Source organism: Alligator mississippiensis, chromosome 7 (genome assembly GCF_030867095.1).
Source record: "Alligator mississippiensis isolate rAllMis1 chromosome 7, rAllMis1, whole genome shotgun sequence".
In the NCBI taxonomy this organism is placed as follows: Eukaryota; Metazoa; Chordata; order Crocodylia; family Alligatoridae; genus Alligator; species Alligator mississippiensis.
The window spans coordinates 87,117,848-87,238,037 of NC_081830.1; the positions used below are offsets into that span (position 1 = coordinate 87,117,848).

Below are 120,190 nucleotides of genomic sequence, written 5' to 3' on the forward strand. Positions count from 1 at the left end.
TGTTGGTGACTGTTAGTGAAAGGCTTGCCCGGAGGCGTGAAAGGTCTCCTTTGCTTTTCAAAGCAGCTGTAAATCAGCTGGCTGCATTGCAAATGTCGGTGCAATAAGCAGCACCAATATGCCCAACACCTCATTAAGCTGTTAAGAACAAAAATCTACCAGCAGCCAAATGCTCGAGGAATAACAGCCAGCTTGCAAGCATGTAGGCAGCAGGACAGAACTGGGCCCCCTAGACATGTGGTGTTAGGCTAATGTTAGACCTGCTTGCCAAAAGGGAACGTGTCTTTTTCCATCTGATTTCCGCCAAATTAAAGCCTTGTGCAAAGATGGGCCCACCTTGGTGGAGTCCCACTGGAGCCGGCTGGGTTGCAACAGCACCGGGCCTGTTCGTTGGCTTTGCTAAAACTGTGGTTATTTGCAGGGCTGGAAGACGATACAGGTCCCCACACGTGGTAGCGGCATGGGTATGTAGGTATATGCCACCTTAGCCATGCAAGTATTCATGCAGCTCAGGGGGACGGGGCAAAGAGGTTCGATTGCAATGCTACGGCAAGAAGAGAAATAAAACCTCACGCTTGGTAACTGCATCGGTAAAGGAGTAAGATGTTCTTACACCACGGTGGTGGCATACAGTATGCAACTGCAGGTGTGGGGAATATTCAAAGGCATTAATAGGCCTTATGAGGTTATGGTGTGTGTATGTGGGAGGACTCAGTCTGTCGCCTCGCTCTCACCCGGCATCTCGGTATTCCCAGGGTGGCCGACCTAACAAAATCAAACCTGGCCCCTCGTGAGGCAGCTGCGTGGCGCTTGGGTGGCCTGAAGATGATGATGGAGGCTCCTGGCATTGCAGGCTGCATTTGCCCTGCCTTTCTAACCATGGTAGAGAGCTCCCTGGAGGGCCCTTGTGCACAGATGGGCACAGGGGAGTGTGCAGGGAGGCAGGAGTATCACACGCAGCCGTGGCACGATGACCGTGGTACCAGGCTCTCCTGGCTTGTGCAGCTGCTGAGCACTGGTGTACGCAGGAGCAGCTGGGAAAGAGAAGACCGAGTCCCAGGAGCTGGGGAGTGAAGTCTCCACGTGGGTCCCAGGTGAAGTGGCTTCCTGCTCCTCCCACCTCGTTTTCCACGAGGATATTAAAAAGCCATGGGAGCGCAAGGCAACACCTTACTGGGAACTGCATTTGGGCAGCAGAGAGATTTTGTGAGCGCACACTTACAGCAACCTAATACCATGCTGGCTGGCTCATGCAAGGGTATGAGCAGGGGTCCTGGTTTTCTCTGACAAAACCCCATATTTTTTTGGATATAAAAAAGTAACCCAATATCCACGTTTTGGCATGATTCAAATGAAATGCCACTGATACATATCAATACCTATATCTCTGATTTAAAAAAATAAATCCTTATTTTTCAGATATTAAGAAGTAACCCCAAATCCACATTTTGGTGTGATTAAAATGAAAAACCACTATATCTATCAATTGATAGCTAGATATAGTGGTTTTTCATTTTAATCATGCTGAAATGTGGATTTTGGGTTACTTCTTAATAGAGAGAGAGAGAGAGAGAGATAGATAGGTCTATCTATCTATCTATCTATCTATCTATCTATCTATCTATCTATCTATCTATCTATCTATATCTGTATATAGGTATCTATCTATCTAGTGGTTTTTCATTTTAATCATGCCAAAATGTGTATTTTGGGTTACTTAATAGATAGACATCTATTTATCTTTCTATCTATAGTTTTTTTTTTTCATTTTAATCATGCCAAAATGTGGATTTTGGGTTACTTCTTAATATAGATAGATACATATCTATATATAGCAATAGATAGATAGATAGATAGATAGATCTATCTCTATCTATATGTAGGTATCTATCTATCTAGTGGTTTTCATTTTAATCATGCCAAAATGTGTATTTTGGGTTACTTAATAGGTAGACAACTATTTATCTATCTAGCTATAGGTTTGTTTTTTTTTCATTTTAATCATGCCAAAATGTGGATTTTGGGTTACTTCTTAATATAGATAGATAGATAGATAGATAGATAGATAGATAGATAGATAGATAGATAGATCTATCTATCTATCTATATGTAGGTATCTATCTAGCTAGTGGTTTTCATTTTAATCATGCAAAAATGTGTATTTTGGGTTACTTAATAGACAGCTAGACATCTATCTATCTATAGTTTTTTCATTTTAATCATGCAAAAATGTGGATGTTGGGTTACTTTTTAATTTAAAAAAAATCCCTGTTTTTTGGAAATCAGGGATCCTGCTTCTCTCTGATAATAGGGCAGCCCAAGCAGCTGCTGGCTTTATTACCCGCATTGCTCCGCAGCGATGCCTGCTGTGACGCTGCGTGAGCTGTGCTCTGTCGTCTAAGCTGGATTGCAGATGAACTTGCTCATTTCCCTGCCCGCGGATGTTTTACTGCTGTCCCATACCAGCGCTTCGCTGACATTGAGCTAAACCAGCACTTCCATGGGGTTTCATGGGAGATTTTGCTCAGGGCTGGTCCCTGCAGGTTAGCTGACTAAACTTGTCAGCCAGTTTCCAACTCAAGTTGCGAGAGGGAAACTGAATCTTCCAGAACTAGGGCCAAAATGTGCTAAATCAGGTCCTTAGTGTTAAGCATCTACGCCTGTATTCGACTTCTTGTAACACAGGAAACCACTGAAGTCTGAGCCACTGGTTTTGGGGCCGTTGGAGCCTTTTCCGCTTTGCAACTTCTGAAATGATCTGAGGGTAACCAGCCCTCGTCACTGGGACCGCTCTAGATTCATGCTTTACTGGTAGTTTCATGAGGAGGATGAGGTACTTCTCACCAGGAAGTCTCCAAAATTTTTAAATAGCACATCCCATATTTTCCTACCCCCATTTTACAGATAGGCAAACTGAGGCAGGGAGAGGGAGAGGTCTCTGAGTTGCTCAGCAACAAAATTGGAATAAAACACAGGCCCTCTGCAGCCCAATTTAGTGCTCTGCCCATTGGGAAATACTGTCTCTGGTTACTAATGCTAAAGAAAGCCTGTAGGAGTTTCACCGGCTGACTGTCTGGGGCCAATCCTGCAGCAGGATCCCGGCGGATCCCTTCCTGCAGCTCCGATGCCCACACAGCTCAAGATGCTGCCGTGTGCCAGGGAGGAAGGGGCTGGGAGAGATCACGGGGGAAACTGGAAGTGCAGCCACTACTGGGCAGCCGACTCAAACTGGAAGAAGCCAAGATGCACAAAACCAATCCCTGTGCGGTGATGAGGTTGGTGTTTTCTTGGCACCTGGTTTCAATTTCTTTTCTTTGGACAAATTTTCCCTTGTGCTGAAGACTGAAATAAGCAGCACCAAAAACATCCCGCCCTTCTTTCTCATGCACCAGACAAAAGGTGCAATAAAAGCAGCAGCAGAAACCTAGGGCATGCCACCGCGGGAGATCCTGCCAGCGACCGGATCTGTGCTAGAGCCATTTCAAATGTCTGTCCCCAGCCTGGCTCTGCCTCGATTCCCCGGGTCCGACGGCTTTCCTCCCCCAGCACCTTTGCTTGGGCCTGTATGTTTTCTGGGAGGATATGGGACCACGCCACTTGGGGCCGGGGATCTGGGACAGGCTGGAGCTAAGGGTTTTTTTTCCTGCCCATTTGCTCTTCTACTCTCTTTCCCAAACCTGGGCATGCCTCCCATTATACACGCAGGCTTTGGCACAATTCAACCAGGGATCTGGAGCTGGGTGATGGGCAAACCCCTGGAGATCCCTGAGGGTCAGGGGCTAACCCAAACTCTTCCCATCTGCCATCCAGGCTGGAAACCTAAGCATGCATCAATTATTGTGCCCGCAGTTCGGTCATCTCTGCTGCTGCTGGGTCGGGAACGCCAGGCAAACAGGTTCTCACCAGGGCAGGCAGACAACACGGGGGGGGAAAGAGGGTGCAAAGGGGGAAAAGAGGGTGCAATGTGAAAGGCAGGTTGTTCCTTGCTCCATTCAGCCTGGGGGCACAAAAAGCTGATGCAGGGTAAGGTCCGTGCTGCAGTTGGAAAAGGGCCATAGAAAATGAGGAAGGGGGGTCACCTCTAATCCAGCCCCAACTACATCATCCCAGCCAAGGCTTCGTCTACCTGGATCTTAAACACCTCCAGGGACAGAGATTGCACTGTTCCTGGCTAACCCATCCCAGTGTTTCACCACCCTCCCGGTGAGAAAGTTTTTCCTAATATCCAACCTCAACGTCCCTTGCTGCAACTAGAGACGATCACTCCTTGTCCCAACTCTCTCCCACAGACTTCAGCTGTAACCAGGTGCTGGAGTACCGACCCGCCTGGCTACTGTTGTCTTATTTTGACCTTCACTGGCAGCAAGCTGGCGTGATGACGGATGCTCTCCGACAGCCTCGGTCTTGGGGACAGAGGGACAGCGAGGTTGGGGTTGGGTCGAGCAGGTTGTTCGGAGCTGGGGGAATTCCAGATGACAGCCTTGGCCAGGAGCCTGCGTGTCCCCCCCTGCCAAACTCCTCCTCTCCTTGCACAGCCGTGCGCTTCATTAGTAGTGACGGCTACAAATCACGGCAGTGTTACAATGCAGAGCAGGGGGAATTCCAGCACGCCGAGGGCTGCCAAGTTCCTCGAGCTTTAGCCGCACACTCAGAAAAAGAGTCCTCTCCCCTTAAAATATACATATGACTCAAGGCAAGATTTGGGCAATTAAGCTTTATGCTTCCAAGGGCTGAAGTGTTTGGGCACCGGGCTCTTCACACGCTGGCAAGGATGTTAAGGGCGAGTGAAAGGGGACTTGAAATCCCTGCCAACTCATCTCACTTGTGACCTGTTTGTCCATGGGCTCTCTCGTGGTGGGAGGTTAATGACTGACCTGTGCTGCTTGGGTTTAAATGCAGTGTAGGTGTGTGCAGGGCAAAGCCTCGGAGCAAGTATTCCCAGGGGATGGGTGCAGGTGGTCTGGGTGCGAACTGGGGCAAGAAATAATTTGGGCAATATTCTGCCATGACCCAATGTAAATCCCTTGGTCTCTAGAGTAGAGATTTCTTAAATTTGCACACCTTGGATTGAAAGAGGCCTGGGTTTCAGACCGTGCTTTGTGCACTCCAGCAGGCCCCTATTGAAGATTTCTGCAGTCGGGTACCCCAAATCACTCGTGTCTTGAAACATCAAAAGATTGGCACTGGAGAGACCTGCGCTCTCTTCCCAGCATAGGGGGTGGGGTGACCTCATAGAAGTCTCTTTGGTGCTCAGTGCCTCAGTTTCCCTACCTGTGAAATAGGGTTAATGATGCTGGTCTCCTTTTATAAAGTGCTTTGAGCTCAATGCGTAAAAAGTGCTTTCGTGTTGGGCCCTAGATCAGTCCCTCCCCTGTTTATTAAGATCCTCTTTTTGGAGCCCAGCAGCACGAGGCTCCGAATGGATAGTTTGGAGGAGGAAGAAAGCACCCGTAATGCCAGCTCTTCAGGAAAAGTTTGCTTTATGGCTGTATTGGAGCCAGCTTGCCCATCCCTCGGGCGAGTTATTTCTCTGAATGAGAAGATTTACTAGGCAAAGGTCTGGGTGCAGCATGGGATCATAGGAAAGTTGGGACCTCAGGAGCTCACATCTACCCCAGCCCCCTGTTCAAGGCACCTAAACCATCCTGCCACGCCGCTATCCATCCTGCTTTGAAAGTTTCTCAGCCTAGAAATGTCCTGGCTTCTCTAGGCATGCCTGACCACCCTGGTAATCACACATTTCTTATCTCTTCTTTTCTTTTCCACATATTATGAACCCTTTTTTTTTTGTTTGGCCTGATGGTAGTCCACAGCATCCAACCTCTGAGACCTGCATCGAGGGGAAGGCAGCAAGCTGGTCCTTGCTGCTTGCTTTCTTGGTCTGTTCTAGGAAGACTCTCTCCTAAGCAGAGGGACAGGTTTAAAAGGGCTCTGTGCCCTTAAGTAGCACGCCCACTCCTCCCCTATATAAATGGGAAGACCAGCAACAGCTGCCCCTTAGTTCAGGGTGGCTCTGAGCTTCCAGGACCTCTCTCTCCTTTGCACGGTGGTAAGCCAGCTTCTGCATCTCACTTGCTTTGCAAATTGTATGTAAGCATTTACGTGCTGGACAGATGTTCCCTGGGTATCCCAGTCACATCAGCCGTTTTCTTTACCCTTGCTTGGGCACTGGACAGGGTTATTTTCACTGAAAGGGAGCAGGTGCCTTCAGTGCAGAGGCGTTACAACACAGGTACCATCCTGCAGTAGTGGCGGCCGCGGTGCTGAACCCAACAGGTGTGTCTTGGGAAGTCAGCATCCCTGTTGAAGGGTGAAGCCACAGCCCTGCAGTCATCTGCTCGTGCCTCGGTTTACCTTTCATTGCCAATGGGAGACTCTGTATTGGCAAAGCCCTGTTAAAATCTGCAGAGGTGCTTTGCATAGCAGCACCTAGAAGCAAGATGTATTTATTGCCTGGGTTTTGGAGGGACTCATCAGGCAGTTGAGAGGCCAAAGCATCTGCTCTATCGCTGCTGCTGTGAACTCTGCAAATCCTTCAGCTTGTAGGAGGCCTCTAGCAAATTTTGCATGCCCTGCGAGAGGGTCCTGCCACCCTCTGGCTTGGCAAGTTGGGAAGGGACAAGTGGTTTCTGGATTGGAGACATGGGAGTAATGCCTCACTGCTCACATTTCAGCAGATCTGTGCCCTTGCACAAGGGCTGAGCAATGCCATGTTGGAGGAAATGAGACCCAAAACCAAGGCCTTGATCATTGAAAAAGCCCCGGTACTTTTTACAGGGGTGGACTTGTCAGCTCCAGCCTCCTCGCTAAATGACCGCTTGGGCAACAATTGGATGCTATGTCCAGACAGCACCTTTGGGGGGATTCTCCTCTTCCTGTCCTGCAATTTTGCTTTGAAGCCCTGGTTTCCCCCAGAAAGCAGCAGAGGACCTGAGCCCAGCGGGCAGTTTGCAAAGGCTGCATTTTCAGCAGCATTTCAAAGCAGCAGCAGGTTGCAGGGGAGGTTGCACTTGCAATACCCAGTGCAAATGGATGCCATGCATGCTGGGACAAGGGGCTTGTTTAAATACTATTTCCTCTAAAAAACAAAGAAATGCAATGGACAGACACAATCCATGCCTGCTGTCCTGCAGCCTCCCAGGCTGGAGGCACCCTGCTACCTCCCTGAAGTTAGAGGAATTGCCTGCCTGTGCGGGGTCCTGCAGACACAGGGCTGGCAGCTGCATGTGTGCATTGGCCGACTCCAAGCCAGCTAGCATTGCAGTGATGCAGCCACCATGGATCTTTGTTGGGGGGATGTCTTTTATGGCACCCACAGCAGGGCTGGGATGAAGCTGAACAAGCTTTGGATGGAAAGCATCCATCCTGCCAGACCTTAACTCGAAATTTCACTGTTTCTTTGCAGTAGATTAGCTCTCCCACCCCCAGCATTTCAGATGGGTGGCAATTTTGCATGCCTTGAGTGCATCACTGAGTGCTTTGCTGATGGGTTGTTGCAATATCCTTTGTGAGGCTGAGGGTGCAATGCTGGGGGGAAACTGAGGCAGGGGGAATGCATTAGATTTTCCTCTCTTACCAATAAATAGGGAGCTGAAAAACAATAGGAACAGTTGTGCTGGCCTGTTATGCAACTGGGGTCATCTCCTGGCATTGTTTCTTAATTTAGAAAGCTATATTGGTGATTGGGGCCAGGTGGGTGGGGCTGGGCCCAGCCTTGTGACCTGTATGACCTGGGGGGTTGCAGGGCAGGGAGCCCAGGCTGCAGGCAGGCAGGTTGGGGCTTGCTGAGAAGTTGGTCAGTGGTCCTGGGTTGCAATTCTTTGGCCTCTTTTCTTCTGGTAAGTGCTTGCCTGAGTCATTTCTGAGCTGGTTGCTTAGTCATAGCCCCTTCCTGGGGGCTGAATTCTTGGGAGGCAGTGAGTAATGCAGCTGGCAGGTGGGTGAGGAGCAAACCTGGCAGGAAGGGTGCTGGCACAGCTGATGCTTTGCAGCGCGTGCTGCTGGGAGGTGAGCAGTGTTGTGCAAGGCTCAGTTTGGGGGCTCTCCAGGATGATTTATCTTTGCATGTGCTGAACTTAACTACAAAGACTCAGGGCAGCTTATAGCAAGAGAGAATAGCACAAAATAATTGCTTACCTGCAGGATGTGCTGGATGCAGCACCTTGCCCCCCAAAGGGGGTGCTGGGCAGAGGCCAGGGAGCTTTCGGAGCAAGGGCGCAGGCATTATAGCAAGGGGAGCTCAGGGTTTCACCCTCTCCCTGGGTTTATTTGTGTGCTGGGGGGTGCCTGGAGAAGGGGTGGAGGAGGGTTGGGAGGCACTGGGAGTCCTTACTGGGAGCATGATGTAGACTGGGGAAAAAGAAGAGCTACAGGTGGAGGGTTGTTAAGTTTGTACAGCACCGAGCACGGTGCCACTCTGACTCCAGTGAGGTGTGTGAGATTTGTGTTAGCAAAATAGGTTAACATATGGGCAAGTCACTTTGGACCATGCCCTGTGTCTGCCCCTTTGCCTGTTGCATGGGGGATGTGTGCCAGGTGGAAAAAAAATAAATCAATGATTTAAAAAAAAAAAAAGAAAAAAATGTTTTTTTTTTATTTAAATCAGATTTTACTTGATTGAATTGTATTTTTTGATTTTTTTTTTTTAAAGATGCTTTAAAAAAAACCAAACCTTTATATAAAGCTGTTTTTTTAATTTAAGGTATGTTAAGGCTCAAAGATATCATCATAGAATAGGGATGATAACCTCTAATTATTCACAGAAGTTTAGGGCTGGAAGAGACCTCATGAGATCAGCAGGTCCAGCCCCCAGTTTACTATTTAAGACCATATATTCACATGAGCTTTTTAGAAACGTTTTCTAAGCAGGTCACAACAGGCTGTAGGCTATATTAGGGGTCCAATTTTAGGGGGTTTCCCTGATGAGGTTAGTAAAGATTAAAGAAAACCACTTTACCGTTAGGGACTTGGTGCTCAGTCTAGAAGAGCCCGCGAAGCATCTCTGTGATGCTGAGTTTTAGTTCTCAAACGCTGTATTTGTGTCTCCAGAGACCACAGGCAGACAAGGCTGTTTGGGTAGATGTGATATCTTTTATTAAACCAACTAAATAGTTGGAAAAGTTGTTCTTTGCAAGCTTTGGGGCACAAACACCCTTCTTCAGGCATAGGGAGAGTTGGAGATAACATCCTCATTAACAGCACCGTATGGAGGTGAGAGAAGAGACCTGATGCCTGCCCCCCAGCTCTTTTGTGTCTGCAAGTTTGCATGCACACAGTCAAGCCCTTCCCTCTCCCTGCAAGTGCAAAGTGTCAGGAAGTTCAACGAATAGAGGAGATCAAACAACAAGAATGCCCTTTTTTAACAAAAAAACCCCCAGGGATTAAATCAAGGCTTCCTGACCAGTGATTTAAATCATGATTTAAATTAAATCCACCCTGGGTGCTGGCCTGTTACCTCCACCTAGATCGCGCCTTGGGGCTGTGCTTTTCACTTCCAAATCCCCCCTGGGCTCTCCCTTGTGATGATGAACAAGATCTCTGTTGCCCCCTTTTTTTTGTAGCTGGGTTTTGTTGTTGCAGCTGCGATCGCCTGGGACGTGCACGAGGAAACGGGGTTTCTGAGCTTATACAGGGGAGGAAACGCGGTCCAGAGCGCTGGGCTGGGAGCCAGGACACCAGCACCCTACTCCCAGCCACACCGCTGACCGGCAGCAGGTGACACGAGAGACTTTGCCTCCTCACTGTGTAGCTGGGTCTCTCTTTTTTGTGCAAACTCAATAAAAAAATCCTCTTTGTACAGATGTGAACGGAAGAGCGGCTTTAGCAGAAGCACGCGTGCTGTCGCCGCCGGTGTTTGAAAGCATCCTAAGAGCAACCACTTTTGTTCAAGTTCCTGTTTCTCGGGGGCTCCCCGAAATAGTCTCAGCCTTTTTCAGTCTATATAGAAAGGAGAGAGAAATGGCAAAGTGAAAGCAGGTGTGAGGAGGCAAAGTTTCTCGTGCCACCTTCTTCTGTGGGTCAGCGGTGTGTCTGGGAGTAGGGTGCTGGTGTCCTGGCTCCCAGTCCAGTGCTCAGCACCGTGTTTCCTCCCCTGTTTAAGCTCAGAACATTTGGGGTGATGGTTTTGGGGTGGAAAGCAGTGTAGTCGTGTGATGAGCACCTCTTCCTCCCGCATGCAGCTGCGATGGCTCTGGGTACTTTGCACATCTCCTTTCTCGCGCAGTCGCTTCTAGGTACGGGTCTAGGATGATGGTGAATGAGGATCCCGTGCGATCGCCCCCAGAGTGTTGTCTGGTCTCTTGTCTCTTCAAGGTTTGTAGAAACGCCCGGACACTTCTCCTGGAAGGAGAGTTACTACCGATCCGCCATGTCGCAGAGCTCGCAGACCAGGGACTTCCTGAGCCCAGAGGTTTTCCAGCACATCTGGGACTTCCTGGAGCAGTAAGTAACCGAGGGGCCTGTCAGAGTGATGACATGGCTGAGGATTTGGGGGGCTTCTGTGTGTGGTGGGAGCCTGGTCCAAGTCACTAGCGACTCCTGGGTGTCGGTGGTTTGAGTGCAATGGGTCCATGCCATGAGTGCCCCCTTTGATAGTCTTGCAGGTGCCCTGGGTCCATGATTTAACGGCCTTGCTGCCCCCTTGTTCCTTGCCAGACCTGCACCCTGCATATTAGAGCTGCAAACGCAGCTGGCGAGATGCCTTTGCCCGTGTTTGGGATAGGTTAAAGGGGCTGAGGCTAGCTGGCAGGTGCCTGACCCCCCCCCCAGGAAATCTTGGACCCAGCTGTTGCCCTGAACGGTCCAGATTTGGCTCGTTGTCTCAGCAGTCCCATTTTGTCCTCGTAGGCCGATATGCTCTATGCAGCCGATTGACTTGAACTTCATCGATGACCCGTCGGAAAATGGCCCCACGAACAAAATCGAGATCAGCATGGACTGCGTCCGGATGCAGGATGCGGACCCAGGTGATCCCATGTGGGTGAGTAGCAGGAAAAGTTTAACTGTAACCCTGCCAAGTTTGATGTTCCCCGTCGGTCAGAGCGCTTGAATATCATGAGCTGTAAGGGTTTTCTTGCCTTTCTCTGTGGGGCAGGGTCCTTTTTCATATCACCTAATTCCTTCCCCAGCTGGCAGTGGCAACACCCTTGTCACCCCGGCTTTACCTGTGACAGGTCACGGGGTATGTGTGGTGCTCCAGATACTATGCATTGCAGGCTCGTGGATAGGTTTGACATGGTGGTTTTGGGGCAATTCCTGCAATTAGTGGTTGTTTGTCAGCATGGGGTGAGACATGCAAGGTTGCCACTTTGCATCCTGGTAAATAAATTTTGGTTTTGCGAGATGTGGCTAATGTGCGCGTGCAAGGCTGAGGCTGTTCACAATTACTCCACACTGCTTGAAGGCACGCACCTCGACATCCCCTGATTGTGGGGAGGTTTCCTCTGACCCTTTTTGATGGTATTGAATGATGAGGACCGGCCAGGAGCGAACTTGAGGACCGAACCGGTCGGGAGTCCGCTCAAGCTTTGTCTACTGACCCTTGCTTCTGCCTACCTGTGTTCAGTAAACTGTTTCCAATGAGATGCACCTTGAGAGGAGTTTTAAAATAGTAAATGGTGAAGAAATGGTAGATGGGGATTTGCTGTTGACCCTCACAACGTAAGACCTGGGGGTCGCAACATGAAACTAATAGGTGGGGAGTTTTAAATGAACCAAAAGACGTTCTTTTCTGTGCGGGGCGGGCTGCAAGACCTTTAAGTTCAAGGGTTGTAATATTGAGGGCCGCCATAACGAGCCCCTTTGCAGCACTTTGTGGACTGCATGCGACTCCTGGCAGCCCCGGCTTTGTTGGATGGAGCCTGAAGTGCTGCGAGGCTTGCAAGGGGGGCCAGCTCCTGCTTGCAAGACGGCTTCTCTTCTTGACTCGCATGCTGTCCGCATCTGGACGGCCTGGGCGTTGTGTGACAGCGAGATCCCCCTCTGTGTCATCTTCCAGCTATTGCCGGCATGCACCTTCTTTGCAGCTCTGCCTTTCTGCTTGATGAGTCGGGTCGATCTCTAGTGTTGAAGCTGCCTGGCCACTTCCCCTCCTGGCAGGGATTATAGTGCTTGCAATTCAGAGGTTTCCAGGCCTTCCCGACTCCCACCCTTGATCCTGGCAGGCAGAAACCTCGTAGCATCCTACAGAAGCGGGGCTGGAAGAGGTCACATCTATCCAACCTCCTGTCTGAGCCAGGTTCACCTCTGTCCAAACCATCCTCTACGGATCCATTATCTAGCAAAACTACAGTCGACCTTGATGCAACACAAGACATCACACCCACACTTGCCAGGATCCCACTGGATTTCCAAACTTTCCTGGAGCTCCTGATTCATCACCCCTGGGGGGGCAAGTGGAAGGTCTGTGTCCGGGGCAGGTCGCAAAAGCCTCCCAAAAGCTTGCGTGGCTGTGGGTAGGAAGGAGCGGTCCTGCTCAGACAGGCTCCTGGCCTTTAAGAAGTGGGTTTCCATTAGCATCAGTCACGTCTTTTAAACCTCTCGGGCTTTTGAAAGGCAGCACTTGTAACTTCACCTGCAAAGCTTATGCTAGGAGCTGGACCAGCTTTGCCGTGTTTAAAGTCTTTGCACCGTGGCTTTTAACACGGGCAGCTTGCGCTCCAAGTCCTCTCCTCTGTCCGTCTCGAGGAAGATCTCCCCATCTTCTGCTTGCCAGAGCAAGGGAGGAGCAACGAGGAGCCTTGGAGGTGATGTCCACGTGGTTCTCTGGCTTTGGGGAGGGTTGATCTTGGCCCTTCAGGAGGCGTTTCCCCATCTGCATGCAGGGACTTGCTTGATTTCATTAATGTTGAGGAGTGTTGCACAGGATTGGTTTCTCCCCATGCTCCCATGCAGTGTACGGGCACATCGAGCCCTTTCATAAGTACCGTGGGCTCTGACATTTGTTTCTAAATGCACCAACCTTGCGGGAGGGGAGAACAACCCCTCTGCTCGCTCAGGCACCATGCAGAAGGCTTGCTAATGCAGCCAAATCTGCTTCTCGACCTGGTGCAAACTGCTTGGGCTGGAAGCACTCCCCTTCCCCCATAAATTTGCAAGCCTGGCTGACAGGTGACATCCCCCCGTCTCGCCGTGGAGAGGAGTCCGCCTTCGCTTTGTGGCGGCTGGGGCCGGTGGCCGCTCCGGCTTGCGCTGGCAGGGAATGCGTAGCCCCGGGGAAGGCGCTTGCCGCCGTCGCGTTTCATCTGCAATCCCTCCTCCCTCTTCCCTCTGTCTCCTCGCTTCCTGCCGATCGCTGCAGGGCAGCTGCTCTCCCAACACCTGTCTGTAAGGTAACCCCGGCCCCCCGTGTCACCGGCAGACGCGGCGGGCCAGGCGCAGGTGATTGGAGCGCGAGAGTTGAAGAGGGCAGATAAACACGGAGGAATGCAGTAGAGGCGGAGGGGCTGTGCGAGATGCCGCGGCGGTCTGGAGTATATCTTCCTGTGGGCAGATCGAGGCCAGCCCTCCAGCTGCAGTACACGGCCGGGCAAAGCAAGTCCTAGAGCCCTGTCCAAAATCGGTGTCTTTCCACTGTCCTCGGTGGGGTGCAGATGAAGCTCTGGGATGGTGCATGCCCCTCTCTTTAGGGGCAATGCAGGTTTTGTGGGGTGGGGGTCTTGCCTCCACTGTGTGGATGTCATTAAAAACCTTACTGCTTCCCTATTAGGAGCTCTGTCCACTTGGCAAAATGCAGAGCGGGATGAAAACTAGGGTGAAATACTAATATCGGGGTAGTTTGGAGCATGACAGCCCGCATTGCAGGTGTCGACATCTGGTGCAATGGTGGGGTGCACATGTGTGGGATGCAGATCAAGGAGGGAGCAGCAAACAGAGCAGGGGATTGGAGTGGCACACACGGAAGGTGCGAGGCTAACTTGTGGCACGTGGCCAGAAAGTTCGGCCTCCGCTGCTCTAGTGCATGGGTCTGCTGTTGAGTGCATTGATTTAAGGATGAGATTCGCCTTCAGCCTCGCTCTTAGGATGCTACGTAAAGCGGGTGTCATAGATTCATAGATGTTAGGGTCGGAAGGGACCTCAATAGATCATCGAGTCCGACCCCCTGCATAAGCAGGAAAGAGTGCTGGGTCTAGATGACCCCAGCTAGATGCTCATCTAACCTCCTCTTGAAGACCCCCAGGGTAGGGGAGAGCACCACCTCCCTTGGGAGCCCGTTCCAGACCTTGGCCACTCGAACTGTGAAGAAGTTCTTCCTTATGTCCAGTCTAACCTGCTGTCCCTGCAGCTAGGCTTTCCTCGGTGCTTAATTTGCTTCCACATCCTAGCCGGGGGGAGAGCATCCAGGTCCAGGCTGGTACGGCGTATTCGGGCACAGCAAGAGGCGTGTGGGTGACGTGGGTTTCAAGGCGAGGGGCGCCAGCCCACGAGGATGCAGGTGCTCAGCTGAGAAACGGGTGCCCCGCGCGGGACGTTGCTTGTAGTATAGCGAGAGAAGGAAACGCAGGACTGTGGGGTGGAGCACCCGAGATGCAGGGAGACCTGGGTGCGGTTTCAGCTCTGCCACAGGCTGCCTGTGTCACCCCAGGCAAGTCCCTTAGCCCTGGTGGGGCAGGTGGCACGTCTCCCTCTTGCAGGCAGGCTTTGTGGATCAGTACCCTAAAGGTTGGCAAATGCTCGTTTTTAGCAGGGATGGGGGCTTTGTAAGTACCTTAGGACAGGCCACTGGGGAGAGGCTGAGCTCCCAGGAGAGGTTTAGGTAGGGAGAAGGGGGTTGGCTCTGTGGATCCCACCAGGACTTTGGGTCTCAACTTGACGCACTTAGTTTGGCCTCCGATTGACACAGGCCAGAGGCTTCCACCTCAGGCTTTTGCATCCAGCCTTACGACCTGTGGCTAGAGGAGGGTAGAAAGAGGCTCTGTCTGGGATTACTCCATAAGCCGAGCTGCTCTCGGGGCAGCGCATCGTTGCACTAACGAGGGGTCACAATTATGCCCCTGATCCCAGCTTCCCTGACAGCTGGAGGCAACTGCATCCGTGCATGGGCAGAAGATGAGAAAGCTCCTTGTGAGCTGGTGCAGATCAGACGATGTCTCGAGAGGTGGAAAACCCCTTCTTCCTGATCGCAGCCACAGGAGGAAGAGGAGGAGGCTGCATTTTCTCCCCCTGAGCTGAGACTGCCTGTTCCCACCCTCTGCTTTGCAGAGGAAACAGCCTGCTCGTGCCGTGGCAGACGAACGGGCCCCTCCCGGGGTGACCAGGGGACAGGAGGGGACGGCGAGGGAGTCGGGCAGGACTTGAAGAAGAATGACGCCAGGAGCATCTGGCGCATCAAAGTTTTGAGATGCAATGGGATCCTGGCAGGTTTGGGTGTTGTGTCAAAGTTGATGGTAGTTTTGCAAGTTGGTGAGAGACTAGATTTGTATAAAGTGTTTTTGGAGACCGCCTCTGAGTCCCTCTGGCTGCTGAGACTTCCTCTTCTCTTTCTTCCCCCTCCTCTCCCTCATTTAGTGGATGCCAGCAAAGAAGCCACAGGTTCCTTCTCTGAGAGATGGCGTCCAAGCTCCCTTCGTAGGGAAGGGTGGGCTTGGCATGGGAGGAGGCGGTCACTAGCCTGGGATAAGCAAGGGGTTGCTAATGGGCCACTTGCACACATTGCACGTGGCCCCCGTTCCTCTCTCCCGGGCTCAGCCGTGTCACCCCCTTCCTTCCCTCTTCATCTGCTGGCAAGCACTCCCCCGATAAGACACGGCTGATTCGGCAGCGGTGCTCCCCATCAGCGCCTCCCTTATCCCAAATGCTCGGTGCTCTGCCTCCTGGTCCTCGCAGCAGCACGGAGACGTGACCACGGCTGGTGTCTGCACGTGCACGGCTGTCACCTGTTCCCGTCCGTCGGCTCGTGGCTTTCTCTCGGACTCATCCCAGCCAGGTGGGCTTCTGAGCTGCAGCCCGGAGGGGCGTGGGGAAGCTCTCCGGCAGCAGAGAGCACCTGGATCTCTGTGTGCCTCTGCAGTGAGAGCTGTCCAGCAGGCTTCAATCGCCCTGGGGTCCCTTCTTCTCTTCCCTGGGACAAATCACCACTTGCATCCTGGCCCTAGCCCCAGGGGCTGGCACGGGAGCTCCACGCGGGCCCTGAGAAGCCGTAGCCGGGGGCGGCGTGTGTCTCATCTGAAGTGAGGCAGCAGGGCAAGGTGAACTCATCCCCCCCCTCCATCCCCCTACCCCTCCTTGCACATGCCTTCGCTGCATGCCCCTGAGGTAGCCGTCCTCCCGGGAGCCTCTTGCCGAACCAGTTGAGTGGAATGCCTTTCCCCAGACAGTCGTCGCGGTCAGGGCTTTCTTAATGTGCTCCAAAAAGAGAGAGGAAAAAATAAATAACCACCCAACCCTCTGTCAGCCTCTGACAGGGCTTTGCTGCTGTCTCCTGCACGGCTGTGCCAGGGCGGCTGTTGCACGCCGACGGCTCACTCCATGCAACGCTCACAGCCAAGCGTGCTTTTGCACCACCCGTGCAAGGCTTTATCCTCCCAGCACTGGCCGTTTGGGTCCAGAGGCTTTGCATCGGTAGGGGTCTGTAGTTGATGCTTGGGGAAGGGTCATCCCCACCTTCTTTGCTGGTGGTGATGTGTGGCCTGTTCACTGGCAGTGATCCCATTAGGTTTCAGTGTTAACATTGGGTTCATCTCCGTTCATTTCAACAAAATCATCCAAAAACTGCTCCTCTCCCCTCTGTACACATCCACACCCCCTACATCTAGACTCTCCCTGGCAGGACTTTATCAACTTGCAGCAGGGAGGAAATCTTGTCCCCCTACCATGGAGCTAAAAAAGCTGTGGGTGCTCGATGAAGTCTTAAGTTTTCTGGAAAAGCCCTGATGTGGGTACTGGCTGAGCATAGCAGTTGCTGAGCTGGCAGATAGATAGATCATCCAAGCAAAATCTCTTTTATTGTAGTAGCATTAAGGGGCAGAGTTGGGGTCCAGAGGTCTGTCGCAGGAGGTGTCCACCTGGCTAATGAAGACGGCACAAGCCCTAGAGAGCTTGCAGATTGCTGTGGGGTGGGATGCAGCAGATGCTTTGCTTCAGACGCACGCACGATCCTATGTGCTATGATGGAAACGCTTTGCTGTGTCCAGGCCAGGGTGGTCTGCCTCTTTGCAGCACGGACCCCTTGGAAGCAGATGACTAAATTGTGAGCGAAAAGGTGGATCTGTGCAAAGGAACGGGGGTGGCTGGTCAATGCATATCTTCCACGAAGCGGAGCTGAGAACTGCATGGGCATCGTGGCAAGCAGGACGCACATCTCCATGCAAAAGCTGGCTAATGCATGGTGTGTCCTTCTGGACACAGCCTCGAATCTGGGTCAGAAATTAGCTGGGCTCACGGAGGAGAGATATAGCCAGAAGTAAGACCAGCCTCCTAGGTTGAGGCATCAAGATGGGCTGTTGTGGTCTTCTCTTCCACTCCCAAATATTCCCGGAAGGGCCACAGAGGAAGGGAGGGTTTCATTCAGAGGAGGTACCTGCTCAGGTGATGCTTGACTGCCTGGGTGCAGGCTTGAAAGGGTTTCCGATGCTGGCCAGGTTTTATTCTTGTGCATGCAAGTGCTGGTTTGGTGAACTGGACTTGAGGCTATGCAGAGCCATTGCCATCATGAGCCATTTGATGCCTCTGCTTTGACCGCCCCGTAGTCTGTACCCTGGCGCCGGGTGCATTTGTAAGCTCTCCCATCGGAGGCTTAGCTCCGTCATATTGCTGGGTGATTGTCTTTTGCAGCTTATGAGCCCTCAAATTTGTCTCCCCGTGGCTTGACAGCCATATCTCACAGGGGGTTTGTGTTCAGAAAGGATCAGCTCTGTCCCTGGACCATCTGACCCGGAGGTAATCGAAGCATGTGCGTCTCATTGCATGCATCCTTTGGATAAAACCTGAGGGTCTCTCCATTCTCCTGGGAGACTGAGGCTCTCATGGCATTTTTCACTAAGACTGTTCCCTTGTTTTCGTGGCTTAGAATTGGTGGCACTTGTTTGTGATGAGGTTTTAGAGAGGCAGGGAGCAGAAAGCAGAGCAGCAGATCAGGCAGGGAGTGGCACCCGGGGTCCCTCTCCCTGATCTGTCACACCCTATGCACAGAGGCTGCTGGCACGGGTGTGCCTCGTTACTTGTGGCACGGGTGTGCCTTGAAGATCCTCCTGTGCATAGGGTTGTCCTGTAAATAGATACGTGTGAAATGTGTTGTGCAAACTTTATCTCTGTATTGAGCCACGTGCCCCCTGAAAGGCTTCATCGACACTTCCACGGGCACAGCCGGTCACGTTCCTTGGTGGCTTCCAGAAAACGGTGCTTTCATTTCCAGCATTTTGGGAGACTGCTGAAGTAGGACAGCTCTGAGTTAAAATAGCATTGCTGTTGTTCTCCGAGCCTGCACGATATCCTTCTTGTGACACTTAACAGCCGACGTGGTGATGTCTAAATGAGATGGGGAACAAATTGTTAGGCAGCGGTGGAAACAGAATCAATCTGTGCTGGGAGTAGAGCGAGAAGTGATTTTGTATGACCCCGTATTAATTCGGCCACAAGTGAACTTCTCCTTCATTAATGAAATGTTATGTTTGCAAAGCCAGACTGGAGAACAAGACGGCTTCCATTCACCGGAGTATAATTGCGTTCGGTTCGAGGAGCTGAACTCTAATCCCTGCCGGAAGATAACATGCAAATGCGCTCTCGCTTCTTTTGATGCGGGCAGGTTTAGGGGATGAAACGTTACTGGGCACGCCGCAGAACCACGGGATTGGGAAATGGGGGCTGGCAAGGACCTCAGGGGGTCTCATCTAGTCTAACCCCTGCTCCAAGCAGGACCAGCCCTGACTACATCTGGCTAAACAAAGCCTTGGCTGGGATGGTCTTCATCCTGCAAGGATGCAGAGTCCACCACCTTTCTGGGTAACCTGTTCCACCTTCCTAGTGAGAGAGTTTTTCCTAATATCCAACCTCAACTTCCCTTGCTGTAGCTTGAGCCCATTGCTCCTTCTGTCATCTGCCCCCACTGAGACCAGCCCAGCTCCATCCTCTTTGCAGAGAAGTGAAGGCTGCTATTCAATCCCCCTCGGTCTTCTCTTCTGCAGACTAAATCAGCCCATTTCTCTCAGCCTCTCCTCCTCGGTCCTGTCCTCCAGCCCCACAACCATCCAAGCTGAATGGGCTTCAAGGGATGCAGTTAAGATGCAAAGTAGACTTTAATTAACCTCTTACAGGGAGAAAAATAAAATGTTTTTTTTCCTTCCCTCCTCCCCTCTTCGTCTGCTAGCAAGCACTTGAAACAGGGATGGAACTTGTAATATAATATATACATAATTATAATAAACTTAATATAAGATAATTAAGACAATAAAAGCTATTAAGATAGTAGCTCCTACAGCCTCCTGAAGGCTTTTCCAGTGCAAATGGAGCACGCTTCCTTCCCTGAGCCCATACTTCGAGCACGGACCTAATCTATGGGACAGGATCCTGCATCCTGCACCTGTCCATCTCTGTGAATCCCCGTCCCCTGTGGTGCCTGGCAAGTCACTGCCGGTCTACCAAATTGTCATCTCCTCCATCGTACGCTGTAGGCAGGCTGCAAAATCTCCAGGGCTTTTCTGGAGCACGGTGGCTTCATAAACTCCACCGATGTGTCTAGACGCTACTGTCACACGGAGGAGTCATGCTGCACGTTGCACTCCCCGGGGTGACGGGCGAGCGGGTGTTGGCAAAGCCAGGTTGACGGGAAGCGTTTCTGCGTGCTGTCCTGTGAAACCCCAGCAGAGCAGCACTTCTGGGATGCCACGTGGGCTGACTCCCGTTGCATTGCAAGGAGCCTTGCGCCGTGTCCAGAGCTTAAGGAGGGGATGAGGGACAGCAGCTGGATGCGACAGGCAGATGGCGAGGAGGGCAAGGGAAACAGTTTGCATTCACATCAGGAAGCCTGGGAAAGGCTCCTGGGGGTTGGGAGTTTCTTTAGCCGCTCATGAGAAGGGGATGGAAATAGTATGATTGCTGCCCAGTGGCTTTTTTTTTGTTTGCTCTGGCTTGGGGACAGCTGGCCACGCAGGATGTATGGCTTTGAGACCGCCACGTGCAGACCTGGCCTAGTCCATGTGTCAGTGATGGGTGACCTGCAGCAAAGCCACCAGGATGGGAAACCAGTGGGGACCTGCTGCCTTCTCCAGTGCTTGTGTGAGGACCAGTCCAGACTGCCTGGCTTCTCTCTCTTTTTATTATCATTAAAGACAAACCATTTGCCAACATGTCTTCTGCTTTCCCCCCTAGCAAGGCCCTACCTCTGACGACCTGCAGTACACCAGGACCGGAGGAGCAGGGGTTACCGCAGGGTTTTTCTGCATCTGCTGCAGCAGTAACCAGTGCTTGCACCGTTTCCTACGAGCCACGTGGCTGGCATGGGCTGGGATTTTCCCCTTCAGCTTTGTAGCCACCGTTGCATAAAGTGCCCACGGGGGAGTTTCGTGTAGGGATTACCGCAGGCGTGGGGCATGAGACCCGAGTGGTCTCCTGCCACAGCCTTCTGCGGTGGTTTGGGGGTCAGTTATTTGGCATCTCTCTGCTTTTTGTCCTATTTCCTTCCTCCCCTCTGCCTCTTAAAATTGCCTGCCTTAGCCAGGCTGCATGCGTAGAGCATTCAGAGTTGGCAAAGCACTTTCAAATACTCGGATGGGAGGTGCGAACTCAGAAGGAGGTGGAGCTCCCAATGCCACTTGCAGAGATGATGGCTCTCCTTTCCATCTTGCATCAGCTTTTTTTTTTTTTTAATTTTATTTCCTGGGCTTCCAGAGCCCTGTGATGCTTTTTGTGCTGGCTCATGAAGACTTGTGTCCCCCAAAACCATTGCCTTTTTATCGGGGCTTCACTTGAGGGAGGTGCTAGTTCATGCAAATATTGGCAAAGCAGATGGTCCATCTTTTTTTTTTTTGAAGTAGGGGGTTGGCACAAAATTAGGTGGTTAAGAGGAATATCAGGAATAAAATGCAAGTGGCACTTTCTTTTAATAAGTGCTGTATTCACCAAAGGGCTTTTCAGATGCTGCTTATAAGAGAAACCTAACTGTTTCTTGGGTCTCACGGCTGCTCTGTATTCCCAGCCATGGCTATAGGACATGCGTTTCCATCGAGTTGGGTGGGAGCCGGCTCAGCCTTGGAGCTGTTGAAAAGCAGGTGGGAAAGGTATGGGACACAAAATCAAGATCTTGTCTAATCGCCTTGTCTGGAGAATTGGGTCATTAGAAATGAGGGTTGGAAGGGAGCTCAGGAGGTCACATCTAGTCCAAGCTAGGACCAGCCCCAACTCTATCATCCCAGCCAGGGCTTGGTCTAGTCAGGTCTTCAAAACCTGCAAGGATGGAGATCCCACCACCTCTCTGGGGAGCCTGTGTCAGTGCTTCACCACCTTCCTCATGAGAGGTTTTTTCCTAATATCCAACTCAACTCCCCTTGCTGCAGCTTGAGCCCATTGCTCCTTCTGTCATCTGTACCACTGAGACCAGCTCAGCTCCATCCTCGTTGCAGCCCCCCTGCAGGGAGGTGAAGGCTGCTATTCAATCCCCCTCGGTCTTCTCTTCTGCAGACTCAGTCAGCCCATTTCCCTCAGCCTCTCCTCACCAGTCCTGTCCCCCAGCCCCCAACCATTTTCATTGCCCTCCACTGGACTCTCTCCAATGTGTCCACATCCTTTCTGTAGTGGGCGGCCCACAGCTGGACACAGGACTCCAGATGTGGCCTCCCCGGTGCCAAATAGAGGGGAGGAATCGCTGCCGTTGACCTGCTGGCATCGCTCCTCCTTTCTGGATGTGTGTCCTGCTCCTTTTGAGCACGGCCCAGCAGCGAGCGGCAGGCTGCTCTGGGGCTGGGGGTACCGGTCCCGAACCAGTGTGGACAAACGGTTGTGAAGGAACTGGTTTTATTTCACAATCTTCCCCACTGCAGCCTTATCTCCCTGGTTAATTGGCCCCGGAGGCACTCGCACAGCTCTGCAACTTCAAGCCCCGGGGGCACGCTGCAGCTAGCAGAGCTCGGATAGGCAGCAGGCGCAGATGTTTGCCCGGGGTCAGAGGACGGGGCTGTTGTGACAGTCTTTTGGGGAAGGGACAGGTGTGAATTCACAACACAGTGGCTTTGGCCTCAGTTTTTTTCCTCTGAAATGGGAAGAATTCATTGAGAGCCGCATGTTGGCAGTACAGCACGGTTTTGAGGGCTTTCAAAGCAACTTTAATTACTAAGTTGGACTAATTGCAGGTTATGCTGTTCAGTTTGGAAGCCCGTTGGCTTGCACAGTGGCTTTTAAGGGATTCTTTGGCCTTCGGTCCATTGCCCTGCCTTGCATTGAATTGTAGGGCCCAGGAGGCACTTCTGTGGCTGGAGGGTCACCTCTTCAAGACCCGTGTGTGCTCAGGTGGTACCGGTCATAGCAAATCTGCCTGTGTACCCGGTCAGACCGGTGTGCATGAAGCAGAACGGGCCCACTGCAATCCTCCACATTAAATTCAGCTGCAGGGGGCAATGCCGGGATGCCACTGGTACCTTCTGGGTGGCACTGGTACCCACCACGGTAAGTGTGCTCTCGCCAAGGGCAGCGTTGTTACTGCTTGAAAGAAATCCCAAGCCTTCATTTTGGTTTTCACGTCACCTCTGGGGACTTAAAAGGGAAATAGTTCACTGCTGCCTCTTGAGGTTGTTTCTTTACCCCCTCCACTGGGCTGGTTACTTTCTTTTTTGGCTTTACTTTCTGTTTTTAATGTAGTCTTGGCTTCACCATGTGCAAGCATGGACCTGTTGCTCTTCTTCCGCCCGAGTTCCCAGTGCTGCGTGTGGACACACACCCGACAGGTCCTTTGAAAAAGCAAGGCAGTGTTAGAGCTGTGTGAGACTTTCTTTCCCCCCTCTCCCATGGCATTTGACATTGTGTGTCCATGCGTCCGTGTGTGCTGGTGCACATTTCCCATTGTCATCCAAGCCTAGAAATACTGTGCTGGGATGTCACTGTTTTTGTGAATGAGTGGAGAGGTCGGAGGGGTGTGTGTGTGTGTGTGTGTGTGTGTGCACACTTTGATCTACAGGAAGCATTGCCTGAACCACTAAATAGACAAATGCACATTCACGCCCTTCTGCCTTTTCCAAGAAGTTGCATAATGGTTGTTAATTGGGCGGCAGAGGTTTGCAACGGTGACGATTGCAGCTGTGGCTGGATGCAAGATCATTTCAGACCTCAGGCCTGGGTAGTGCTGTGGTGACTTCTGCTTCTTAAACTGAACCACACAAAAAAGGCTGGGGTGGATTATAGCAACCTGGGAAGACTGGTTCAGAAAGAGCCTGGACCTGGGGCATGGCTGGATTATTGCACTTGCTTTGAAAATTGGGATCTTTGAATCCCTCTGTGAGTGCCATTGAAGTGCTGTACTTCAAAACCTCTTCAGAAAGATTGGGGAATGATCTTTCACGTGTTCTCAGCTGAAATGCTCAAAAGGGACCAGGTATCCAGGTTGTAGCCGAGGAAAAAGCAATCTGGGCTCATGGTAGAGGTGATGTCTTTTATTAGAGCAACAAGATTTTTGCAAAAGGGACCAGTAATTTTTAGGTGTCCACACTGAGCAGGTGTTCGGCACCCCACACTTTAAATGGGCATGGCTTTCCGAGGTGTTTTCTCAGACCTGGGCTGCTTTTCGAGGGTCCCTGAGCCTTCAGACCCAGCCACTTCCCAAAATTGTCCGATTTCTGAAAGCTCGGTGAGTCCTGACAGATTGATGTTTGCGGCGAGGCCAGGATATTCATCTTTAGATCCCCCCCTGCGTTTCCCCTCCAGTCAGTCATAAATGAATCCGAAGGCTTCTCCCTTGAAAACCTGTTTAGAAAGCTGTGATGGTAGAGATAAGTATCTTGGCTCCTTCACAGAGGGGAAAAAGGCTTTTAAAGAAAACGCCGCCTTGCTGCTGAGCATACGGGCTCGCAAGGAATCATGTCAGTTCTTTTCTCAGTAGCAATAAAAAAAAAAATACCCTTTTTTGTCCTTCCTGGTAGTTCAAGAGGCGGCCAAGCTGTGCCTTGACTTTTTTGCATCGCTCTGACAGCCTGGGAGCATGTTTCATCCAAAGCCTGTGACACGCTCATGGACCCGGCATGTGGTTGCAGCTGTGCTCTTCCAGGGTGACGGGCAGTGGTTCTGGGTCACCATTGCCTTTGTGCACATCTGGCTGCTTTCTGCCCTGCCTGTGTCACTGATGGACTTGGTATCAGCTCTCCAGAGCATGTTTTTGTGTGTGTGTGTGTGTGTGTGTGTGTGTGTGTGTGTGTGTGTGTGTGTGTGTGTGTCCCTTTGCACGTGTGTCTCGATGCATGCGTGTCCTCTACTTGGGGAGCAGATTGCAAAGGGCTGCGCCTCCAGGGCTCTGCTGTCATCATCATACAAGCCAAGGTACTTTTAAACTGCTGAGCGCTGAGCCGGATCATGTGCGCTAGGGCAGTAGTGATGGAGACCACTACAAGTGCTACAGGGGACATGGGCAAACCCCCCTCCAGTAGTCTTGGATGATGTGCCTGAGCCAAAGAAGTGTCCCCAGGTCGGATGTGTGTCGTCATGCTGGACCACAGAAGAGCAGGTAGCTGCAGGATTGAAGTAAGCAGAGCTGAGCAGCGCACAGCACCCTTGCATTCAGGACTTGACTGGCCTGTGACTGAGGATACAGGTCCGAGGGGTACCTGGACTGGCTGCGCTCGTCGAGAGATCGGACCAGGGCCGTGGGACCGGTGCGCACACGCTGCTAGCCCGCTGCCACTTGTGTTGCCTCCTGCACAGCAGTTGGCGTGGTAAAGCCCGTTGGGAAAGGGACAGGATTGCAGCAGGGGTGAATGTTGCTTCAGTGGCAAGAGGAGATGAGCTCTTTGCTCCAGACGCATGGGCAGTGCTGCTTGTTTGTGAGACATGCAGAGGCACAGGAGTGGGGAAGCAAACCTTGCTTTGCCCTGCTGTGAGATGCGGGGTTGCCTCTGGGTAGCACTGCTCGCAACATCCCCAGCCAAAGGAGCCTTCGTCCTGGAGGAGGATGCATGCACCAAAAAACCCTTCACTTTAATCACAGAATTGTAGAAAATGAGGGTGGAAGGGAGCTCAGGAGGTCACATCTAGTGCAAAGCAGGACCAGCCCCAACTACATCATCCCAGCCAAGGCTTGGTCTACTTGGGTCTTCGACAGCTCCCAGGATGGAGACTCCACCACCTGTCTGGGTGATCTGTTCCCATCTTTTACCACTGTCCTAGTGAGGGAGTTTTTCCTAATATCCAACCTCAACTTCCCTTGCTGCAGCTTGAGCCCATTGCTCCTTGTGCTGTCATCTGCCCCCACTGAGACCAGCCCAGCTCCATCCTCTTTGCAGCCCCCTGCACGGAGTTGAAGGCAGCAGGTCCAGTACAGATTGCAGGCTGTCCTGGGGGCAGCGCCCTTTTCCCATCGGTGAAACTGTGCTCCTCAGTCCCTGCTGGGGTTTCTGGGGCAAGAAATGGGTCTAGACGGACTGGCTGTGTCTGCTGCCTTCCTCTAGCAATCCTGGCGACTCTCTTTTCCAAGGGAGGCTTTCCCCCACGGAGCAGAAGAAAGGTATGAAGAGCACGCTGCTTTCTGCTCATCTGAGCAGAAATGCTGGGCGTGTGCTGCTGGTGTCACTCACTCCCATGCGCGGCTGGTCTTCCCTTCGAGTCACCGACGGGAGCGCTCGGAGGTTAAGGGATTCTCCAAAGGTGATGGAGTCGGTGGCAGATCTGGGAGCAGAACCGGTTTCCTGATATGATCATTAAGCAGTATTCAAGGGCTTGTTGCTTACCTGCTTGCCGCCTCTCTGGCTGGTACCTGGGACATCTGCTGTACCCTCCGTGCGGGTCCCTGGCCCTCTTCACGTGCCACTGCCTCAGTAGCACTTTGTCCTGCTTTGAAGCATGAAGATTGAAATCTCTCTGCCCAGCTGCGAGCATCTGGCACACACATCTCTTGTGACTTCTCCACCTTGCAAAGCAGGAGCACTGCTAGATTTCCAAGGAAAGCAGGTCCTGCTCCAGGCACACTCGAGGGAAAGTAGTGTCTTTTCCCCCCTCCGGCTTCCCCAGTGCCCCCCTTTCCCATCTGATGCACTTTATTCTGCTCAACTTTGGAAGTGCAAATGCAGATTTTTATTTTTTTCTACCCCACACCCATTGTGTTTGCTTGCCACTAGCTGGAGGTTAGTGGGGGACTCCTGTAAGCCCCCTGCCTGTCTCCCTGCTCCTGTGGATGCGATCCCGTGCTACAATTCACTTCAAGTGGGATTCTCCAAAGGCAGAGCACTGGGAATTGGGAAGCTTTGCTGTTGAGGCAGATGTCCTGCCAGCCATGCCTGGGCACGGACGGTTCAGCAGCTCGGTTAATAAAATGCATGCCACGGCAAGGATTTTCTGGTCTTCAAGCCAAATGGCAGTGTGGTAGCTAGCAACCTTTCTCCCTTCCCTTCTGCACACATGCTAGGGAGGGCTGAGTAGGGGTAATGGAAGCCAGCCCTTTTTTTTTCCTTTTTTAATATTAAATGACTGCAGACATGGTGTACGGGTACTTTTTTTTTTAACTGTATTTCTTACTTAAGCGATTTCTCTTGCATGTTCCCTGCGTCCGTGTGCCGAAATGAAACTGCTCAGACTAGCTGCTTTTTTATTTTATTTTTTATTAACGAGCCTAACATTGAACAGTTAATGATCTATCTCATCCCCCACAATCGACATAAAGGCAGATATTTATCTTGGATCAGCAGCGCTACCGTAACCCAAATCAGCATCTACAAAGGTCGGGCGGTCTCTTCTCTTCCTTCCGGCTTCTGACGGTCCCTTTATGTTTCTGTTGATGTTAAAGCTTTTGCATTTCTTCATCTCTGTATAATAATTCACCCCCTCCTTTTCCTTGGGACCCTGCACGATAGCAGTCTTATTATCTTCTCCTCTCTCTCCTTTTAAGTTTATTCTTAATTTAGTCTTAAGCGTCAGCTCATAGAATTTGCACTAAAGCATTAAAAAAGTTTCTCAAATGTTCTGGTTTGGAGGCAAAAGAGCCACCTTTTTTGTGAGTGGGGAAATTCCAGATTCCCAAAGTAAGCATCTTTTTGCCTTTTCCCCTGTCAAACACTGACTCAGTAGGATGATTTTCCCATTATTAAAACTTCCCAAACTTTTTAGACTTATCTTATGGGGGTTTTTTTCTTTATAATTTATGGCTTTTTTTTTTTTTATGGACCATGGGGACATGAGTTTGGGAATGAGTTACCTAGAGCCACTCGAGAGGCAGGGATTGAAAGGCAGTTTGGTGTGTGCACTCACACATGCTTTCGCCCTGTTTTCTGGAAATGCTGCTAGGTAAACAGTCTGTACAACGCGGTCCGTGGCGTGTGCTTGCGGGGTGACAAAAAGCAGCCCTCGGCACGATTGTTTCTGCCGACACGACTGTGCGTGCGGGAGAGAGGCACGGCCGTGATGGGGATCTCGGCTCTCCATGGATCCATTTAGGAGCGCTCCGAGTAGGAGAAATCCTCGCACCTTTTCAGGGAAGAAGTGAGCTGCTTTGGGAAACTTCTCCAATTCCTCCATGGTTTTGTTCCCTCTTCCTCCTTTTATTTTTTAATTTTTTTTTTTAAACTTCCAATTGCATAGAAAAGTGACAAGAGAAAGTTGTAGTTTCTTTTTTCTCTCCATTTTTCCCCCCTTCCCTTTTTAGAGATTGGTGATAAGGAATTCTAACTACTTAACGAGATGGGAGAGGCCTCTCTCCATTGGAGTGGAGGACTCCAGGTGGCACTTTGACAGATTGGACAGGTAAAGCAAAAAGCCCCACCTCCTGCTCCTTGCCTATAGTTAGGTATATAAGGGAAACTTAAATTATGCAGAGAGGCACACACTGCATCCTGTTATCTTCCCAGTAGAATCACTTTGTTTTAGGGTCTTCCAGAGGGTGGGGGGGTACGGGTCAAAACCCTGGAGCCGGAAGAGAGGACAGCAGCACTCATCAATCTGACTGCTAGCATGTTGTACCTGGAAAACAATGCCCAGTCCCAGTATAGCGAGGTAAGGAATTGTTTTAGGACCTTTTATTTTTTTTCCCCCCCTCTTCTTATCCTGTTGTTAGCAATCTGCTCTTCGCCTCTCCGATCTGGAGGTGAGATGCAGAAAATGTATTCGATTTTTTTTTTTCTTCTTCTTTTGCTATAGGTGAGCTTGCAGTTTGCATGGCTAGATTTTCATGTTGGAATAAAACGGAGTCGAAGCTGGGCAGGTCTTCAGTTGGGGATGACCAATGTCTTAAATTTTGGGAGGACAAATCCCACCGTGAAAAAGCCAGCTGTCTGAACAATCTCTGCTCTGGCTGCATTATAACTTATTAACCAGCTTTTTTTTTTTTTTTAATGCCATTATTGGCACTTGTTCCTGAAAGTGGACAGTGTTTAGGAAACAGCCCTCCCCCCCACACTGCACGATAACAACCTTCTTAAATTACCTCTTTAAAATAATGTGTAAACAGCGGTGCCTCAATGGGAGTATTTGCTGGAATCTGCGCTTTATTGGGCTCTCTGGATATCTGGTCTTTGCAGAAGAAAGACCTTTATGTGGTGTATCTATGTAAACACATTATGTAAAGAAAGATAAGTATGCTGAAATGTGGGTAGCATGGCAAGGTGCTGTGTTTGCACACCCAAAGCGATTTGTGCCGCACGGGCACTAGATAGAGCAGAGCATTTGCTTCAACTGGGCTTAAAGGTTTAAATGTCTGGGGATGATTTTGGGAAAGGTTTGCAAGGGGAAGAAGGAGGGGGACCTGCCACCGAGTGCGGGAGGCTTTGAGGAAGTTACCTGGGGTTGAGGGAGGTCTAACAACAATATGAGTTTACATTCCAGAGGGGAGAGCAGCTGTGTTGACACTCATCAGAAAGGGAAGGCAGAGCCCTTCAGCGCGCGGTTCAGCTGCAAGCGTTCGGGGCCGAGCGTGCGGGATACGGGACCCGCCGCAGACAGGAGCTCAGTCATTCGGAAAAGCAAAACAGCCGCGTGGCTGGGCAGGGGCTGCGCGTGGGGCTCCAGAGTTCAGGGAGAACGGCACGTTGTGTACGTGCTGGGTTTGCACCTCCAGCGGGTAAATGCCCAGGGCAGGATACAGTTTGCACTTCCAAGGAGCAAATGCCCAGGGCAGGATACAGTTTGCACCCCAGTGTGCGGATGCCCAGGGCAGGATACAGTTTGCACCCCAAGTGTGCGGATGCCCAGGGCAGGATACAATTTGCACCCCAAGTGTGCAGATGCACAGGGCAGGATACAGTTTGCATCTCTAGTGGGCAAATGCCCAGGGAGGTCAGACTCTCCCTCTGCCTGAAGAAAGGCGTTTGTGCCCAAAAGCTTTCAAAGAATAATTTTTCCAAGTTTTTGGTTGGTCTAATCAGATATCCCATCTACCCAAAGAATCTCATCTGCCAGGACAGGACAAGGCCGTGGGGGGGAACCCATTGGGTTCAGCTAACCGTCTTCCACTCTCCTCTCTCCCTAAGCATCCAGTGCTTAATCCGTCCCCATCCACTACCGCTTCCACGCGTTGGCTGGTTATACAGCCAGCTGGATCATGTGCTGGGTTTACTCAAGTGCAGGGAAAACTTTCCAAAGACAATGTTTGCTCGGCATTGTTTGCGCCTTCGCCGCTATCTGATCAGCTTTCGCCACACAGCCGCGGCAGGCTTGCAGTCTTCCTACGGTTGACCGGCTGGCCTCATCTGTCAGGAGCCCTACGCTGAGCACGGCTCTTGCTGGTTCATTGCAGCCGTGGGCAAGGGAGGGTTTTAAAGGCTTCAGCTGCAGGGTGTTTTTAAGCTTTGAGTGTGAAGCAATGACTTTGTTCATGTTCTGGGTCTCATGGGGAAAAGCCGATTTGCTGCTCACTTTAGACAGCAGGGTCGTTCTCTTTGGGAAATAATGAATGATCATTTGCAAATTAATCATCTAATTCTTATGCATTGATTTTTTTTTTCTTTTTTTCTTTTTTTTTTTCTTTTTCCTCCTTCCCCACCCCCACTTTTTTAAAGTTGGGGCTAGTGAGCAGCAACCCCAGCCTGCCATGCTCTGCATATTCAAGAGCTTGGACCTAGGCAGAGTTTACATCTCAGAGGCAGGGAAATTCAGATATGGGGTGACTTGTTCCCCTCCCCCTCATCTCTATGTTGTAGGAATTGGTAATCATTGTTCCTATTTGAAGGAGATGGAGAGAACACACACGGAGAATTTAGCTGGCACGATTAGTTTTGAAATGGAGTAAAAAAAAAAATTAAAAAAATCCTTTTTTTTTATTTATTTATTTTTTTTTAAAGTGAAATGATGGGCCTTTTGCAGACTATCCGAGCCTGCAACACTGCTCTGCTCTGAGCTGGGGGCTGTTTTTCTGGTTTTCAGAGCTGCTCCCTCTTGCCGTGTCACCAGTGTCTCCCAGCGATCCTTCTTCCGCCCATTCTGGGAACGCTCTGCCTGCGTGTGCCAAACCTTCGGCAAAGCGACAGAGCTGCTCCTTTCTCCCCCTCCCGCCGCTGCCCATGCAGCTGGCGTCGCGCACGCCACGCTCTCCACCCCCTTGTGCAAGCCCCAGTGATGCAGTTGTGCAAAGGCCCTCATTGTAATGGCTCTTCCTTGGCCGCCTCACCCGTATGCCGCGGGGTCGTGGAGTGCTTGTGCCTGGGAGCCTTTTGCAAGCCACCAAGTGACATCCTGGGACTTCGGGCAATGGGATGATGGCCGGTTGGGGAATTTGAGGGGCAGGGTGATGCATGAGTGCTTCTTCCCCAGCAAAGCTGGGAAATGGAGAATACGAAGGCAGGGAGGGGGCAGTTTCCATCTCACTTTGGCACCTGACTTGGGTGCCTTATGCATGGGAGTAGGTGACCTGTCAGAGCACAGGACTGGCATGGATGGCCCAAGGGTGTCCATGTCCATCCTTGTCTATAGGATGGGAAGCCACGGGGCAAGGGTGGTTGCCACCAGAGAAAGGAAGCATGGGTGATGGTGAGAACTGTTACCACTGCTCTTCAGCCTCGTCTCCTCCTTTATAGGGGTGCAGACTCCTCACTTGGGGAGAGCCTCTGACAGACGGGCACTTACTCTGCATTTTCCATTCGGTGGCTTTAAAGATCAGGACGTGAGATTTGCTTTTCCTTAAGCAAAGGAAAACCGAGCAAGACTATGGCTGCAACACATTTCAAACGAGCTGGTTCTCTTGGTTTCCGGCTGCCTTTGGGGTCAATCTAGTCATTGCCTTCATTTTGAGTGTTATAAAAGCTGGAGACAAAATGCCTCGAGTCAGGGCTAGGGCTGTCACTTCCAGGTTTCCCCGGTCCTTGCTCCGTGCGAGTTGGTCGCCAATACAGAAGTCCTGCCCGTGGTTGAATGGGACGCTGGAAGCGATCTGCTTCTAGGCCAGCTGAAGACCTTGCTTGGGGTGGTAGGAGAGCTTGGGAGCCTGCAGAGGTAGGAGAGGCGAGTGTGCACCGTGCATGAACTGATGGGTGGGGGAGAACAGAGCGTCTTTGTGAGCTGTCCTCCCCGGCTGCTCTCATCCGGCTGGTCCCCGCGATGCGGTGGTTGCAGATTTCACCGACGCTTCACGCCGCCTCCCCTCCTCCCGGCTCCTTGGCCCTTGGCCAGACTCGGTGCAAAGGGGGAAAGAAGCAGAGGCTTCAAAGGAAGCCACCCGGTCACTTGGTGCAGGAGAGCCTCCCCGCCATGCCTGCAGGGCTCGGGAGGGGAAAAGGCTGCTCGGCACGCTGCATCGCCTCTTTCTCTCTCCTCCCCCGTGGCTGGACGGAGGGACCGGGGTGCCCCGTGCTGTGCTCAGCTGTGCCGGGTGATGCCGAAATATAAAGCATCTCTCTTGGGCTCCTCCACGGCTTCTCTTGGCTGTATCTCGGGCTCCGGTAGCTCCTGGCTTCCCCTGCCCGTGGTCCAGGGTGGGCATCCTCTACCGCCAGGCTGGCCCCAGGACGAGTTGGGAGCACCAGCCTGTTGAGTAGTCTTCTTGCACCAAGTAGCGTGTTTCCAAGCCAAAGACTTTAATTTCCCCTTCTCACAGGCTTATCCTGTCCCTTGCCCTTGTCTTTCGGAGCCCGCTGACCTCCCAGTAGGAAAACCCAGTTACTCCTTGCTCTTTCGAGACTCCTTGCTACTCTGCACCAGGGATAGCAAGAAAGGTCCTACCTGGTATCTCCTGCTTTGCTTTTCCCAGCCAGCCCTGAGGCCTGATCAGACGGTCGGGGAGCAAAGCAGGCACAAGCGAGCCGCCGATCTGGATCTTTCGAAGATCCAGCCACCTCTCAACATAGTTTGGTTAGCGTCTTTCTCAAGGGGATGCCTTGGACAAGTAAGCATGGTGCCCGTTCTCTGTGCATGTCCCCAATTCCTCCCACATCCAGGGTGACATGTCTCCCTTAGCTCAGCTGCAAGCTGTCCCTGGACTCTGCTGGAGGTCCATGGCCCAGTGTCCTGGGAGGCAATGGGAAGAATAAGCCAACTCCTTGTAAGCAAGGAGTGAGTAGGAAGAACGAATGGTAGCAAAGTCTGTTTGTCAAAGACAATGAAACGTCTGTGTCTTGTCCAGTCTGTGAGCTTGCACACGTGTGTGACACTCTTCTCAGTGCGGGCAGACGACAGGACAAGGAGCAATGGGCTCAAGCTGCAGCAAGGGAAGTTGAGGCTGGGTATTAGGAGAAACTTTCTCACTAGGAAGATGGTGAAGCACTGGAGCAGTTACCCAGAGTGGTACAATCTCCAGCCTTGGAGGTTTTGAAGACCCGGCTAGACAAAGCCTTGGCTGGGATGAAGTAGTTGGGGCTGGTCCTGCTTTGGACAAGACATGACCTCCTGAGGTTTCTTCCCACCCTCATCTTCTATGATTTCTTTGACAGCCCAGGTTTCAAAACTCATTTCAGTGTGTGCTGCCTCTTTGTCCATCCCCAGCAGCACTTGCCGATCTCAGCCCCAACATTCAAGCAATCGTTGGCTTTATCTTAAATTGTCTCGGCTCAATTCTAGGGGCAAAGAGAAGGAAGAGTGATGGCTTTCAGAGTGGGGGGGTCCCGCTTGGGAAATACTCAAATTACTGACAGATCGATAGCTTGCCTCAGTTGCAAGGAGCTGAGTGAACCCACAGCAAAAGGGTGCAAAGCCACCGTCCCCATCAGGGTAGATAGATAGGTGATTTGGTTTGAATTCAGCATTTAAGCTGGCAGAGCCACAACTACCCGGATGCTGTTTGCCAGAGCAGTTCATTTGACTCGAGTTCAGGAGAAGTCACTCCAGAAGAGCGACACTTGGAGTTGTCCAAATCTTAGATATTTTGAAGGCTACCAATGACCTTTTATTTCCATGAAAAATCCTCGTGGTTTGAGCTGCCTCTCCTACATCCAGTAGTGTTGCTTTTTTGTGTGGGTTGTTTGTTTTTTTTTAATTTAACTTTGATTGGCATCACCTGGGGTCTCAGATGCCACTTGAAGCAAAAACATCCATATGTATTGTTGCCAGCCTTTCTTACGAGAAAGTTGTCTCTTATGTTGTTTGGTCCCCTGTTTAAGTGAACAGAGCTAACAGCCAAGCAAAACTACTTTTCCTGCCCCTCTATAAAGAAGCAACAAATGCACCCCTTGTGTCTTGTATGTCTGGTGCAGCGGGTTTTTTTGGTTGCAACCATCAGATTACTGCTGTTTGGGGGGTTCAGCTCCAATTATTGACTTGCTCTGTGTGTGTGTGTGTGTGCGTGTGTGTGCAGAGATATAGATACATCTTTCCATCTGTCTATCTAGATCTACACACACAATATATATATATCTATATCTACACGCACACACGTACACACTATATAGAGATCTATATGTATCTACACACACACATAGGTTTTTATATTTTATATATATGTATATGTATGTGTCTACACACACTATATATCTATACGAACACACGTGTGCGCGCACACACACAGTATACATCTATACCTATCTACACACACAGTATACTTCTATACTTATCTACACATGCACGCTGCACTATATATATATATCTATATATCTATACCTATCTGCGCGTGCGCGCGCACACACACACACACATATATAAAATATACACGCATGCACACACACACTATATACATCTATCCCTATCTACACACACACTATATATAGCTATATCTATACCCATGTGTATGTACACACACACACACACACACACACACACTATATATCTGTACCTATCTACATGCCCACTATATATCTATATTTATAACTATACACACACACACTATATATATCTCTATACCTATCTACACATGCACACTATATAAAAACTGTCTATACATGCACACTATATATATTTATAACTATATACATATGCGCACACACACACACACACACACTGTTTATATCTAATACTATGCATGCGCGCACACACACACACGCTTGTGCGCACGCTCACACACACACAAACACACTATATCTCTATATCTATGTAATCTGTCTATCCAGGGCTGTGAGCTTGGCCAGAGGAAGGCTGTGGGTGCAGAGAGCAGTGGGTATCTTGGATAAACAGCGTCCCGTGCTCTGTCTCTTCTGCACGTCTTCAATTAGACAACATACCAGTGCCTGCCATTGTTGCGAGGGGCTAAGGCCGTGTTGCGTTGCTCAAGGGCAAATCTTAACATTTTTATTTGCAAAACATTCCCACTAAAAGTCCTGGAAGCGCTTCAGAAGGAAACTCTCCCACCGACGGATTTGTGTTGTAGTCGCAAATAGAGACGGTTAAGCCCCTATATTCCCTTGGCACCCGCCCCAGCGCCTTGGGTGAGAGCATGCACCAGGACACATGTAGTGCATCTTTCATTGCGATGGAGAAGTTAAGTTTCTTGCACTAACAGTGCTCCAGCTCATCCTCTTGGAGGGGAGAAGCAGGCTCTTCCGCCCACTTGCCCTGGATTAGTGAAACACCGTTTTTTGGCATCGAGTGGAATTAAAGGTGGAAAATCATTAGTGCGAGGCGGTGGCCCGGGTTAGCTGGGCTCTGGAGCACCCCGTGCGCGGTCTCTGTGCGGGGCATTGTGCCATTCATTTTCCCTCTGACGATGAAGCGCGGTTGCTCTCCCCAGCCCTGCTGCGGTTCGGCATGTGGGTGGGTCTCTCTGGGTGAATAAACCTGCTGCCTTTTTGAAAAGGCTGCCTGCTTTGTCTTGCTTTTCTTTGGTGATATTATTAAAGGATTTCTGAGAAATCTTCAAGTCGTTAGTCTCCCAAGCGCGACTTCCCATCATCCTTTCCCGTCATTGTGCTGCAGCAAGACCTTGCAGCTATTACAGGGATTATCGAACCGCCTTACAATAGGGCAACCCTCCCAAGGAGCTCTCAGCGGGGCAGCGCGATGCATGGGCGCTGCCGCTCCGTCCTGAGCTGGGCTGCAATGAAATAAGGTCCTAAAAAAGGAGCGAGACTCTCTTCAAAGTGCAAGTGGAGTCCTTTCAAAAGGGCAGCAGATATTAAGCTCCAGTCGCTAGGCATGAAGGAGCTGGGAGCAATGCAGAAGTAGCAAAGCCCCCTCCAGCTTTTCATCTTGGAGGAAGCAGTGTTAAAATCGGAGTGTTTTTTCTATGTTCAAATTGCTTGTGGTTTGTTGAACCTCGCCGTGCTGCCCGTTTAAAACGTTCCCCTTTGGGAACAACTCCAGATGTGCGCCTCCACTTTTGTGATCCACAAACTTCCCAATTTTAGATTGGATAATAATCCCAGTCTGGGGCAGCCCATATAAGTCATTGCCCATAGAGAAGCAATGCAATTTTGGGGCTCCTGGGTGCCCAAATTTTATTTTTTATTGATCTTTAAGATCTGTTGCTGGATAAGGAGCAGCGATCAGGTGGGAATCTGGTATCTAGCTAAGATGTAGGAGTCTGGCTACTGCAGAGAGATCTGGGGTCTATGGCCAACTGCTTTGAAATGAGTGACTTTTTGCTGCTGTCATGGGTGGGCAGGTGCACGGGGATGGGAGAGACTCGGGACCGTGTTGCAGCTGAATTGCCCTTGCATCGTGAGAACTGGCCATGGCACGGCGGTGGTAGAGGCGTGTGAACCAACGCCCAGCTGGCTCGGGCTGCCATGGGAGAGGAGAGGACGTTGTGGGTGGTGCAGAGACGAGCGGGCCAAGTCGGAGGGAGGGGAGCTTGTCCCTTTTCTGGGAAATGAGGCTGAGCCGCTCAATTGGAGCATGTTCAGCTCTCGCGCATGGGTTGAGGCCGTTGCAAGCGCCGGGATGCATTCTGGGTTTCAAATTCCCCTCGGGTTTTGGAAAGCGATGGGAGGGAGGTGGTTTTCATTGAAGGTGGCCAAGGTGAGGGCATGGGAGGGTATGCCTGCAAGGGACCTGCAGCATTTTGCAGTGGGATGGGACCCATTTGCACATGCGTTGCGTCTTCAACGTTTTCCTTAGCTTTCTTCCAGGAATAAATCCGAGGGGCTCTGATCATCTCTGGGAGGAGAGGAGCTGCAGGCTGGGTTGCACGGGCATATTGTCCCTGTGCAAATATATTGTCCCTGTGCAAATATATTGTCCCGGTGTCCAGGAACCGAGTGAGCATCTATGGCTGTGTGGTGGGATAACCCTATTAACTCCGCCAGGCCGGGGTGTCATGCTTCAGGGAGTCTTGTGAGCTGAATGCAATAGCTGGAGGGATTTCGTGCCTGCTTCTTGCTGTGTGTTGCTTTACAGCTCCGTATCGGAGGGAGCTCACCACCAAGTCGCTTGTATTTAATGAATGAGCCGGGCTACGAGTCTTGTGAAGCTAAAAATGTGGCACACACCAAAAAAAAAGGCAATGTTTTAAAAATGCCTAGTTGCTTTTGAGTGCCAAGGGCTAAGTAACTGCCCTCTGCAACTTGGATGTGTGCATGGGGATTTGCGGGGGGCAGCTCGAATGGTGAATGGAGGCTGAGAGCCTGTGACCCCGATTTTTCCCCCATTATCACACGGGGTTTGCATTTTAAGCCGGGTAGGTAAACAGCTGGGTTGGTTTCATCAGCCTTCCTGCGAATATAAATAAATGGGTGCGTTTCTCTCTCTTTTTTTTGTTTTCTTCCTTTGATGTAATGTGGATAGATAGGCCAGATCTTCCAAAAGAGGAGGCTTCTTGGGAAACGCACTGGTTAGACGTGTTCCTGAAGCATTATTCATTTCCACTGGCGTGATAAACCCGAAATCACAAGCCGGAAACAACTTCTAAAAAAAAAATAGCAGGAAGGGGAAGATGGTTGAGATTAACGTGAGAAATCTGCTGAGTGCATTAAGCCTTCGCCTTCACCTGAAATGTTTAAAGAGACACGGGGATAAACAAAGTGCAGGTTGAAGCCAATGCACATGCGGTGATGGCTCGCGGTAAACTATTGTGGCATATTTTCCCCTGCACAGCTCGGGTAATTGCATGCAGCGGTGGCGATGAAAAGGGCAGATGGGGTAATTGGCCCCTTAGGACCCGCTTGGGCTGGACTTGCGTGGTTGCAGCTGCCTTCATGCCGTTCGGTCTCCATGTCAACACAAAATCTTCTCTTGCATCGCCAACTCTTAGGTGCTATTTGTATGGCTTTTAATCTGGGGTAATAATATCCATATTTCTCTTCATAGGCAAAAACTTGAGAGTGTATATGCACGTCTAGCAGCGTGACTTTATACTCGGTGACCTCTTGTAGTGGCCCGGGGTAGACTGCAGACACTAGAAATAAATATGTATTTATAACGACACCATTGGAGACTTAGAAAAGACCCTAGAAACTATGAAAAGAAAGTAAAAAGTTGAGCTGGTTTTAAGTTTTGTCAGCGGTCTGTCAAACTTGGGTCTGAATCTGGTCTGGGAGGCCCTGCGTACACTTGGGAGAGGTTAGCTATGGTTGACTTGAGAAGTTTAGCTATGGCCGACTGTCAGGAGTTTGCCTGACGGACGAAGACCCCAAATTTCACGTGATCGCTGGAAACACGTTCACAATACAGGACAGTTGGACGTGAGGACTAGATGGTGTCCAGCTGCTGTCTTGGAGGAGCCATTTGGAAATGTGGTTTGCAAACCCAGGTCTTAAGACCGAGGTGCAAGGCTAGCCATGGTGCGAAGCTGTGCCAGTGGCAGTTAGCATTTGATCAGGTAAAGGTCCCATTTTTTGCAATTGGTAGATGATTGATGTTCAACGGTGGGCATCTCTTGCCACTGTTGGCCTTGAAACCTTCTGGGCCCATGGGGTTGTTGGAGCCATGCCATTTGAAGCCCCTGGTCCAAATCTTTGGGGTCCTTGTATGCTGCCTATAGTGTATGTTATCGGTGAACAGCCTGGATAACCCATTTTGGCTGGTGAATGGAGGGTCCTCTGCGTGTTTAATCGACAGACCTTCATGTTGAAACGGGAACTGGTTTTTTTTCTTGGGCATGGATGCGTAATTTTAAGTTGACACACTGCGCGTTGTCCTTGCAGCGTGATTTAAAGAAGTCATCCAAGCATTGCTTGTGACTTTGCAGGTTGTCTGCAGATTTCTGCCTAAAATATTGGGGAACTGGAAATTCCCGAGAAAAATGGACCTATATCTATATCTCTTTAATTTATGCCAAGGGACTCTGTTAAATAAAAGCAGAAGGGAATCATGATATCAACCATCATGGATGGGTTTGAACTGCTTGCAGCTCCCCGTGCCTGCTACTTGACCACATTCTTCCATTGTCCCCATGCCTTTTGGCCACATCTTTTGTGGCTTTAATGTCTGCTGCCTTTCATTATGGATGAGACACGCAGGCATCCTGGCAGGCCTGACTAATACTGTCCTCACCACAATAAAATGCTCAGTGTCTAAATGATGGATTATCATTTATGGCAGCCCTCTCCTTGAAAGAGCGGGCGAAATTGGGCAATTTTCCTCGTCCCTTGTATTTTTCCACTCCGGTTCTCCTCTTCCTTGTTTGTTGAAAGCCATTAATCCATTCATCTTCCTTTTGAATAAATGTTGTGGAATATAATTTTTGAAAATCTGAATCAAATCACTCCCCTGAGTTTTTTACTTTTTTTCTAGCAGCTCTCTCTGCTCATATAAGTTTTGCAAACCAGATATAAAGCCCCATTGCTAAAAATTAGCCTTGCTCTATTCTTGAAGGCTTTGCATTAGCTTGCACTTGCATGTAGATCTGGGGTGGTGGAGGGATTGTTTTTCCCTTTAACTGAATCCCGGTGTCTCTTCAAATATCTATTTCGTGACGTCGTGCTGTCCAGCTGGTAATGCGAGAGCTTTGGAAGCTGCTGGCCTGCATTTTTAGTGCGCCTACCTTGTCTGAAATCTGCTGTTTCTGGGGTTATTAATTGACCTGTTTTAAAATTTTGGAATTTGATGCCTCTGAAGATTCGCTCTCAAAGTACTTTTTTTGGTTTTGGTACGGTGTGCAATAGGAGCAAACCTAGATAGTTTTATTTTAAGCCCTTTTTGTATCTTTTTTTATATATATATATATATATATATATATATAATATGAAAAAAGATACAAATCAGGTGGGAATCTGTTATCTAGATAAGATGCAGGAGTCTGGCTACCGTAGAGAGATCTGGGGTCTACAGCTGACTGCTTTTTATATCTACATATATATAATTTTTAAGAAAGTTGCTTCTCTCTTGGCTGTCAGAATGAAGGGCAAGTCAGGGGGAAAAATGCATCGTTTTCAAATGCAAGTGTCCTAAATGTTGAAAAGTAACTAAACTAGTTTGGGTACCCAAATGCAGGACCCCTTACCAAGACCTGAGTTTTACAGGCAAAATTCTCAGTATCTTCTGGCCTGGAAAATCCCTTTAACCACACCAAAAGCAACTCTTTTAAGTGATCTGATTTTGTATAGTGCCTTTTCATTACAAGGGCATGGTTTGTTATTTGAAACTCTCCTCAAATGCTTCATTATTAGTGATGAGTATAGCAAGCAGATCTAATCTGGAGTGGGGTCTGGTGTCTACCCCCGGTGAGTAAAATGGAGTATGTTTAATAGTCCTGGCTGGAGGTGAGCTCCTTTCTGGGAACCTGAGGCAGGTGGTAAGAGAGAGAAATTGCAAGCATTTCTCCCTTGGGCTGTGCTGCTTTTCGATGCTCCCCGCTGCTGCCTGTGTGGCTGAAAAACACATTTGCAAGGCTCATCTGAGCAAGCGTTGGCCCTGGCGCGGAGCCGTGCTCAGAACGAAAGCAATTGAAATCTCAGAGAGCTGTGATCTTGCGTGTGGGGCACAACCCTGTCATTTTGGGAAATCAGCCTGCTTTTTCAAGAACAGATTTGTTTTTCCCCACCTGAGGTCTCAGCCCTGCTGATATTGCTCCGTGTGCTTATTCGCACTCACTGGAAGTCCATCCAGCTCCTTGTATGAATAAAGTACAAGAAGTGCTGCGTATTTGTAGGATCGAGACCTGCAGGTTGTTCCTTTTGGGTTGATCTCGAGGGTTGGTAGGAGTTTGGAAATGTCCGTGACCGTCCTGGAAGTTCGTATGACATGCACATGGTGGGGAAACATCCTTAAGACGTGCGTGCGCAGATGGAGCGTGCTCTCCTTACGTCTACTAAGAGCTGTAAAGCAGGCGCGCTCTCTCTCTCCCGTTGCCTTTCAAAATAATACGTATGTGCAATTTGCTCCTTTTAGGAAATCAAGTCCCTTTTCCTATGGCCAGTCTCCAAGTCCCGAGCAGCAGCTATTGAGCAGCAAGAGAGATATGATGCAGCATCTTCTCACATCCCATGTATGTTCATAGATAGCATAGATGATTAGTTAGTTGGCAGGTGACCCCAGGGTTTGGAGTTCCCTCTAAATGAATGGGATATTTAAAGAAAAAGCTTTTACGTCGTACTTCAAGACCCCAGCTGAGGTGCACGTTGCATGATGCTGGCCACTGTACGGACCCAAGGGACCATTTCTATCCCAAATAAATAGTTTCCGTAGATAAGGGAACTGGGGCTCTGCAGTACTGAGGGCACATCTACCCCACAACCCCAGTGTGCCCCAACAGGGATGCTTCTGGTCTTGCCCCAGCCAGTGCCTCCCTTCGCCCAGCTCCAAACCTGGAAATCACAGAAAACGAGGGTTGACGGGACCTCAGGAGGTTGCATCTAATCCAACCCCCTGCTCCAAGCAGGACGAGCCCCAATGTGCTGCCTAAAGGCGCTCTGGGGATAATAGGTTCTGGGTACAATCAAGACCATCTCCAGTGGGCTTGTGCGTGCCCAGTTGGGATGTCTCTGGAGTGAGTTTGCATCTCGGGATTTGGCGATTTGGGATGCGACCCAGGCACACCCCATGGGATTTGATTCTCCGAGGTTGCCTGCAATACTAGGACGCCGAACTTAATGACCCCACGGTCCCTTCGGGTCCTGTGTTCGCGTGAACCCCGTCTCGCTGGAAGCCCTCAGGGTTTGAACCCAGGGCTCCTGTGCTCTTGCTTCACACCATGGCCACGTTCCTGGCTCGGCAAACTTGCTTTGGAGTTTGCTGTGTTTGCTGAGCCATCATGAGCTGTCTTTACTCGAACAGCCTTACTCACCCTCTTATCTGCTCGTTACCATAATTGAGTGCCTCAGTCTTTGCTCTAGCTATGCTCCCAGCGGTGGGAGAGGAAAGGTGGGAAGGGAGGGCATCTTCCCTTGCCAGTCCCTCCTTGCGGAAATCACTCGGTTCCCCATTTCTACCTGGGAAGCCCATGGCTATGCAGGGATTTGAATCCAGGCTAATGTCCTAAACACCGGGTTAGGGTTTGGGTTCCTCTCCTACACCTATTGTGGGCCCTCGTTCCTCCCTGGGCACCATCCACCGATGCAGAAGAAGGTCTGGCTGATGGTGAAGCCCTTCTGTGTTGCTTGGTATGAAGATGTTGGTGAGAGAGGAGACCAGCGACCCTAAGCACATGGCATTGGGCTCTTCCATCTTAACGTTGTGGTTATCCTCTCGACAGGGCCTTTTGCATCCTAATGCCTTTTGTAGTAAACCGCTCCAGTAGCAAATATATTCTCTACAGTAGTGATTCTCAACCGGGCTGCTCTGATTTTTGCCAAGCTTGCCGGCGTGCAAACACGATGCACGTGACAAGCCCAGTGATTTCAAGTAGGAATCCCTGGTGTCAAAAATAAGCTGCTCTGTTCATGGTCTGCCTGAGTTCTTTGCCGTGGAAGAACTGCTCTAGTATTTTTCTGCAGTCAAAAACATGTGAAAATGTAAGAGCTGATATTCTCCAAGGGGATCTTATCTATCATGGGCTGCCTTGAGTTTTAAAAGGCTGAGATCCGCGGCTTTGCGGTGTTGGGTTGACCTGCCGTCAGTCGCAGTTGGCTAACTGGTGGTCAACTGGTGTCTTTATTAACCATGTTAACAGAAGAACATTTTCTATAAGTCAGTACGTTGTCCCAACCACCCAAAACCTCACGTCTGGGGCTCTTAAAAATAACCACATTGAAATCCTGCTTGGAGCTAGCACGCTGGGGATAGCTAACGAGAGTCCAAGCGTTTTTATTGCAGCTTGGAAAAAGGTCCATGGACGAAGGTCCAGTGCAGACGCTGTTCAGAGCTGAAGCCTGCTTCCTCCTAGTCCTGGGGTCACTAGCCTTGATCGCCTTGCCTTGATTTAGGACTGAGTGTGTAGTTAAAATAAAACGTGTTGCAATGCACTCTTTCCTCCCAGAAATGCTGGTTGCAATGGAAATAGGTTTTCGGATGGGTACCGAGACCAAACTGAGAAGCAAGCGTTTCTCTCGGCCAGTCCTGTCGCTAACTCCAGGTATCAATTTACCTTTCTGCCGCACTTCTGGAGCCAATTCATGTGCAAAAATAATGGGAGCGGTCGGTGCTTTGGCTTGCCCTCTGGTGGCAATACCTTTTGCAGGACTGTTTAGGACGGGGATTGCTTTGCAGCGCAGGAGGTCGCTGGGTGCAGCTGCGATTGGAGACGTGGGCAAAACGAAGTGATGCAACTTTTAAAAAATGTAATAGCTTCCTTTTATTTTTATCGTGCAGTGTTGCTAACCAAAGCAACAGCACTGGACGTGAGAACCTGGAACAAATGCTAAAAAGCAAGTGTGGGGTATTTTGCTCAAAGGATGTGCACCAGTGAACAGAATAGGTGGCCAAGAGTACTCTTTTTGATGGACTTTTAGCTCAGATACCATGTTCTGGAGGTGTTTGAATAGAAAGCCAGGTATTCAAGACCACCCAAGACACTGCGGCCTGATGTAACAGGCTTGACCAAATAGCCTCTTTCCTTCTTAACTAGCATTTTTTTGTTTTGTGTGTGTGCTGATGAGAGGAATAGGCCCATCGGTCAGTGTTGTGACAAGCGGCTAGTTTTGCTAACACTTGGAAAGGGGAAGACGCATGCAAATGTTGCTTTGGGGCTTCTCGAGGCAGGGGTCTTAGGCCCCGGTGTGTCGAAGGGCTACTGTCACAGCTGTGAAAAAGCTGGCTTTTAAGGTATCCCGTGCACCAAATCCCCCTCTTTTTTTGCAAGGGGTGGATTGCAGGCTTGCACAAAACGTCTTCCATCTCTTTGTTCTTTTAAGGGCATGATGTCTCTCCAGCTCCTTCCTGTCCGGGGAGGCATTTTACGACCAGCCGAGCTGATGCTGAGCTGAATTCCAGCGTGCTCCTTCGGACCGGCCGGCTGCTGCTTTAATTGTCCTGTTGTCAGGAGGCATGTGCCTCTGAAAGACTTATCTGATTTTTACCAGAGGCCTTGGGAGCCTCTAGGATACTGACCCCTGCACTCAAACAGCTTCGCCCCCCGAGGCCTGGCTTCCAAGGGGGATACCTGAGAGGTTTAGTGCAGCCGGGTGTGTGCCGGGAGCCGCCTTTTCTTCCATGTCACCTGGCCTCTAGAGCACCTGTCCGAGGGGGCAGGAAGGGTGAGAAGGGGTGGGCGGCTTGCAGGAGGTGGAGGGGGAAAGCAGGGGCGCCGAACAGCTGCGTGTGTCAGCGCGAGGATAAGTGCGAGGAGATTAATAGTTATTTAAAGAGCAAATGGGGACATGGCATTCGGCTCAGGAATGCGACGATATAAATGCACTGGAATGGGTGTTCTGCCGCTAACATTTAGACAGATGTCCCCTGGACCGAGGGGAATGACAGGGATTCGGCCGTTTCCCTCAAGCCGCTCTTGCCTTGCAGGAGGACGGAGATTTCTGCTGCAATGAACGGTCTGGCAGGGTTTCCCGTTGGCCCTGGGGAGTCGCCGTCTCCGTTCGGGTGCCTCACCCCCGAGAACCTGTTCAGCAGCCTGACGTTATTCTGAGCAGCGCTGTAGGCGAAGCCGGCGCTCCTCGTCTTCCCGTTCCCATCTGCGGGGCTGCTCCTTTCTGCATCCTTGCAGCCTCTCCTGCTGCCCTCCAGGAGAGGGGTGCATCCCTTTCTTAGGGAAGAGCACGTCCCTAAATGCTGATGAGAAGAGCTGCGGGGATGCGTTCGGTAGCCATGTTGGTCCGAGACTAAAAGCAATGCAAAAAATCGAGAACTGTTGGTTCAGAGATGATCCCTTGTATTAGACCAACTCCACTCCAAAATTAAATTATTATTATGTTAGGTAAGAAGAGCTGGGATTATCACAGGAGCCTGCAGCAGATTAGGGGTCCAACTCCTGCTGAAATCCATGTAGTTTAAGGGGAAACTGAGGCAGGGAGGGAAAAGCAGCCCAGGGCAAGGAAGGGCATCCTTGGTTCATCCAAGATTAGAAGGCAAGGCATCACTGAGTTGCAGCCCAAAGTAATAAGCTAAGCAAGAAGAGTGGTGGCAGGTTTTGCCACGAAGCACTTGCATGTGGAAGCAGCAATGCAGAAGGGCTAAGTGACTTGCCCAGGGGTATCAGCAGGTCGCTAGCAAAGCCACGGCGTAGGGCTCGAAAGAGCTCCATTATAACCCAGTGTCTTGTCCACTGTGCTGTGCTGACTCGGGTGCTATGTGCTCAAGACAGCCTAGCAAGAGTGTTTGAAATGAACCCAAAAGCTAACGAGCGGCAGCTCGTTCTTCTTTCCTGGGAACACCGTCCTAAGCAATGCCAGCTGGGAGCTTGAGAAGACCCTGCTCCCCAAAGCATCCGCGATGCACAGCCCGTGGCGTGCTAGGTTGGGGTCTTGAACACTTATGCAATGCCTTATAGGATCTGCTGATCGTTTTAATTATACACCTTGCTATCTGGAACCAGCTGGTGTTTTGGTTTCAGGAGCTGTCCTTTTTGTGCACAGCATAGCCTTGGCAAGCTGTTCAGAATAAGGAGGCTTCCTGAAAGGGAAGGAGGTGGGAGCTCTGGTAGCCCATATGCAACGCAGGGGGTGGGTGGGGGTGAGATGCACCCTGCTTCCGCTCTCTGGGCCATTGAAACACAGGTGCTTGAAGGGAATGAGGAAACGCCTGGGCCTTGACTCTCCTCCGTGGGTACCGCTGCCTGCGTGCCCACCTTGGCTGTGTCCAGAGGTGCCTTTTGATTTTCTTTCTTTATTTTTTCCTGGACCCAGAGCTAGCAGCAGCTTCCTGTCTTTCATTACAGATGCAAACGAGATGGGCTTGTAAAGATAAGTGAACCGTGTAACCGTGCCCTGCCATGAGCCCGCCCTCCCTTGCTGGCGCTTCCTCCTCGCCACCACCTACTTTGCACAGGCTGCCTTTGCGTGCTGCTCGGGGCAGCGGGGCCTGCCTGGCGCACCTGCGATGTGCTAGGGGATGCACCCATGGGAGGGAAGCTTTCCACGTCGACCTGCGATGTGAAAACAGCCCTGATGCGTTTCTGCCGGGGCCCACGGGATTGATGAGATGGGGGATAATGTGATGCATTGTGTCACGACCGTTTGGTCACGTGTTGCAGACCCCTAATGGGGGACAGTGTCGTTCCTTGCTGAACTAGCTGAGGATCTGTGTGGGGGGGTACACGGTGTCCCTTCATTAGCCAGTGGAGGGTTGAGGGGTCTGTACAGGGTTATTGGTGGTGTGACTCCAACCTGCGGCACGGGGTTGTCGGTTCAGAGCTGACCCATGGTGCGTCATGACTTTGGTTCTCCCCCCGATTGTGTTCATCTGTAAAATGGGTTGAATGCTGCAAAGGGGAGAGGGGTTTCACTTGCTAGCAAATGTTAGTAAGGTTGTTCTCAAATCCTAAACTGAGAGGGCTGGCGGGAACGCCGAACTAGCGCCTGCATGAGCCTGACGAGCACTTCCGAGCACGTGCTAACGCAAATGCTTTGCTTCCCTCCGCAGCCGCAGTACACGAACCTGGGGCTCCTGAACAGCATGGACCAGCAGATTCAAAATGGCTCTTCCTCCACCAGCCCCTACAACACGGAGCACGCTCAGAACAGCGTCACGGCGCCCTCGCCTTACGCCCAGCCCAGCTCCACCTTCGACGCGCTCTCGCCTTCCCCTGCCATCCCCTCCAACACAGACTACCCAGGACCTCACAGCTTCGATGTATCATTTCAACAGTCCAGCACAGCCAAGTCGGCCACGTGGACGGTAAGGCGGCTGCAGGGGGGAGAATTAGGAAGCAGGTTGTCGGGCTGCTAGGAGATTGCAGGGACCCGTGGGCAATGCAATGCATCACGGAGGAGGAAATTATCTGGGTCACTTCTTGGTAGTGGTTTACAAAAAAACAACACGCCTTAAGTGTCTAAAATGCTTTTTCCCAAAATATGTCCCCTGGGTTATAATCATAGAGTTGTGGGGCTGGAAAGGACCTCCAGAGGTCCCTGCCTGAGGCAGGATCAGCCTCATGCAAACCATCCTAGACATCTAACCTCTTTACAAAACGACCATCAACCCCAACACAAGACATCAGCCCTGTGCAAACCCTCCCAGACACCTAACCTCTTTGTAAAACAACCATCAACCCCAACACAAGACATCAGCCCTGTGCAAACCCTCCCAGACACCTAACCTCTTTGTAAAACAACCATCAACCCCGACACAAGACATCAACCCTGTGCAAACCCTCCCAGACACCTAACCTCTTTGTAAAACGACCATCAACCCTAATGCAAGACATCAAACCTGAACCTGCGACAGGTGAACCAGGGGAACTACAGCAGACAACATCCTGCTTCTGTAAAGGTTGGTTAATATGCACTAAAGGGGTCTCAAAGGAAGGCAGCGCACCCTCCCCAGTTTCCACCAGTCTGACCTGGCCTCCAGTATGAGAGTCAAGAGTAACAGTGTGTATGGGTTGCCAGCTCTCATGTGGGAGCAAGACCAATTTGGCAGACCGCAGCAAAGTTTGCTTGGAAGCAAGAGCGAGCTCATCCTTCCAGCTCAGCTCCATCAAACCCCAGCAGGGTTCGGTCACATCTGGCTCATCGAGCGTGGCGTTGCAAAAGTGGTGACTTGCAAACGCTCGGGGTAGAGCCGTCCATCCACACTCGGCGCCCGTGCTTTTTTTCCTCCTTGTTCTGCATCCTTCTTGTGAGCCAGGGGTTGCTCTCCAGCCTCGCCGACACCTCTCATGGCTTCTGGCACGTTTTGTGGTTCGAGCTCATGCTCTTGCGGTCGTGATCATATGAGACTCTCTCTTTCATAAACTGGGGGGTCCTGAGCTGGGGTGTCAGAGGTGTTGGGGTTGGCCAGGTCCTGGTCGGGCTTTGTGGCCTCAAATAACTATAAGTTTGAGTTTTTAGCGCGTTACCTTTTATGCGAGAGAGGCCACGGTGCCACTTGGAGAGGAGCGCTGCATTTTGTTGGTGTCCAACAAGTTATCATGGAGAAGTAGCCTGGAAGGGACCTCCCAATCCACCCCCCTGCCTGAAGCAGGATAATCCCTATCTGGATCAAATTTATAATTACATTTTGAATCTATATTGTCTCTGTGGAAAGGAACCACATCCTTTACATGTATTCACTGCTCCAAGATGAGCTGTTGTGTCAATGGAGACATCCACGATCCTTTCCTGCCCTGTTTTCTTTTGCTCCAAACTTGGTTGTGAGGGTAGTTGATTTTTATTTATTTCTGACAAGGGTTAAAGACCTCGAGCATATTTTACCTCCTCTTAGACTCAAGCTAACTGGGTAGTTGTGGGTTTTCTGTTATGAAAAATATGCTTAAAAAAAAAAGCTTGGAGCTTTCCATGTATTTTTCTTTTTAATCCCAGCAGGAACCATCTTTTGAGTCCAGTTAAATGTTCCCTTGCAGTAGTAGCAATCAAAATTTATTCCAGCTGAGCATCTGAGTAAGCCTGCTGATATCAGTGGAGGGACTTGCAAACGTGAAGTTGTCCCTTGCAGACATGAAGTTCAGCTTGTGTTTAGGATTTTGTTTTGGTTTTTGTTTCGGGGTCAGATCTCACGATAGAGCTGGGCTTCTGCTGCCAGAAGCTGATACAGGTGTAGATGCAGCACCTGGAAGGACCGAATTGCACGGTGGAGGAAAGAGAGCTGCCGTTCGCAGCCCGACGGAGTGACGCCCTTTCTCCGCAGAGCGCCGGGACTCTGGGAGATGGGGAACTAGCTGCTCCCACGCTGCCCCTCCAGTGTTGCAATAGTGCCCTGGAGTGGACTGCGTTAGAGACAAAGAGGTAACTCCGGGTATGTCTGCATTGCACAATGCTGCCTGGAGATGTAAACCAGATTGGGAGCCAGAAGCCGTCTAGTTGTGATCGCTTCGGACTCCACCCAGGCTGGGCAGGGCTCCGCGCTGCTTTGGCTCAGCTGCTTCCTCTACCCCTGCAAGCTCGGTGTAGTGTAGACAACCCCCCGCGGCCTTTCTGCAGAGACTATCCATGGAGTTAATGCCACTTAGGTGTTTTGGGGTTTGTTTTTTTTCACTGTGGCTGCAGCACTTGGGCATCTCTTTCCATCTCCAGAGCTCTGCCCTGTTGCTCGTTAATCCACCAACTCGTTTCACATGGGTGTTTGAATAGGTAGCGCGTGTACATGGCTGCTTTACTACGGGGGTGGGTAGAGGAGGACCGGAGGCTTCCTTCGCTGCCCTTAGAAATAGGGAAATGTACCCAAGTGGTTGATGCAAGAGCAGGTGGTTGCTCCATACTTCTGTAATGCAAGTGCTTTTGGACTCCTTGTTAAATCACTCGCCCTTCCCCCTTTGCTTGATGTGACTTCTTGTGCTGTGATTAATGCCTGTCATCTCCTTTCTCTTTAATGACAGCTTGGGAACTTACCCGACTGGAAGAGTCTCTTGCGCTTACAATGACCTATTAAAAAAGTTTAATTACTGTATGGCCCCACCCTTATTAAGACTCTTAAGTCTCTCAAGTCCTGTTTCTGGCTTTCTCTTGTGGCTCCCCAGGGCAGCAGCCTTGGGAAAGGGAGCCAGGTCACTGTGTCCTGCTCACCCCCAGTTTGGGAGCAGGTGAGCCTCCTTGTCCTGCTGGGATCGGGGATGTCGATTGACGTCAGGGCATCAAGGAGCCGTTCTCATCGGGTCTTGACTCACTAGATTAGCTCCCAGGAGTGACGGGTGTGGGTTTGACAGCTATTTTATGACTCCTCCTTCCAGGAGGGGAAGAAGCTGCTTGGAAGGGTGAGGTGTAGAAAAGCAAGGTGTCAAAGGGCTGACAGGTCACTGAGTCCATCTACCTGCCACTTGCAGAATGATGCCTTCCCACTTCAGCTGCAAGTAGGATGACTTGCCCAACTGCGGTTGGCTTTTCATTGGGATGTGCATGCTTTTGTGCCTTTTAGATGATGTTTTCTGTAACCAGCTTCCTCCTGAAGGCTGCTAGCCCGCGTCTTGGAAATGCGTGTCCGAGCCAGCTGTGGACCTTTCCCTGCTAGGATAGGAATTCATTTCCAGTCGCTGCTACAGCTGGGATGGAAATAGGGACAGAAATAAAGTTGCCTTCTCCCCAGTCTCTTACTAAGAGGATCGACCCAGGTGTGCTTCTTGCATGAAGGTCGACTTGAAATCTCACCGTGAGATGAAAACGGTGCTCCGTGTGTCTAGAAAAGCGGCTCCCACTTGGTTCATCTTGCTAATTTTTTTTCTTCCCCTCTCTGAAATCTTTCCTACCTTTAAGTAATTCCAGAAAAAAAACATGCTGTCTAATCAAGCGAGCTGCTCACTTGTATTCAGCATCGGGATAATGAAGGGTGACAAATTGAGAGCAGATTGTAGAGGACTCGTGTGACTCTTGTTGCATTTGTTTTAATTGCTTGAGGACACAAGTTAAACGAGTAACCTAACTATACAGATTTTAAGGGGGGGATTTCATTGGGTTTTCCTGAGGAAGGGAAGTAATTCTCTGCTATGGAGAGCAAGTTGGCACTCGTGGGAAAGCAAAAAGTCTAGAGAAAGGAAACTCAAGGAGCACACGGTGTCAGGGTTGACTGTGTCATGGGAAGATGAGGGTGTATCATTAAGTATGTGTGAGAGCCCTTCCAATTAAGGTGAAGCTGTAATCGGCTGCAAATGATGTGTCATTTATTGTGGGATATGTGCGCTCGGTGAATTCCCAGGTAGCTGCATCGCCTCCCACTTCTGAAGAAAAGGCGACGTTTCAGAGGCGCTGCGCCTAAGACTTGATTTCTGCACAAAGAAGAACCGTGCGCTGCTGTCCCACCCACTTGGACAAAGCGCCCAGACCTTCCCCGCGGAGGATTTGGCAATTGCCTGTCACTAGCAGAACCAGTTGCCTTGCAGAGTAGACCGATTGCATCGGAAAATCAAAAATTAAAGCAACGAGCGGAGGTGAATTCGAGTTAACAGCGTTGCCGAAGCTCGGGCTCTTACAAATGACTCATCGAGTCACAAGATGGTTTGTGATGAGGTGTGTGGGGGTTATCTCTCTTTTCACTCCCCATAAAAAATAGCTGAAATGTAAATGCAATCCCTTTAATGTCCCAAGCTGCAGGAGTCAAGGAAACCATCCAGTGTTATGGGGTTTTCAGAGTATTGCAAATGCTGGCAGCACTAATGCTTTATCCTCTTACCCTCTAGTAGGCTGGGTTTGGTCCTTGCAAGGTTGTGTTATAAAACTGGGTGAACATGGAGCCTAGGTTTCCAATAGGACTGTAGACTACTGCTACGTGCAAGACTACTTTCCGATATATTAATTAAATGTGCAGCAAGTCTGCTAATCATCTGCATAGCTCCGTCCCTTGCTAATACACTCAGGGATTTGACCGCTGCTCGTACAAATTGATAAGAGAAATTTCAAGGAGCAAGGAGTTCAAATTGCAGCAAGGGAAGTTTAGGTTGGATATGAGAAGGGTAGTAAAACATTGGAAAAGGCTCCCCAGAGAGGTGGGAGAGTCTCCATCCTTGGAGGTTTTGAAGACCCAGGTAGACAAAGCCTTGTCTGGGATGATGTAGTTGGGCTGGTCCTGCTTGGAGCAGTGGGTTGCACTAGATGTGACCTCCTGAGCTCCCTTCCACCCTCATTTTCCACGATTTGGGCAAAAGCAATTATTTGCAGACATTGCTAAGCTATTCCAAAGAAGGCAGGGCAGATTTGAGCCTTACAGATTAGCTACATAAGATAGATATGGATATGGGTAGATGGACATCTATATATCTATATCTAGATATCGATATACAGATATAGACTAGATGAGATGAGAGCACAAGCTTTCTTGAACTCAGGTTCACTTCATCATGCTATCCGTGAAGTTAGAGACGTGCCTAATCTTACTTCTGCCCCCACTGTGTGTACAAGTCGTCTTAATTACGTGATTGCGTAGCACTTATTTCAAGTCGGAGTGTAGCAGTTCTTCATTACATCCCCTCACGTGCATGCCATGCTGCAGTTGTAGAGGGGCATCCTCTTGTATTTGTTGCTGCACGGCGTCCGGTGTTGTGCCTCTGGGGTTGGGAGAGAGCAGAGAGATCAGCAGGGGCTCTGGTCAGGCCTAGGAGCAGCATTAAAGGTGCAATCTTAAGGGATATGTCTTGACCATTTGTGCTCCAGCAGTGCTAACTTAGCCATTTAATAACATAAGTGTGCCTTGGGACTAGGACATCATGACCCAGGGGATCCCCTTCCAGTCCTCGTCTTGGCTCTTTGGATCTTCTTAGATTTTTAGAGGGGGAAAGAGGGGAGAAAAAGGAGGTCTTGCCAAGGATTTTGACTTTCTTGTAAAGAACTTATTAGCACCGGAGCATGCTGGGCTGGTGCATGGACAGCAGTGGTTTGCCCTGCTCTGTGCACTATGGAAGATCACTTGTAGCAGAGACTGTCCATGGCTTTCTAGTTCCTTGGTTTCATAGTTTAATCGGTGCTAGGGGCTGGAAGGGACCTTACAGATCATCAGGTGCTCACAATGTGAGTTTTCTTCCTGCTCACATTGGATGTGGTGCTCTCTCACTCTTCTTTCCACCTCCTTGGAGATGGTCACCAGGCCTAGACTAGTAGTCAACCCAGCTACATGGGTACTAAGGGCTTGTGTAACCTTTTGCCTAGGTCTTTCCTTAGGGAAGGGAAAGTTGGATTAAATTAAAATGCAGACAAAAGGGAAGGTGCTTTGCATAAGGCTTGGGTCTCTGGAGACCTTTTGCTACCTGCCGTCAAACATAGGCATTTCCAGCGTGCGGCCAACCTGAGCAAAATCCGAACGGGAGTCGAGAGAGAATCGGCTTCAAATGCAGCAATAACTCCTGCCTAAAGAGATGCCGTCAGCCATGCTTCAGATTGGAAATGCTTCTTCTGAAGTCTCCTTAAATTTGTTTCCAGAGGGGCTTTGCCAGCTCAGAGCCCAGCAGCAAGGCCGTAGGATTTCTGATGCACCCACGGTTTGTCCCAAGTCGTCTGCCTAGAAAGACGGGGAGCTTGGCTTGTGAGCTTCCGCAGGAGTTTCCTTTTTTGGAGTTCAAGAAACATATTTGTGTGTTAGCTCACCTGGTGAGACCCAGTTCCCCTGTAAGAACCAGTTGAGGAGGGGCCTGCCGGTCTATGTTGGTGTTTGCATCTTTCTCCCAAGGGATGTGAACTCATCAGATACTTGGTCGGCGCCACGTTTCCGAGGACACTTTGCTTTTGTCCGTGGCGTCTTTTTGCACGTGGTTGTTCACGAAGGCTAACGGTGTCCTGCATTACTCTGGCTTCGGGAATTTGCTTGAGAGTGGTGGTTGCTGTTTCCGACTCTCTTCGTGACACCTCTCTTTTTAAATGCTCTCGGGGCAGTGCGGTCTCCCCAAGTGCTCTTCAGACAGCTGCCATCGGTTCCTGTAACGCCGATCATTTGATCTGCTGCTGTTGAGTATTTATGTTGCACGAGCATCTTGCACCGAGAGCGCCCTGCTGCATTCGAGGGCTGTCCAGGCATTAATAAGCAGCAGTCCCTGCCCCATGCAGCTTGCCGTTGGGTCGGCAAGGACCAGGATAAGACGACGGAGGAAGTAACTTAGCCTTGAATCATCCAGGGGGTTGGTGTCAGACTTGGGGAAGCACACACGGGGTGCCACGAATGCCGTGTCCTGGATCACCTGCTCCGGTGAGACATTCGACTTATTTGTTCTGCACCAAGCACATTTTTGCACCCTGAACCATACCAGGACCAACCTCGGTTTTGTTCTTTATCTTGCAATCTGCTGCTGGTGGCTGGATCCCAGTGCTTGCCTAGGTCAGTACTGGTTTTCCCGGGTGACCCTTGGTGCTTTGCTGAGATATGCAGCATCCCAGGGAAGCAAATAACAGAGAGGGCTGAGGTCAGCAAGCGGGGAAAGGTGTTATTGGGAGGGGCACACTTTCCATGGAAGAAAGCTGCCCCATTTGGTTGAAAAGCAACTCTCTGCTTTACCCTGCTTTATCCATCTCAGAGTCTTGCTTTGAAAAAGGAAAAGGGGTGCAGGAAAAAGAAAGAGGGAGCAACTTTGATTCTTAATGAGAAGATATAGATATATATTGTTTTGTCCAGGGCAGAAAGAAAAAGTGTTAATTAAACATAGTTGTCACCTATGCAACCCAAAAAACCCCCCACCTTCTTTCATGAGAAAGGAATAAAGAGACTCCTAAGCCTGGATTAGAAATCATTCAGGATAAGAAATAAAAATAAAAAAATCACCGTGTGAAAAAGGAAAAAATCACACACCAAACATGCCATTGTGCCTCCAGCAGTATTACCAAAGGAATTAACTTTACAAGGAGCAGCCATGACCTGGAAAGAGGCCATCTTTCACATAGAAACCGTGCGAGGTTTGTGGTTTCTAGGTGCTCGGTGTGGTAAGGAGGAGGCTTTTGGCTAGCTGGACTTTGGTGGGCGTCTTATTAAGTGATGGCAACAGGCTAAAATGGTGACACCCCCCCGCCCCCTCTTGTCTTGCGTGGTTGGTTTGCTTTTTGTTGGCACGTATAAAAAGAAGGCATGGGACATCCACAGCCCTTTAAATCCCCAAAGCACTGGAGAAACATTACTTAACTAATCCTCGCAACACCCCTGCCTGGGAGGTAAATCGGCAAAATAATCCCCATTTCAGAGATGGGGAAACTGAGATGCTAAGAAAATCCCCATATCAGTGATGGGGAAACTGAGATGCAAAGAACCAGATTTTCTGAAATGATCATTTTTTTGCACGTGTGTGCGCACATGTGTATGGCCAGCCCCAAGACTGGGTCCTGATTTGATGATCAAAACCAATCGTCGTTCTCTGCTCGTGCGATTTGGAGATCTGAGGTCCATGCGCTCCTGAACGGGAGACCCCATGCATCCCAGGTGACATCCCAAATAGTTGGCCAGGGAGGATGACCTGTAGATCGCACTCATAATGGGTTTCACGGGGCATCGGTCCAGGTCCCAAATTCACACTCGAGCGCCTTGTTGACCAGGGAGCCTTTCTTCTCTCTTGAAACTTTACTGGCCCTTCTTGCTTCTAGGCATGTATACAATAGTGAACACTTCCCCCTATATAAGTGGTAAGTTGGTGGGAGGTGGCGGCTATAATTTAACCAGTAACACTTAAAGTAGGTGCAAAGAGGACTGCTCTCAGTGGGGGCAGATGGCAGAAGGAGCAGTGGGCTCAAACTGCAGCAAGGAAAGTTGAGGTTGGATATTAGGAAAAACTTTCTCACGAGGAGGGTGGTGAAGCACTGGAACAGGTTACCTAGAGAAGTGGTGCAGTCTCCATCCTTGGAGGTTTTGAAGACCTGACTAGACAAAGCCTTGGCTGGGATGATGTAGTTGGGGCTGGTCCTGCTTGGAGCAGGGGTTGGACTAGATGTGACTTCCTGTGGTCCCTTCAACCCTCATTTTCTATGAAAAGCTTTAATGATCAAAATGTTCGGCCAGTTGTGTTAATGCATCCCTTCCCTTAATTTCAAGGAGCATGATGGCTTAAAAAAAAGCATTGCATCCCTGCCACGGTCTGTGAACCATCCGTGGGGAGGTGTCGGGAGAACGTTTCTCCCTCTTAGTCCAGTGGAAATGTTATGCACCTGGCTACCTTGTTCTCCTTGCTGCAGAAAGGACCGCCGCTCCGCTCGGCACACCAGCAGGTGCACGACTCGGAGAGGGGTGTGATTTTTTTTTTGCAGGACTGAGTTTAAGGCGTATGACGTTTTTCGCTGCTCAGGAGAATACCAGGCTGAGCCGGGGGTGGCTGGGACCTTGTTCTGCTCAAAATCAGGCGATGCCCCAGACACGGCAGGTTCCTGTAGAGGAAGAGAAGAGGCTCCCGTTGCACAGTAGTGTCCTTTTGTAAGACTTTAGGTATGTCAAGGTGGTAGGTGGTGTCCACATTTTCAATTAGCACAATCACCAGCCCGAAAGGGGCTTGCATAGAGGCCGGTGCGATGCGTGTGGTGCTGTCTCACCTTGCATTCGCGTGGTGATGGTTTTTCTTTTTTTTCTGTTGCTTTGCAAACCAGGACATCTTGAACAGAACGTCTCTCTCTTTGGTGTATATATATGTATGAATACATCAGACTGATCAACATGAGCAGGAATTAGAAACCTTGCTCTGGTTGATGCATCCTATAGCACGATCTTATTATGGATCGTAAAACATGCGCTTGGTACATCTTCTCTTGCAGGGGTTTTGACCAGGCCAAAAAAAATACCTTTTAGGTTCATTTTAAAATTCAAGGTACAAATGCAGGGGGGAAAAATGGGAAAAGAGGTTGTGTGGCTGGCACCTTGAGGCTGACTTGGCCTCACCTGATGTTGTAAGGAGAAGGCTTGAGTTGGGATGTCTTTGCCTTGTCTTGGTTCTGCCTGTCCTGACACCAGTTTCTCAGTTGAATGGGATCTTTCAAGCCCAAAAAGGAGATAGCATTCAATTCCTGTCCATCTTCAAGAACATTAAAAGGTTTCTCGAGTCTAGGGTGAGAAGGGTCGAGGTCTACTTGCTCCTGAGCTGCATGACATGGTTGTCCTCATCTCCCCGCCATCCCTGATGCACCAGTATTAGTTGTGTCCTGAATGAGGAAGGTTGGGGCAGGGGGTATGCAGAGCAGCTCTAAAGAAAACCCACTCAACCTCCATGCCCAACCTCATGAGGACTGATTAAATGGGGGATGGATGGAAGTTAGGGGTTGCCACGTCGCCTGACTGATCATTTAAGGTACAAGTGGTGAATCCTGATGCGCCAACATCTTGGTCCTTATGGCCAGTGGGTGAGAGAGGAGAAAGATGCCTTCCCTCTTTTCCTCCTGAGATGCTCTCCTGGTCCTGAATACTAAAAACCATGTTCACCACCCAGTTGGATGGTGACCTGTTCACAAGGAGCTTTGCTTCCCATCTCTGCTGCTGGCAGCGACTTGGGGTGATCTTTTGTAGTCAATCATATAACCCATCCTTGGAGTCCTTGTCGGGTGTCAGTGCAGGGACGGGTAGATGTGGTGCTAAAAATCATCCTTGCAGACACCTGCCTGTAAAGGAGCGGTGAACCCCAAAGTGCCATTGGGGGGGGGGAGGGGAAGTTGTAGTTAGTTGTCCAATGCTTTGCGCTTTGTACTTGTACAAGAGAAGATCATGGCATATTGCTGTATCCATTAGAGGCATTTGCCGTAAAACAGGGTTTCTTGAAAATAGAGTGTATGTTTTTTAAGTGAGAGTGGGAAACGGGCCCTTTTTTTGGTGTCTTGGCTGTCAAAAGCAGCTGCCTTCTGCAACAGAAATTGCATTTACTGCTTTTCTAGTCCTGTGAGCTCCGTGAAGGGGAGAAGAGGCTGAATTCAGCGTCTTCCGAGGTGTTTGCTATACTCCAGCCCATTACCGTGGTGCAAATGCAGCCGGGGAAGTGCAAGTTGGTCTGTGCTCATGGAGCTAGGTTTGCACGAGGCATCTTTCTTGTTGGCTCATGCTCGAAGGAGAGGAAAATCCCAGGGTCACACACAGCTTCTAGATGGTGTTTGCAGGGCAGGTCATTGAGGAAGAAAAAGTGCCAGCTAAGTGCGTTCCTGGATTCATTCAGAGCTCATTAGCTCGCAGTACACTGGTGCCATTTTTCACTATTTTTCAGAATAAAATTGGCAGGGGATTTCTATGAGAACTGTATCAGGATTCACAGTTGCTTAAAGGAGTTTTCTTTTGCATGGCATTCACCATATATCCTGGCCACGGTTTTTAATGGGGCTGCTGTGGGATTTTAACCCCCTGTGAGCTGGTGGCTTGGATTGGACACGGACTCGCGTGGTCCCCTCCAGTCCTGCATCCGGATGCACGTGGTCTACAACTGTCCCGAGCTACCACTGGTGCATCTTCCATTTCCCAGCCTGGCAGAGGCCGGTTGATGCCTCTCCTTGCCATGGGAAGGGCTGGCCAAGGCATAGATTAAGGCGTTGCCGTCGCCTCTGTCAGCTTTTTCCACCGGCTGTACCAACACGGTTCCACCTTGCGAGAGATTGTCTGCCCCTAAAGCATCGTTTGAGAGAAGCTGTCGTCTGACTCGCCACTGACTCACCTGCCGCGGCATGAGCTAATGTCTGACCTGTCCCAGTCGGTGCAAAATATGTCGGCACGCAGCTCTGCAATATAACAGGACTGCTTTATTGCCGGCCTGGCGTCGGTGGCCACGACGGTGAAAAAAAACCCGACGGCCACTGCCCCGCTTCGGTCACCTCGATCGAAGTTTAGCAGGACTCATCCTTGCACGTCTTGAAGAACCAGATAAGGTTTTCTTTTGCTTGCACAGCTGTAGTGATGTGAAGAGTTAATAGAAGAAAAAAATGAAATAACCTTTGAGTTTTGGCTGCAGGCGAAGTAGGTGAAATGATGTGTTTTGGAGATGAATGTTCCTGCAGAAGGCAAGATGCGGCTTGCCGGAGAACATCTGCAACCAATCTGTTCTGGAGGAGATGGGGCCAAGACTTGTTTGTATCTCGATACCTGTTCAAACATGTTGTCGCGCAGCAAAAAAATGTCTGAATACACATAGGAGGGGAGGCAGGGAGCGGGAGACATCACGCTCCGCGTTTACTCAAGAGCTTTGATTTCTTCATCAAGACCTCTGTGCCCGTTAATAATTTGATTAGCATTTTTCAGTGCAATGTGCAGAACCTGGTGTGGGTTTTTTTTTTATGCTCATCTAGGTACTGGAAAATGGATGGGGGGGTTTTGGATAAAAGCAAATGTCTTGCTAGTTAAGAGGAGCTCTGCACCAGTCGTACTGGGGAGACGACCTGGACTATAGGTGACGGGAGTCGGGATGTGCCTTTTATTAGAGAACTTGGCTGCTGACTTGCTGTATACCTGGGGCCAGGTCACCTAAGCGTTGCTACATGAGATCGTACTCAAATACACATTCCCATTTGTCCCCTAACCTTGTTCCTGTTAGGTCTGTAAGGAGTGAATATAGACCTCATGCTCAGGAACTGCCTTTGGAAAGGCTCATTTATCCATCTTTTCACAGCAACCTTGGGATTGCTGTAGCACGCAGTAGTTCTCCAAATTGGTAGCATCTGCGATGCACCTTTTCAAATACCACCCTCCTTATTTTGGAACAAAATAGGCCCATAAAACCTGCGTGCCAGGGTGTGCCTATTTCGCATGTGTAATTACTGTGATAGTGCATGTTGACCAAGAACCGGCAGAGATGTGTGCAATTATCGGACTTGAGGGCTAGTCCCGAATCGGAGCAGGATGGTTTGTGGGGTTTTTGGTCGCTGGCAGACTGCCCCGGTTGATGGTCTGAATGTGTCCGTGCAAAGCCCGGGGTCAGCTCTCTTCGGGCTGGAAGCTGAGATTTGATGTCGGGATGTGGAGGGGTGCAAGCTCGCGCTGCTGCTATCTGCAAAGACCCTAATGCCTGGAGCAGGATGGGCATATAGAGGCAGAGCCCTTGGTGTCTGTCGTGCTTTTGTTGCATGAGTAAACGTACCTGGCTGCGTGCATTAGCCAAGATCCTGGTGATATTTAGCCACTTACATTCGGCTCTGTTGGAAAAAAACCACAAAACCCCTCTCTCCTTTGGGCTCCAAGAAGGTTTGTTTTCTTGCAAGGCTTCTCCATGGGGATTGTCGGTGGGCAAGCCTTGCCCCTGCCGGTCACCCTGGGCTGGGAGAGGCTCTGGGTGCATTTCCCAGCACGCCTCTGCCTTGCAGTCCTGCTCCTCTTCCTCCTACACCCTGCTTCTGTAAAGCCCCCGTGGCCCTGCCGGGCTGTGCTGTTGCTCAAGGCGCTGTCTCTGGTGCAACCTCTTTGCACGGGGCTGCCAGAAGTGCGGGCCTTCCTGTTTGCTTTGGAGCCGCTCTCACGAAGACGAGCGCGGGGCGGCCGGGGCACGGGCCCCTGGGTGGCCCCCGCGGCTCACGGGACTTGCAGACTTGCTTCTCACCTTACTTTTGTCCCTCCCATCCTTGGGCTCCTCTGCCTGCTGCAGCCTCCGCCTTCCACCCCCCAAAGCCATCATTTAATTGCCCCCTTAAGCCTTGGCTGGCACCGTGAAATGGTGCTTTTTATTCCCCCCCACTTTTTTTTTTTTGCATGGGGCGTCCCATAAAAGCACCCTGCATAGCAGGCACATGGGGAAGCTGCTCCCAGGCAGCATGAGAGCACGTTTTTTTGGCTGCTTGAGTGGCAAAAGCCCTAGCTGCAGAAGTTGGACGGTCCAAGCAGAAAATGAGCTTATGCTGATTGAAGAGGTCAGGAGCAATTTTTTTGGCTAATTAAAGATGCAGGGATTTGGAGCACGCTGTCGGGGTGCCCCGGCAGAGAGCCTTGGAGGGGTGAATCTGACTGCAGAGTAAACGCGTTGCATCTAAATGAAAGGGTGATGGTTTCCATTTGGATCAGTGGATCTCAACCTTGATAGACTCGAGGCTCTCTTTTTTTTTTTTTGACTACAGAAAAGTCCTAGAGCAATTCTTCCATTGCACAGATCTCACCAGGGCAGGATGTCCTGACCCTCTGGATTCCCGTGTGCAATCTCCACGTGCATCTGGGGGGCCGTGGTTGCACACCAAAACATGCCGCAACACCCTTGAAGGGATCTCAAGGCACCCCAGGGTGTCACGAATCCCAGGTTGAGACTCGCTGGTCTAGATGGCTCTGCTGATGCTGGCCAGCTGCCACACTAGGACTTCATTTGCCCCTCTGTGTCTGGCTGCTCTTGCTTGTCCTCTGCCTTTTGGTTTTTTGTTTTAACCTGTAGGATCTTCAGGGCAGGAGTTGTCTTCTGCTCAAGGCCCGCTGCGCTGCCAGGGTAGAAATTGGGACAACAAGCTTATTGTGTACCATAAGCGAGGGGCTTTCGGCAGGGTCCAGGTCCCGGTGAATCCTGGTCGTCGGCGCAAAACTGCGTTTCGGATCCTGCCTGGCTCCGAGGCACTGCCCTGGCGTCGAGTTGGAGGATCGCTGCAAATGGAGGGGAACAGCCCTATGCCAAGCCCCAGTTGGCGTTTGGCACGTCGTTGGCCGACCGAATAGCGAGCGAGCCCATGAACCGGGGAGGACGAGTTATCGGATGGAAACCTGGGAGAATGCAAAGGCATTTGCTGCATGAATTGTCGCTTGCTGCTTGTGTGCTACCTTTGTTCTCCAGCAGCAGGGCAATGTTTGCTGCTTTCTAGTCTAGATAGTAGCCCATTAAACCTACAGCTGCCTGGATTTGAGCATCTGATAGCGCGTTGTCAATAATGACACATGCTACCGTACAAGCTGTGGGTGCGGTAGTAGGGTGCTTTGATCCTATGCGTCAGGGCAGAAGCCGGAGTGCATGTAGGGGCAAGGATCAGTGGTGTCCCCTCTTCCCCCTCTCCCCGTCCTTGCAGCGTGGTGCGTGACGGGACATCCAGAGCCGACGGAGGCTATACGCCTTCCTCCTCGTCTGCGGCCTGCGCCGAAGGCAGGAGGCTGGAAAATATGGGCCGGTCGTTTGCTCCGGTGTTGCAACTGCAGGTCTTGTTTGTTCACCTGCGTTCGCCTCTGGGTCTCCCACTGCCAAAAAATAAAAAAAAAAGATCTTGAAGAGGAGCGCCGACAGCCCCAAAATGAAATTAAAGGCTGCGGGGAGGTGATAACCATCCCCAATTACAGCACAGCTCACTTAATTGGGAGGTGGTTAATTGAGAAATCTGATTAACTGCACTGTTCCCCAGGGAACTTCTCCCCCCAGCATGATTCAGTGGCAACAAGTGCTGGTTTTGCAGGAAAGCGCTGCTGTTTCGAATGGACCCGGCCGTCCAATTATGCGTGTTCTGGTTTTTCCGGGAGAGCGGCCCCCACCCTTCGCTAGCCCCCGGGTAGTGATATCAAGCCAGCTCGGTGCTGCTGGCAACATCTTCCTTAGCTGTCCCCATCAGCCTGAAGAAATGCACGTGTGGACGCCACGTCTCGAGGGCCACGTGTTGCAACGAGATGGAGACGGTTTGCTCTGCAGGGGCAGAGGACGTGCTCGTCTCTCGGGACGGGCGCAAGGCTCGTATTCCCAGTTGTGCCTGTTTGTAGAAGAGACCAGATTTGAAGCGTGGACACTTGAAAAGGTCCTGTGTGACCTGCAAGGGCAACTGCAGTATCGGTTTGCCCAGTGTCTGGCAGGTTGCTCTTGGTCCCCTTGGTCTCAGTAGGTCGGTGGCCTGGCGAAGCATCTTCTGTTGGCATGTGGAGGCAAGATGCATGGAGTGGATCGGATTAGCTCGGCCCAACAAGCCCAACTTTGGGGGCTAGTTGGGCCGAGCTAATTAGGCTAATTCATGCTACTTTGTCTGTAGGCTAAGTGCCCAGTAGCCCCTGCATCACTGCCAACACCTGTAGCATCAGTAGGGTTGCTCCAGTCTCTTCACACGCACATCTGCTTGTACAACCGGAGGCCTTACATTTCTCTCCTTTGTGGTTCTCCATTTAGCTTGCGTGGCAGGCTTGTCTTGGCCTCTCCTTCTCCTGGCGGTCCTGGCTGAAGCGCCGTTAAGCTTCTCCAGCTAATTGCAAAGTTCGTTCCCATGCCGCCTCTCGCTTTGCACAAAGCCCTTCCTCGCCTAATTTGTTCGCCGTCTTGTTGTAAAACAGCCCTTGCGAAGGGCGAGGAGGTGCTTTGATCTGCAAATTGTAGGGTTGCAGTGGCACGGCGTAGGGTTGCCGGTGCGTGTCACATGTTGAAGGCCAATGTGTGGAAATTGGAGGCCTGGGGCTGGCTGGGAAAGGAGAGGAGAGGAGGATGTGAGAAATGTGCTGCTTCCAAGGGGGCTTGCAAGGGTCGGAGGGCATCTGCCCAGCAGCACAGACGGGCATTGAAGTGCTTGAGGTCCTGAATGTGGATCTTGGCAAACCCAAGGTACGTCTACCCTATCTTCTCCGCCTGTCCCAGGAAGCACAAGGCACCCATGCTTAAAGAGGGGCATGAGATGCAGGACCTTCCTCGGTCACGTCCCAGCTCTGAAAATGGGTTTCCTGAAAAACCACGTCGGGGAGAGCTAAGTCGAGGGCAGCGTTGATCTGGGTCTCTGGGCATCGGTGGTTGAAGAGTTGGAGAAACCCTAGACAAAAGCTGGCAGATATTGGGGGCAGTGCACCTCTATGTCCAAAGTCATAGAAATACGTTATACAAAGCACTTAAATGTGGGCTCTGTGTAGGTAACCGAAGTGAGAAATGCAGTGCCACGGATCGGTCTGGTGGGCAAGCCTGGCCAGGGTGGCACGCAGGCAGCGATGGATGCGTTCGGTGTCGGTGGCACCTGTGTTCATCCAGGCAAGGGTCTCTCCTTCCCTCCCCAAATGAGTCCTGACAGCGAGCGAGGAAAAAAACGTGGCTCTTCTCCGAAGCCCTCTCCTGTGGGTGTAAAAACTCAAGAGATACCAGCAGCTCTGGTTAAGCAGGTCCAGAATTGGTGCCATAACCCGGGCACCTTGCCGCTCCACGCTAGATGCATCCTGGGTAGGGACGCGCGGCAGTGTTTGTGCCCGCGTGATTGACAACGACTCGCAAGGAGGAAGAGAGAATTTGCATAGGTGCAATTCTGGAAAAGGGACATAACGTGAGCAGGAAACGAAGCTCCTGGCAGAGACGTGCTGGTACGTGTCAGTGGTTTCAAATGTAACCGGACCCAACTCCGCCGTTTCCCTGAACATTAACAGCGAAAGCTCAACATCCGCTGGGCAAGAGGGGTCTTGCCCCGTGTCTGGCAGGAACAGACGAGGTGAGGAGGACAACTTTTCCCCCCTTTCTCTGCCCCCCACAAGCTGTGGCCATAAATCTGTTCTCGATTTTTGAAGATCCGTGCAGCTTGCGTGTGCACGCACGTGTGTGCAGGACTCCCTTTCTGGAAGACGAGCGAAGGAACAAGGTGGCTGTGTGCACGCTGCCAGGGAAACAGAGTTGGGGAGACATGATGCTACTTGTAAGGTATGCACGAGACAAGACCAGAGGCGCCGCGGCGCTTGATTGCTGTCGAGAGCTCAGTTCGAACTTGCCTCTTCCCCCGTGGCCTGCAGCAGTTATGTAGAAATTGGGAATGCTTTTGCCTGCTCCAAAGCTTTTCCTTGATGGGTGCTGCCCACATCTCTGTTTTCTTCGGGGGGGTGGGGGGAGAACATGTGAAGTAAACAGGAAAATTACTCACCTTAATGGTGCATTTTACTGGCACTGCTGCAGCTGCTTCGAGAGCCTGATGGATTTAATTTCTTTCTTCTTCTGCATGTGTGATTCATGCCCTGGTTTATTAGAGCGCCAAGCCGGAGACGGATCTGCCCTTTCTTAATGAGGGGGAAAAGGGGGGTAAAGGAAGCCAAGGCGGAGAAGAAGGGCTGCATCCTCTTCCCTTCTTGCAGCTGCAGTAGGAGCAGCGGACCCTTGGCGTGTTGCAGAGCAGACCGTGGATGTACGAGCATGGCAATGGGTCATCTTTGAGATCTGCACCTGGGATGTTCTGCAGCCCAGCCCCCCTACCAGGGAATGAATGGCACTTAGCGGGTCATCGTAGTAGGTTGTTGCCTTGTAATGATGCACCTCCTAGGAGGCAACACGCTGCTCAACGTTGTCAGCATGTGGCATCGCACGGTGGGCGTCTTGATCCTGCCCCTGTTGCCATCTTCCTGCTGTGTGTGTGCTTTGCATTAAAAGCTTGCAGAGGGAGATTTCTATATCGTCCTCTGCCTTTACGGAGCCCCTCAGAGGCACTGCGTGCTCCCCCAGCTCAGAGCAATGATAGTCGGGTTGTGCATCCTTCGACTCATCCGTTTGGATGCCTGCTTCAGTGCAGCCCTTTGCAAAAGCCCTTGACTTTGTGCAAAGCTTCCTGGTACCCAAGTTGAACGAGGAGGGGTGCTGGGGCTGACGCACGGGATCATCTAAGGGTTTCCAGTGTGCTTTGAGAAAGTCAGTGGATCCTTTATATGTATCATGGGGGAGAGAGGAGCTGAACATGGACACAAGAGCTGGTGGGCGCCGGATTCAGGTTATGGGTCCAGGAGGATGTCAGTGTGGGCATGGCTGACTCTGTCAAGCAGTGCTTCTCAAGGGACACGGCTTACTGAGCACTTACTAGATTCAAAGCACCTCTTGAGAGACTCAAGACCCCCCTCGGAAAATGCCCAGTCCTAGTTTTCACTCGTTTTTGACTAATTTTAAGCCTGATTTGAGCAATTTGTCTGTGGGAAAGAACTCAAAGCCCACAATAGGGCAGGTTTGTGCCACTCTGGATTCCTATTTGAAACCTCTGGGTTTATCGTGTGCATCAAATTCCCACATGTCACAGCACCGCACTGCTAACATTGCGTGGTACCCCTGTGGCACCCTTCAAAGGATCTCAAGGCACCCCAGGGTGCTGTCACCCCGGCTGAGAATCACAGCTCTAGAGCTGCTCCATCCCCATATAACAAATGTGCAACCTAAACCACCCCATCCCTTATACAGTGCCTCCTAATTGGGCATGCTGAATCCAATCCCATCTCTGTTGACTGTCAGGCGCTGGAGGATAGAAAGGGAAGTACAGGGCATGAAGTCAAGCAGGTATAAAAAGGGTTAAAAGGAGCAAAAACAAGTCTCCCCCAACCTACTTTTCACCCTCCCTGTGTTGCATTTGGCTTCTGTAAGTCGTGCAGCCCTCTCGGCTCGGGCTCCATTAGGGCCACCCCTTAGCAATGAGCTGTGAGCAAATCCCTTAAAGTCACCTTATGCATCAGCTCTGAGCCTGTGCCCAAACCGACACGTGGGTCCCTGGCCAGGCCTTGCCTCGCCTTTTTAACACGGTGTCACTTGGGTTTGTGGGTAGCTGTTCTCCTTGCAAGATGGCCAGCTTTGATGGAGGACTGAAGCAAGTCAGCCCAGGCAGGGAGCAAACTTGGGGATCCTTTGTGCTGAAATCCATCCCTCCTTGAGTCCTGCTTTCTGGCCTGTTGGCACGGAGGATTTTGGAGCATTTTAGCATTCCCCTGGGGCCTTTGTGAAAGCAAGAAGGCATCCGGTGCATTGCCATTTTAGACAGCCTGTTGTCTCCTCCGTTGTGAGCTCCCTTCATGCTAGCCCATTCGTCCTGTCCGTGGGCGAGGGGGTCTCATGGCTGCTAGTCCCTGTGGCTCCAGTGGCATATGGATGAGGATGCTAAAGCGAGCATCCCGTCGGCTCGATCTCCGCCCTGCCTGGTCCCTGGTCCTCTGCTCTTTCCACTACATCTTTTGCTTACTGCAGTTACGGGAACCCGTCGCTGAGCTGCGTAGAGCTGGCGCTGCAAACCCAGTGCTTGAACCAACCTGGCAGAGCGTGCCCACACCCTGATTGTCCTATAACCATCGCCTGGTGACTGAGGATGCCGTAGTGAGCACAGAAATGCTCAATGGGTGAAGAGACTAGCTGCTGCTCTTTGCTCCTAGCATGCAAGAGTTCATCATTGCTTTGAGTTTTCCCTTGCTGAATTTATCAGCATGACTTAAGAGCTGGTTTTGCACTTTTTAAAAACCATGCCCAGAAGTTCGGTCTCAGATTACTCGGCCCGTGTTTCCTCCAGCTGGTTGGAGTATGAAGGTAGCCTGGCAAGATGGAGCGTGCCAGTTCAGCTCCACCTGAAATAGCACAAACATAACAGGAAGCAAACCTGTCCTCTGCAGCCGAGCCTCAGAAAGATGGTCCGAAATGGTTGATTCTTTTCCTCTCTTGGCTGGAATCGGGACATGACAGAAGGAGGCATGAAATGGGCTTTTGCAGGCCTTGCAGCTCCCAGGGGTTTCACCTTTTGCAGATGCTGGTGTTCCCTCCTCCTGCGAAGCAATAGGTTCACCCGCTGCAGAGAATGGGCACACTGGTCTGTGGACGGATGTCTTGCCTAGGGTATTGCCCAGTCCATCATTGTCTGGCACCGCTGGAAGGAGACGCCGTCCCAGATGGGAATTGAACGTAGACTTTCCAAAGGCAGTGCCTCGATTCTGCCAGTAACTTCGTGCTTAATTCTAAGCACGTTGATGGTCTCATTAACTTCAAAGGAACGACTCGTAGGCTTAAAGTCAGGCATGTGATTAAGTATTTGCAAGATTTGAGCCCAGGTGACTTGTCTGTAGTTTTAGTGAATCATTTCTAATATAATAACCCAAATCCCCCAGGGTTGCATAGCTGGTCACAAGACTGTAGAAGTTTCTAGCTGATCTCCCTCTCTCTCAGTGCAGCTACACTACTTATTATTTCTTTAAGATGAAATTCTCTTATTTGCAACCATACCTCCCACCTGTTGGGAATATTTGAAGCAATGAAGGATCTCTGAGGGTGGGGGAATTGCCAGGGGCTGGAGGGGGTATATAACATAAGCTCTTGAAGAAACCCTGCCCTTCATGTCTGCCAAAAAAAGTGCATCTTGTTCTGATGTTCGGTGTAATTTTTATTAGATCCGATTGAACTCTTCACTCTTTTTCACTGATGAAGTTGATGCCTCTGCTCCATTTCAGAGACGTTCTGGCATAATGTTAGAGCTTGGATAGCTTTGGTTTTTCCTTAATTTCCAAAGAATGAGTCCTTATGACTTCTATTTTTTGAGCATCCAGGGCAGTGGAGTGATCAAAATATTTGAAGGCATGTAGGAAGGATAAAATCATAGAAATTGAGGGCTGGAAGGGACTGCAGGAGCTCATCTAGTCCAAGCCCCTTCTCCAAGCAGGACCAGCCCCAACTCCATCATCCCAGCCAAGGCTTTGTCTACCTGGGTCTTCAACACCTCCAAGGATGGAGACTGCACCACCTCTCTGGGTAACCTGTTCCAGTGCTTTATTACCTGCCTCATGAGAGAGTTTTTCCCAATATCCAACCTCAACGTCCCTTGCTGCAGCTTGAGCCCATTGCTCCTTCTGTCATCTGCCCCCACTGAGACCAGCCCAGCTTCATCCTCTTTGCAGCCCCCCTGCGGGGAGGTGAAGGCTGCTATTCAATCCCCCTCGGTCTTCTCTTCTCCAGACTCAATCAGCCCACTTCCCTCAGCCTCTCCTCACCAGTCCTGTCCCCCAGCCCCACAACCATTTTCATTGCCCTCCGCTGGACTCTCTCCAACGTGTCCACATCCTTTCTGCAGTGGGGGCCACAGCTGGACACAGGACTCCAGATGTGATCTCCCCAGTGTCAAATAGAGGTAAGAATCACTGGCCTGGATCTGCTGGCAACGCTCCTACTATCATTCAGCAGTTGGCCACGTAAGCATGTTTGAGTTGCTGCAGCACTTGAAAGCCCAGACACGGGCCCTTGTAAGCTGAGTGCTTTGTTACACAGATCAAAACGGCCCTCAGCTCACTTCCACTGTCTTAATGCACAAGACTCAACAGATTAGTGCAGAGAGATGGGGGAAACCAGGGAATTGGGGCAGCATGGGTTAGCAAAGTGGGCAACCTGGCCTGCACTGCATTGCCGTATGGAAGAAATCCCCATCTTGGTGAAAGACATGCTGTCCCACATGGCAAAGGCGGCTCTGCCTAGCTGAGCATGCAGCTTTTTAAATAAAGTGCATTACATTAACATCGTAGAAGCGGGGCAGACATGTCATATAACATGCGCCTAGGAGCTGTCCTGACACCAAAGGGCTGGACAGTGTTGGAAACCAGGCAGCTGTTCAGCAACATCTGGATGTGCTCGGCCTGGTCCAAGTGTTGCATTAAGCTGGCCTATTCAAGGGGCATCCACGTCAGGAGCTGGGGATCTGCTGCTATACCCTATGTGCCAACTGTGTGATTAAAAGAGCTGTAATAGTAATTTAGCACAGGGGAGGGTTGTCTAGGAGCCTGAAAACTAAGTGTTTCAAGGGAGGGGAGGAGGAGAGACACCCAGGTCCGATTTCAGTGGAGGTTGTCTGTCTCCCGGAGCCTCCTTTGCAAATCTTCCCCTGAATGCACGCTTTGTAACGGAGATTTGCCTGTTGTCGGTGCAGTCCCGCCAGTGAGCTGAACCGGCTAGAAGGGGCGGCTGGATAAAGTGCACGAATTGGGCAGGGGAATGGCTTGAGCTAGACGGGACAGCTGGGCTGATGAGAGAGGGGCTAAGTGAGAGATCGGGGGGAGGAATTGAGGCTCGGTATTTGCTTGCGGGGGAGTCGGCTGGGAGCATCTCTGCGCTGGGGTGACAGTCAAACGGGATTTGCCTGCATGTTGCTCCCAGCTCAGGTTTCCCTTCACTTGCTTCACAAACACCACGCGGTCCCTTTTCCATCAGCACACGGTCCTCTTCCTTCCCAGGGGCACGCTGGGGACGGGTCTCGTGGCCGTACGCTCGGTAGAGCCAAAGCCTCATTTTTGGCTCCTGTTTTGACCCAGCAAGATCTCCAAAATAACCTGGAGAAGCTTCAGCCCTTGTGCCTGGGCACAGCTGTGCTGATCTCCGCTGGCTTTTTGCCCTCTGATTTTCCTGGAGAGATCCTTGAGCAGATTGAAGGATGCAAGACGTACAAAGCTGAGCTAAGAGATGCCCCTCTGTTCACAGCTGAAGGCCAGAATGGACCGTTGTCATCTGGTGTGAGAGAGGCCAGCCCGTAGCATGCATATGCAGGTAGCAGGGAGCAGAAAGCTGAGCAGCAGATCAGGCAGAGGAAGGGGATGGGAGTGGCACGCAGAGAAGGGCATAGGGCTCATTTATGCCCCGTCTGCCAAAAAGGTTGCCCTGCGGGTCTTGCCTCGAGCCTAGATGCCGCGATAGACGCGACGCGCATTTTTCGGAAAGGCCTGTTCTGCTGCAGAGCGGCTCGTTCTTTCCCCGCTGCAGTGCTGCCTTGAAAAGGCAAACGTTGAATCCATAAAGTTTCTCATTCCCTGCACTGTATAAAGCGGCAGATGCAAGGGTGTTTTTGGAGAGTTATTTTCAAAGGAAGAATCAATTTAAATAAAAAATGGTGCGTCGAGGCAGTGGCCCTGTATTTGGTGAGGCAGCGGGCACTTAAGCTGGATAGAAAAGCCGCTGTCCTTCTTTTCAGCTTCAGTTCAGTGAGAGCCCCATTGCCCCACTCCCCTTTGCAAACTTTCCCATGTGAAACAGCCTTTCAGCTTCGTAGCATTGGGCACCGGAGCACCTGAAAGTTGCTAGATACTTTCCAAAACCAGAGGAAGGTGGAATTCCTACCCCAAAGAGACTTCAGTGTGAAAAGAGAGACAAAGGTTAGAGGAAATTTTAATGCAATATAAAATCATAGAAAATAAGGGTGGGAAGAGACCTCAGGAGGTCACATCTAGTCCATCCCCCTGCTCCAAGCAGGACCAGCCCCAACTACATCATCCCAGCCAAGACTATGCAAGTTAGACTATTCAGGCTGAAGTTAGGTTGTTTATATGAAGTTTTTAATTAAAAAAATATATATGCATAGAAGAAATCTAGTTGTATTAGGTCAAGAATTGAATCGGGGGTGTGTGTGTGTGTGTGTGTGTGTGTGTGTGTGTGTGTGTATAAAAAAAAAAAAAAATCAAAATCCCCCAGCAATCTTTCTATTTTGTATGAATATGTTAATACAGCAATGCCCATCCTGATGGAAAGAGATGGGAAATGCTCCCATCAGTCCCGACATGCTTTGGGAGCTCTGCCGTGAAACGTAGGAACAGCTTTATGTGGCATCACATTGAATTCGGATACAGCTTAGTTTCCATAGGCCGTGCCTTGGTTTTTTTCATTGAATGGCCGCTTTTGATTGAAAAGAAGTATGCAGTCTGGTTTTTTCATGCAAAATATCCCTGTTTTCAAGCCGCACCCCCCCCAATTTTTTCAGGCTTCTGGTGGAGTTTAGCCGAATTCCCAAAACTGAAATAGCCTCAGATGCGAGCCCATGTGTGCAAGGGCTTCATAGCGCAGCAGCAGGGTACAAAATGGTATTGCTAAGTCTTTTGACTCCATGTTTCCAGCATTCGGGGCATGACTAGGTGTAAAAGCACTGCTAGCACAGACGTGCTCCAGTCGAGATTGTCCAGCTTGTTGGCAGCACGGAGTTTAAATCTGTATGTAGGCGCAGTCTGTCGGTGACAGGGTTTTGCACTAACAAGTCCCCAAGAGCTTGTCTCTGAGCCAGGTTTTTGGAAATCTTCCTATTTGTATGCTGGCGTTGCCTTCAGCCTGCCCCTTGTTAGTCCCTGTATTCAGACTAGCTCCACTGCTACTCTCTACGGGGTCAGGGTGCACGTGTTAGGGAACAGCACGTGGAGCAGGCATTATGGGTGTGGGGAGAAGGGTGGGGATGGGACTGTATGGACCGCAGCAAACCTGCATATTCAGGGGGCAGCGATACCTCTGCTGGCGTGCTAGGTTGGCACGCGGGCTGGGGGAGACTCTTAGCAAATGCAGTTTGTGCATGTGTGGGCTAGACCCCCGGGTAGCACCTGAGCTTTCTGCCTGTGCTGTGCTGGCTCCGGGCACCAGTTTTGCTTGAATCGATTTGTTAGGGCGAGAGGGGAGGACCGGAGAGGATTCGGTGGGGGCAAAGGGGTTGCAGCAGGGCCTGGTGTTCTTCCTCTATGATGTGAAAGCAGCATGTTCTCCTCACAAGGTTTCCATTCAGGTGTGTAAAGCAGAGGCACATGCTGACAAATACAGGCTGTCTCCCAAAATAAGTATGCATCCTTCAGGAATGGTCATTGGGGCTGATTCTTGCTTCCTTGGAAAACCGCCAGCTGAACCTACCATGCATTTTCCTGTAGGTGCTTATTGAACACCCAGGGTGACGGCCCGAGTGGTGTGTGGATGCACACATATGTGCGGCTTTTTGAGACTCCTTGTATTAGACAGTTAAGTGGAGCAATGCAGCCACTTGCATCCACCTTTAAGGGCTGTGTTTCTCCAGGGTGAGGTTATCCAGGTCCTGCTGAATGAATACAAGTCATAGAAAAAGACAGAAGGTGGAGGAAATTTTAATGCAATATAAAATTAGACCATGAGGGTTGGGAGGGAGCTCAGGAGGTCACATGTAGTCCAGCCCCCTGCTCCAAGCAGGACCAGCCCCAACTGCATCATCCCAGACAAGGCTTGGTCTACCCGGGTCTTCAAAACCTGCAAGGATGGAGATGCCACCACCTCTCTGGGTAGCTTGTTCCAGTCGACATTCAACTGAACCCTTGCAGTGACCCAAGTGCATTGCCCTCCCTGTATCTAACCCTCTGGGTCAGCTTTCCAGCACCCCCAGCCCTAGCCCAACCTGCTGCCTTTCATATCCCATCGGGGACAGGCGATGCTCCCACCTCCTTGCTTTTACTTCTCTTTTTCCAGTCGCCCCTCGCGAGGTGAAATGCAATTAGCCAGACATCCCGGCAGCAGACAGAGAAATGGGGAAAGGGTGAGCTGATCCCTCAGAAAGGAGGTGGGGGTGGAAAAAAAACACCCAGCCCATCTGACTCCGTTCTTCTGAATTCTTGCCCGGAGGCTATATTTCTCCACTCCTCCCCATCCCTGTTTACCTAAGCAGGCTAGGCTATTTTTTTTTTTTTCCTTCTCATTAAAGTTTCCAAGGTGCAGCAGCTGCCGCCAGAGTCCGGTCCGGCGTTACGAGCCTTGTGCGCTGTCGTGCCCCGAGGGAACAAAGAATCTGTGACACATTCCTCGCTGCTCCTTCTTGCGGTTTGCAGTGTAAACGCTCCCCGTCCCCATCCTGTGCGTCCCCCACCACCCCCGGCTTCCTCCCCCTGCGCGGTCGGAGGCAGGCTGGATGCGAGGCCCACCTGCCTGATGTCAACATGGGTGTGGGCGCGGCGGAGGAAGAATGCGCCGCTCCCAGCCCCGCTCAGGTAATTAATCCCCGCGACTGACAGGTGGCAACAGGCGGCCTTTGGCTGCGGCTCTCGGAGAAAAGCCCTCGGAGGGAGGATTTTAATGGCTCATCAGCGCAATCCGTGCGTGTCTGGCAAGCGGCCGTCTGCACGCGGGGCGCAGGGGGGCGAGGGGAGAGCGCGCTCCGGCAAGGAAAGGTCCCCCCCCCGCCGGCTGGGTGCATGCCGGGATGCGAGGTTTGCATCGCGGCCCGACGGAGGCTCTGCAATAGGGGTGCAGCTCCGTGGGTTTTTAGGGCATGGAGAGAGGCAGGAAAAACGAGGTCCTAGGGTCGGGACTTTATGCTGGGTCTCTTGGGGAAGAACGGGGGTGACGCGCTCCCTCCTTGCAGGGGTGCTCTCTGGAGAACGAGCCCATCTGTTGCTTTGGGCATGGCAAGCGCTCGGTCAAGCCATGACCAGGTGGGAGACGAGAGAGTGCAGCTTTATCCCAGACCTGCCTGGCAGGAAGATGGATATGCAGGGTGCCCTCAAATGTATACCCCAGATGTGGCCTGACCCTGAGGGGACAAGGAGACCTCCTCCAGGAGTTGCTACCCCGGGGCCCTTCCACGACAGGCTTCATGCGAGGACCCCGTGGAGCTGCTGGAGCCCTGCAGTAATGCTGAGCCATCTTCAGCCCTCCCCATGTGTGCTTTGGGGCTGATCCACTGCAGTGCTGTGTAGGAAGCCCGTAGGGCAGTTTTGCTCACTCACCCCCTGTGCAATCACGCTCTGCATTTGCACAAGGTCTCGAGCGTGGCCGGCAGAGGCTCTAAGCACTCGCTGTCCCGTGGTACCAGCCAGTCTGCAGACTCTCTTGGATGGACGGGGTTTCCTTCCCTCTCCACGTTTCTCTCCTCAAATTGATCTGAAGTTGGGTTTTTCTGAAGCAGCCTGTGCGTTTCTTCGGCTGGTGCATGCGGTCCCGTTAGCTCTGCTCGTGGACGCCCGCAGTTGTTATGAGCCGAGCATGCGACCAGCAGAAACAGCGCCCTGAATTGACTACGACCCCTGGAACAAGTATAAAAACACAATACTTTAGTTAGGCCAGTGCTTCTCACCCTTTTTAGGCCATGCTTAAACTCCAGATCCCCAATGGAAAATGCCAGCTCTTGGTTTTCACTCATTTTTTGACTACAGAGGAACAGCGGAGCAATTCTGCCGCTGCAAAGACCGTAACGGTGCAGAACAGTTTTCACACTCTGGGTTCATATTTGAAGGCTCTAGGTTTATCTTGTGAATCGTGTTTGCACACCTAAGAGTGCATCCCCATCCATCCAACACTTTCTTAACCAGGGTGCAATGGGATCGCTGCCCTGGGCCCTGGCAAACCAGAGCCCGTGTCCACACTGGTGATGGGATTTTCTATTCCTGAAGCACTGTTTCGGTGGCAGTCGGACAGCGAAGAAATAGCTGCTAACCAGTCGTTGTGAAACTGCAACCTACATTCAGGCTACTTGGGATTGACTTGAACCAGCAAGTGAGCAGTTGGGGGTGAAGGTATTTCATCGTGTCTTCATCTGAGCAGAAAAGACTCAAAGAAATGGCCTTGCATTTGCAAGCTCACATCTCAGATGGCCTTTTGTTGGTCATAAGCATCTGGCCTTTACAACATACGTCACTGGCTTTGGGGCGAAAGCCTGGTGGGCCAAAGTGCCTTGACTGTTTTGAGGGCAAGGATGGGATTACAGGGAGGTTTCCTAAGTAGTGTTTTGGGGGATTTTGTTGCATCGAGGTTAGTTGTTCAGTGGAAAACCCACGTGACTTGCATTGCACAAGTAGGACAGTTCCTTCCAGGAGACTGATCGACTCACACTCTCTCTCTTTTTTTTTCTTTTCTTTAGCTGAAAATGCCTCATTTGAGAGTTGAAAGTTGTTTTCCCCCCCTTTTAAACCTTTTGTTGACACACCTTCAGGAGAAGGGGGCTTGTTGAGAAATCAGACAGGTGTCGGCTGATGTTAGCTGGCATGTGCACGCATTGCGATACCGAATTACCCGCCGAGATGCCAAGAGTGTGTAATATAGGATGTCTGCTCAGGCAGGTGGTAAGGGTAGGGCCGGAGTCACTGGAATGCTTTTTTTTCTTTCTTTCTTTCTTCTTTCTTTCCCTTTAAAACATATTATTAGTCAAAGAGCTGAATTTACCGTTGTGAGCAATCCCTTGCAGTCTGCTGATTTGGACATGACAGATAGTGCTTGAACCCCCCAGAGAAAAGGCTGAGCAGAGATGATTTTTTTTTTTTAATTTCCCTCCCTGTCTTAGCTGAGAACATATGGCTGGGCTGCCTTCCTGGTGCTTTTATATTAAATAACCTTGTGTTCCCGAAGCCTAATCGAAATTCTCTCCATGTTCGGGATTAGCTCCCTGGGCTGTGGCGTTGGGGCAGCTTTTGTTCCTGCTAATGGATAATAGCAGTTGTCTTGTTGCACAATGACAGGCCCATTTATTGAGTCAAGCTAATTTTCAGCCTTCTCCTCCCGAGCGGTTTAATTTTCGTGCTCCGTTTGCAATACGGGGCAAGAGCACAATACCGAGCAGCCCACAACGCAGCAAAACTAGATGCAAGAAGCCGGGGGTAAACCCAGATTATTGACACTGTAAAAAATATCTGATCCAAATGGACCGGATGTGCCAGGATGCACCATGATATTGCATGGCAAACCTTATTCCCATCACTCCTTGGATAATCTGTAATCTATTCATTTGTGGATCGGCTCCAAGTTCCCACTGGAAAGTCCATCTCTCTGTGCCCAGAGATGAGAAAACCACAGCCTCGTTGCAGCATGGCAATGCTTCATTGGTGCAGCAGGTCTTGGCCATTGCTTTGGGTAACTCCTACCGTGCCGTAAGCCCCTGTCAGTCAAGCAGTTCAATATCGATTGAATATTATGAACCTCAAGACACACCTGTAAAATGTCTTTTACAAAGCATTACTGTCTGGAGTCTGTACTTCATCCCTGTCTCCAGGCCCGCCGTCCCCAAGCCTTCACGGCTCCAGGCCAGAAAATTGGAAGCTGGGGTTGACGACCACGAGGCTTCCTTAGCCGTGCAGGTTGCATCCTTGATTTGTCTTCTTGCACTTATAAGACACCATGCTTTCAGCTCCTGTCCCCTTTCCAGAAGTCCCTCCCTAGTAAGGCTAAAAGTTTACAATTCTAGGTAGAAATAACAGAAGTCACGATTCTCATACCCTCGGTTTTTTAGAAAAAAAAACAGAATATCGAATGCTGCGAGACCCAAAACATCAGTGAGAGTTGGCGGCACTGCTGTCTTCGTGCATCCATTTACAAAAGGCTCGTGCTTAAAGTGCCGGAAGCATTTTATCCTCAAGGATCTCGGGCTGTTGCTCAGTCCGTTTCACCGACCCTAGGGACCAGTGAGAAGAGAGTTGGTTTTTGGTCTGGGTCGTAAAGGGCTGAGTGTTACAAAACTCATCATCGCCTGACCAGACCTTGCGGTGAGCGATGTGAGCGAGGGGACCGTGCTATCTAGACGTGGAGACCGGATCTGTGTCTTGCCTGGCGAGGCATGTGTGAAGCTGGGTTTATGCAGAGAAATAGCTGGGACTCGGGTGACCCCTGACCACAAAGAGGCTGGCAGGAATGAAAGCCAAAACCAATTTAATATCCAACAGTTGGTACTTTAATATCCAACAGATCTTATTTAATATGCAACAGTGGGTACTTGACGGACAGATTTACACTCCGCTTAAATGACGGTGACTGCAGATTTTACAGATCCCTTGGCCCGACGTGAATTTGGACGCTGGCCCTCGGGAGATTTGCTGCAGTCGGGGAGAAGGGAGGCTGTGAAGATCTCCTGTCTTCTCATCTTTGCTGCTCGTTTTTTCTGTCTGTGGTCGCTTTGCTCTTGGCTTCTCCAGCTCATGGGCTCAGCGGTGTCTCCAAAGCACGGGTGGCTGGAGCGGGCCCCGGGAGCTGCAACGGGGTTAGGAGGAGGGCAGGCTGGTTACCCACCCGGGTCTGTGTCCTGCTGAGTTTGGAGGAAGTGCTTCATCTTTTTGCAAGAATTGCCTAGAAGTCGAGTAGGATTTTTGCTGCAGAGACCCGGTAACGGGCAGGCCTGTCCAGGCTGTTCATTGCACTGATTGAAAGGTCGGATCCGGCATCATTCATACGCGCTTCTTGGTGACCGCTGAAATGCCCTTGAACTTTTATCCACCTGGATGTGAGATGCCATCAAAAGATGTTATCAAACCAATTCCTTTCATTAGCAGCAGCATTACCATGCAGTCTGGGAGCGGTCTCCAATACTGAAGCTTTACCTGGACACGTCTTCTCCTGGCCTGGGGGTCATGAATTTTTTGTCGGACTTTTTGTCTTAGTGTTTCTAGTTAAATGAGACTTAAACCTACCGATCTGTCTATTTTTGCTCATGGGCCAGGGCATTAAGTCCAGTCGTCATCTTGTATCCTGTCACTACATTCAAATTTGGGTCCAGACACAGGTGCCATGCTACTGCTCAATCTGGAGCCTTAGCAAGGTCCTCGCTGGTGCATGGTTTCCCCCGTACGTGGGCAAGCCGGCAGGTAGGTGGTCTGTAGTCTGAAAGCTTCCTATGTGAGGGTTTGCATGGTTGGAGTATCCCCGGTTTCATATTAACTTGGCTCTTACTGATTCTTGTTCAGAGGTGGTTCAAGCACCCCCGTGTTGGCCAAGCAAGCTCTGCACTTGCAGGAAGATGTTTGGTACTTTTGATATTCATGCTGACTCCCTCCTGGGTCATCTCTAGTCATGACTGCCACATTTCTATTCATGTTTCTGGCTGGTTTTCATCTAGGGGTTTTGTTAGAGCGAGGAAACGTCTCCATGATTTTAGCGTACTGGGGGCTGTAGTAGGTGCCTCCGGCTTCGATCTGCAGGCGCGCTCTGTTTGCTTGCTGCTGCTCTCCTGATGTCCGGTGGAGTCATTGCAGCAAGTAGATGCATTCATCCCAGTGGAAGGTTTTTAGTTTGGGGAGTTAAACCTTTGGTCTGCTGACATTTCCACTTCTATACCCCACTGCCCAGCGGTTTAATCTAGATCTGGTGTTTTCCATGTATCTGTCCTGAATCATTGGATTTGCTTCCTGCTGCATTTCTAAACTATGGTCCCTGCTTGCAGTAGACACATTGAGGGCCTCCTAGGTGAAAAGTGATTGGCATGAGCTGTTATTTTTCAGACCAGTCTTGCAGTTCGCTTCAAGGATTTTGCTATTAAGACCATCATTCACTCCATACCTGGGCAGATTTTTTGGCATCGTAACGCTATCGCCCTCGCCTACACTGTTGGGATTGGCCTAGCATTGTCCTCTTTGCTGTCTACCTCCTGTAATATCTGTAGACACTGGACACGTTCTCCCTGACAGCATGTTCTGTCCTCCTCGTTAAGCTGAGATGTGATGTACCGATGCACATCGTTTCCAGCGTTGCACAAGGGTTTTTGAGTGCCCAGCCTTCATTCGTAGGACTTGGAGATCCAAATCTGGGAGGTGGTTAAGTCTGCCTTTATGATTTATATTGACCGTTTGAAGCGATGACAGCAGCACAGACTGTAACCAGATTAACATATTAAGCAACGTGCTGTTGCTAAGTTTCCCACCATTTTAAAATGTGAGCGGCTATTTTATTTTGTAATTAACCCCCCCCCCCCCAAAAAAAAAAACAAAACAAAACACACCACCTTGAATATGAAATAGCAGGTTAAAAATAAGCTTCTGATATATCAGCATCTAGAGTGTGTTTTGCAATCAGTCTTTTCTAATTGATTGGCGCGTTCCCCATTTCCGCAGGCTGGGTAAATCCTTTGTGTGCTTTAATCTCTGGCCTGCAGGCACATAAAATAGATTGCACAATTTCATCTTCACCTTTTAGCGATTGGGTTTATTTATTTGTTCTTCAACTCGAAACATTTGCAGCACCTTGGCCATGGGGATGCGAGACTCGTGAACGGGGCGATGGCACGGAGCGAGGGAGGAAGGGACCTGCCCTGTTCCCACCCTCCGTCTCCACTGCAGGTCTCCCAGCTCTGACCTTCTTGCAGGTTGCAGTGAGCAAACTTTTGAAATGCAAATAATTCCTGGAATATCAATAACTAATCCCTTTGCTGTCAAATCACCAGCCACCCGCCCGCAGATGGGACGGGCACTCCTGCGCTGGCAGGAGATGATGGCCAGCTTGTGTTTGTAACCTGTATGTACCTGTTGGGTTCTTGTTTGAACAGTTGGGACCGGGGACATGAGCCATGGCAGTGAAAGACCTTTTCAAGAAAACAAGCACTTTGGGGTTTTTTGCTTTCCTTCTGCTGTAAGAAATTAATAGATGGATGTGGGAGGATGCCAGCAATTCCTGTGGTTAGTGTGTGGTTAGTCTGAATGGGGGAGTTCCTTGCTTTAAATTCCCCAGAACATCATGGAGAGAATAGAGCCCTTCATAGCTGAGCTTGAGTCACCAATTTTCTTTATGCTTGGACTAAGATAAATAAATAGCCTTTTTGTCACTTTTTTTGAAGCACATCCCTTGGTCAAGTAGACTGGACAGCTGCCTTTGATGAATACAGCCTGGAGAGAGGCATAGTTTCCAGTGTAGCCAGCCCTGTAAGAGCTTGCTTAATCCATTGTGATCGCGGGTGTGCACACAGGCATGGCTAAAGTCCCGTCGGCACTCTGCGCCATGGAGTTGGGTTTAAATTTGTGGCGAGGTCTCTCAGGACAGTGGCCAGGTGGAAGGCAGGAGCGCACTGCGCTGTAGTGGTAACTCAAAGGAACTGGGGCGTGGTGGGCTGTGCACGGGTTGCTTCTGACCTCAGAGGTGAGGAGTTGCTTTCTACTGACCTACACGCCCTTCACCTCTGTGCTGGGGTGCTACTCCTGTCTGCTTCTGACTTGCCATGCATATGGGCTGATCATTTGGTCTCCAAAAAAAAAAAAAAATTGGGCAGTAATGCTGTGCTTCAAAGTATAGCGAGTGCTTTGGGACTCCTGGAGGAAGATTGTTGTAGAGGTACTTGAGAGTATGAAACTTGAAAAGGCGTCTGAGGTCTAATCTGAACCCACCACATAAAGGCCTAGCTCCAGCCCTCCTTTAAGTGGCTTAAGTAAGCCCTCCTTTAAGTGGCTTAAGTAAGCCGCCTAAGTGATCTCTTCTTGGCTACCTGTGCTCCAAAGCAGTCTTTTTGTACCAGGAAATGTACATAGTGTCTGTGGAAGTCTCTGGGATGTTGGCCACAGGAAAATCAAGACTAGCAGGAAGGAGGAGGGAAGGGCACAACTACCTTTTAGACTACTAGCTTAGTGGTGAGGGCACCTAGGCAGGGAGCAAGAGCCAGCTCATGCTCGGCTCCAGCGGGGACCTAGAACAGAAAACCTCTTGCAGCAACGACCATGCAGTACTGGACCATGGGTGGGTTGGGGCCATGAGCCACCCTTCACTGCTCCTGTATACATGGCAGCTCTCTGGGCAGTCAACTGGGGAAGAGGAGTAGACCGCCAGGGGGTCTGGCTCTGTGGCTCAAATGAGATGCAGACGGGAGCGTCCTTGTCTGGCTTCTGCCCCCAGTGACGTATTAGATTTATTAGTTCTTGGATCCAGTGGAAAAAAAGCTGTGGGACAGGAGCATGTGCCTTAAGCATGAGGCTACAAGGTGACAGACCCCTCCTGTCCTTTCCTGTCTTACCCAGGGCTACTTACCTTCCCAGGGCAACTGGGTCTCAAATGAGTTAAAGGGACCTGAAATGCCACTTGTGCAACAACACCTAGCGATGCGAGTGCCATTTGCTCCTATGCAGGTGGGATCGGATCTGGGCCATAATCACTAATTAGCAGGTGCCCCAAACCCTCATACAAGTTTTGACCTGAACGTCTCATTCAAATGCTTGGCAATCTAAGGCCGCTGGGGGCCATGTGTTCTTCTCAGTCTGTTAAAGCAGCAAGAAGTCAAAAGGATCCACCATCCACCTTGGTGGAAGGATTTAGTGACCTAACATGGTTGGGGCACGCCAGGTGCCTGTAGCCAGCAGTGCACAAGGGATGGAGGTGGCTAGTGTCGGTCTATAGCTGCTTGCTGAATATTGTAAGACTTCTGGCTGCAAGTTGGCCTGGAGTTCAGAGCTTGGCACTGCTCAGAGAGGCCCGTCTTCAAAAGCAGCTCCCAGCTTCATTTCTCTTCGGTATAAAATGGGTCCAAAGAGGCTCTGAGGGCATCGCTCTGGTGCTTTTTGGCCACGGTCATATCCGCACAGCTCTTAGCCCCACCGCTGACCCCGCTGACCGCTCTGCTCTTCCCCTCCAGTATTCCACCGAGCTGAAGAAGCTGTACTGCCAGATCGCCAAGACGTGCCCCATTCAGATCAAGGTGATGACCCCGCCGCCCCAGGGCGCCGTCATCCGCGCCATGCCCGTCTACAAGAAAGCCGAGCACGTCACGGAGGTTGTCAAGCGTTGCCCCAACCACGAGCTGAGCCGGGAGTTCAATGAGGGTAAGGGGCCGTGGCGTGGGAGGGCTTTACTGGGTGACCTGCTTGCAGGCTTCGCTCTTCCATGCCCACTTGGTTGGCATCTGCCATCTCTACACCGCTTTAGCTCGCGGGCATGCTGCAGGGCTGAAGCAGTGCCCTCCTGGCTCGGACGACCTCTTCCCTCCCCTCCGCAGACTCGCTTTCTCTGAGAAGCAGCTGTTCTTCTCAGGAATGATCTCCTGTGCTGCTAGGACAAGGATCTAGTGACAGGATGCAATATCACCCCGAGTCCTTAATCCCGGCTTTAAAGACAGGGGGAAGTTTGCCTCGAAGAGAGTAATGTCCAGGGCTGGCTGCACGCTGTAGCCGGTTCTGCTTCCCATTTAACATGAATATATTGCTCTAATGCTAATCTGCACTGATCTCTTATTGATCTCCGGTTACCTGTTTCAGATTTCGGGTGATCAGTTGTTCCAGGCATGGCCTGGGTTTTCATTTTTGCAAACACAAATTTTGTGTGCGTTTTACCCAGACGGATGGCATTCGTTTAGCTTTAGATACGGTTCCTTTTCTATTCCACTGGTTTGACCTGGTGCACGTGGCAGCTGAAAATATATCAGGAAGCCTGGCTGCTGCCATGAGGAGGCTCTGATCGGATCTCTTTTAATAGACAAATGCAACAACAACCAGACATTCAGGTGGTTTGGGAAGCACGGCTGGGTGGGAAACGTTCAGCAAAACAGTCTTTGGTCAGAAAATGCCTTTTTTTAAGAAACCATATCAACGTTGATCACATTTTGTTTTGGACCAAGAACTTCTGCTGAGGAAGCTTTTGATTCATTCAGAATAAAATGTTTTGTCTTTTTTTTCTTATTATTTTAAAGCAATTTTTCTTGAAGAACATCCCCCCCCCCATTTTTTTTAAACATAAAATAAAATGACATCACTGGAGACTATTATTTTTACTGATTTTGCAAACCTTGTAGAAACCAAGAAGAAAGGATCTGTGTGCTGTCTGCGAGAAATGGTGGCTTTTGACAGGGGCCATTGAGTTGACTTGGATTTCTTTTCATTTGTGCCTCCTTTGGGTGGTAGGAAGAGCCTGGAGCCTTGACTGGAAAGGAAGTCAAAGCTTTAGGGCTTCAAAGGAGTGGGGTTTGTTTCGTACTCAGACTTTTTAAGGTTTCCTCGTGGAGCTGAGCTAGTATGCTGCCATAGGGCTCGCCGGGTGATGCATCCTCTCTAGAGACGGGATGGTGCAGAGCTTAGGAATTAGCTTGCTCAGGTTTGATTTCCCGCTGCACTATGGTGTTTTGTGCAACCCTAAGCAAGCCCTCCACCTCTTCCCTGTCTCATGGCTGTGTTATGAGACTAGGGAAGCACATTAAAGGTGAGGTGCTTGAATACTGGGTAAAGAGGGGCAGTGTGAAGGCATCTGTAGCAGCATGAGACCTTTCTCCTCCGGTAAAAGCCCCTGCAGGCGAGCGAGCATCTTTCACCGAAACCCTTCTCCCCTTCTCTTCCTTTCCATCTGCAGGGCAGATCGCTCCTCCCAGCCACCTGATCCGAGTGGAAGGAAACAGTCATGCACAATACGTAGAAGACCCCATCACGGGCCGGCAGAGCGTCCTTGTTCCCTATGAACCACCCCAGGTAAATCAAGAGCAAAGGGCTCCTTTCTGCTCCCCCTTGAAGGCACCACGTTGTGCTTCCACAGTTCTCCCTCGCGTGGTCCTGCCGTCCTAGTTGGCTATGGGCTGAGAGCTGAGTTCCCTTCATCCCCACAGGATCTGGACTTCTCCAGACCCTGAGCTATTCAAATATTCCAGTCTGGGCCCATCTTTGGGGAAAGCAAATTTCCTGGGGGGGTAGGGATGCACGTCCTGCCACCCATTTATGCTGGCTTCTCCCATCGCAGGTTGGCACCGAGTTCACAACAGTCTTGTACAACTTCATGTGCAACAGCAGCTGCGTTGGAGGCATGAACCGCCGGCCCATCCTCATCATCGTGACGCTGGAAACCAGAGAGTGAGTAGCACCGGGAAGTCGGTGGCAGAGTTTTGCCCTGTTTTCGGCAGGCAGGGCTGCTCTCAGGATGCCTTGTTGAATTCCTTAATATGAAAGAGCTGGGGGTTATTGCAGCCTCTCAATCCAGGGTTAGGCAGCTAATAGGGATGCTGGCGGTCCAGTCCCACCTCCACATGACTTGCTGTATGGCTTTTGGAGACTTCCATAGCCTGTGTGTTGGCTTCCCCATTTGCTAAGTGCAGACAGTTTTGCTTTAGGGGTGAAACCCCTTGCATATAAAGGGCTGCAGCAGCAGCCATGTCCACATCTCATTTTCCCACTTTACTGAGCATTGAGTTTCCTGCTGGGTATTTTGCCAAGCAATAAACTGTCCTGCCATGCAATCGTATCTCAGGTGTTAAAAGAACAGACCGAGATACAGCGATTGGTAGGGTGCTAGTTGCTCAGATTTGCACACCCAAAGCGAGTGGGTCAGGGGGCTGGTAGGTGTCTTTGGCTCGAACGTGGGCTTCTGTGCAAACACACACTTGTGAGCTGGGGCAGGGGTGGAATTGGACACGGGTTGATATCTTACCCCATCTTGCTGATCCTCTGTGTGTATGGTACCTGACGCTGGGAGTTTTAAGCCTGCTTGTTAGAGATGTGACGTTTTTGGGGCTTTGGTTGATTGCTCCTTCTCTTCCTCCTTGCCTTAGCGGACAAGTCCTGGGCCGCAGGTGTTTTGAAGCCCGTATCTGCGCCTGCCCGGGCCGGGATCGCAAAGCGGACGAAGACAGCATCCGAAAGCAGCAAGTTTCCGACAGCACAAAGAACGGTGACGGTACGAAGCGCCGTAAGTAGCTGGCAGAGCGGAGCCGAGGGCAGGCCAAGCTTTCGGCGCACGGGAAGCTTGCCAGCTTCTGTCCCCGGGGAACAAAGACTGGCCGGAGACAGGAGGGCGTTACTGGGATCCAAAAGGCAGGAAACTGCCAGGATCTTTTAAGAAAAGGATCAGTGGGGATTTCTGTCCGGGCTGTGGATTAAAACCACTGCCTACCAATGCATGGGTGTTGACCCAGTTGGCTCCATCAAGGAGTCATGGCCCAGCTGTCCCCACTGCAGCATGGACCAGCGGTGACTTGTCCCAAGTGCTGCTGTTGGATGGCGATGGTGTTGTCAAACCCATGCAGCCTGTCCCGACCTGCTGTGGCCCCGTGTGCGCGTTGGAGCCGTGCTCCCATGTTTCTCTGCAACGCTTCATCTTTCAAGATGCTTCGTGGCTGCAGCTGCCCCTGCCCCGGGGGACGGCACTTGGCTCCATTTCAACCCCACGGTGCTGGAGCTGTTTTGGGTGCTCTCCTTCGGGACCATGGCCCATGGCTGTTGGTAATACCCAGCTGCAGGGTGGGATATCCTGCATGCCCAGTGATGGCACGAAGCCATTTATCTGTAGCTGGAGGACTTGCCTCATTGAGGGATTCGACCTTCCTGCCCCTTGCTCTGCTCCCTTAAAAAGCTGAGCAATTTGGGAAGGGTATTTTCATAACTAGCATCACCAGGCTGCCCAGTGCTTTTGTCCATTGTACTTGCTGTCAGCATCCATCTCGTGGTCCCAGTTCGGTTAGCCGTGGCTCTGCTGGTTGCCCAGAGTACCCTACAAACATTGTAAGTGCTTGTAGTCATACAAGCACCTACAATTATTGATGTTAAGGGTTTTTTAGTGCTGTACTTAAGTTATGCCCTATAGTATATCACAGTGCTTTTGCTTTAGTGGCAAAATGCAGGCTTACTACCCTACAGTAAGTTTGGTTTGTGTGTTTTTTGACGTCCCACTCTTTATGGCCACATATGCGCCATCCAATGTATGGTTTTCAGTGCCTCTCTTTAGCTCATGGTCACAAAAATACATCCTCATGTCTCATCCTTGCTTTAGCAAATGCTGGGAACCTGTTTTATACATGGGTCCTCTCTGAATTCTCCTTGGAAGCCCAACGAGAGAGAAAATGATAGGAAATGAGGATTGAAAGGGATGTCGGGAGGTCACATCTAGTCCAACCCCCTGCTCCAAGCAGGGCCAGCCCCAACTACATCATCCCAGGCAAAGTTTGTCTAGCTGAGCCTTAAAAACCTCCAAGGATGGAGACGCTACCACCTCTCTGGGTAACCCGTTCCAGTGCTTCACCACCCTCCTAGTGAAAGATTTTTTTTTTCCTAATATCCAACCTCAACCTCCCTTGCTGCAGCTTGAGCCCATTGCTCCTTGTCCTGTCACCTGCCCACACTGAGACCAGCCCAGCTCCATCCTCTTTGCAACCATCCCATGCATTGGGTGTCTCTTAATGGGGCACTTTGGGGATCTCTTTGCAGCTTTCCGACAGGGCACCCACGGCATCCAGATGACGTCAATCAAAAAGCGGCGCTCTCCTGACGATGAGCTCTTGTACTTGCCGGTAAGCCATTTGCCTCTTCGTCTTTTCCCTTCATAGCTTGTTGGTTGTTTTGGCATCATTATAAGTAGATTGAAGCTAAACAGCTGCTTTTTTGGTGCTCAGTTAAAAAAAACAAAAGAATAGGGAATCCTTCATCTTAGATGGGATTATCCACAGACTAGGTACAGGAGTGAAAGAAATGGTTTTTACAAATCAAGTATCTTAAATTCACCCTCCAGATTTATACCATGCAGGACCCACTGAGCAAATCATTTCAAAACAGCCTGGGCAAAGTGCTCCAGAGCATCCAGGAGGGAACGGCCTGTCCTTGCAGGTGGCTGGACTTACTGCCTAATGGAGCTTTCTCCCGTCACGCCTGTCTCTCTAGGATCCAAATTTCCTCCAGCGATAATGGACCCAGATCCTTTTTTCCTCTGTGCTCTGGCAGATGTTTCTTGAGCTTTTAGGAGCATTATCTGTCACAGGGAGGAAGCGATTGATAGAAATGCAATGTGCTGTAAATAGCACAGGACACAGCTGGGAGCGGAGGAGCAAAGTGGGTCTGTGATTGTCCATTTACCAGTCTCCTAGTGCGTAGTGCTTGGCCCTAAGACTTGTAGCACAGAGAGCACTTGAAGAGCCCAGACCCATGCTGCCTTCCTGCAGATGTTTGGGGCCTGTGAAGCTTGAATCCAGATGCATGTACACCTCATGCACCTAAGAGTTTCCGCGGCTCCTGCCCCTGTAGCATCAAAGTGCTGTGCAGCTGGATCTTGCTAATACCCAGGGCATTTACCCAGTAAAGTTGCAGTGAGCTCATTGAAAAGTTTGGTGTCGAACAACCCCAAAATGTTAAGCATTCGTCATCCGTATCTAACCTGCGACCTCTTCCCTTAAAGGTGCAGCAGTTAGATGCTAGTGTTAAGGCAAGGGATGATCATTGTGACCCTCAGAAAGAGCATGGATGATGCATGTCCGTGCTGCTATACTCTTGTTTGGCTTTGAGGAGATCATGTACACGCTGTAGCTCTTGCTTTTGTAATATTCGGTCTCTGAGGGCTGTGTCATCTTCCCTCTCATCTCCTTCACCCAGGTCCGGGGCCGGGAGACGTACGAAATGTTACTGAAGATCAAGGAGTCCTTGGAGCTCATGCAGTACCTCCCACAGCACACGATCGAGACCTACCGGCAGCAGCAGCAGCAGCAGCACCAGCACTTGCTCCAAAAGCAGTGAGTATTTAGCAAGCTAGCAAGGACTGTGGGGCTGGGGAGGTGGAAAAGAGAGAGAAAGAGAGACAGGAGGTCCACATGGCTCATGCCTGGGTGGTTAAGAAGGGTGTCCTGAGTTCATCCCATTTGCAAAACGCTGGCTTGGTAGCCAGGCAAGGAGCAGCGGGCTCTTACCTGATATGGCAAGAGCAAGTGGGCTTCACTGAGCTTTCTCGGAGAATCTGAGATCTAGCCCTCACTTGTTTCTGCAATGGAGCAAACCCATCCACACTCCCCCTCCCGTCCGAACTGTGCTTGGGGGCTGCATTGTGCCAGCCTCCTCTTAGTGCAAACCGTGTGCCCTCGACCTTAGCACGCACAGGGATGGGCTGCTGAGCAGAGAGGGCTTTGGATTGGGGATCTGAGGCTGTCTTTGCTTGCATTGAGTCAACAGCCTCTCCCTCAAACTGCCTGCAGACAAAACCTGATGAGCATTTTGGATGGAAGTGCGGAGCGAGGTGCTCCCTTGCCAGGGGCTTTTTGTGGCAAAGGAGCAACTTGCTGAACGGCCCCAGCTCATCCACCCCCAGACTCTCGCCCGGTGACCTCTTCCAAGAGAGCCCGGTTTGCAAGCCCCGTTGCGCCTTTGGGGAATGACTCCTTTGATGTCACCAGTGGGCAGGTCTGGGGTTGGAGTGGAAAATCGAATTGCAGGTTCAGAAAAACCGCGGGACTTTTAAAAGCCTGAAGCTCACAATGGTGGAGAGACAAGAATATCTTCCTGGCCCTCGGGCAGTTGTAAAGCAGTATCTTTTATACGTACCTAAAGCCACATCAGTGCAGGGTCTCAAAGCAGTTGCAAAAGTTAATTTTGGTGTGCGGGTGAGAGGAACTACTGTTGTCCTCGTTTTTGGAAGGGGCGAAGGGAGGGAGCCAGAGCGAGGGACTTGTGAAGGACCTAAAAATGTAGGTAAGCATCTAAACTCGCGGGGAAATGGAAACGGCCGTAAGATGCCTCACCACTTTTGGCTCCGAGTCAGTGATGGAGTTGCAAGTAGCCCCCACATCCCCCAACTTGCTTTAATTGCTCTCCTGAGCATCAGCCAGTGGCAGTGTCTGTCGCAGATAGCGGCATTTGGTGAGACTTCTCCTTTTTGCTTGTGTGCCAGACATGCAACTCATGGCATGGCAGAGCCGAGATGAGCCCAATGAACCATCCAAGCCCCCGAGGGCTCCCGGGGTGTGGTGCCCCCAGACCTGTGCGAGCCGACTTCCACCCACTGGCATTTAGGATGCTGTCTCGGTGCCAGCTGGGACCTTTTTGGGGCTATTAACAAAGCCCTGTGTTGAAATGGAGCAGCCAGGAGCTTTAGGATCTCACCCACCCACTTGGTGCAGTCCCCATTGTTTTTTAGATGCATGCCCTGCGATTGCACCAGATCTATGTGCTACCTGCCGGCAGTGAGAAAAACCTTCCTGTTTTGAGAGAGACCCCTCAAGTAGAGTCGTCCTTGCTGTAAAAAAAACCAAACAAAACCCCAAAAAAGGGTTTTGTAAGCAGAAGCGGGTTGAAATAAATGACAGCCTGCCTCTGGGTGCTGACAGAGTTGCTTTGCTGTAATTACTGTTTTCATTCTTCCCGTATCCATGGGACGGGTTTTTGGCAGCAGAAGTTGGTATTTTTGTTGCCTTGCAGACCTGTGTGCGTACGAGTCCGTCCGTTTAGTTTAATGAAACTTTTCAGCCTGTCTCGTGGCACTGTTCCAGTTCCCGGGCTGTTTCTCAGCTGCTGAGTGTGCGCTGATGCTGGCAGGGGGGCAGGCGATTTAGATGCTTTGAACAATGCCAGGAGGAAAAGTTACCTTTCAGCGGTTGTCTGGTCCTAGCTCAGTCTTGAGCAGGGAGAGGGCTCCAGCCATCCGCTGAAACATGCGCCAAGTTGGCTTTCCGGTGGGTTTACCCGAGTCGGAGGCTTTGCTCCGTGACAAACGAACCGAGAAAAGCATCTTTAGTGTTAAAACAATAGGTTTTGGTGGTAGTTCCTTTTCTTTTGGGAGGAGTTTGCAGCATCTCGGTGCAAGGGGAGGCAATTCTGGAGTCGTTGACTTTGAGAAGCTCCCATGCAGGAAGGCGAGGGTTAGTGGGCACTTGCTTAGGGAGGGATTCAGGCCCTGTTTGCTCATCGGGGCATCCAAAATCAGATAAACGGCAACTCGTCTGCCAGGCTGCTTTTTTGTTAGGAAGGGGAAGTGAATTTTTTGTAGCTATAAATAGGGCTTTCAGAAGCACGCACCAGCGTCTTGCCTGTGAGCTGTGTATGACGGGATTTGAAGCTACACATCACACCATGCAATTTGGTGCGTGCAACTGAGAGCGCGGGTCGGACAGGGGCTCTGGGTATCCTCCTGGGGTCTGCCCGCGGGGCTCTGATTGCAGCACTTAAGAGCCTTGGCTTCTTCCCTCTGGTTTCTTACTCATGAAACATAACCGTGCTCAGACAGAGAACCTCCCATGCTATTGCAAATGTTTTCCAACATGGAAAAGCCAGGCTGAGCATTCCCCATTTAAGGTAAGAGCAGAGGATTCATCCTGAATTTCGAAAGGGGTGCGGTTGACGGTTGGAAGAAGCGCAGGGGAATTTACCGGGGGCAATATGGTCATTGCCTAAAAAAAAAAAAAAAAAAAAAGGCAATAAAATAGATCTTATTTTGGAAAATGATGATAACAACCGTCAATTTACAAGCAGAGAAAAAAATAACCTAATTGCATTTGGCAGGGCAGGAAACATAATTGTCTTAATGATTAAGGATGAGAAAGAAAAGAAGTCTGTATGGTGATCAAAAAAAAAATTGGATTCTGCAAGGTAATCAGAAAATCCCTCAGTAATTACAATTACTCAGAGCCTGTCTCTCTCTCTCTGTCTCTGTGTGTCTGTCTTGTTTTCTTTCTGTCTGCTCGTTCTTTCCTGCATGGTTTTCTCTTATTTATTGTTATGCCAAATACCTTCATGATCACAGCTGGGGTTGGAGCATCCGTCTTTATCCTGCCTCTACCACAGCCAAATTTGGGGGCCATTTTTATCGTGCATTAAGCTGGAAGACAGTTTGCTTTCAGTCTGGTTTAAAGCGTGGATCTCCACTACTAACAAGGAATCCTGGAGGTTGGTGATGGGGGGAAAAAGTCCCTTCCTCTCGAGGCAGCTCCTCAATGTCAATGAAAAGAGCTTTTCATTCTTTCCCCGTTGACAGTAGATCTCCCCTGGAAAGCACCTTCTCAGATCCGGACACGTCTCCTTTCCTCCCTTGTATTGCACACAGCAGCAGGTTGCCCCAGCTGTTTGCAGAGCCCGCAGACTGGTTCATGTGTTTCCGAGATGAGGGAATCCTCTCCTTGCTGTTCGCCAGCAAAATACGTCCCGTAGCACCGGGCGGCGAGTAGTTCACAAGCCCGTCACCTGCCCCTTTTCAAGCGAGATGCCCGTGGCATGAATTTGCACAGCCTGCAGTGGGAGAGCAACACATTGGCAGTGGTTTTGTAGGCATTAGGGCTGGAAGGGACCTCGCAAGACCTGCCCCTTTTCAAGAGAGATGCCCATGGCATGAATTTGCACAGCCTGCAATGGGAGAGCAACAAATTGGCAGCGGTTTTGTAGGCATTAGGGTCTGGAAGGGACCTCGCAAGACCATTGTGGCACCTTGGGTACTTTGGTCAGGTCACCAGGATTGACCGTGTCGGCCTTACTCATCCTTGCTTCGCCGGCATGCATTCTCCACTCCAGGCAGAGGAGAAAGGGAGCAGAAAAAGCTGGTGTTAGGAGTAGGAGTACTTCTCTAGGAGTAGGAGTACTTCCTTCATACTTCCTAGGAGTATTGCTCAGGAAGGTAGCAATACATTTTGCTGTGTAGTAGCTGTTCACTGTGAATACGGTGGATTTCGGTAATAGCCCAGGCCTCCGAAGTAGCGCAGCTGGCCACTGAAATGTCATGGGGATAGTTGGCAGACAAGGTTGTTTCGGGTAAATCCGATTCCTTTGTATTAGACCAACTTAAATAGTGGGAAAAATTCTTCCTTGCAAGCTTTTGGATAAAAATACCCTCCATCAGGCTGAGGGTATAGTTGCTAGACTTAAAGAGTTGGACCGGCTAACAATAACCTCCTCCTTCCCGCTGCGTGGGGTGCCAGCTTCTGTAGTTAAGCAGACAAAGCTTGGCGTAGGCTGCGATGGAAACCCGTTGCTTCTGCAGTTGAGAAGAAACCCTACGTTTGCAACCGTGCATCTCAGCTTGTAGCTGGGGTGCTCCTGTTCCATCGTTTTCCTTGTTGGGTGCTTTTATCCGGGGCTGTACAACATGCCAAAAAAACCCCCATAGAGGTCCCAGTGACCAGAGGGGTTTTTTTTTCCTTTGCCAGTCCATACTGTGATCATGAAGGTCAAAAGTGGCTGTTTTCTCTCCTTGGTTGTTCATAAAGGTTTCAAGGCTTGATCTTTTCTCCTCTTTTCTCTGGTTCCTTCTCTACAGTCTCCTTTCGGCCTGCTTCAGGACTGAACTCACAGACTCGCGGAGAGAGCCTCCCAAACAGACCGAAGCCTTCTTAAAACATTCCAGCCCCCCAAACCCATCTGTCTATCCCTAAATCCAGCAGGCTTTGGGGGGGTTTGTCCAGCTCCGGGACTAGAAACTCTGTGGCAAACAAATGCCTTGCTAGAAACAGAGCAAATAGCACGAACAAGGGACTCAAACTTTGCAAGGACGGATGATTCATCTCGTAGCCGTAGCGTTAGCGTTGGGAGGTCTGGACCCACGCTGTCTTCCTCGGCATGTCTTTTTTTTTTTTTTTTGTAACGTGTTTGTAAAAAAAAAAAAAATCTGCTGGACTTTTTGCTGGATTCGTGAAACTCGCAGGAGTTTCTCTGAGCAGGTCTCAGTCTTTAAAATGCCTCTTGTCCTGTTAAATTAAAGACGTTTTCACGGGGCTTTTGGGGGGTTGTGTTTCAGCAGCCCGTGACGGTCAGTTAGTTGGGCCTGGCTGAATGCTGGACATGCCGTAGCAATGCAAGGAGTCGAAATGGTCCCTCCTGCTGGGCAGATGGAGGTGACGAGCACCATAACGAGCATCAGTCGGTCTTTTCTCTGTAGCAATACGCCCTCCAACCTATCTCCCCTTAATCACGTCGGGTCTGATCGGCAGCCTATGGAAGTCAGAGGACTGTCTGGTTTAGTTCGGTTTTTCTGCAGGGCTAATTCAACTACCCCTGAACTCGGAGCGGCTCGTGTTGGCTTCGGTAGGGTTGGATGAAGCTGTTGGCAACGGATTGGGGAGCTCCACTTCTCTTGGGAAGCATTGTCCCTGCTGTGGCTGCTCCTTCAGGCGTGCGTGCCTGTTGCACATACGTGATGATGATTTTTTTGCACAGCCGTGTTTGGGCAGCACCTGGGCTTTGCTGTTCCCCTGTCCCTGCACCCAGGAGCATCTGCAACCACCCATCGGTCCCTTCTTACTGCCTGGCAGAGCAAGATGGACCTAGCAATGTCTACCTAACTATTCCTTAGCCTTTATTGGACTGTTCTCAACCCTTGCTATCCATCTAAATTTCCTTTTGTTTCCAGTCCCAGTCGCTTAAAGGTGACTTAATTTTGTGCATTGATGACAGACTTCATGGGTTTTTGGTTTCAAGCACTTGTGAGAGTTCAACTTTCTCGCTCGTGGCCACAGCTATTCTGGTCAGTGGAGGTTTCTATGTGGAGGTATTTCCCAGCATGGGATTGCTGGTATCTGCCAAGCAGAAGGTCCCAGGAGCTACTCTAACCCATGTGAAAAATGCAGTGCAGCATGGAGGATGAGCCCTTTGAGGGAGCAGAGCTCTTCTACAAGTGCACCGAGGATGCTTGGCGTTTCCTCCAAGGATTCTCCGTCTGTTGGACAAATGTGTGCCCAGCTATAAGACGGTCATGCATGTTGGATGTTGGCTTTGCCCTCTCCACAGGGCTTGGTTGGTCAGATGGGGGTGGGTTGGAGGTGGTTATCCATGCATGACCCATCCAATTCTGTTCCTGAGTCTTTGCCCCTCAGAGGCTCCCCCAGCTGTAAATGGGTGCCTGCTCGTTAGCGTTGGGTGGCTGGACACGATGCTTGCTACAGCTCTCCCTTGCGTGCTGTTGGCTCCAGAAACCCAAGTGCCTTAACCATGCAAGTCCAACGGGTTGTCTGGGCCTGAGTGCATCTTTGACTTTTTATTGAGCTATGATCCCTAGAAAAATGTGCCAGCTCGGACAAGACCGTCGCAGGCATCGTGGAAGAGCTGAGACCGTTCTGGCTAAGGAAACTTCCCCAGATACCATCTGGTTCATAATGCTACAGACTCAGGGTAAGATACTGCATCCAGAGCTGAGACCACTGCCTTCGGCAGTACGGATGTTGGCTGGCTGGGCATTATAGATGGGGACTGTCCTTTCCCAGCCTGGGAGATCCTGCCTCCTAATAAGAAGCCCTCCATACAAACTTATTTCATCAGGTTTTCAGTCTGGGCAGCCCCGCGTGTCCTCCGTTCGAGTCAAGGCCTCTGTTTTGAAGGTCCTGGACTCTCTCTTGAAATGCTCTATCCTTCACCTCCATCCCTTCGAAGTCAGCCTGATGGTCCTTTGTGTCACCTCCCTGTGCTGTCATGTTCCAGCTTCTCCTATCCCACAGTATCAGGTAGCTGGAAGAGTAATTGCATATCCCCTTTCTATGTGAGATCTCCCTACCAGGCTAGGAAGCATGTTCGTGGCTCCTTTCAGCTCCTTTTGCGGCCCTTCTTCCAACTCCTGTCCTTACACCTTCAAATGGCCATTGCCTCGGCTAGCGGGGTCGGTGAGCTCCGCACGCTCGGGATTGATCCCGTCTTCCATGGAGACAGAGCATCGCTGAGGTCTCATCTTCGCTTGGACCTTGACTTTTCTTGCCCAAACCCTATTCTGGAGGAAATCTCCTCCCTCTAGGCATTTCAAAAGCTTTGTTTTATTGCTTTGGTCAAACACATCCTGTTGTCTGCCTTCCTTTCTCTCCCCGGAGAATAACCGTGCAGACTGGCCATTGCATAGCAGTCAGTTATCAAACAGACTCCTCTCCACATTGGTATGGCTGTCTCCACTAGCACCAGCTACTTTTCTTCCTCCGTTCCCGTATCTTGGATGTATGCATGGAACAACTGCCCGACTTTGTTAAGTTCTCTCCTCTTAATTGAGCTGTGAGGCAAGATGCCGACTTCCAAAGGATAGCGCCCCGACTTTGGGCTGTGGCTTGATCATCCACGTGCATGTGCTTGGAGACCAAAGGGCTGGCTCGTTTATGGTACCAGCGGCTCTTTTGAGATGTAAGACACCACGCTGTCTCCTTGTTGGAAGATTCATTTAGGATCCTGAGTTAGTCACTTTGCTTTTTGTGTCGGTCCTAGACATGGGATTGGGACATCACAGCTCATTTGTGGCCCTGCTATCACATACAACCTCTTTGGTTGCACAGCGGATGGAGCTGGGCTGGTCTCAGTGGGGGCAGGTGACAGAAGGAGCAATGGGCTCCAGTTGCAGGAAGGGAAGTTGAGGTTGGATATTAGGGAAAACTCTCTCACCAGGGGGTAGTAAAACACTGCAACAGGTTATCCAGAGATGTGGTGGGAGGTTTGGAAGTTTTGCATCTTTGGAAGTTCTCCGTCCTTGGAGGTGTTGAAGACCTGGGTAGACCAAGCCTTGTCTGGGATGATGCAGTTGGGGCTGGTCCTGCTTGGAGCAGGGGGTTGGACTAAACGTGACCTCCTGAGGTCCCTTCAACCCTCATTTTCTATGATCCTATGCCTTGAACACAAGCACACCTCACATGGGATCTGCATAGATAACCATGTCTTGAACTGCACTTGGGAAATGTTATTTCATGGTGGTGAACACGCCTGTGGACTTCAGCTACTGCTTATCTGACGAAGCATCCTGTAATCTCGAGCATACATATTGTAGGGCATGTGGTGTTGGACCACACCATTGATCTGCAGGGTCCTTTTGTAAGGGCTGATGCCCAGGAACGGAGAGGAAAGGGAAATTACACATAAAGTATGCTGCCAACTAAGCCATGCCTCACACAAAATGTCCTCCCTCTCCGTTCTGGATAATCAGTTTATGCCCCAGAGCATGAGAACTGGTTACCCCCATACTAGCTTGCATAATTGCAAATACTTTTGGCCATATCATGACTTGGCTTCATGAAGGGAGGGATGCATCAGCTGCTGCCCTTCACTCTGTGCCTTTTTGTCCCAGGCAGGCTGTCCCAAAAAGCATCAATAGCGGGTTATTTGCAGTCCTGATGCCTTGATTTTAAAATGCATTTCATGGGCAGTTGTGTCCCATAAATGTTTCAGCCTTTAAACCTCCATGGAACTTATTAAGCATCATTTTTATATGCGAATTTCGCACGCACGTTCATTTTTCAGACCTATAAAAAATGGGAAGAAGCCACCTGTCTCAAACACCGCGTAGTCTACTGTGTGTTTCATACCAGAAGCTGTCTTATTTTTTTTTTTTTTTTTGCATTTCCTGACGCTATTGCTATATGGATGTGTGATGTTCATTTTCAATAAACTTTTGCAACTTGGTTTATGTTGGGGATTTCCCCTCGCTGCCTGTCTCTCCTTTCATTTTCTAAATATTGTATAGCTTACCTTCAGTGCGTATGGGGGTATATCTTTGGTATCCGATTGTCATCTCGTGCCTGTATCTAGCCCTGTGAGAAGACAGTCGAGTCCTCCTAGTTAGGCCCACTGCACTTTTGAGGGTCTTGCCTGTCCACGCAGCCATAGAAAAATCTATGCTACTAAAATGGGACTTTCCTTTAAATGCAACCCATCCCAAACTTTACACACCAGCTGTGGGCGAGTTGTTTTCTGCACAACTTGACTGCCTTGCCCAGAATGACCCCCGCAGAGGTCTGCTGCAGGGTCAGTCGTATGTCTTCTGGGCTTAAAAGCAAAGGGGTTTTACCCCCCAGTGTCCCAAGAGTTACTTCTTGGGTTCACGTTATGCAGGGTGCATGGCTGGGACAAGCACCTAATGACTTTGGCACACGTTTCTGGAGGGAGAGACGTGCATAACAGATATCCCAAAGCCTTCAGAGCCTGGGGGTCAGTGTAGGCCAGACCTTCGTGGCCGGCGTGTGCTTTTAAAAATGCAATGTGGGATCTGAATCTGTAACCTGCCTGGAGACGTTGGGTCTGAGCTCCATGGTTGGGTTTCATTTTCCCTGGGGAGCTGCACCTATTGCTTAACACCGATCAGAAACCCTTTCCATTTCCTCGCCTCTTACAAAGCCTGTTGGATTTTATCTGTCCCATCTGCACCCCCAAAGTGCAATCTGCGCCCTTCCCTTGCTCTGATAATTGTGCAATTAGTCAGCTGCCCCCAGGGACTTGGATCCAGTGCCCAATTCACATGTTTTCTCCACCCAGCCCAGCAAGACTCAGGCAGGTGGTGTTGAGTCTCCCCATCGTGTGCAGCTAGCCTCTCAAACTGGCCAGAAACTTCGGTTGTTGCTGGAGACAAGGTGAAGTCTGTAGTTGGGAATGGTTCAGGAGGCCCTTGCACCCTTTACACACAAGGAAAGCCAGCTCCCAGGAATCCAGTTCAACCAGACGTGCAGAAGATGAGCCAGTTTCCTTGCAGCCATGCAGCAAAAACACCCCTAGACATTAACCCTGTACCTGTTGGGGTGCAAAGCATTCGCTCGGGCTCTGTGACTGCCGGGCAAGGAGCGCTGTACGGAGATCATCCTGTTCGGGAAGCTCAGGAGCGCATCCTGCTCCAGCTGTCGAGGGGGAGAGACATGCAGCGCGCTGCCAGTTGCACCGTTAGAGCAGCTCAACGACCCGTTTTCTGCATATCCCAAATAATGCCGCGGCGGTAACGCGATCCGGAGACGGGGCTGCCATTCATAAGCTGTCTGGTCTGCGTGCTTGTGCTCTTCCCAGCTGGATCGCTGCCTTGTAAGCAGTCTGGGGTGGAAGGGAGAAGGGTCTCGAGCCCCTCTCCTTCCGGCCAGGTCTGTAACTGAGAAGGGCGCTATTGCTGGACCGAGCAGGGTCAGCTCGGATTGGAGAGTCGATGCAAAGAGAAAGCTGCTGGCTTCATTTGACTTGGCTTTACACAGTGGCAGTTCAAGGCTGGTATTTTTCAGAGGAGCCTAGGGGATTTGAACATTCAGTCTGCATTCAAATAAGCCAGTTTTGTGCAGGTAATCCCTTAGAAAGCCTCAAAAAAATTCTTGGTCTTTGCGCACACATCGGAAGTGCTCACAGGCTTTTCTGGTCTGTACGACTACCTGGAAAGGGACAATCGGCCTCATTCTCCAAACCCTCGGGAGAGTCTTAGAGAAGCCGGTATCATAATGGTGGTACCCAACCATGAAGACTTAAAACACCCACAGGGAGCTATTAGCAATAATAAAAATCTCTCAAAATACCCTTTTTGTAAAACTGATTTTGTGACCCCAAAGGCGAATGTTTGCACCAAAAAAAAAAAAGTTTGTTTGGAAGAAGTTTTCCAATTTTGTATCCCAGCTTTTAAAATGCTCTCCTGTTTTCTTAAATGAAAACCTGAAATGCTGGATCCAGAAATGAAACAGGTTGGTTTTCTGGGTTGTTTTTGATGAGATCTCAGGTACTGTGGGGAGAGGGAAGGGCTGGCTTTTTCAATTTGCCATAAAAAGGGTATTGCTGAAGAGCTCTGGGAATGAGTCTCCTGGTGTCTGTGGTTAGGGGGGTGTGGGCACCCCTTCCTTTCCCTGCCCGTGGAGCCATGAATGCCCTGGCCACCCCTGCTCTGAAACGGCAGCGTTGTCCCTTGCTATAACCTCTCTTTCTGTTTCCCAGGAGCTCCATGCAATCCCAGTCGACTTACGGCTCCAGCTCGCCGCCGCTCAGCAAGATGAACAGCATGAACAAGCTGCCGTCAGTCAGCCAGCTCATCAACCCCCAGCAGCGCAACGCCCTGACCCCCACCACCATCCCCGACGGCATGGGAGGCAACAGTAAGCTCCTTCTCTTGCAGGTCCCTGTTTGCAGGCGTGCAAAGCCTCCGCTGCACCGTGGGATAAGAGCAGGGAGATGGGTGAGAGCAAGGGGCAGCAGTGGATGGCACGGGGGGCGGTGGGACCTGGGAAGAAGATGCCACGCAGGGGCATGGGAAATGACTAGGCAAGTTATCCATCTTCCTCATTCTCGTGGAGTCCCTTCCCAGCTGTCATAGCATGGCCACGAGCCTGGGCATCGCCTGGAGTGGTCCTCAGCCAAGCAGGAGTCCACCCCCAGCTCGAGGTGGAGGTGCATGGGGGAAGGCATGAGCTGCTCTCCTTGCCCTGTAGAAAGCACTTGCATCTCCAGGGCTGTCAGCAGCACAATAATCCTACAGCCAAGTCAGACTCCTCGAAGGCAGCAATAGCGCCCTGAGCTGGGTACCGGGAGGGATGCCTTCTGCCCCAGCTTTGCACACGTTCCCGTGTGCCCTGGAGCAAAACAAGCGCGCTGCGCTGTCTGCTTGTTGCCCGTCTGATTTTTAGGGGAAAGCATGAACATCCCTCTTTAGCAAAACCCCTCCTTGCTTTTAAACAAAACCAATGCCATGGAGGGTCTCCAACCTGCTCCCCCCACTCGAACCCGCAGCTGTTCCCAGGCTCCTGGGGGCACTCGGGGCCTCTGCAAACCAGGCTGGGAATTGGGTTACCGCGCTGCCCGTGTTTTGGCAGCAAAGACAGCGGCGAGGGCTGAAGTTTGCTTAGGTTTGCACCTGTGACGGAGGCTGGCTGGGTCGAGGGAGCATTGGGAAGGCAGTCTCCAGTTACCCTGGCCAGGAGAGACGGCGTCTCGAGGGCTATCGTTTCTCGAGGCCCGAGATAATCGGGGGGAGGGAGAGGGACGGAGCACAATGCTTGCGATGTCCTCTGAAGAGTTTGGGTCTCTGCCCCCGTGGGGCTGGGCTGGGAGACCTGGAGCTCCCGCGTAACGACCGGCTCCTCCTTCCATCCAGTTCCGATGATGGGCGCCCACATGGCGATGACCGGCGACATGAACGGCCTCAGCCCCACGCAGGGCCTGCCTCCCCCGCTCTCCATGCCTTCGACGTCTCACTGCACCCCCCCTCCTCCCTACCCCTCCGACTGCAGCATCGTCAGGTGAGTGGGAGCCGGATTCGCACGAACAAATCATGCCTTTCCCTGGGGCGCTGGAAGCCGACCGGGTTTGATGCGCTCGCTGTTTGCCCGGCCACGCCAGCACCCCCAGGCTTTGCAAGCAGGAATCGATCTTGCCACCCCCAGCCGTGGGTTGTTACCCCCGTGTAGAAGTGAAGAGCCTCGCCAAGCGGTGAGTCCGCGGGAGTTGAGGGTACCTGGTCCTACAGGAGCTGCTGATGGCGTGAGAACCAAGGTGTCTCGACGTGGTGCTGCTGCCTGTCCTAACCCATTGGCCCCTGCTCACGAGGAAGGGCAGATAGGTTGTGCTGGTGTTTGCAGACGTGGAATAAGATTTAAACATTGGATTTCCCCAAGGGAGGTGCTTCGGTTTTGATGCCTATGCCACCCTCCCAGCCTCTCTCTGCTAAAAATAAACCGCGGTGCCCAGGCTGGCGTGATGAAGGCCAGTCCGCCGGCATCAGCGCGCAGGCTCCTTGACTTGCCTTGCACGGAGCCACGCGTGCGGCGGCATCGCCGGGCCTCGGAGATTTCGGCGGAGGCAGCGTGCAAGGCGCAGCCTCCCAGACCTGGTTGCTGAGTGTTCGGTTTGTCTGCGTTGGGCTATTGCAGCCAGGGTGATCCTTTTTCTCTCTCTCTCTCCTTCCCTTCCCCCCTCCTCTGCAGCTTCTTAGCGAGGCTGGGCTGCTCATCCTGCGTGGATTATTTCACGACCCAGGGGCTGACCACCATCTATCAGATTGAGCATTACTCCATGGATGTAAGTAATTGTGTCACCCTTTTGTTTGCTTGCGCCCTGGCCCCCGCGGCCCCAGGCCGAGCGGGTCGCGACGCCCGGGCGACTGCACCGACGTGCAAGTGCAGCTAGTTTCCAACCAGCCTCTCCCCAAACCGTGCCCCTCCGTTGGGGGTTCAGATGCCCGCGACTTGCACGCCCGCTGGTGTCCCCCGTGGCTGCCTGACAGTGGTGTGCGATTTTCTGGCCCTCGTTTCACCCCTTGCTTCAGTGATTTTCCTCTGGGTGCTCGCTTTCTGCCCTCTGGTCTTCTCCCGCATGGCTCATTGCACGGGCCTGCTTCCTCCTGCCCTGCTCCAGCTGCTGCGTCCCCGCCGGGGCTGGGCGCTCTCGCTTCTGCAGGCTGCGCTGCTTCTCTTCTCTCTGCCGCGGCTGGGAGAACCGATCCAAACTGAACACCGGCTAACCAGTCCGACCAGGGCACTTACCGGGGCAGGGCAGATCCACCCCGCTTGTTAGCTAGCAAGCAAACCCAGTGATGCCTCATGAACTGGAGATGGTCCCTAATACCAGATGTTCAGACATGCACATCTGTCTCAAACCTCAGGGAGGTTCAGGGCAGGATGCCGAACTCACCGCTGGGTGCAATAGGCACCGTGCTGCGTACTTCAGGTGGGAGCTCTTGCAGGGTCCAGAGCAAGGAGTGGTGGCAGGAGATGCTCCAGCGGCTCGCGGGTAATGAAGAGGGACCGGAGTTGCTCTGCAGTGCCGGAGCCAAAATCTCTCCTGTCCTCTTAAGCTCTGTCCTGCTAGGGACAGTCTTTAATTAACCCTCGTTTGAATACAAAGCAATCTTTCCAAACAAGTGGATTTCTAAGCCTCCAGGAAGGAGCGCACAGGCCAGGTTTCTAGTGCTGTGCCCTTGAACTCATCTGCATTAAGGCTCTTCCATCAATGCCTTGCAGGCAGTATTGCCTATGGGCATATTGAGGCATATTTCATGCCTACGGGCAATGCCGCCTGCAAGGCATTGATGGAAGAGCCTTAATGGCAGCTTGTGGAGGTCCCCCAGGTTGCTCTCGGGGCCCATGCATCTTGGGCACCTCCTGCCATGCTGCCTCTCGCTCGGTCCCAGCCGAAGCAGCCGCCCAGAGATGCAGCGTTTTTGCATTTCTGGTCGCACCCCAGGCTTATGGCCTTGTGCCATGAGGGTTGTCGGCTCCTGGATGGGATGGGAGGCAGCAGGGTCCCTCAATAGCAGATCTCTGGGTCTGTGCTGGTGTGCTGTTGTAAGCCCTTTTTTGCTCCGCAGGATCTGGTGAGCCTCAAGATCCCGGAGCAGTTTCGCCACGCCATCTGGAAAGGCATCCTGGACCACCGGCAGCTGCACGACTTCTCCTCCCCTCCCCACCTCCTGCGCACCCCGAGCGGCGCCTCCACCGTCAGCGTGGGCTCCAGCGAGACTCGTGGCGAGCGGGTCATCGACGCGGTGCGCTTCACGCTGCGCCAGACCATCTCCTTCCCGCCCCGCGACGAGTGGAACGACTTCAACTTCGACCTGGACGCCCGGCGCAACAAGCAGCAGCGCATCAAGGAGGAAGGGGAGTGAGCCCCTCACCCGGCCCCGGCGCAGGCTCCGTCCCCGCCCTGCTCACAAACTGCTTGGCCCTTCCCGTCTCCCTCCGCTCCGTGCCGGACGCGGGGAGAACTGCCGAGAGAGACCCCCTTTCCTTGCCGTGCTAGCTGTGCCCTCTTTTCATCCCATCGAGGTCGTGCCCCTCACCCCGCAGCCTCCCTGCCGGGAGGAGGAGACGAGCAAGGTGCCTGGGGTGGGTAGGAAGCACTTGGTCTTTCCTCCAATGCAGCCGGCCTTGACGAGCAGCGTTTTCCTTGGGGCTTTTCTCTTGGCTTCGGCACCTTGACCTGCACGGTGCTTCTCTCCGTGTCCGGGCATCTCTTTGCTTTGCTCCTCCTGCTGCAGAAAGAAGGTGATCCCTTTCGGCCTAGATGTCACTCGGGGTTGAACGTCTGCAGATGCAGGTGCCGGAGACCTCGCTAAACTAAACACTGTGTCCGGGTTGGGTTTCTCTCTAAATTGTTGCCCACTTGAGAGCGAAGCTGGAGGCTGAGGCTGTTGCCAGGCCTGCTTTGGTGATGCAACGGGGGGTGGATTTAGACCTGGTAGGGGGGGATACATTGGAGGCTGGAGGTCACTTTTTGGCTGAGCTAATGTAAGTCCAAGCCATATTCCCATGGACTTCACTAGGGTTGAACGTTTGCACCATCACAGCCCCACTTCACTTGGTTTCTCTCTCATCCTGCTCTTGCTGTGGGCTACATCACCTGGGAAATGCTCCCAACCTCTGCCTGGAGACATGTGTTTAAAAGGTTCCTCATGACCCAGCACGTGTTACCGCTGCACGATGTCCTGGGTAGGGACACCCGGTGTCCATAGGATGCCTCGGATGCCCAGTGTCCTTGTTAGCTAGCAGCAGCGGTGGAGATGAGGAGTGCCTACTCCCATCCTGAAAACACCGCCGTGTCCAAAATTGAGGCATTTTCATGCATTTCTAATGGAAGGGAAGAAATCCAAGTGGAGGGACCGAGCTCTCAGCCTGGCTGCTTGCAAGCAGGCCTGCTTCTAGAGCCAGCCAGCATTTTGATATGGGCCAAGTGCTGCCAAGGCAGCTCTGAAATGAGTTGCATCCCTGCCTAGCCCACCACTCACTGCCTTAATGCACTGACCCCCTGCTTGGCACCGTGGGGCTGTCTTCCCTTTACGCGTGGCCATCCTTCTCCGCCTGTCTGCCTATTGAATAAGGGCCCTGCTGCCTTCAGCAAGCACGCCTCCACCTGCAAGCCTATTTTCACCAGCTCTGCAAGGCCATTTCCCTGTATATAAGTTTGTATATAGATAATTTTTTGTATGTGGTCATCTGAAGCATTCTTGTGCTGATTTGGTTTTGTTTTTGTTTTTTACTTCCTCTTGGGTGACCAGGGTACCAGAACCACGAAAAGGTGTTTTTCATTTCGTTTAATTATTTTGATGCCAAGCGCTTGCAGTGTATGCCTTGTAACAAAGGGCACGCCACTGGGCAGCGCCATCATTTGTATTTTCCTAGGGAGATTCCTGCATTAGGTTTGATGCCCTTGGGAGGAAGGGGCTGAAACCTTGTTGTCCTTTTGTTTCCTAACACTTCAAATCCAAGCGTCCTAGATTTCAAGGTATTTTGTGCATTCAGTTTGAAAGCTTCTGAGCTTTTTTTGGGGGGGGGTATTTTTGTGCACCGGACAGCAGAGAAGGGAGACTTCCTGCTGGTGACTTGGTGCAAGAGTGACCATGGAGGTTGCATGTTGAGGAGAGGGTTAGTCTAGCTAACGGGCTAGTCCTGTGGGAGGGATGAAGCATGTTCTGCCCTCTTCGCCTCCATGGTTTTGCAGCCACACTGGGTAATTCCTTCTGAGCAGCTTCAGTATTGTACAAAACCTGCCTCCAGTGCCATTTAGGACCTAGAAAGCTTGCAACTAGCAAAGACGGCGCCCAGTGTCTGGGCACGTAAGACGTCTTCCGCACTGCCTTCGTAGCCCAGCCGTGAGCCTGGGCCATTGACCTACGGGATCATCCAACATTTGAGATGTATAATGTGAACAGCCCTTTCTGTGTATCTGCTGTGTATCACTATGGAGCCCGCCTCTGTCTATCCCGACTCTTCAGTGAGTTAGACCTGCTGTAGCTTTTCCCCTCCTGTGATTTGATTATTGTTGTTGTTGTTGATGGTTTCTCTGTTTCGATAGATCAAAGCATGTGGGTTAATCGAGCTGATAATCTGCCAAGTGCTTGTAGTCATCCAGTGTTGCCGATCTCAAAGGGCTTGTGTGCTTTGGAGAACCCTGTTGATGAAACCAATGCAATAAAAGCCAAGTGGAAAAAGACATTGGCTTTCCAGCCAGCCTGGTGTGTGCTTTGCGCCTCGAGATGCTCAGGGTCGAGTACTGCCCACCTTTCAGCTTCTGATTGTGATTATTATGATTTTTTTTTTTTCAACCTCGGTTGGAAACCTCTGACCGATCTCACCTGTTTACCCTGGGCTGAGATTAATGATTTGTTTGGTGACGGCTTCCAGCCTTAAACTGATGCACATTGCTTGTTATCGCTCTTTTTTGAGTTTTTTTCCCCCAAGCTACCCCACACCTCTCATGCCAGAAGTCCCGTGGGACCCTCCTCCTCCACCAGGTTGGAGGAAAGGATGCTTCCCAAGACTGGTGAAGCCATCTCCGTTGCTGAGAGAGGGGGTCTGCCTCGCTCCTCCGTGTTATTTGCATTTCTAGCGCTGGTGGCATAGATTGAGCTGCCACAGACCCTCCTCACCGAGCGAGGCTGGCTCTCAGGCTGCCAAGCCAGCGGTTCCTTGGCATGGCATGGGGATTGCTCCCTTGCTCAGGTGAAGGTACCCAGGTGCATGTTGAGCTGATCCATCAAAAATTAGACACGTTGGGTGACTGCCGGCCTCCACGTGACAGTGAGCAAGCAGACACGGTGCTTCACCCCAGTGTCAATTCCCTGGGCGACCCATGGCCACCCTTCGGCAGGAGTCTGCAGGGCCTGGAAGGGGCACGCGGCCAGCAGGCTCATCCTTAAGAGCACGTGAGACAGGGAAAGTCTGTGGCTTTCCCCTCTCAGCCTCCTTCTCCAGACCCAGCAGGCATGACCCTACTCAGGACAATACAAGTACAGCTGTGCCTGTATAAGACCCGTCAGGGTATCCCTGGGCATCACTTGACTTGATACCACATTATCATCTACCTGACCCCTTCCCAATTTCATTGCACAGGTGTTAAAGACCCTCGTTTCTTTTTAACGGGCTCGATGCTCCACCAGTCAAGCCAGCCTTCCTCCTGCTGCTGTCTGTGTGTTGTTCCTGGTCACATAGCTCCTATTTCACAGCCCTGTTTTTAACTCGTTCCAGTGCAGTGCTATTTGTTGATGCACCCCAGGGTCATTCCCTGCAAGTGTGTCCCTCCCCTGAAGCTATTCCATGCCCTAAGCACTTTCCCTGGGAAGGCAGGTGGGGAAGGTGATGTTCTGCCTAAGTCCAAGTGGCTGGTACCTTAAAGCAGTGATTCTCAGCATGTTGGGGTGCTATGAGATGCTTTTAAGGCAGTTGTGGGGTGTTATACTATATGAGCACTGTTAGGTGTGCAGCCATCCATGTGTGTTTCAGGGGAGAAACCCAGAGATTGCAAAGGGAGTACGTTTGGCCCTGCTTTGGGCCTCCCATAGTCAAAAAATTTAATAGATTTCATAGACATCAGGGCTGGAAGGGACCTCAGAAGACCATCGAGTCCAGCCCCCTGCCCAAATAATTGAGAGGAAGCTGAGAGCTGGCATTTTCCAAGGGGTGCCTTGAATCTGGGTATTCCTCTGCCTCCTCGTTTCCACCTCCCTGTATTTCCCATCCACTCCCTTAGCTTAGAAGATGAGCATCTCTGGGTGGGGGGCCCAAATCTGGCCTGCTTAGGCTGTGCATCTAAATGGGTAAACCCTGTCCTAAGCAGGTCACCTCCGGGCTGATGTTACCCTCCCTGCTGCAAGGCTCAGCTCCTCTTCCCGGGGGCTGAGGATCCTTTGCTGTGACTTGGCTGAGCCTAGCACACCACTGGCGCATGGGTGTTACCCGTCCTGTGCCACGTGTGGGGGAAAACAGCTCCTTTTGGCCTTGGCCCAACAGCTCGACTTCCTCCTAGGATGTGCACACAGCTCTTGAGAAACTTCAGCTTCTGGCTCCTGCTGCCGGCAGCAACCCAGGCATCTGACGGGGTCGTGGAGAGAGACTGGAGCAAGAGCAAGGTGGATCTAGGGGTTGTGTTTTCCCTCGTCTTCCATTCCTGCTCCACCCAAAGCTTAAAACCTACTGCTTAGCAATAATCTGACAGCACCAAGGGAGTCACTTGACTTGATACCACATTATCATCTACCTGACCCCTTCCCAATTTCATTGCACAGATGTTAAAGACCCTCGTTTCTTTTTAACGGGCTCGATGCTCCACCGGTCAAGCCAGCCTTCCTTCTGCCATGCTGCTGCATGTTCACTGCTGGCCATGTAGCTCTTATTTTGCAGCCCTGTTGTTAACTTATTCCAGTGCAGTGCTATTTCTTTGGGCTTCAATCTTAACCCACGATTCTAGCTGATGAGGGGTTTCTAACTTGGGGCTCTTAGGAATAAGTTGGCCCTTTCGGCGCACACCGTGCATGAATTGCAAAGGCTGAATGCCAGCTGCTGGGCTGCCTAGAAAGGGGATTTGCAATGCATCAGTCTTGGCCAGAGGCTTTAACCCAGTCCCTGCTGCAGGGGGGCTTTTCTATGCCCCTATGTTCGGCTTGCAGATGCGTGGGATCTGTGCACGGGGAGCAGTGAAAGTATTGTCTCCTGGCTTCGGGCGGAAATGATCCCCCGCAGCCCCAGTTCACTCTGTGTGTGAGAGAGAGGGTGTGCAAAGGTGTCTCCAGGGAAAAAAGAAAGCACAGCCAACGCTGAGCTCCACAGGCGAGAAGTCAGCGTGCCTCTGAGCCCTGAGCTGCAACCTGGGGATGCTCGTGGCTGCTTTGCTGGGCAGCGAGTGCCCTCTGGTGGAACCACAGCGGCCCCAAGGCCTGGCCCCGGCTGCTCCGAGTCCTGCCCAAAGACCACGGCACAATGCAGCTGGTGCCAAGGTGCCACATCAAGGGGGACCTGAATGCAACTGGCAGAGCAATGCATAAAGTGCATGGGTGGCTTGCCCCCCTGCAGAGCCTGCAGCCCAGCTGGAAGCAGGGAACGCAGGAAAGACTGATGGATCCCGGCACAGAGCAAGAATCCTGCTATCCGAAAGCTTTGGTGCACGGTCTCCGGCTTCATGGCCAAGCACGTGCCAAGAGTGCTAGTGGCAGCTTTGAGCATAGGGATGGCAAGGTCAGGGCCCAGCACTAAGCCCCCCAGAAACCGGAGGCCCTTCAAAGCCAGGCTGTGCATCCTGCAGCTCATAGCCCTGCTTAAGCAAAGATGCCTCACGGCTTCTGTGTCACGCTCTCTGCATGGCCCGGGGCATTTGGATCAACCAGTTGCAAGAGCTGCAGGGTGTCCTGGGCTGGATGGGCTCTTGTGATGGCTCCTGCCTCTGCAAAAGTCTGGATCCTTGCACTTCCTTTGCTTGCTGCTGCTTGCATTTTCCTCTTGCAGTCACGGGGAGGGGGACCCTTAGGGCTGCATGCTCTCATGCTGATGCTGCCTCATTAAAGCAGCTCAGAAGCAAAAGGGCAGAAGAAACGTTGCACCCCCTGGGTAGATGCCCCCAGGAACCAGGCAAACTACAGCAGCATTTGGCCCTCGCACTCTGCAGCTCTGGCTGTTACTGTGCCCAGGTGGGTTAAATAATGCCCGCCCCAGCCTCAGGGATGCACCAATGCATTGCAGCCCTGCAGTGATTGCAGCCACCATGCTCGCAGGGTGACTGTCCTCGCCGGCATCATCCCACCTGACGGCTGGTGTCAGGATGCAGCCAACCCCCTGCTGAGTTAGAACCAGGTTTGGCACAATGCAAGGATCGATGGGATCCGTCTGGAGCTGACGGCAGAGTAGGAGCCCTGCCCTCGAGGCTCTGCACCAGCTGAGAATGGTGCCACCTCATTGCAGCCGAGTGCAATAACTCCCATGCCATGCCACGGTGACTGTCTGGATGAGCAGCACCTTGGCTGGGGTTCCCAGGCTGGGTCTGGAAGCGGCCTGGTCTGCTGCCCGAGACTAGCCGTGCCCAGGGTCTCTCAGCTCTTCTGGGTGCTGTGGGGTATAGCAGGGCAGGGGCAACCAGTTTTTGGCATAAATTAGCCCTGCATGCTCCATGAGTGCCACTCTGATTCTCTTCCCCTGCCCGATCTGCTCTGCTTTCTGCTCCATACCCTGTGCTCTCTGCCTGACCTGCCGCTCTGCTCTCTGTGTCCTTCCCTGTGCGCCCTTTCTGATCTGCAACTCCACTTTCCGCTCCCTGCCCTATCTATTGCTGCACTACCTGCCCCCTCCCCAATCTGTCGTGTGCTACATGCACTTGACACGCATGTCACTGGTGCCTGCATCCATGCCCTGTGGCTGACCTTTAGATTGGGTCCCGTGGCATCTTCTCCAGCCAAATGCTTCAGGGTTGGTTGAAAATCATCCATCTATCCATGTGTGCACGTGTGGATGCATTTATGAGTGCTTGCACAAAGGCAGTTGCTGTTTGGCATCTCTCTGTATCGTGCATTTGTAAATATTTAGCGGCCGTAATGATCTTGTCAATGGAGGATTCTTTTGTAAATGGAGGACACATTCCCTCCCAAAGCATGGCATGGGCATCGGTGGTATCCTCTGCGGTGGGCAGGTCATTCTTATTGAGATCCCTGTTTTATAGATGGGGAAACTGAGGCACAGAAGGCGAATTTCCCAAGGTGATGCATTGAGCCCATAGCAGACCCAGCAACAGCTCCGATGGCTTCCTGCTAACACAGGGGCCCATCGAGCAGGGTCTGCATGCATCCCTGCCCCAGGGAACAGGGATCTTTGCATCCCTAGATAAGCAGGGTGTTTGCTGGAGACGGACCACCAGCTGCATGGAGCATGTCCATAGGCCCCGAGGTGAGCCTGCCACCATCCCCTCTACAGGACCCAGGGCAGGCTTTGAACCTTCGTTTCCAGGGCTCGGGTAAGGCGGGTCACTGACTCAGCCAGTTCCCTTGAATTGCACAAATGCTGGCGTTTCAAAATACCACGCCACCAACTCTGGCCCATGGGCCTTTTCGTCCTTTGAGGTTTCTTGCAAGGCTTTTCTGCCCTCTGCTCTGTTCTGGGTTGAGGTGGAGCAGAGGGAGGCAGGTGGCACATGGTGGCCCTACACACGGGTGTACCTGGAGCTATGGGAAAAGCTCGATACAGTTCTCCCTGGTTTTGTAAGCCCCGGCCTGTCCCTGGGAAAGTGCCCTTTAAGGTCAGAAAACCTATGATCCTCTGAACCCGCTGCCATCAACCACCCTTCCCCTCCTGGCTGGCGGAGATGCTGAGAGGCGATCAGCAAGCGGCAAGGCAGGGTTTGCCCATGTGCGCTGCATCACCCTAGGCTTACGGTTGGGAGGGAACATTTTTGCTTGAAAAAATCAGGGTGCCAGATATGATCTTCTCTTGCATTTCCCCCCTATTTCTTTGGGGGACTCCTTGAAAAACTGAGAGGTCTTTCCAACCCTACCCTGAAGGAAGAGAGTAGCCCACCAGCCTGGAAGGGACCTCACAAGGTCATCCAGTCCAGCCCCTGCTCAGGGCAGGATCATTGCTGGCTAAACCAGTCCAGGCAACCACAGCAATGATTGAAATGACTGGGGAAGAAATAGCCAGAGGTTGGGGCGATCTTAGAGTTTAGGGAAAGACTGAGTGTTTTTGTGATGGACGGGAGCACAGTGCAGATATTGTAACGGGAGCGTGTAGGAGGTCGTTGCAACGGGATGCTTCGGACTGTCAGGTCACAGGGCAGTTCGGTTGAGGTACTGGGATGGATGGATAGATATTTTTGCAAAAATCCCCCCAAAAATCCCAGCCAAGTTTCAGTCTAACCTGCTCTTGAAAACTTCCACAAAGTGTTTTTTTTAAATAATTATGATTTAGTACATAGGGGTAGCACCCTCAATCAGCTCAAGCTTTCCTGGGCTGGGCATGACACACAAAGACCAACCGTTCCTGTACAAAGCATTTGCAGCAAAAAAAAAAAAAGTGCATTAAATGGGTTTCTCCCAATTTTATGCGAAAAATAATGGTTAGACATTAGAATGAAAGTTTGGACTGTGTTATTTTGCAAAGAGGTTGGACTGTGGCTTTGTCTGGGATGGTTTGCACAGGACTGAGCCTGCCTCAGGCAGGGGTTGGACTGGACGGGACTAGGATTTCTATGATTGATGCTAACCAAGGGTGGGAAAACTTTAATCTTTCTGAATGGAAACCTCTCCCTCCCCAACACCTTTCACTTCAATGGCATCGGTGGTGTAGTAAGCCAACTAGCTCCCTGGCCATCTCTAGGGTCTTTCGGGAAGAAGTGGCAGGGACCTTATTTTTGTTGGCCAAAGAAGCTCGGAGGGTTTTGTAGATTAAACATTTGAAGGTTTTTCAGCTTGTAAAGAAGGGGAGGGCGCAAACTGTTTTTCAGTTGAGGTGGGTTTGGGAAGATAACCCCTCTAACACAGGCGCTGCTGTCCGCAGCCCCCGCTCCCTTACGGGGTGCTGGCTTTGCTGCCCCATTTCCCGTGCAATTGCCAGCATCCTTGCTGGGCAAGCGGGTGCAGCCTGGGACGGCCGACGGGGTCCGAGATGAGCATGGGAGGGAGCTCGAGGGGCTGGAGGGCAGGGCTGGAGCATGTCAGACGTGCAGTGGGAAGATGCTGGCAGAGCTCTGGGTCCTTCCCAGCATTCGCTCACCCCGGGCTGCTGCTAGCCAAGGGCATTGCCTCTGTCAGGGTAATGACACAATTGAACTGATGGAGCAATGAACCGATTGCAAACCTAGAGCAGCTGCCAGCTCCCCTGGCGTGGGAACAGCCATGAGCACAAGACTTGGTGCATCCCCTCCAGCCACCCGGCTCGGAGCCCTCCCGCCGGAGCAGTTCACCTCCGTGAGCCTGGCCGTGTGGAGCAGCGGGGCAGGGAAGGCCTGGGGTCCACTAAGCTGGGGCTGATTTGGATGCCACCTGCAAAAATGCCTTCAACAGAAGCTGTGGCTAGGACGCAAGGGTCCTCTCTCTGCAAGACCCCCGCAAAAAACACCTCTCGAGCTTCAGTTTAGGTTGCTACTGTCACCCACAACTGAAGTCAGAAGTGGGCAGGGAGGACCACGGTGGGGTGTGAAGAGTATTTTAGCTGCGTGTCTCAAAGCACAAGCCTAGTGTCCATTTTTCATGCCATAATGTCCTCTTGGCTGCTTCTGCACCATGAAGCCTGCAAGTTCAAGGGAAAGGCAGGAAGGCTGTAAGGCCTAAAGGGATGCTCCACTGCAGGTGTCAACACTTGGAGCATCATGAAGTGGCTCCTAGCAATGTCCCAGAGCAGATGCCCCGCAGCCAAAGGGATTGCAGAGCCTGTCTGGATTCCCTCCCGCCTCTCCTGAGCCCCTCATAAGGCTTCCAGAAAGTCTGATGATGACTTGTTTGCTCTTTATGTGTTGCCTGCATTTAGCTTTTGCCTGTCTCCGTCCATGCAGCTGTTTAATCCAGGCCCCGATTCGCTGGAAGCAACTTCCAGAGACCATGCTACTGCTGCCGCATGAACCGACCTCTTCTCAGCTTGCCTCTCCATCCCAGCAGTAATTAGGTAAGAAATATTACACCAGAACCTGTTGTCCTCCGAGTTGTTAGGCAACAAAAATATTGCAAAATTGGCTTGAAGAAAACACCTTGGGTTAATTAAAAGCGTGTGCGATTACATCGTGCCGTGAGTCATGGTGCGATGTAAGAAAAAAAAGTGCATTGATTCAGTAATGAAAAGACAATGCCAGGTAATTTATGCTAAGAAACTGGGAGGGGATTTGCAAATCTTAATAGAAGCAGAAAGGATTTTCACAGGTGTGTGTCTGTGTGCATAATGAACTCAAGTCTGGATTGCTTTAACATGTTAACCCTTTACCTGCCACTCTGAAAACATATCCATCTGGATAGGGCATGCTACACTTAATTAGCAAGATGGAATTAATTAGCAAGCCCAAGTTGAACAGAACAACCTTTTCTTATTGTCCAGCCTGGGTGCAAGGCAGAAAGGTGACCAAGCGAGATGAAACCATCAGTAAATACGTATAGGATGTTGCTAGCCAGTTTGTATTGTTAGGAGCATTGTGATTTATATGGCAACATTTATTGTCAAATTATAGAAAATTCAGATTGGAAGGGATGTCAGGAGGTCACATCTAGTCCAACCCCTGCTCCGAGCAGGACCAGCTCCAACTACATCATCCCAGCCAAGGCTTTGTGGAGCCGGGTCCCCAAAACCTCCAAAGATGGAGACTGCACCACCTCTCTGGGGAGCCTGTTTCAGTGTTTTTACTACCCTCGTAGTGAGAGAGTTTCTCCTACTATCCAACCTCACCTTCCCTCGCTGCAACTTGAGCCCATTGCTCCTTGCTCTGTCGTCTGACCCCACTGACACCAGTGTCAAGCTTTACCCTTCTAAATCCTTGGTTACCCACCCTGTACCTTCGGCGGCAGCTCCGGGCCCAGTGAGGCGCATCAGCAGAAAGGTATTTGGAAGTCAGCAGTGAAGGCAGAGGGATTAAAGTAGCAAATTACACAATGAAGCCACCCACGGACTAGTTTTGCACAAGGGGAGCGAGGCTGAATCATGCCCTTGCCCCTGACGGCTTCCACCTGGCACCGGGAAGCATGAGTGAGCAGCCTTGGAGGCAGGTGTGGGGCATCCCAGCCAGCCCCCGGGCTGCAGCTGCTCCCAAGGATGTCAGGCGTGGGCTGGGGGTGGGAAAGTTGCATGCCTTAAGTCCCTTCCAGGAATAACAAGAGGCCGTAGGGCAGGGCAGGGCAGGGCGGTAGGGACAGTGCCGTTCTGTGCCCTGGTCAGTCTGCACAGAGAAGCGGGGCTGGCAGGGAGCTCCAGAGGAGCCGTCCTGTCCAACCCCCTGCCTGAGGCAGCATCAGCCCCGTGCAAACCATCCCAGACAAATCCATCATCTAACCTCTTAAAATGTTTGACACGGGACAAGACGTCACCCCCAAACCTGCCACCGGTAAAGCTACACCATCTGTAAAAAGGTTGTTAATGTACGATTCGGAGATCACGGGTCGAGGCTGTGCCCCCACTACAGAGGAAGGCAGTCGGTACCAACCTGACCAGGGGGTTAAATTCCTTCGTGACCCCCAATGTGGCATCGGCCTGATGCTGAGCAAATGGACAGCCCCTGTTAGCCAGGAACCTCAGGTCCCAGCAGCAGCACTGGCACAGCCCAGTCCCCACCCCAGCCTGGGCTGCAGCCAACACCCGAGGCTGGTCTCTTGACTGGACAACAGTTCCCATCAAGCACCAAGGTCATACAACTCAAGGGGACACTGCCAAGCTTCTTGCAAAACCAAGCCCAGCCAGGATGCCAGGAGAAGCAAGGAGTTTGGGGGTGATGTTGTGTGTTGGACCAGCTGTAGAGTTGAGAGCGATGCTAGACAAGCTTGCAGGCACTTGCAGACGGGGCACTTGGTGCCCAGAAGCTCATCTGATGTCTCTCCCAGCTGTACAGATAGACAAGCTATCGCCAGATGAGCGCTGGCTCTCATGTGTTCGGGACCGTCACAGTGACGATCTCTCTGCAGGACAATTTAAGCACGCGGTGTCCACCATGTAAGGTGCAATGCGACACACTGGGTGTCTACACGTACTTTTACGTGCCCCTATGCTTTAATGCACATTAGTCTAATGCGCATTAAGGTGACTTAGGCACACGTCTACATGTGCACGGGCTAATGCGTATTAATGTGGGTGTGCAGACCAACTTGCGATTAAAGTTAGTGCCAAGTCAATGGACACACGCCACGTTAATGCACATTACTGCATCTACATGTTCACTGATGCAATTTAGCTATTTGCACATAATTTGATATCTGCTTTATGCAGGTATCAAATTTAAGCTCAAATAGCCTTAAACTGTAATTTTTAAGGCATATTAAGGGTGCGCATGTGTAGACACGTGTTCTTAATGTGCCTTAAATCAGGCTAATGCGCATTAAATGTGCACATGTAGACATGCCCATTGTCACTCAACAGGGGCAAAAGGTATGGAAACCAACCCATTGCTGCTGTCTGAACTGGGGGATGGCGGCAGGCCCCAGGTTGTCTTAAACCACTATCCTTGAGTCCTTTATCTCTCCACAGATTCCTACCTCTCCCCTGCCCTGATCCTACAGAGTGACCTGGGGGAACTGGGCCTGCAGCCCCAACCCCGATGAAGGTACTAGGGTCCAGAGGCAAAGCCCTTCTTCATGCTTGGGGGTGACAACAGTGCAGTTAACAGGCCCACAGAGGCCAAGCTGGGAGCAGTGTAGGAGGCAGGAGTGAAGCTGGGAGAAGGCCCCAGGATTGATGTGCTTGTACCTGGTACCCGTGTCATGTGGCTGCAGCTGAGCCGGGGTCAAGAGAGCTGCTGGCAATTGGCACGAGATGACGGGAGCCCCCCAGGCAGCTGGGAGAGGGCTGTCCCAGCGGCTCCCAGTGCAATCCCAGCCACTTCCCAGCACTACAGATGTTGACAGATGTGTGCTCGGGGCCTTCCAGAGACAGGCAGCTCTGAGCTCCATTCTCCTTCCCACCCGGGGTGCCCTGGGCAGTGTACCCCAATGAGCCCCTGGCAATGCCCATGAGCTGGGCAGAGATGCCCCTGCCTTTGCTGGCTGGGAAGTGACACAGGGGCACTGAGGGGTAGGACATGCTTCCCAGGGATGCATGCATGACCTCAGCTCCCTTCCTGTCATCCCCTGGACCCCATGCATCATAAGGGGCTGTCATTATCCTGCATTACAAACTAAGAGTTGCCATGTCCTGGGTCAGACCAGGTCCATCTTGCCCTGACTCCTGTCACGGAAGGGAAGAGAGCGGAGGCTGGAAGGGAGCGACTGGGTCTGAGCAGGGTTTTCCCTTGTTCCTCTCTCTCTTGCAGCCTCCAGCATTGGAGGTCCAGGAAGGGCTGATACAGAGGCCGTGCTCCTCACTCTCATGCTCAAGTTGCAGCAAGGGAAGTTTAGGTTAGATATTAGGAAGGTGAGGTCTGTAGGAAAAACTTTCTCAGGTGAGGTCTGTAGGAAAAACTTTCCAGCTGGGAGGGTGGTGAAGCGCTTGAACAGGCTCCCCAGAGAGGTGGTGCAGTCTCCATCCTTGGAGGTGTTGAAGACCTGGGTAGACACAGCCTTGGCTGGGATGCTGTAGTTGGGGCTGGTCCTGCTTGTCGTGGGGGTTGGGCTAGATGTGACCTCCTGAGGTCCCTTCAACCCTCATTTTATGTGATTCAATAGCAACTGATGCCCCTTTGCTCCAAGCATGTGAACAGTTCCTTTGCAAATCTGGCTGGACTGTCAACTTCTACCACATCTGGTGGCCACAAGCTCCACCGTTGAATTATCCATGGTGAGGAAAAGAACTTCCTTTTGCTCATTTTAAGCTTCCTGTGACCAGTTTTGTGTTGTGGCTCCTCATTCTTGCATTGTCAGAGATGGTCAGTAATAAATCCCTGATGACTTTCTCTTTGCCATTTTGTATTTTGTAAACCGTTCTCATGCCCTATGCAAGCATTTCTCTTCTCAAGAGACTCAGTCTCGTGCTCTTTCTCCGAGCTGCCAGACCTCACTAGATTTGGGGGGAAGCATCTGCCCAGAACGGTGCCCTGGTAGTAGGGACGTAGCAGGGATGCCCGGGGCTGAGCCGTAGCCCCAGCATCGGGTGGTTGGGATGCGAAGCCAGCCGGAAAGCCCGATGCTCTGAGGCAGCTGGGATGGGGGCTGAGGGTGGGCAGTCAGACCTGGGGGGGGTCTCAAAAATATGCACCTGTTTTCTTCCTCAGCTTGGGCATCAGTGAGATAGGAGCCCTTCCTCACCTCTGAGAGAGACTGGCATGGCCAAATTAGCAAACAGGGAAGCATTTGGAGCATAAACATGCTGCCTGCATCTCTGCGGCGGGTACCAGGCTGCCCAAATCACTTCTTTAGGCACCTGTTTGGGGTGGGGGTTTCAAAGAGCTCCTCAGGGATTTAGGAGCATGTGTCCCCTGTTTCCCAGGCTTCAAAGGGGACCTGATCTAGACCTGGAAAAGACCTGCTCAGCCTTGCCAGTGCATCACGGCCATCGAGCCAGCCGCGGGTAAACTGCGGCTCACTCCTGTATCCTTCCAGGAGGCCACGCTCCTGTGGGTTTTAAGGTCTATTCCCTTAGGAAGGGCTTGGCTTTGCCATCATCCAGGTGGGACCTGGAAGGAAAGCAGTGATGGTAAGGTTCAGGAGTAGCTTCCAGACCCAGGACACTTAAGTAAGGAGCCCTGGGTGGGGGTCTCGTGCCCATTCCCCCAGCTCTCGCTGCATGGTGCGGGCGAGCTCTGGCTTGTGCCCCCGCAGCCCAGCTGCTGGAGGCGTGTAACTGTTGCATTCGGGAGGTGCTTAGCCTCCCCTCCCACGCCCAGAGCCAGGAGGCTTTTGAAAACACATCGGCAGGATGCCTCCACCCATCCACTCAGGCTGGACGGTAAATCAAATAAACCCAGCCCGGAGCTGGCACACTCGGTGCGGGGAGATGCCAGCTCCCAGCCTCTCACCGCACAGGGGCGGAGGTGGCAAAAAGAGTGGAGATGAGCAAACAACCTCGCGAGGCTGGGGGCAATGTGCTGAAGGTAGTGCTAGCCCCTGGGGGGGTCTCAGGGGACCAGCTCTGCATGCAATCCATGCATCTTTGGGGGGCATAGCAGGGACATGCTGGTCTCCTGGTTGCATGTCTCACTAGGCAGCCCTGGGCATGAAGGACCATGCAAAGTCTCCTGGTCCTGGGGTGGTGCCAGGGGGAAGTTGGTGGGGAGAAGTGAGAGCAAATGCATGGTGAGTGGATCAAGAGGAGCTTGTGTCTTGAAGGGACTCTTCCCTAGTTGCAAATGCATGTAGAGTAAAAGGGCTTCCAGCTTGAGCTGCATTTTCCAAGCATGGAGGAACCCCCCCGTCCCCTCTGTTTTGCTCTTTTTTGCAGTGTGCGCCCAGCTTCTGGCAGCAAACAGTGGGCAGGACAGGGGCCTGCTTCGCCTGGGGCATGTTGGGGTGTGTCTGATGCTTTGGGCAGGGTGCCTGGCAGTTGAGCGAGAGGGCTGTTGGCAAAGTTTTTAAGAGCAGGTTAGACAAACACCTCTCTGGGGTGGGTTAGACAGGGATGATGCTGCCTGGAGCTGGGGGTTGGACTAGGCATGACCTCCTGAGGGCCCTGCTAGCTGGCTCTTCTCTGCCTGGAGGTGCATGGCTCCCTCCGGGAGCGTGCGAATGGCTGGCAAATGCAATCCAGGCGGGGCTGGGCTGGGCAGAAAGGCAGCAGCTGTGCCCAGGGTTAGCAGCTTGCAAAATCCATGCAAGTCAACCCTGCAGGTCTGCGGGAAGTGCCAGCTCCGCAGCTTTCTCAAGCACGGGGGTAAAGCATGAGCCTGAGGGTTTCTCTTGCCAGCTTTCTCACTGTGTTCCCCCCATTTCACACAAGGCACTTGGGGTCTGACAGCTCCCTCTTTTTTTCGGCCGTGCGAGGTGCTCAAAGCGGGCGCCAGATCTCACCGTGTGCTGGTGCAGCAGGCTTTACACCCGAACGGGCTGGTCAGTGCTACGAGAGCATCTGCTCGTTTGGTCCAGCTGGTAGTCAGCATTGGACCATCCCTCCCTTCACCCTGCGCTGCTCCGCCGGGGCTTTCGAAACGCAGGAGCAGATCCATGCAATGACTGATGTATTGTATAAAAGAGGCCTGCAAGCGAGGGCTGCAAGCTTCCCGAGTGCCAAACCATGCCCAAGAGTCCAGCCCTGGACCTCGCCAGCTGCAATGTGTGGCTGCATGAGGGTTTCAAGCTCCTCCATAGCTGTACATGGGATTTCTCACTGATTATCTCCCTGGGAATAGGACTGCGGGCTGGGCTGGGCGCACCTGCCAGCTCTGCCGACTGCACGATGGCTGTGTCTCTCGGTCCTGGGTGGACGCCGGGTCTCTTGGCACAGCCAGTGATGCCTGGGTCATCCCAAAAGGCAGCTCCTGGGATTTAACCAACCTGGAGCCTCCTCTGAGCAAGCAGCGAGGCTCCCACGTGCAAGGCGGCTGTTGATCACTGCTCCGTGTTGTCACAACCATCGCTGGTAAGGGCACAGGATATGTTATGGTGGGCTCTGCATTAGCTGCTACCACCCAGGAGTGGGATCTGGGAGTCATTGCAGAGGGTTCACTAAAACCAACAGCTCAGGGCTCAAAAAGGCAAGCAAAATATTGGGGGTTATTAAGAAGGATGCATCACAGCGCCCCTTTTTAAACTCATGATGCATCCACACCTTGAACACGGCACCCGGTTGTGGTCCCCATGCCTCAGAAATTAGATATAGAAGAACTAGAGATGGTCCAGAGATGGGCAGCAGGATGATCAGGGGTGTGGAGGGGCATCTGCATGAGGATGAGAGAGGCCAGGTTTGTTCAGTTTATAAAAGAGGTGCTTGAGTGCATGCATGCGAAAGGTTTGCAGCATACATAATGGTACGGGGAAAGTCGCTACCTGTCAGCATCAGCAGGAGCTGGGGCAGAGCTCAGGCCCTGGTCCTCTTGTCCAAGGAGTTAGGGGCCTGGATACCTCGGAGGCCTCACCCCCAAGGTGCTGAGCTTGCTCCTCCTGCACCCCACATCTCCCTTCTCCTAAAAGGGCACCATTTGGGGTGTTTGAAACTCAATGTTGCAAGGTGGGGAAGGACGGAGAGAACCAGCTCCAGGTTTTCATGACGAGGAGGGACGCTGCGTGGGTAATGCGCCCTGCTCTGGGGAGAGCCGATGAGAGGCAGCAAGAAGAGGGGGCTGAGGCTGCTTCTCCTCCATCTGGCTCCTTTTCTCAGCCTGAGCTACTGCTCCCCAGTCCCCAGCTGGCCTGGACCCCCGGCAAGTGTTGCTGTTTGAGGCCAACTGGACTGCTGGGCTGGGATCATTCAGGTCCCAGGTGCTGCCCCAGCGCATGGCTCCCTCCCAGGCACGCCCTGGGCAGCTGGAAGAGCAAAGCAGGTGCTGGGGCTGTAGCCCAGGTGGGCAGCAGCAGCAGCAGGACACGCTGTCTCTGGCCTGATCAAATCCTCAAATCCAAATCAGCTCCTCTCCATCCCCCTGACTCTCCGCCGGGGACTGCGACACCCAGGGGGTGCCTCGAGATCCTTCCCAGGCCGCTGCAGCAGTGTTCGGTGACCAACAAGGCTTTGCCGGATAAACCCAGAGACTTCAAATGGGGATCCAGAGGGTCACAGCTATTCTGCTCGGCTCTGGGCTTGCTGAGGTCTTTGCAGCGGCAGAACTGCGTTATTTTTCTGTGCTCAAAAGTTGAGTGAAAGCTGAGCTGGCATTTTCTGAGTTGGCTGCAGGGGTCTTGAGGCTGAAAAGGTTGAGCCCCACTGCTTTAACCTAGACCTGGGGACAGACAGGGTGCATTAGCTTAGCCCGGGGGGTGGGGGGTGTGCATCCCTTTGGGGGAAAGGCTCTTCTGGCCAGGTTGGCGATGCAACAGGAGAAGCCCCTAGCCCGGAGCCAGCTACTGTATGTCCCCTCCCCTCTAGAGAGAGAGAGAGGGAGATAGAGATAGCTATAGATGGAGAGCTAGAGATATGTATCTAGCTACAGACACACACACACACACACACACTATATATATATATACACACACACACACACACACACACACACACACACTATAGTGTTTGTGTATGTATGTACAAGCTACATATATTACATACATCTATATATATACTATATATATTCATACATATACATACATACATGCATATATACACACACCCATATAGATATAGGCATGCACACGTACATACACACACGCATACACACACGTGTGTGAATGTGTGTGTCTATTTGAATGCATGCTTCACTGTTGTCCTGGTTGCAAGGATGCAGCAGCCCAGACCAGCGGCTGCAACTACTGCTCCGGCTGGTGTCAGCTAAGGTGCTACCGGGTATGAGCAGCCTCTGCTTGTGCAAAGTCTGGACCGGGCCAGGTGGGGTTAGCCCAGCCCGGAAGGAGCTCACCCGCTGCTTGGTGCTGCCATTTGCAGCCACCCAGGAGATGCCAGGGAAAGGTGAAAAAAACAGTCTGTGTTGGCTCCCCCTGCACTCAGGGTCTTGGCTAGCAGCCCCCACCCCTGCCAGCTGTGCCCAATCCTCCTCCCCAAGGGTGGTGGTGCAGAAGTAAAAGGCTCGAAGCAAGTGCTGCCTCCATGGTCTCCTGCTCGTTTCGTGCTTGCTGCAATCTTGCCCTTGGAAACTGCACTGGTGTGAGCACCAGCCCCTCTTGCCCTTTTCCCCACAGTGCAGGGAGTCTAGCCAGGCCAGGGGGAGACCGCGGTGGGCCCAGAGGGCTTTCACCCCAGCACCCTGCCCCTGAGCCAAGGCACCGTGACCCTGTCTCCAAGTGGTGCAGGGGGTTTGAATGCGCTGTCACGCGAGGGGGTGGCTCACAGATGCCCAAAGCAGAGCTTGGACACCGGTGGGGTTGCTGTTCAGACAGCAAAAGGCTTGTTTCAGCTGCCAGGTCGCCCTGCCCCGGACACCTTGCTGCAATGGGTGCAATGGGGGACCCAGCACTTTGTCCACCACCAGCGTGCAGGGGCAGATGCACCCCCTTCCACCTGGATTTTTTTTTGCTGCATGTCAGCTTTTAGTCGCCCCTCACAAGGGGATATAGGGGTGCAGTGGCTCTTCTGGGGATATCCCCTTTGCAGAGGCAGCCCCTGCAGGGATAAGACCATGTAGCAGTGGGCTGAAG

General features: G+C 51.4%; 1 protein-coding gene across 5 annotated transcripts; it reads left to right on the forward strand.

Annotated features, from left to right (window-relative positions):
- Positions 1–5,978: 5,978 nt before the first annotated feature.
- Positions 5,979–103,575, forward strand: TP63 (tumor protein p63). Of its 5 annotated transcripts, none has more exons than XM_014607118.3 (14): positions 5,979–6,049; positions 10,312–10,440; positions 10,846–10,978; positions 46,312–46,566; positions 80,892–81,078; positions 82,595–82,710; positions 82,976–83,085; positions 83,781–83,917; positions 85,432–85,514; positions 86,587–86,723; positions 97,591–97,748; positions 98,744–98,888; positions 99,573–99,666; positions 100,955–103,575. In XM_014607118.3, the coding sequence occupies exons 2-14, from the start codon at positions 10,367–10,369 to the stop codon at positions 101,249–101,251; spliced, it is 1,926 nt and encodes a 641-aa protein (XP_014462604.1). In that variant the 5' UTR covers positions 5,979–6,049; positions 10,312–10,366; the 3' UTR covers positions 101,252–103,575. The 5 variants fall into 5 exon arrangements, with proteins under 5 accessions (XP_014462604.1, XP_014462608.1, XP_059587248.1 ...); XM_014607122.3 differs by having other exon boundaries at positions 83,781–83,905; XM_059731264.1 differs by lacking the exon at positions 5,979–6,049 and adding an exon at positions 7,763–7,838.
- The last annotated feature ends 16,615 nt before the right edge of the window (positions 103,576–120,190 follow it).

What these genes read in the sequence shown, in the direction of transcription:
- TP63 (XM_014607118.3), top strand. Translation starts at nt 10,367, where the DNA reads ATGTCGCAGAGCTCGCAGACCAGGGACTTCCTGAGCCCAGAGGTTTTC. An exon ending in TTCCCTATGAACCACCCCAG is followed by an intron (nt 82,711 to 82,975) that starts GTAAATCAAGAG and finishes CTCCCATCGCAG; the next exon opens with GTTGGCACCGAGTTCACAAC. An exon ending in GTGACGCTGGAAACCAGAGA is followed by an intron (nt 83,086 to 83,780) that starts GTGAGTAGCACC and finishes TCCTTGCCTTAG; the next exon opens with CGGACAAGTCCTGGGCCGCA.